This window comes from Apodemus sylvaticus, chromosome 7 (assembly GCF_947179515.1).
Source record: "Apodemus sylvaticus chromosome 7, mApoSyl1.1, whole genome shotgun sequence".
Classification (NCBI taxonomy): Eukaryota; Metazoa; Chordata; class Mammalia; order Rodentia; family Muridae; genus Apodemus; species Apodemus sylvaticus.
The window spans coordinates 66,249,678-66,393,004 of record NC_067478.1 but is presented as its reverse complement, the minus strand read 5'-3'; the positions used below and the strand labels follow the sequence as shown (position 1 = coordinate 66,393,004).

At 49.9% G+C, this 143,327-nt stretch overlaps 1 protein-coding gene and 1 pseudogene across 1 annotated transcript; both read left to right on the top strand.

Annotated features, from left to right (window-relative positions):
- The first annotated feature begins 28,627 nt into the window (after positions 1 to 28,627).
- On the top strand, positions 28,628 to 29,523 carry LOC127689885 (ADP/ATP translocase 2-like; annotated as a pseudogene).
- Positions 29,524 to 36,287: 6,764 nt separating this feature from the next.
- Itga11 (integrin subunit alpha 11) lies at positions 36,288 to 143,103 on the top strand. The gene is made up of 30 exons (XM_052188094.1): positions 36,288 to 36,449; positions 54,841 to 54,952; positions 85,212 to 85,312; positions 88,370 to 88,461; positions 89,236 to 89,350; positions 92,309 to 92,436; positions 94,226 to 94,374; positions 101,315 to 101,459; positions 101,869 to 102,034; positions 103,400 to 103,470; positions 108,648 to 108,792; positions 109,398 to 109,546; positions 113,422 to 113,562; positions 113,849 to 114,052; positions 115,634 to 115,764; positions 118,130 to 118,296; positions 119,312 to 119,454; positions 120,633 to 120,743; positions 123,636 to 123,721; positions 125,277 to 125,484; positions 128,923 to 129,021; positions 129,471 to 129,547; positions 131,113 to 131,202; positions 132,675 to 132,765; positions 133,839 to 133,952; positions 134,122 to 134,208; positions 136,264 to 136,374; positions 136,505 to 136,600; positions 140,746 to 140,859; positions 141,419 to 143,103. Exons 1-30 carry the CDS (start codon positions 36,398 to 36,400, stop codon positions 141,488 to 141,490), a joined length of 3,567 nt encoding a protein of 1,188 aa, XP_052044054.1. The 5' UTR covers positions 36,288 to 36,397; the 3' UTR covers positions 141,491 to 143,103.
- The last annotated feature ends 224 nt before the right edge of the window (positions 143,104 to 143,327 follow it).

Below are 143,327 nucleotides of genomic sequence, written 5' to 3'. Positions count from 1 at the left end.
GTGAAATCACAGACAGACAGACAGACAGACAGACAGACAGACAATTAAGATCAAACACAAAAGCTTGGTGCAGACTTAGTGAGAAGGCAGAACCTCAAAATAAATTAGAGAGTTTTGGGTGTTTTCATTTTGTTTTATGTTTTTTGTTTTGTTTTGTTTTGTTTTGTTTTGTTTTCTCAAGACAGAATTTCTTTGTCTTTGTAGCTTTAGTTATCCCGGAACTCACTCTGTAGAGCAGGCTGGCCTTGAACTCATGGAGATCCGCCTGCCTCTGTCTCCCTAGTGCTGGGATTAATGGCCTGTGCAATGAGGCCCAGTGGAGGTGTTTTTGTAAAGGGAGGAGGTGAGGGATTCCTTAAACTGTCTTCTGAGGAGGGGAGTCAGGAGCTTTTCCCAGAGCTGCTGTGTCGCAGGGCAGAGTTCAGCCCAGCTGAACCTTCGGCTCTCCCTGCAGAAGAGGCTTCAGATCCCTTAGAAATTGGAGAAAGTTTTAGTTCCATCTTTTCTTCTCAGCAGCAGCACCCTGTACATCTAGAAGGAAAAGCCGCGGCCAGCAGCCAGCTTGAGGAGCGGATGAGAGCCCCAGAAAGAAAGCTCCCATTTAGCCAGGTGGTGGTGGCGTACACCTTTAATCCCAGCACTTGAGAGGCAGAGGCAGGCAGATTTCTGAGTTCAAGGCCGGCACACAACTGTCTGTAACTCCAGGTCCAGAAGATCCAGTCCCCTCTCAGCCTCTGCAAGCACCATGCACAGACATACATGCACACAAAACATCAGCCACACACAACAAATAATAACCTTTTAATAATTATAATTAAAAGAACAGGGACTCGTGGGACAGGGAGGTGGTGCCATAAATAAGTCACTTAAGTGCAGGCATGGCCACCAGAGTTTGGATCCCAGAACCCACATTAAAGCCAAGTGTGCAGTAGCCAGTCTGTAATCCCAGCACTCAGGAGGGAGAAATGTCCCTGACAAGTTGGCTGGCGACGCTTGCAGAATCAGTACGCCCTGGCTTAGCTGGAGGCATGGCCTCAGGAGACAAAGAGGAAAGTGGTTAAAGAAGACCCCAAGTCAACCTCTGGCCTCCACATGCATGTTCACACATGTGCACCTGCTCCTGGACACACATATGCAGCTCATACATGTGAACATACATCTACACATGCATGTACATTCCACACACACATGGTCACAACTGCTACCTCACTGCTGAGGGCAGGCATGGGAAGAGCCAGCTCCTCCTCTAACAGTATACACATTTAGGCCAGCCCCGAACTCCAGGAGAAACAGTTAAGACCATCGGAGGAAGGGTGAGGTAACTGTACCGCAGAGGCAGAGTGCAGAGGGAACACGGTCAGAAAGGGGTCTAGGGCTCTTCTTGTTACTTGGTGAAGTGTTATATGCAACCTTTCACTTGACACACAATCCTTATTGGGTTCAGCTCATGGGGGGACGGTAGCACAGTCAAGAAATTGCTTGCTCTGCTTGAGGACTGGGATTTGAGCCCCAGCACCAATATTTTAAAACGCTTCTCGTGGTTATGTTTGCTTTAATCTCAGCACTGGGGAGGCGGAGACCAGCCAGCCTAGCTCAGTCAGCATGCTCCAGGCCCAAAGAGACCCTGTCTCAAAAACAAGGTAGGCAGCTCCCGAAGAATGACATGAGAGGTTGTGCACATGCACGCACACATATACACATTTGAACACACATGCACGCGTGCGCGTACACACACACACACATACTGAAAAGCAAACCTTCCTTAAGCTGTATTGCTTTCCTGGTTGGTTTTGAGGCGTGCACTTGCTTTTTGGAGACACGAAAAAGTCTTGGTTTCTTGATGAAGCTGGATCTGAGGCATAATGCAGAGCCCTGCTTTGCTCACAGGAGAGCCGAACCTGGGCTTTAGCCGTGCGAATGGCCGTTGTCGGTGAACTTGTACATGCGCAGTGCTAAGTGCATTACATACCCTTTACATCCAACTTACTCACAGTCCTATGGTGGAAACTGACAGCCTTCCTTGTCTAAGAAGGAAAAACCGAGACACTAAATTAAACTCAGTTAGTGAGGAATCCAAACAGCCCAGGATTCCGCCCTAGGCCTGTGACCTCAGACCTGGGTTCTCAAAGCTCTCTCCCAGAGGTGGTTTTCATTATGCCAGTGCAACGAACAACCTGAGGCTAGTGGCTGGCAGCCAGAGCTGAGGTGTGGGGCATGAGCACTGTCATGGACAACACATACATGTAGATACGGTCAGCATGGCCCATGTTCTGGGAGATACAAGCGTCTTCTGTACACTTCTACCAGGAACGAACCCTCTGCACCTCTACTCTGCCCATTCTTCCCCTGGGAACTCTGGGAACTTCTAAGGGGAGACCGGAGGCCATGGGAGTAGGGCAGAGGAAAGACTGCACTTGCTTCCCTGGGTCTACAGATGTTGCCTAGTGACCTGACCGGAGTCATGCAGGGTGCAGGGGACATAGAGGCACCAGAATCATTAACCTCACTGCTCTCATAGAGGAGACAGACTTCGGTCATGTCCTCAGACAAGCGCTCATCTGCACTGTGACTCGGCTGTAATGGGGAGGGCTCAGGGCACCATGACTGGGCAGAGATTGGGGTGCAGAAGCTGAAGAATAGAGTAGATTGTCGGCAGTCAGGTGACAGACGGGAGGGACAGACACACAGGCAGAGGGAATGACCATGTGCAGGGATCCTGTGCTGGGAAGAATGCAATGGGAGCAGCCAGGGCCAGCATGAGCCCAGGAGAAGATGGCAGCAAAGCCCTACCAGGCAGCTGAGAGCATAGGCCTGTCCGTGTGAGGATAGTGGGGGGGGGGGGGCAAAGATCACACACAGGAGTTGTGACAGCTCTGCAGTTCTGAAAGGGAAGTCTGGCTTCCGGGGGAACAAGGAGGCAAACAGAGAACCTGTACTGGCTGGTTTTGTGTGTCAACTTGACACAGGCTGGAGTTATCACAGAGAAAGGAGCTTCAGTTGGGGAAGTGCCTCCATGAGATCCAGCTGTAAGGCATTTTCTCAATTAATGATCAAGGGGGGAGGGCCCCTTGTGGGTGGTGCCATCCACCACCCACAGCTTATGTTCTATAAGAAAGGGGCTGGTAGTCTAGGTTCTATAAGAAAGCAGGCTGAGCAAGCCAGGGGAAGCAAGCTAGTAAGTAACATCCCTCCATGGCCTCTGCATCAGCTCCTGCTTCCTGACCTGCTTGGGTTCCAGTCCTGACTTCCTTTGGTGATGAACAGCAATATGGAAGTGTAAGCTGAATAAACCCTTTCCTCCCCAACTTGCTTCTTGGTCATGATGTTTGTGCAGGAATAGAAATCCTGACTAAGTCAGAACCCTAGAGGAAGGCACCTGTATAGCATGGCACATAGGCTTGTCCATCTAGACCATGCTGACAGAGGCCACGGCCTTTAGAAGCAGCTTCCCCATAGTTCCTAGATCCTTAGCATCTTTTGGGGGTCACTGAGAAGAAATGCCCAGCTTCTCAGCCTATGTGAGAGCAAAGCAGCCCCTGGAGCTCGGGAGGATGCTCTGCCTCGTTCTCAGAGTCTCTTATGTTTGGCTTTGCTCGGGCTTTTTGGAAAATCGTAGAGGGATGGGGGAAGGAGGCAAGTTCTCCAATTTCTGGGCCATTTTCCCATTTTTTGTGGGAAAGTGCCCTGCAGTTATCTGTATAGATTGTCAGGGTGAATGGCAGCAAGCCCAGCCCAGGCCCTTTAGGGGAGAAGAAATGCATGATTCAGCTGGCAGGAGGGAGCCAGGGAAGTTAGTAATTGATGTCGGAGGCCCGAAGAAGGCTAGGGGCAGAGAGGAAACAGTGAGGAGCCTGAGATCCTCTGGGCAGAGATGCTCTGGAGAGCATGGTGAGACAGGGCGAGACTTTGGGGCCCCTCTGCAGGCAGAGAGGCTCCTGGGCACTGCTGACTGGAGGCAAATCTGTCATGCAGGGAGCCAGGAATTAATAGGCCAGGACCAATGGGGTGGCCGACCCAGTGGTAGGATTGCTTTTGGTCCACATCCAGCCTACAAATTACAGGCCTAGGTTGCTGCTTCTGGAACAGCTACCGGAATCGGGGCCTGCTGGTGATTGTGGTCAGCAGTTACACCGCCCTGCCTTGCCTTTCTGGGGTTATGGTCATCTCTGATGGGGGAGCGGGGAGGGGCTCTCCTGTGTGTCAGGAGCTTTGACATCACTGAGATGTCAAAGAAGGATTCGAGGGCTCCCAGTTGCAAAAGTGAGCCTGGTGTCACTGGGCCTAAGAGACACGAGCAGCAGCTCTTCTCCTCATGTGCCTGTGAGGTGTCCTGGATGGTATCAAGGAGGCAGGAAGTGGATTTCCTAGCTTGGCCATGGCTGCGTGGCTTAGGAAAATTTGTTGCCGCATTCTGAGTCCTGGTGTCCCAAGCTGGGAAATGAAGATTTTCAACGGCCAAGGTCAACACCAAACAAAACCAGGATGACTGTGTGACGTTGACAAGCTCATGTCCACTGGGGTGGCACTTCCTCTGGCCTTCTGCCTTCTAAGGACCCAGCTACCCTGTTGCACACATGATAAAGCCAAGGCTACAAAGTGAAGCGTTTTGACTGTGATCAAGTGGGTGGTGACTGGCTGAACCAGCACACTCTCCCCATCCGCCCAGCCAAGGCTAAGGTGCCTCCCTCCCCGACCCTATATGGCCGCCTGTGGGTTAGTCTGGAGTCAATTTACATTTAAAGAGGTTTTAAAAAAATATTAGTTCTGAAATTCAGACCCAGAGACAACAGTTGCCTTGTTAATTTTCAGGTCTTAAAGTGGGTGAAACTGTGGGGGTCAGCTCCAGCCAACACTGCATGAACTCCAACCAAATAAAAAGCCTGGAGCCATGCCACCAACATCTTTGGAACCTGAGTAGTAAGGTCAGACGTGACGGGGTTGGTTTACAGAGATCACAAAAGATCAAAGATTTCAGACATCAAGTTCTTGGCCCCAAAGTTTTTATTTATTTGCTTTGCTTATTTCAGGGTGTGAATGCATGGTGTGTGTGTGCGTGTGCGTGTGCGTGTGCGTGTGCGTGTGCGTGTGCGTGTGCGTGTGTGTGTGTGTGTGTGTGTGTGTGTGTGTACAATAGGTATCTGGGTGTGCACCTATGCAGAGGTCAGATGTTGATATCAAGTGTCTTCCTCTATAACTCTCCACCTTATTTTGAGGCAGGGTCTCTCACTGAGCCCAGAGCTTGCCAGTGCAGCTATACTGGCAGGCCAGTGAGCTCCAGCCTGTCTCTGTCTCCTCAGTGCTGAGATTATAGGCACACACTGCTATGCCAGGCTTTTGGTTTGTAAATGTGGGTACTGGGGATCCGAACTCAGGTCTTCATGCTTGTCCGGCAAGCAATTTACCAACTGAGCATCTCCCTAGGCCCTACCTCCATAGTTGCATGGATACAGAACCTGAGTTCTCTAGATGGGATGAAAAGCTAAGGGTCACATATCCGGTGAGAGAGAGAGAGAGAGAGAGAGAGAGAGAGAGAGATAGCACCGTCTAAGACCTTAAATCTTCCTTCTTCTCCACAGAGTTTCAAAATGACAGCAGCCTCCTGTATTTGTCACAGATTACTTTACTTCCCGGAAGCCCTCCAGCAGCTCACAGGGAAGCCTCCAGCCTCTGTGAACATGCTCAGAGGTCTTTAACCGAAAGTCCATCCTCACCCGCATCAGTCCTACTACAAGGGTCCCTCAGCAGCCAGCTACCACCTCCACACACTCCTCACTATCCCATGCCTCAGTTTCTACCACCATTGCCGATTATTCTAGATTTCATGTACTTGTTTGTTAGCTTGACTCCAAACATGGTCTTTGCATGTGCTGAGCTACTGACAACCCACGGCTGCTGCCCTACAGCCTCAGCCCTTGTGTTTATTGAGATGTGACCTCATGATGTAGCCCAGGCTGGATTTGAACTTAGTGTTAACACACCATGCCTAACCAAAAAAAAAAAAAAGTAATTGTAATGGTCAGTGTAGGAACTGAGGGCAGTGCTCCAGTCAAGCACAGCCTGCCTGTTACTCCACTTTTAAGGGTGTGGCCTGCCAGTTTGCAGAGGACAGACCTACTCTCCGAACCAGTGTAATAAGAGTATGACAGTGATAGCAATTGACACCTACTGAAGCTTAGTGCACTCAAGGCTTTGTGCAGAGGCTACCTCCCTGTAAACCCTGGGCACACAATCGCTCCCTGTAAATAAATACATTTGCACCTTCTGACGATGGTAAGGAATTTGCCCAATGAAGGAGCTGGGACTCCAGCCCTGGGCTGGTTGTGTGAGTCCTGGCAGCTTCCTGTACCTGTATCACCAGTGCCCTTTTATCAGGATTCATCTTTTTGACCAGCTACACCATGGCCTCTCAAGAAAGAACACACATATCCTCTCTCCCCAGTTCCTGGTGAATCTGGCAGAGTTAGTTACTCTCAGAAATGACCACCGTTAGCTGAAGGGATAGTCTGTGCTGAAGTACGTGCCTTGCAAACATGAGGTTGCCGATCTCACACCCCTAAGACCCACATTTTAAGAGCCAGATCATCTGTGAGTTCAAGGTCAGTCTGGTCTACAGAGTGAGTTCCAGGATAGCCAGGACTACAAAGAAAACCCCTGTTCAGGTCGTGGTAGTCCCAGAACTGAGCAGGTAGGGACAGGCAGATCCCTAGAGGACCCAGGCAAGCTTGCCTGACTTACTTAGCTACAGTGACCTTGTCTCAAAAAACAGGCTAGGAAAAACAAACAAAAAACAAGCAAACACACAAGGTAGGAACTGGGGAGATGGCCCAGTGGATGAATGTTTGCTGTGCAAGCATCAGGACCTGAGTTCAAGAGAGGGAGATACGAAGACACAGGCAGATTCCAGGTGGTTTACTGGCCAGCCATCTAGCCAAAATGCCAAGTTCTAGGCCCAGTAAGAGACTCTATCTCAAAAAAGTAAGGTAGAACTGGGTAGTGGTGATACATGCACTCAGAAGGCAGAGACAGGGGGATCTCTAAATTTAAGGACAACCTGGTCTACAAAGTGAGTTCCAGGACAGCCAGGGCCACACAGAGAAACCCTGTCTCAAAAAACAACCAAAAAAAAAAAAAAAAGTAGAAAGCAGTAGAAACAGAGTTCTCTCCTCCACACATGCACACATGTGAGAATACACTCACATACATGCATACAACACATACACACACAGAGAGAGATAGAGAGGGGGACAGAGACAGAGAAACAGCGGTAGAGAGACAAAGAGAGACAGAGAGAACTCTCAGTTCCCTGGAGAGGCTCAGGCCTTGCTATGCAAAGAAAGCCCTCAGCACGGGAGCATGTGCCCCGTTCTGTTATGACCCCCTCATCTCACCATCAGGCCGCTCGGACACCATATTGTCACAGCTCCAGAAGTACCTTTGGCTGCCTCAGTTGCCCCTAACAGCTTCAATAAGGGCAAGAATACACAAAGACAAGCTAATCCCCAGGTCTGCAAGACTTGAGTCACAGTCCTGATTGAATGAATGATCCAAACAAAGAGAGTGGAAGTCAGATGGAGGAGGTTCTGGCCGATCTCCAGAGAGTTGAGCAAGGCTCCCTTCCAGGGCGGTGCTGGCATGCAGGGGTGGGGCAGAGCGCAGGTAGGCCCTGACCTATGAGAACTCCGGCTTCATTTACACAGCGAGCTCTGCCTCCATTTACCCAATCATCCATGCCTCTGCCAAGTACCACAGCCTGCAACCTTTGGTGACCACTGTGGGTTTGGTAGGCCTCACCTCCATGGTGGAAGTAAGCTCTCTTCTTTTCCGTGCCGGGCCGGGCCCCAGGCCCCAGCACACACCTAGGGCTTGCCTCACAGCAGCACTCGGAAAGAAAGAGCAAGACGGAAGGCACTTTTATTTCTAAGCCATGAGGATCCCAGCTTCCCTGACTGGCTGGCTACCCAGTCCTCTCAATTACTGTATGCAATCACCTTCTCCCGTTTATGACTTTACTTTATACTGTCTTTTGAAGAACAACAAAAAAAAAATCATAATTTAAAAATATTTTAATATGCAAAGAATTAGTTTTCCTTTCGGCATCTTCTAATGTAATTTGGTTTGGTTGGTCCTTTCTCCCTCCCCCTCCCCTTTGCTGCTTTCCCATCCCCCTGTCTCCACTCGGATTCATGTCACCTGTGTTCTGTCGAGGTCCCCCACAATCAGCACCCCCCCTTTCACTTCTCTAGGTCCCTTTCTCTTTCATGACCCGAACCCACATGTAAACATACATAAACACTAAAGCCTGGGTTCACACAGGAGAGAACATGCGGTATGTGTCTTTCCGAGCCTGGGTCACCTCACTTAATATAATAATTTCCAGACCATCCACTCTCCTACAACTTTCATATTTCCATTTTTCCTTTATAGCGGAATAAAATTCCATTGTGTATCGGGGCCACATTTTCATTATCCTCTCTCCGGCTGATGGACATCTAGACTGGTTTCATTTCCTGGCTATCGTGACTAAAGCAGGAAAGACCATGGTGAGCAAATGTCTCTGTGGTAGGATGTAGAGTCCTTGAGATGTAAGGCCAGGAGTGGACCCAGGCTAGGGCATATGGTGGTTCTACAAGAAAAAAAAATAATCTTAATCTTAATGTAGTTAAATTTCTCGATGTTGTCCTTGTGACTGGTGCTTACTGTGTTTCCTTCTCTCTCCCCAGCCTGAGGCTGTAGATATATTCTCTTAGATTGTCTTCCAGCCATGTCATAGTTTTCCCTTTGTTCCATCTGGAATTGGTTTTTTGTAAATCACTTAGGGAAGAAATCTTATTTCACTTTCCCCATACGGGTAAGCAATAGGCCGGCGTGATAGACCCGCAGTGTCTGGCCGTAGCCACAAGCTTCCACACGTGTGAGGCGTTATGTCTGGCTTCTCTCGTCTGGTTGATCCCTGTGCTGCTGGCACGCTGTCTTAATCACTGTATTATTGGGATAAATCCTGGTGTCTGATATAGCAAGTATACCACCTGGTTTATGGACTGTACTTAACTTTAAAAAAAGTATAACTAGTTATTTAATGTGTATGGGTATTTTTGTCTGGCTGTCTGTTCTGTGCACTACATGTGTGCAGTGTCCACAGAGACCAGAAGAAGGTGTCAGATCCATTAGAAGTGAAATTAGAGAAGGTTGTGAGCCAACATATGGGTGCTAGGAATTGAACCTGGGTCCTCTGGAAGAGTAACCAGTGCTCTAACCACTAAGCCATCTCTCCAGCTCGTATACTTAACTTTTTTAAAAGAATAAACACGAGCGCTCTATGCCTCTTCATACACATTTAGCAGTCAACTTGTTAAATGGGGGGGGAGGGTGTGGAATTTTCATTGAAATTGCATGAACTTTCTTTCTTTCTTTCTTTCTTTCTTTCTTTCTTTCTTTCTTTCTTTCTTTCTTTCTTTCTTTCTTTCTTTCTGTTTGTCGAGACAGGGTTTCTCTGTGTAGCCCTGGCTGTCCTGGAACTCACTCTGTAGACCAGGTTGGCCTCGAACTCAGAAATCCTCCTGCCTCTACCTCCCCGTGTCTAGGGTGACAGGCGTGTCCCACTGTGCCCAGGCTTATGGGGTGCTGGGGATGGTATCCAGGGCTCCGTGCATGCTATGCAAGCACCCTACCCACTGAGCCATCTCTCCCACCTTTGAGTGGGTTTTTGGAATATCTGTATTAGGCCTATCTGTGCCTACCACCACCTTCTGGTTCACACTGGGGAGCACAGAGGAATGGCAAGATTCATTAGCTAGAAATAGACTCAGGGGCTTCTTCCTGCTTATGACCAATTCCAGAACGTGTCTCTTTCCCCTCGTGTTCCCATCATGGACGCACCCTGGGTTTCATCTGACCTCGGTTCCCTGCCGCAAACAGAGCAACATCCACCTAATGCAGCCAGAGGGACACCGGCCTTCATGCCCTGGGGCGGGGGCGAGGGGAGGGGTAAGGGCAGTCTCAGGGTGAAGAGTTGCCCTCTGGCCCCTGAGCATCCTGCTCTCTCTCTGTCTCTCTCTCTCTCTGAAAAAATGGAACCCAGGCTCCCCTCCTTTTATCCTTGTGAGAATCCATCAGTCATTCAGTAAATTCGTGCTGTACACTGGGCCTGCACTGCTCCCTACAGTAGGCAGCAGCTCACATAATTCCCATGCAAACCCTGAAGTTAAGAGATGTTGGGCTGGAGAGATGGCTCGGCAGTTATGAGCACTGGCTGCTCTTCCAGAGGTCTTGAGTTCAATTCCCAGCAACCACATGGTGGCTCACAACCATCTGTAAATGAGATCTGGTGCCCTCTTCTGGTGTGCAGGCAGAACTCATATACATAAAGCACTCATATACGTGAATGCTTCAGAATAAGTCCGCCTGATTCCAGAGACCATAACTTTGACTCACTTACTGCCCCTTCCTTATAAACCAAATACTTGCATGATCTAAGAAAACCAAAACGTATGCTATCTGTGGTAGTGTAATGGTTAGCTTTAAACTGTCACCTGGGAAGACAGTTAAGGAACTGTCTAGATCAAGTTGGCCTGTGGGTATGTTTGGGTGGGGGTTGTCTTATATTGCTATGTGCTGTTGAAAGACTCAGCCCACTGTGGTTGGCACCATTCCCTAGGCTGAGAATCCTGAATTGTTTGAGAAGAAAGCCAGCCAAACAAGCAAGCAATCCCGCATACATTTATTCCCTCCACCCAACTCGATCTGCTCAGCTATGGCGGACTGTAACCTGGAACTGTAAGCTGAAGGAACCCCTTACTCTCCTAAGTTTGATCAGAAGACTTTATCACAGAAACAGCAATGAAGCTAGGATACCTTGTCTGATTTGCATCAAGTTTTTTTTTTCCTTTTGGTGCCCTAGCAATGAGGAAGGAGAAAGCTCTCTCTGTTTCTTCCAAGGTCCTTCATGGCCCATATGACATCATCAACCCTCCAGTGCTTTCATTGGTTAAAAAAAATAAAGAGGGGGAGGGGGAGGGAGAGAAAAGAGAGAACCTGGTTTTCCTCACGGAGAGAAGAGAGAGCTGAGGCTGAGAGGAGGAGGAGGAGGAAGCACCCACACACCATTGCCCCTTTGACACTCTGACTACAGCCAGACACACGGAAGCAAGAGAACCTGTGGGAAGCGGCCCTTCACTCTTCTATACTGTCACACAGCCAGTCACTGGAGGCGGGTGCCCAGGGTCCCCCTCTCCATCCTCCCTCTGCTGCTGTGGTTGGAAAGCTGCCCAGCATGGAAAGTATGGGGTCCGGCTGGGTTTCTCTCACCCTGCCTCAGCCCCTCCCAGATCCTCAAGCAATAAACTGATTTGGAGAAAACTGCAAAGTTGTCTCTTCCTTCTGAAATATTGTGGAGAGAGAATTCCAAACAGAGGATTTGGAAATATGGAGCCTCCAGGCCATGGCACAGCTTATTGAAAGACGAGTCTTCCTCGGGACAAAGCCAGCTGAGCCAGCTGCAGACAGGAAGGAGGCGAGGAGCAGCCTTCTGTTTTGACTGTTTGCGTGTTTTGGTTGCTTGTCTCATTTCATGTTCCTCCTGGGAGCAATTTTCTGAGAGAGTTGGTCCTTGCCCAGCAGTGCACTGAGTACGAGAGAGGATAGGCAGATAAATATGCGCGAGGTTGGGGGAGGTTCTTTTATGTATTATTTTTAAGATATGAAATATTTCATGAATTTGTGGGCTATCTTGCACAAGAGCCATCCTCATCTACTCCGTATTATTTTACATTTTTGTATGTGTGCTGCCCAAGCAGGCACTAAGGCGGTAGTGGTGCACGCCTTTAATCCCAGCGCTTGGGAGGTAGAGGCAGGTGGATTTCTGAGTTCCAGGCCAGCCTGGTCTACAGAGTAAGTTCCAGGACAGCCAGGGCTACACAGAGAAACCCTGTCTGGGGAGGGGGGAAACAAAGCAGGCACTATGCAGCAGCTCTGTGGAGGAGAGGAAGGAAGAAACAGAAGCCCCAAAGGAGCGCTGTGGCTCTTTGCAGTACAGTGTGCTCCTTGCAGTACGGTGTGCTCCTTGCAGTACGGTGTGCTCTCTGCAGTACGGGCCTCTGTCCTTCAGGACCAGAAAGCATCCTTCACTGCACTAAAAAGCTGAGGTGCAGGGAGGGGAAGTGACGTGTCAGCGGTCACATACCACAGTTTAGGGTCCAGAGTTCTTGGTCCTTGAGACAGCTTTTTATTCAAAGCCTGGCATTTATTAGGGGTCTCACTGAAAGGGCCAGAGGGGTCATCAACCCACAGTGTCGTCATGGTGGAACTGAAGCCAGTCCGATGGGCTTTGTTGGAGAACATTCTCTGTGTCTTTTTTTTTTTTTTTCACTTTATATTTTTTTTTATTTGATATAATTTATTTACATTTCAAATGATTTCCCCTTTTCTAGCCCCCCCCACTCCCCGAAAGTCCCGTAAGCCCCCTTCTCTTCCCCTGTCCTCCCTCCCACCCCTTCCCAGGTCCCCGTTCTGGTTTTGCCAAATACTGTTTCACTGAGTCTTTCCAGAACCAGGGACCACTCCTGCTTTCTTCTTGTATCTCATTTGATGTGTGGATTATGTTTTGGGTATTCCAGTTTTCTAGGTTAATAACCACTTATTAGTGAGTGCATACCATGATTCACCTTTTGAGTCTGGGTTACCTCACTTAGTATGATGTTCTCTAGCTCCATCCATTTGCCTAAGAATTTCATGAATTCATTGTTTCTAATGGCTGAATAGTACTCCATTGTGTAGATATACCACATTTTTTGTATCCACTCTTCTGTTGAGGGATACCTGGGTTCTTTCCAGCATCTGGCAATTATAAATAGGGCTGCTATGAACATAGTAGAGCATGTATCTTTATTACATGGTGGGGAATCCTCTGGGTATATGCCCAGGAGTGGTATAGCAGGATCTTCTGGAAGTGAGGTGCCTCATTCTCTGTGTCTTTACAATTCATCTCTCACCTCCAGGGCTGTGCTGTGTCATCCAAAACACCGACTTCCGAAGGTGCAGCACACATAGTACTCAGGCCCCCTCTCCCATGTCAGACCGTGAGCTTCTGAAAGACCATCTCCCTGTGCCAGCCCCGAGTACACAGCAGGCACTCAAAACATGTCAAATGTGTGAATAAGTATGGGAGTGAATGTGTTCACATTAGACCGATGAATGAATGAACCAGTAATTCTCCAGTAAAAGACCTGCTTAATGTTACACGCAGTTTCCTGTGCCTGGAATAAAGAACAGACTATTAAATCTGAGCTCTCTGCTCTCACAATAAACTGTTAAATCAAGTCATACCCTTTAAAACTCTCCCAAACAGCCAACAAGCCAGGCACTGCTGCTCCTATTTTACAGATGCACCGAGGTACCTCCCCTTATATTAAGGCTGGATGAGGAGACCCAGTAGGAGAAAAAGGGTCCCAGAAACAGGCAAAAGAGACTGAGATAGCCCCTGCTCCCACTGTTAGGAGTCCCACAAGAAGACCAAGCTACAGAACCATAACACATTTGCAGAGGACCTAGGTCAGAGTCATACAGGCTCCCCGCTGGCAGTTCATCCCCTCTCATTTTTATTTATGCTGCTGTATGCATGTTCACCACATAGGTACGTGGGGAAGCCAGAAGAGGGCATCAAATCCCCTGACACTTGAGTGCTGGGACCTGAACAAGAGTTCTTAACCACTGAGCCATCTCTCTAACCCTCTGCATAATATTTTTTTTTAAAAAAAGAGCCAGTGATATAAGACCTGAAGTCCAGGATCGGGGCTATGTGCTGCCTTGATGTGGGGATTGTGGGTGACATTAGGAAGTTTCCAGATGGTCTCACGGCAAATTGCCCTCACACTGCGCTCCCTGGGCAGAGTCCCCTAAGTCAGACAGGTTAGCTGAAGTTTCTTCTGATCCCAGAATAGCTTCTCTCAGTTCCCTGACAGCCACAGAAATAGCCAACCAAGCCAGCCCTGTCCACCTGTGGGGACCCGGAGGCACCTCAGCCCTTGATCCCACACAGCCAGCCTCACACAGCTCCTGCCTTTCCCTCTGGCCCAAGTGCATCTGTACAATCTTGTGCAGTCTGAGGTCCCTCCTCCAGGGTGTGAAACCAAGACTTGACTTCATCTGTCCACCATAGGGGTGCCGCATTCAGCTCCCTCCTCACGCCAGAGTTGAAATCGCCTCTCACCAGATGGGTAAAGAGGGGCTGGTGAAACAGAGACTCGCCTAAGGTCCTACTGCTCTGTGAGTCTCTGGACTGCACCTTAATTTCAAACACCCAAAGGCAGAGCCTTCCCTCTTTCCTTTTGTGCCATCGTATCTGATACTGACAGTCTGTGCAAAGGTCAAAGGTAACAACACCCTCTTGGAGTCTAATGTAGGCCCTGGGGTAGGGAAGGTGGGTTTTCTAGGAAATGTTTCTGAACTTCTATTTCCTCTTCCAAAAAGTCAGAATAATGGTGACCTCCCCCTACAACAGTGTATCTAAGAAGTTAAAATCAACTTTGGATCAACTCCAGGCCCCACCAACCGAGCCCTCCTCCACAGTCTTGCTAACACTCTGTGACTCCTCTTGGTCACTGTAAAAGGAGGATAACAACAGGACCTACATCATCAGACCATTTCAGTCTGAGTGACTGGAGTGTGTACAGCCATGGTAGATTCTTACCACTGTTTTTCAGTGGTGAAGGTTGTATGAGGGAGGAACCACGGGGGATTGTGGGCCTAATGGTTGCTTCTTGCTGCTGCCTCACTGCTGTTCCTAGCTACCTATCAGCTGCTTCTGAATCCCACTCAGCTCCTTCCTTCCCCTCCTCTTTCTCTTCCCCCTTCTCCTCACTCTCCTCCACTGCCCTAGCACCCCAATTTTGCTAAGGAATTAGCCTCTCACATAGGCAGGATCCAGTTACAATCAGTCTAAGCCACCATGACAATTTGTTTTTAAGATTTGTTTTGTTTTTAATTATGTATATGTGTAGATTTGTGCACATGAGTTAGTTCAGTTGCTCCCAGAGGTCAGAAGGTGTCAGACCTCCTGCAGCAGGAGAGGTAGGCAGGTGTGAGTGCCAGTGTAGATGTGTAGTCTAGACTCATGTCATTTGCAAGAGCAAGAGCACTGTGTGCACTCAACTTAGCTGCGTCTCCAGCTCCATCACAGTGATTTTGGTCCCTCTGCTGTGACCGGAGCAGGAGTGAACATAGATCCCAGTTCTGACCAGACAGAGAAGTGTGTTTGGGCGGGCGGGGGGGGGGGGGGGGGGGGGGGGGGGTTCTGGGTAGCCTCTTCCACCACAGGTTGGCATGCATACACAGAATCACTAACTTCAGCTGTCATCTTGAATCAGCCCTAGAACAATGAAAAGCAAGAGACACAATGGCCTCTGTTAGCAGCCTCCGGGCTTCTTGTTTTGTGACAGGTGATGCATTCAGTCGTTATTGAAATCCACTTAGGCTTGATTTTCTGCTTCTTGCAAACAAAACAACACAATGAATGCAGTTCTTGGCTCCCCTCCCCTTCCTGTCACAATCGATTGCTCTCAACCAACCTTCCTCTATGTCTCTCATCAGATTTAAGAGCAGCTTTTTAAAAAGTAAAAGGCTTTGTGTCTCCCTCCCTGTCTTCTTCTCTTGAGAAAGAGTCTCACTGTGTAGCCTTGCCTAGCTGAAACTTACAATGTAGACCAGGCTGGCGCCAAACTCACAGAACTCTACTTGCCTCTGCCTCCCAAGTGCTGGGATTCAAGGTGTGAATCACCAGAGTTACCCTCTCTTTCTACTCTTTGAGAAGGAAGTGAGGGAACCAGCTTTACCTAGACCAGTTCTTGAGACACAGCACAGGTTTGATAAATGTTTCTTTTTATTAATTTTAATTTTTTACTTTTTGGTTTTTTTTGAGACAAGGTTTCTCTGTATAGCCCTGGCTGTCCTGGAACTTACTCTGTAGACCAGGGTGGCCTTGAACTCAGAAATCCACCTGCCTCTGCCTCCCAAGTACTGGGATTAAAGGCATGTACCACCACTGTCCAGCAAGAAATATTTCTTGAATAGATAAGAAAATATTCTACTCCTTGAATTATCCTTTAGATATGTCTGGACAAAATCACCATCACTGAAGTGGTTGGATTGAGACAGGAATTCTAGAAGATTCTTGTTAAGTTTTATGAGCTATTAAGGGTCGCCGTGAGGAAACAACATTGTCATATTTTGGATTATGTTTCCAGTTTTGACAGCTTGAGTGATATCCCTCTAAGGAGAATTTGAAAAACTGGGCAAAATACTTTCCAGAAAAGTCAGCTTGAAAGTGTGGGAAAACTATCACAGTAGGGAAAAAACCTGGACTGGCTGAGATTTGAAAGAGGAGGGAACAGAAATGTGAGCCTGGCAGAGCACAGGGGCCTGCTGTGGCCCCAAGGCATTATCGAGTCTAAAAAGGTGGCTGAGAGACTGGGAGACATCCTGGAATATCTGTGTAGAGGAAAGCATCAGGGTTTGTGGTTTGTGTTGAAGACCTTCCAAGCCCTGAAGGACTATTCCCAACACGCAAGGGAACAGTTGGGAAACCAGGCCTCACACTGACCCTGGCCAGCTTCTGCTTCAGTGGCATCTGGGTATTCAAGAGAGTTCCAGGCCCTATAACACAAACAACATCTCAAGTGATCAGGTAATCCTGTCTGGAGAGTAGAGTTCAAGTCTTTAGTCTAGTCTCACAACCTTCAGTTATAATGACTCATGGCCAAAGATACCTAGTTACAGAAAAGGACAGCCTGTATAAACAACACACAATAGAAAAGGACCCTACGATTACAGCTTGGACTTTAAAAGGTTTGCTGTAACCAGGCCAGAGGTGAAGTGGAGACTTATGGTTTCTTTGCAAAGTCAGCTGTGTCGGATGGTGTTTTGCTGGGGCAGACATGTGAAGGAGTGTTTTCCTGAAGTAGACATGGGTGAAAAGATGTTTTGCTAAAGCAGACACACGAAAAGACACATGATAATAAAAAAGACCCATTAGACAATAGACCAGGCTGCATGGCATTAGTATACCTCACCATTCCTTAATGGTCATCATTTGTCATGACTTCACAGAAAGAAACACACCAAAAAACTTCTAGTGGTGTTCTGGTGGCTTCTTGCTGCTCCCGAGGACTTGGGTCAAATGACAAAGTGATATCTGTCATTTTTGATTTTTGATATTTGTCATCATTGCTGTCACAGAATCATGTTAAGTTTTACTGAGATGTGACATAGGATGTTTAGAGAAAATATAAATAAGACTCAACAGTGACAGGGATGGGGTGGGGGATGGACTGGCTTATGTAGATAGCTTTATATCACGTCTATTTATTTATTTATTAAAATTTTTATTGGTTGGTTTTTTTATTTACATTTCAAATATCACCCTTCCTGGTTTCCCCTCCAAAATCCACCATTTTACCCTCCTCCCCCTACCTCCATGATGGTATTCCCGCTCTCACCCTACCACCCTAGCATTCCTCTATGCTGGGGCATCAAGCCTTCACAGGACCAAGGGTCTCACCTCCCATTGATGCCAGGCAAGGCCATCCTCTGCTACATATGCAGCTGGAGCCATGGGTCCCTCCATGTGTACTCTTTGGTTGGTGGTTTAGTCACTTGGAGCTCTGGGGAGGGGGAGGGTCTGGAACATCATGTCTTTGTCTTTGCTGATCTTCACTTTGTTGAGAGAGACACAGGAGAGAACTTCTCCTGGTATCCATGCTGGTCCTGGTCACTCCTACTGACTCATGCTGATTAGACAGAAGCCTGGTTGTTTCTGCTGGGTCCTGCCACCACTGCTGATTCATGTTTACTATCCTGACACTATAAAACTAAACTGCTAAAATCCTAACAACACAAAAGAAATTTGCTCCAAAAAACTATGTCTAAACAGGTCCACTTCCCTTGTATCCTAACAACCTTTTTTTCTACCACCTCTGGTGGGTGATGGGTTAACCCATTTAAGATAGATTAAAACATTTTAAAACCCATAATAAACAGGCCTTAATTTAAAAACCTAAACCTACCCAGAGGCAAACGGATCTCTATGAGCTCCCAGTCAGCCTGCTCTACAAGCAAGTCCAGGGCAGCCAGGGCTTGTTGCACACAGAATCCCTGGCTCAAATAATTCTCCCTCCCCCCCCCCCCAAAGAAAAGAAAGGAAGGAAGGAAGAAGAAAGGAAGGAAGGAAGGAAGGAAGGAAGGAAGGAAGGAAGGAAGGAAGGAAGGAAGAAAAAGTTGACTGTGATAGAAGAGTAGGAATTTTAACAGAGGACTAAAAGCAAATAGAAATTATTAAGCTACAAGAATTTAGAATCTAAAGAATGTTTTTTGGAGACTTGGGAGACAGCTTAATTGGTAAAATGCTTGTAGTGCAAGTGTGAAGATCTGAGTTCAGATTCCTGGACCCAAGTAATGCTGGAGTCTATCAATAGTGTGTGTCTGATCCCATAGGTGAGCGGGGAGGCGGAGTAAGAGTCCACAATACTACATTATAGGTGGCATAGCTCATAGGCCAGCTGTCCTGGAGTATGTAGCTTTGAACAAGTGACCCTGCGTCAAACAATATAAGAAGCAAAGACTGACGCAAGATTGTCCTCTGACATCCAAATGAGCATATACATGCAAGTTAGTGTGTATGCATGTGTGCACGCACACACGCGTGCACGCATGTGCACACACACAGAGGGAGAGAGAGGAGAGAGATTTCTTTGGCTGAGAAAAGGCTTAGCAAATCTTTTCAAAAAGAAGAGAGAAGAAAAATATTCAAAATAAACCACAGGAAGGAAAACACTGAAATCGTGTAGAGCGGACGATAGACATGACGGATCTAGAGGATCTAGTCAGTGTCTCCTGAGAGCACCAGTGGTGGAGGATGGCCAATGGTTGGGCATGGCACTGAAGAGGTGATGGATGAAGAGCTTCCCAAACCAAGGAAAGTTCAAAGGTAAATGAAACCAAACGCATTCCGTAAGAAAAAATAGGAATAAGATAGGAATAATAGGAAATAATAGGAATAAGCTCAGCCCAGAATGCGTCTCAGAATCACGCTCAAAGAAAAATCTTAAAGGCAGGTGTAGAGAAGAGAAAGGGTGGCCCAGTTTTAAAGGCGCAATGGGGGTTTAATGACAGTGGACTTCTACACAGAAATAACAAGAATCAGAAGGTGGGGGCGGTTTCCATGCACTCAGGAGAAAGGATCTGGGCCAGCGCAGAAGTTCATGCCAAGAGGAAAGAGGGAGGGTGGAGGGATGGCTTGGCAGTTACGAGCCCTTGCCACTGTTACAGACGACCCAGGTTTGATTCCCAGCATCCACACAGCAGTTCACAAACACCTGTGACTCCAGTTACAGACTTCAGCGCCCTCTTCTGGCCTCCATGGCACCAGGCATGCAAGTGGTGCACATGCATAAATGCAGACAACACACCCAAACACATAAACTAAAAATAAATGAATCTCTGAAGAACAGAAGTGAAATAATAACATTTTCAGATGAACCTTTCTCGTGCTAGGTAAATACCCTACCACTGAGCTACATGCCCAGGCTGTTCCCCCACACACCCCTATTTTTCATGTTTAGACGGGGTAGTACTAAGTTACACAGTCTAAGCTCGAACTCACTCTAAAACCCAAACAGATCTTAAAACTTGTGATCCTCCTGCCTTGGTTTGAGTCATTGATCTTACAGGCATGGAATGCAAGGCCTAGCTTTAATGTCATTCCTCCAACAAATATAATATGATCCCATCTTTAAAAAAAATCAATGAAGCTGGAAAAGCAATAAAAAGTAGAAATATTAAAAAAAAAACTGGCTGCAAATAAAAAGAATGAGATCTATAAAGATGACTTGGTAATTCAGGCCCACACCCACACTGCTCCTGTAGAGGGCTGGGTTTGACTCCCAGCTCTACAAAGCACAGCTCATACCCTCCTCCTACTCCAGCCCCAGGGGATCTGATGCCCTTCTCTGCCTCTGTGCACCTGCACTCATGTTCACACAACCCCTACACAGACACTCATGCACACACATACTTAATAAAAGAAATCCTATTAAAATACCCATGGTCTTTGAAATAAAGACAGACTGAAAAAAAATCACATTGTATCACATTGTGAGTGTCATAAATGTAACACAGATGTCTTGAAGAACTATCTGAGAAGGAACTAAAAGCACTTCCTAGTCCTGGAGTGTCAGAGATCAAACAGACACAGTGGGATCTCTAGGGGACCAGTAAAGAATACCAAATGAGTTTACTGCTTCTAACCTCACATCGGAGGAAATGGAGTGATTACAAAGTATCTACTCCAGAAGAAAGGAGGAGGTGAGGGAAAGGACACAAATCCTGGCGGGACAACTAGAAAACACTAAGACAGTAGATCTAATTTCATGGTTGCCAAGGTTGAGTTTAAATGTTAGAGAACTAACATTGTGGCAGTTGAATGAGAAATGTCCCCATAGGTTCAGGTCTGTGAGCACCTGGTCCCCAGGTGGTGGTGCTGTGTGGGAAGGTTCTGGAACCCTGGGGAGGTAGAACCTTGCTGGAGGTAGTATGTCTTGGAGGATGGGCTTCTAGAGTTTATAGCCTCACCTGTCCCTTCCTCCCCCCCTTCCCTCCCTCCCTCCCTCCCTCCCTCCCTCCCTCCCTCCCTCCCTCCTTCCCTCCCTCCCTCCCTCCCTCCTTCCCTTTGTTCCCCTCCCTCCCTCCCTTCCTCTCTCCCTCCCTCCTTCCCTCCCTCTCCCCCTCCCTCCCTCTCTCCTTCCCTCGCTCCCTTCCTTTCTCCTTCCTTCCTCTTTGCTGTTGATATGCTATCCCTCAGCTCCCTGTCCTGCCTTCGCTCCATGATGGACTCTTAGCTTTTTGTAACCATAAGCCAAAATAAATACTTTCATGTCTAAGTTGCTCCTGGGCATGGCATTTTACCACAGGAGTGGAAAAGTAACATACAAGCATCAATGTAAAAGCAGTTTAACAGGTTGAGTTGTAAAGCAACTCTGTTACTTACATGAGTAGGTCCAAAACACAAAGCTAAAAACAGACAGGGAGAAAAAGGAAAGGCGTGCAGGCCCCAACCACAGAAGTGGGGGAATTATATTAATGCTAGGTAAATAGATTTCAAGACACAAAGCATTGCTAAAGAATTAATTTTAGGGGTTGAAGGGATAGCTCACTGGTTAAGAGCACTGGCTGCTTTTATAGAAGTTCTGAGTTCAATTCCCAGTACTTACGGGCTCACGACCATCTATAACCATAGTCCTATGAGATCCAATGCCTTTTTCTAGTATGCAAATGAACATTCAGACAAGACATCCATATACATAAATTATATAAATAAATAAATCTTTTTTTTAAAAAAAGAGAATTAATTTAAAATTCTAGTCACTGAGAAGATGGGGCAATACTAACTTCATATGCAGCTAACAACTGCCTTTAAAAAAAAAAACTATAAAGCAAAAAATGTACCAAACTATAAAAGATAAAATTCCACAATGTGTGTAGGAGAAAACTATACAGTGTTTTTTTTTTCCATTTCATATAAACAAGGAGCAGTTGCTACGTGCAAGGCACTTTTCCAAACACCATACATATGTCAGCTCCTTTAATCTTCGCAGGAGGTACAGGAAGCAGCTGCTCTCACTTACGAGATGCAGCTTCAGAAATACTAAGAGCTTCATTAATTTGCCCTAAGTCACAGAACTGGTAAGCATCGGGGCTGAGACTCAACCAGTCATTCATCCCAGGAATAATTATTTACAAACTCCCCAAGAATCCTTTAACTCAGTCAAGTTGACACCTAAGATCAACCATCACAGATGTGTGGAGAGAGTGCCAGAGGGCTCCAGATGTGGGGCCCGGGGAAAATTAAAAAGGAAACCAAGGCTAGCACACGGGGGTGTCATTGACACTAGTCTCTTAGTAACTTTTCAAAAAATTGGGTATCACAAGGTTGAAATGAGACCACAGCAGTTTGTGGACTCGGAACTGCCGTTCCAATGTTCGGTTTTATTATCTGACGTCTGATCTGTCAGATCTGTCTTTATTTGCAGGTGACCTTGTGAGTTTGTGACGTGTGGGGATCCCTTCCATTCGCTTCTGCACACAGGTAGAGTCTGAACAGCTGCTGAATTGTATCCCAGCCTAGACAGCTGAGTGATAAAATGTTTGCGAGAACACAATCTGAGTTAACCATTCTCTAAGGTCACACGCTGTTGGTCCTTCAGCGTCTTTGCAGTCCACACGGGCTCTGGGATGTCAGTGGAGACATGCTGAATGATGGATGCACTGCTGCAGGCCACTGACCTTCTCCTGCCTCCCAAGCCATCTGCTGCCTCCATGGACTTCAGGGAGGATTACAGGGCACATCCTCGGGAGAGCTTTCTGAACTATAGACACAACTAAATAAATGTCAGGCATCATTAAGAATCTCAAATGAGGCAGGAAGCTTGACTAGTCTGCTCTGTGTCGCTTCGTGGGCTGCTAATAATAAAAAGCTAACATTTATTGAGGGTTTTCCCTGGGGTGGGCACCATGCCAAGCCCTTGCTCACAGCAACTACAGAGGCAGAAGTAGAGGGGCCAAGAGGAAAACAGTTTGCCTGAGGGCATCTCCAGGCTCTGAGAGTCTCAGACAATGACCTCTTGTGCCTCAGTTTCTCCTCTGTAGAAGGGGAGTTGAAGACAACACCAGCTTTCACAATGCTGTGATTATTGATAACAAAAATATTATTAGTAATTTGAGAAACATTTTGGGAAATAACATTATTTTGTTGATATCAATAAATCAAAATATGTCAAATTCTTAGTGGGGCACTCTATGTGACACCTGGCAAAAGCTGTGTAGAGTACTGAGACATTTTGACTTACACGTGGTGGTGCATGAGTTGTCAATGTGCAATCCTCTAGCTGATGATGAGGGCCTCCCTGACTCCCCCCTACTCCCAGAGCCCACACTCCTTGAGACTCTGCATTAGCTACTTTACAGTTCGCTGGTTCAAAACACCTGAAAAAAGCAACTCAAAGAAGAAAGGGTTCGTTCTGGCTCACAGTCGAGGGGTACGGTCCATCAAAGCAGAAGCGAGAGGCAGGTGGTCTCAGGCTACCCCACAGGCAGAAAGCAAAGAGGAATGGATGCGTGCTACTGCTGCTGCTGCTTGGCTTGCTCCTTTTTTTTTTTTTTTTTTTTTAACAAAGCTCAGGATCTCATTAGTGAGGGTTATTTTAATTGTCAACTTGACATAGTTGAGGAAGGATTGTGTGACTCGGGTTAGTGTGTGGCTATGTCTTTGGAAGATTGTCTGCATTATATTAAATGATGTAGGAAAACCCAGCCCACTGTGAGCAAAACCATTCCCTCGATTTAGATGCTACACAATCCGATAATGTAGCAAGTGAGCTGAAAAGTGAGATACGTGTGCCATCAGTTCTCCCTACTCCTGGTTTTGAATGAGTCGTGATCAGTTGTTTTTAAGTTCCTACCACCCTGACTTCCTGTTATGATGAACTATAACCTGAAATTGTGAGCTAAAAATCAATGCTTTCTCCCCTAAGCTGTTTTTGGTAAGGGTATTTTTTTTTTAATTATTGCAACAAAAATGAAACTGGGATCCACAGCACCAACATTTTAGGTGGGTCTCCCACATTATTCTAGATCCTATAAAGTTACAATTGATAGATCCCTACTCATGGCACCCCACAGCCACCACAGCCACCACAGCCACCACAGCCACCACAGCAGCACCAGTCACTAGCTGTGCCTGTTTCGAGGCTTTGTTGAGACCAGAGGCCAGTTCTCCATTTCCCTTGCAGGGGTCTTCCTTGACATACTTAGGACTTGACCTTTCCTGAAGGAGGTGTTCTCGAGAGGCCTTTGGCCCAGCACTGGTGCCCATCTTTTTCTCACTAACACCCAAAAGAGACAAAGAATATTCTCAGAGGCATTTGTTACTCAGACAGCAACTGTAACATCCTGCTCACCCATACCTCCAGCCACCACTGCTTGGCCTCTGGCCCCAGCTGCAGACTGCTTGTGGAATGTTTATTTCTGGTGCATGCTTAAGATGAGCAGCAGCAGCTGGGGCGATCTAAATTGACCTTCACAGGACAGTGGGTCACCACCCTGGCAGAAGCAAGTGGGGAACCAGCTAGCTTTATGTAGGCTCCTGTGGGTGGCTGCTCCCGCCTGGTAGGCACTTGTTCCTCAGGGATAAGGCAAGCCTCTCAGTTCTGGGGCAGAAATATAGGTAAAGAGAAAAGGCCATTTTCTTCTGGATGCTTGGTTTAGTGATGCTGGCCAGGAAGTTTGTCTGGCGGCAGAGATCAGATAGTAGCTGTTGTCCTACAGTCACGAACGTTTCTTGTGGTTTGTTTGTGTCTGTGTTTGCCTTGGATCTCATCTTTCAAGATTAACTATGAAGCTGGGGATGTTGGATGACCTCTTTAACATCCTCCCAGGTTGACAGTATCCACGGAGAGGCCCAGGCTGGCTCTTAACTAAACAGACAGATAGGACCTACTGAGTTTTGTGGCACTCTCAGTTGTCTCTGCATGGGTCTGCTTTCCCTCCGGGCCAGGGGTTCCTGCATCATAATACCTCCAAATCCCCTATTAGGGTATCCATTCTGCCCAGGGATCTTGGGGAAGAAAAATAGTTAACAAGTATCTTCCCATTCTGAGTAAGTAAGTAATCGATAATAGTTTCAGATTGATCTGTTTCGTGTGTGTGTGTGTGTGTGTGTGTGTGTGTGTGTGTGTGTGTTTTCTCTTCGGAGAACAGAGATGGACCCTCTCGAAGGTCAGGATGTCCAACACTTCTCAACAGTCTAGGCATTTGCCCAGATGTGAATGGGTCTGAAGGCAGTGCACTAGGAGTGGATGGGAGACACCATCGATGCTGCACTCATCCCTGGGTTCAAATCCTGCCTCTGACACTTTGCCTCATAAACCATACTTCTATAAACCATGGGCCTTAGACTGAGTTATCATGCAAGTCACAAGTTGTGTGTGAGTGGTTTTCTCTGGGAAAGGCAAGGTAGTGTCAGAATAAGGAAGAAAGGCAACCCAGGATGTAGCCACTGCTGGACTGTGGGGCATGCCGTCCTGGCTCCCCTGGAAGACTGTGTAAACCACTCTTTGGAGTCATCTCTCAAGAGTGTGTGAGTCTGGGCCTTGCATCCCGTAGCTCCCCTCAGTTCCTGACTGAAGATTGCTCCCATTGATTACCCAGCATTCACAGCCTGCAGACAGCTCTAAGTTGTTGATAAAGGTCCTAGGATCCAGCACTCAAGGGAGTGGGGAATGCCGAGAGAACATAGTGCTGAGATAAACAGGGGTCCCTTGCAGGCAGAGGGGTGAATGGAGCCCTGTAAACCCAGAGCCAGTGAGCATCAGCCATGGCCATCGGTCCTGCGAGTCACATTCTGCCTCCCACCGTTTCAGAGCGAGGTAGGAAACCAAGCAAGGAAAACAGCAGTTGTTTCTCAGAACCTTGCAGGCAGGCCTTAAGTCTGCATGCAGAAGCCTGGGGTGCAGGGCCTCACAGTTATCCCTGCAGAATATTCTTGCAGAATCCAGGTAGGAGGAAGGTGCCATCCTGACAGAAGTTTAAACAATGTCCACAGAGTACCCAGTATCCCAGAAGCGAGGGTGGTGTCTAGAATGGCCCATTAGCAGTGAATCTCCTCCTGACTAGTTGAGGGTGCATAGACCTCCCTTCTCCCTGCTCACTTTTTAAAGTCTTTTAAAATATTATATTTTTTAAGTTGTGTGTGCCCAGGAGTGCCAGTGTCCTCAGAGACAAGAGAAGGCATCAGGTCCCTTGGGGCTGGAGTTATAGGCAGTTGTGAGTGTCTTGGTGTGGGTGCTCAGGTATTCCGCAAAAGCAATATAGCTCTTAACTGCTGAGCCATCTCTCCAGCGCCACACTGTCACTACAGCACTGGCAGCCCCTGTAACTTGACCTAGAGCCTCTACTTAACTCATTATCAACTCTCCTTCTAAGATTTGCCTCCTTAGAATTTGGTTTTTAAACGTGAAAATATAAAGGTTTTGATTGTGACCTTTTGGGCAGCCAAAGAGTGTCCTTTGGGGGCTCTGTCCCTGGCACTTTAGACATGGTGCCATGGCGCATCTCCTCCCCCACAACGTGGCACTTGAAATCAGGAGAAAGAATGACAAGGCTCAGTGCCACCCTGAAGAATGACACAAAGCTGTTCTGAGCATGCCCAAAAGGCTCCTTTAGGAGTGAATTCTCAGCTGTGATGTGGGTTTGGACTGTGCTGGCCATAAACAGTGTTATTCCTGGTGTGTGTGTGTGTGTGTGTGTCTGTGTCTGTCTGTCTGTCTGTCTGTCTGGATGTGTCTGGGTGTGTCTGGGTGTATCTGTGTGGTGTGTGTGTGTGTCTGTGTCTGGATGTATCTATTTGCGTGCTGTGTGTTGTGTCTGTGTGTTTGTGTGTGTTAGTGTGTTGATGTCTGTGTAATGTGTGTCTGTCTGTGTGTGTAGTATGTGTGTGTTTCTGTATATGTATTCATGTGTGTCCATCTGTCTGTGGTGTCTGTCTGTCTGTGGTGTGTGTGTGTGTGTGTGTGTATGTGTGTGTGTGTGTATGAGTGTCTGTGTGCTATGGTGTGTCTCTGAGTGTATGTGTGTGTGTTCTGATCATGCCTCCTGAAACCCACAGGTGAGGCAGATCTGAAAAGTCCTCCCCTGCTAATACAGAGGCTGAAGACCAGGTTCAGACCAAAGAAGTTGCTCATAAGGATACAAGATGTGTTTCCCCAAATACACCAGAGGGAACTGACCCTGGGCGGTCCAGAAGCCTGAAACCAGTTTTGTTCTGTTCCTGTGCATCTGCCATCTCTAACTTTTATCCCGTATGGTATCCTTGTTTGGTTTTGAGGCAGGGTCAGATTGGTCTTACCCTTTACATATAGTTGATATTCTAGACTCCCCATCCTCCTGTCTCCACCTCCCAAGTACAGGTCTTCTTCATGCTCCACACACTTTAGGCAGTGCAACAGATTGAACCCAGGGCCTTGTGTATGCTGGGCAATCAATCTACCAACTGAGCCACGTCACCAGACCCTCCACCTCCCCACCCCAGCACACTGAGCCTTTGTTGGTTTGCAAACTCCAGTATGTTTGCAATTTCCCCTGCTTAGAATTCCCACTCCTCCCTTGAAGAGCTCCTACTGTGAGGCCCCCTCAGCTGTGACCACCCTCCTGACCCCTCTGCATGCTGCCAGCACGCCCCACCACAGCCCGTGACCCATGCTGGGCCAGAACAGCAATAAAGCTTAGAACTTGGGAACTCAGAACCTGCAGTCAGGGAAGACTAGGTTCAAATCCTGGCTTTGCTCTTTTCAAGTTCTGTGCCCTGACTCAAGTAGAAGGCAGATAGTGCTTCCTGATACTTCACAGATGACAAAGGGGTCGGAGACAGGAGAGCACCTAGATCAGCAGGCGGCTGTCGTTTCGGCTGTTACTGCCCACGGTTGGCTCTTTTCCTACATTTGGAGCTGTGAGGGGAGCTGGGAACCACATCTGGTTTGCTGCTGCATCTCAGCACGAGGCTCAGTGAATACATTTAGAGGATAGCTCAGCTGTTGGTTGCTGGCCACACTGTGCCCTGGCCATGAACCCTGTGCACACAGCAATCTTCTCTGCCCAGATCACGTTAACATTATGACTGCTTCCCATGGGTCCTCACTAAGTCCGTCTTTCTCTTTACATGTTCAGACAGACCCTAACTTTCATGGCTACTTCCTGACATCTCAGCTCAGTCACCTCCAGTGTGGAAGTCTTGAAGACCTCCCTAAGAAAATGAACGTAGGGTGCAAATAGCATGGTAAGCGCTCTGCTGAGGGTAACTCCACACGGCGTTGCTGCTGCCACGGTGGGTTTTCTGAGATGATTCCTTTTACTTGTTTATTTTTGAAACAGGGTTTCATGTAGTCCAGGCTGTACTCAAACTCCCAAAGTAGCCAAAGATGATGTCTGGTCCTACCACCTTGGCTCCCTAGTGCTAAGACTTGCACTACTGTGATCCCTGGCTGTGGTTTTTCCCATCAGCTCTGATGTCAAAGGTTTTGATTACCTAAGTCTCATCTGTGTGCTGTCCTAGACAGGACATCTATATCAACCCTCTTCCAGGGCTCTGCGAAATTTCCAGAAAAGGAAGCAGAAAGAATGTAAGAGCCAGAAGCCGAGGAGGAGAGCTGTGAGACCAGCCTGGTTTGCAGAATGAGTTCTAGGACAGCCAGCGCTACACAGAGAAACCCTGTCTCAGAAAGAAAAAGAAAAATTAAGCATTCCAGCCTGGGATGGGTGATGCCAGTGGGGGTCCTGAGACCCCATGGCTAGCTAAAGAGATACTGAAGACTGGTGTTTTCTGAAAAAAGGAGAGTCATTTTCCTTTGGGGCGGACCACTGGTAGGTTCCCATGCTCCAGTGTCGAGTGACCCTACATGCCATGTACACACATAGGACTTAGTGATCCTTAAGAAGACAAAAGTCCAGGAGTCAAAGTCCAGAGTCCAGGAGTCAAAGCTGGTTGTCAACCCAGTCCTGTCCTGCAGTTGCCTGCCTCTTTTATGCTTTCAACATGACAGATGCCGCTGTGTCCTTCGCCAAGGGCTTCCTGGCTGGTGGAGTGGCTGTGACCATCTCCAAGATGGCGGTAGCCCCCATGGAGCGGGTCAAGGTGCTGCTGCAGATGCAGCATCCCAGCAAGCAAATCATGGCAGATAAACAATACAAGGGCATGATAGACTGCAGGGTTCGTATCCCCAAGGAACAGGAGTCCTGTTCTTCTGGCATGGTAACCTGGCCAATGTCATCAGATATTTCCCCACCCAGGCTCTCAGCTTTGCCTTCAAAGATAGATCTTTGAAGTAGATCTTTCTGGGTGGTGTGGACAAGAAGACCTAGTTTTGGCACTACTTTGCAGGGAACCTGGCATCAGGTGGTGCTGCTGGGGCCACATCCTTGTGCTTTGGGTACCCTCTTGATTTTGCCTGTACCTGTCTAGCAGCTGATGTGGGCAAAGCTGGAGCTGAAAGGGAATTCAAAGGCCTTGGTGACTGGCTGCATAAGATCTACAAATCTGATGGAAATAAGGGCCTGCACCAAGGTTTTTATGTGTCAGTACAGGGCATTATCATCTACTGAGCGGCCTACTTTGGTATCTATGACACTGCAAAGGGAATGTTCCCAGATCCCAAGAATACTCACATCTTCATCAGCTGGTTGATTGCACAGTCTGTCACTGCTGTCGTTGGCCTGATTCCTATCCTTTTGACATGGTTCACCGTCGCATGATGATGCAGTCAGGACCAAAGAAACTGACATCATGTACACAGGCACACTTGACTGCTGGCGAAGGTCACTCGCGATGAAGGAAGCAAGGCTTTTTTCAAGGGTGCATGGTCCAGTGTGTTCAGAGGCATGGGTGGTGCCTTTGTGCTTGTCTTGTATGATGAGATTAAGAAATACACATAATTATGTCCTAGGTGTTCTCCCTGAAAAAAGGCATGTTGTGTAATATACTATCTCCTCAACATTCTGGATAGATTCTGTTTCAGTTACTCCTGATAATAAAAAATTGAAGAAATAAAAGTATCCAAAACCAAAAGAAGAAGGAGGAGAAGGAGGAGGAAAGAAAAGGAGGAGGAGGAGGAGGAGGAGGAGGAGGTGGAGGAGGAGGAGGAGGAGGAGGAGGAGTAGAAGGAGAAGGAGAAGAAGAAGAAGAAGAAGAAGAAGAAGAAGAAGAAGAAGAAGAAGAAGAAGAAGAAGAAGAAGAGGAAGAGGAAGAGGAAGAGGAAGAGGAAGAGGAAGAGGAAGAGGAAGAGGAAGAGGAAGAGGAAGAGGAAGAGGAAGAAGAAGAAGAAGAAGAAGAAGAAGAAGAAGAAGAAGAAGAAGAAGAAGAAGAAGAAGAAGAAGAAAGGACTTGAGGGTGAGAGGGGAAGTGGGGAAGTGTGGTGGGGGTGGGGAGGATCTGAAGTGAATGAAGGGAGATTTGAGGAGGCCATGAACAAGATAGAACAAAGAATGAATTTTAAACATTCATAAAAACAGAGGGGCCGGGTGAGCTCCAGTCAGGATGCTGATGGCGCCTGACGGGGTTCCAGGGTATCTATACCCTCCATGCCCTTCACCTCCCTTTCCCTCTGAAGGGAGGCTCCTCTGCTCTGCGTGTCTTGTTTGTACATGGGACATTTTTCTTTCCTTTGATATCTTTCCTGCAAATGCTGAACATATTTGTGGCTTGAGAAACAGAGATCTCAGAATAACTCCCTGGTGCAGCAGAGACTGAGTACAGGCCTTGCTCGGTGCCCTCAGCTGTGGGACTATCACTGTACCTGGGGGACAGTCGCGGGGTGGTATGCTTGAGGAGTAGTCTTGGTCACCTTATTGTTGGTAATGAGACCTGGCTCAAGAAACAGGAAACAGGGGGACCCTCTAGGACTACCTGTACATAGGAAATGTAGTCACCTCTCACGGCACAAATGTATCCCAGAGCAGTGACATGTCACTAAACTGTAGCTAACGAATGCAGTATGGTGGCTTTGTGTGTGTGTGTGTGTGTGGGTGTGGGTGTGGAGGGCTTTGGAATTTATCAGCTTCAGAGTTAATCATTTCCTTTTTGTTTTTGTTGTTAGCTTTTTTTTTTTTTTAATGAAGGTGAATCTTCTCAGGAAGATTGCTCAAGTTTATTTTGTAAAAAACAAAAAAGAATTTGTCTGTCCTAAACACAAACCAAATGATGGTAGAGGAACAGGAAGCCATTTCTACCAGAGGTGACTGGGCTGCAGAACCAGGTCTGAAAGCCAGGAGTGCCTCCAAGGACTCTCCCAGCCTATATGGAAACTGGCTGCACTGGGTGTGGGGCGGATCAGAGCGAGGGGCTGGAGAGGAGTGACCAGGAGAGTCTGGAACTAGACTTGGAGAAGAGCCAGAGAAAGAGATGGGCGACAGTGTGTGTGTGTGTGTGTGTGCATATGTGTGTGCGTGTGTGTACGTGTGTGCGTGTGTGCGCGCGCGCGTGTGCATGCATGTGCGTGTGTGTGTGTGTGCGTGTGTGTACGTGTGCGTGCGTGTGTACGTGTGTGTGTGTGTGTGTGCGCGCGTGCATGCATGGTGCGTGTGTGTGTGTGTGTGTGTGTGTGTGTGTGTGTGTGTGGTATAACAGAGTCTCACTGTACAGCTCAGGCTGACTTCAAATTTACAACTCTCTTGCCTCTGGCTCCCAAGCATTGAGAACACAGGTTTGCACCACCATGTCCACCATCTTCCCAATTTTGACTCTGAACATCCAATAACCTGGGAAATCCCTCAGTCCAAAGCAAACCAGGGCAGTCATAGTCCCAGAGGTGAAAAGACAGAGTAAGGGTAGAAAGAAGCACCTTGCCAAAGCAAAGGCAGACCAGGCTACCTCCAAGTACTTCACTGGAAGAACTTGACAGTCCTAGGGAACTCAGGACCCCACCATCGGTGCCCTGCCCACTATAAGCTTATTCTTAAAGAAGCCACAAATGGGACCTTCCCCCATGCTGCCCAGGCTCCTACAGTCCTGGCATGGAATGCCTACCTCCTCCTTCTAGGAGGGATACTGTGACGAGTTCTAAATGTGCTGACAGAATCACTAGGCTCCCATTACAGCTCTGCTTGTAGGTGCTGCAGGGACTTGAGGGACTTTGCTGCTGCTGCTGCTGCTGCTGCTGCTGCTGTGACTTGGAGCATAGATCTTTGTAGTGGCTTTGGCAATTATGGGCTGTGTGTCCAGCAGGCCTTACCCCTCCTTTTCCTGGTTCCATGGAGAACTCCTGTTCTATAATATAAGGCCTTGGTAGAACTACCATCATTGTGCCATCTCCTCCCAAGGCCCCAGGGATGGGTGTGTGCCACAGACCGGGCTGGCTATAATATCATGTCCTCCAGACACTATGATTTGTGCAGCGGAGGCATGAGCCCAAATCCTGGGCTTCTCTGCTGGTTCTAGAAGGGAAAATTATTTCTGCCTCTTTAGCATCAATGAAGACAAAGCTTGGGGAAGCTGCCTGCCATCTTTCCAGAAAGACAGAGAACCCTTTTATAGGAAAGGAGACCAGAAAACTAAGACAGAAAGGAAAGAAGGGACATTTGTTTGAGACTCTTGATCTAGCAGCTTGCTCAGTGCCTGCAGCTAGCCCAGTGCCTGCAGCTAGCCCAATGCCTGCAGCTAGCCCAGTGCCTGCAGCTAACCCAGTGCCTGCAGCTAGCCCAGTGCCTGAAGCTAGCCCAGTGCCTGCAGCTAGCCCAGCGTAACAGTTTCTTACATGAGGATTTTTATGTTGCTTTTCTGCTTCTTCCAGAGATTATTGAGTTTCTACATCTTGCAACTGGAAGAATCTTCCCCTATTTAATGTCTTTACCTACAAAAGAGTGAACCAAGCCCCTTGCAGGGCTACTGGGAGGGTGGAATGGGTTTCAAAGGAGAAAAGCACTACACACAGCCACCGCATGTGGCTGGTGGGAACACAAAATGGGACAGAGACTGTGGAAACAGTTAGGGAGTTCCTAGAGCATCAAATACAAAATTACTCTATGACTCAGCAATGCCACTCCCAAGTAGGGCCATGTATCACCTAACAACAGGGACGCACTGACAGAAGTGAATTGCTGGGCCTGGTGACTTCTGTTATCGTTGTTATCACAAAATATCCTTAAGTGAACCGGATAGCATGGTCTACTACATGGCCGGACTTTGTGGGACCGCCTAAGCCTCGCACACGGTATGTCGCTGCATATTACCCAGAGAAGTGACTGACGTTATGTTCAGATGAAAATGTGTATCCAGATGTCTGCAGCAGCATTACTCACTCACCAGAACCCGGAGCGGAAACACCCAAAGAGCATCACCTGCAGATGTATAAACACTGGGGTACCGCCATCCCACAGAATGCGTTTATGACGAAAAGAAACAAAGTGTAGACGCCGTTACATCCTGCATGAAAGTTGGAGACATTACTGAATGGGAGAAGCCAGACACAGAGGATGATTCCATTCACATGAAATGTCTTGAACATGCAGATCCACAGAGACAGAAAGGTTAGTGGTTGCCCAGGGCCAGGGTGAGGTAACTAGAGGCTCATGGGTGCAGGGTTTCTTTTGGGGGGGATGATGACAGCATTATGAAGTTAGTGGTCATGGTGACACAAGCCTGTGACTATTCAAACATGGTTAAACTAACTGGTAGATTGCCTGACATGCGTTTCCATCAAAATTACAGATGGATACAAGTGTTGTCCTTGAGTTGGTAGGCTCAGCGGTGCTGTCAGATATGCTAAATACACCTCCCATAAGGCTGTTCTTTCAATCCTAAGTTCCTTGTAGCCTTGGAGTCCACATCACGAGTTTCTCACCTGTCTTTTGTGACTTGAATAATTGTTAATGGTCTGTGGCAATGGCTCCGTCTGTAAAGTGTCTGCCAACAGGCATGAGGACCTAGTTCAGATCCCTGGCATCAACATAAAAGCTGGGCATGGCGGAGTACATCTAGACCCTCAGCACCTGGAAGGTAGAGACAGGAGGATCCTGGGAGCTGGCTGGCCAGTCAGTCCACTCTAGTCAGTGAGTTCCAGGTTCAGAGAAATCCTATCTCAAAAAATATAAAGAGGGGTTACGATGGCTGACCAGCTAGGAGTACACACTGTTCTTCCAGAAGACATGAGTTCAGTTTCCAGCATCTCTAGGAGGTAGTTCACAACTTCCTGTAACCCAGGGGCTCCAGCGCCTCCGGCCTCCGTGGGCACCTGCACTCACACGCACAGACCGGCGTAGAGACACATTACATACACACAATTTTTAAAACCTTTTCGTTGGTTCTCTGTGTACTTCACACATGCATGCCAATCCCACTCACCTTCCCCTCCCCTCATGCCCACTCTCTACCCTCCCCCACAACAGAGAAAAAAGAATCTCCTGCTGGAAACTGTAGTTTGTCACAGTGTGTCCCACTGTCTACCCTTTCGTCTTTTTTTTTGCTTGCAAATGTTCATTGCAATGATTTGTTGGTCAGGTATGAGTCCTCTGGCTTCTGCTACACCATCAATACTGGAACCTCACTGGGACTCCTCTCAGATCTCCTGTTGTTGCCCTGTGTCATTGAGATCCTGTAGTTTTGGATCTGTAGGACTGAACCCTTCACACGCTCCAGCAGTTCATTAATGGGGTAGATGTTGGGGAGCAAGCCGACTCAAAGCCCCAGAGCTGGACCGGAAAGGGATCTGAGCTGGTCAGTCTGCCAGACCTCCTTCACCCACCCAATGCCACAACCAGTAAGGAACAGGGCCAGTTCTCCCACTCTCATGCTGCTAAGGCTAAGGCTGGCTTACTCATCCCCATGCCATCAGAGACAGTTCTACTGTGCTGCCCAGGTGAGTGCAGGGCCTGCTCTCTGCTCTCACAGTCTCAGGGAGACTCACCCTCCCACCCACAACCCGGGCCAGATCTACCTTGCTGTCCAGGCAAGATGCGGGGCGTGTTCTCCTGAGTGCTCCACAGATGAGGCGCAGGGATAGCACTCCTGCCTCCTTTATGTGCAAGGGCTCTCCCATGCTCATGCCCTTGGTGCCAGTTCACCCACAACCTCCACATCCAGGGCCAGATCCACTGTTTCCCAGGAGGGATGCAGGCCTGCTCTCTGGAATGCTGCTGTAGGTAAGGAGCAGGGCCAGCTCTCCTGCCTGCTGTGTGTGTGTGTGTGTGTGTGTGTGTGTGTGTGTGTATGTGTGTGGAGGTCATCTCTCCCTCACCCATGTCACCACATGGGTAGACATGTGGTGGGGCCAGTTCTCCTGCCTGCTGTGTGTGTGTGTGTGTGTGTGTGTGTGTGTGTGTGTGTCATCTCTCCCTCACCCATGTCACCACATGGGCAGACCCGTGGTAGGGCCAGCTTGCCCATGCTTGTGCCCATCAGGGCGAGCTCTTCTGTCCTACCCAGCCAAAGAGGAGGAACAGGACCTGCTCTCCTGAGCGAGCGCTGCAGTTCTCCCCCTCCTCTCCCCCTCTCTCCCTCCCTTTCTCTCATTCTATCTCCACTCTCCCAGGATAAAAACAGCTTCCTCAGCCTTTGAAAATGGTAGATCTTCTCAGCACCCAGCTTATCCTTCAAGGGTCCTCCCTGAAAGCCAACTATTCTGAAATGTGCTTCCCACCTTTCCCTGATGCCTTCCCCTGGGCTCCTACACATCCTTTCTATTCATTCATCTCTTTGTGCATACACTAGACGCTCTTCTGCCCCCGAAGGCAAGGAGTTAAGGGCCCTTACAAATCATACATACACACACACACACACACACACACAAGGGCCTTTACAAATCATACACACATACACACACACACACACACACATATAGTGAGAGAGAGAGAGAGAGAGAAAAGACAAGAGCAGAACGATACTGGCCTGCCCGTGTCTGCATATCTGCATGGCAGCCTTGGGAAGGTTCTCCTGAGAAAGTAGTGGGTTCCACACTCCGTGGGTTTCCCCCACACTGGCTACCTGGCTGCCTCTCTCTGCTCCTCCCTTGCTGGGAAGACAAGTCATCACACCTACAGATTGTGGCCAGGAACCTGATGAAAAGCTCAGGCCATAAATGTGCATTGAAGTTAACTGTCCATGAGTACAACAGCTGGGGAATAGAACCTTGAAGGTTCCAACGAGAAGCTTCGAGAACTGTCAAGTGTAGTCCGTGTTCAGGTGTGGAGGCTGGGGTAATGGAAATTGGAGGTAGTCTGCATTTATTCCAGAATTCCAAGAAACACTGTGGCCTTGACATTTTACGGCCCAGGAAACAGGGAAACAAAGGAATGTTGTTAAAGGAGAGGAAATGCATCCAACTTGTCCGAAGACCTGTCATAGAGTGGACCTGGGTCGTCTTAGGTTCACCTACTGTATTTATTTCAGCTCTTTCCCCCTAGAAAACGGACACCATAACTAACTCACTTTTCCGGAGCAGACCCTGATTTGGTTGGGGATGGAGGAGAGGCAGGTACCAAGATGGCATGGTGGTTTGCTCCCAGAAGCCATCCTCTATTATGACCCTGAGGTTAGATGGGGCTGGGAGTGGGGGAGGGCGATACCAGCGAGGGTGTCGGGACAGCAGCCTGCTGCTGGCTCAGGTGGCAGAGGGGCCGAGACTGGCCTGGAGCCAGGGCAGCCGCGGTGTCCGCGCCCCTCCCCGACGACGCCGGAGCCCTCCCACTTCCTCTGCGCTGCTGTCAGGGAGCTGGAGCCTAGAGCAGTGCAGGCTCTGGACGCCGCCAGCGAACCGAGGCTGTTGCTCTGGCTCTCAGCCCCTCAATCATCTCAACACCGGCCGCCGCGCAGCGGGCCATGGACTTACCCAGGGGCCTCCTGGTGGCCTGGACCCTCAGCCTTTGGCCAGGTATGTGTCCCTTTAGCCTCTCTTTCCTTCTGGGAAAGAGAGAAGGGAGATGCGACGCGCCTCCTTTGGCAGCACTTGGGGGACACAGGTCTGCCAGGAAGGGATGGGGTTAAAACGGTCCCGCCAAGATAGCAAAGAAGGGAGGTGTGCTTAGAAAACTCTTTCTAGGACTCTGATGTGTTTGGGAAAAGAAGCCGGGACTCGGGTTGCTAGAACCATTAAGCATTTCTGATGTCCCCGATGCAGATGCGGCTTCGGAGACAAGTTCCCAAGTGTCCACTCTGCCATCCGGGCATCCCTCCATTGAGGAGGGTCCAGGGCACTAGCTGGGGAAGGAGTCAGACCGCGCCAAACGGCCAAACCAGTGTGACCCGACTGCCCTCCCCCTCCCCGCCATCCAAGGCAGAGCACCCTGAAGTCTGGAGAGCCAGATCGCAGCCCTGGAGAGCCGGGAGTCCTAAGAGACCCCGGGAGTCCTAAGAGACACCAGATCCTTCCAGTTTGGCTGCTAGGCGTTGGTAAACTCTTCAGCCCCACCAGAGACAGCGGGCACAATCCCTCAGCCCAGGGAAAGATACTTAACACTATTGTAGGAACAGAGCAGCGTCCCCAACTCGCGCTTGGAATTATGCAATTATTCAGTAATTCAGGGGAAGCCGCCGTCACTGAAACGAGCGCGCCACCGCTTAATGTACTCCAGGTGTGGGGCGCAGAGGGAACCTCGGCACCCGCGGAAGGAAAGAGAAACAAGTCTTTGGGTTCTCAGCTTGGGGTTCCCTAGTTCAGGCCTCCACACTGCCCGTCCCCAACCCAGCTTCAGCGGGCCGCATTGTGCTGCACACGGCTAGGGAAAGTTTTCCTGGCCCCTTCACAGAGAGGCAGAATGCTCCAGTCAGAGCCAGAGCCAGATAGATCCCAAGGAACAAACTGGCTGGTACTGGCTGCCAACCTTGCTGCTCTTTTTGAGTGGCTCTGGCTCTAGCTGAGCCGGACAGGAGAAGACAGAGGCAGTGACAACTGGACAGGTGCCCCGGGGCAGTACAAGTGAAGACTCATCCAACTGGGTGGCTCTCTCCAAGCTGTGGTCGGTTGTCCCCATCTGGGGACTCAAGTATATCCTTCTGTCCTTTCCTGCTTCTGGGATCGCCTGCAAATGAAAGGTCTCTTGAAACTGGCTGTGTTTCATTCTGATCCCAGAGACACAGTTGGAAAGCAAACTTTCCTGCATGAAGTTTGGGTTGGGGGAGGGGCGGGGAAAGGGTTACTGCCAGACCAGAAGCTTTTAGAAATCTCCATGGAAAGAAACTCCCTGGAGCTACTGTTAGGGAAGGAACTGTCTGCCGTCACTAGAAATCCATCCACAGGAAGGAGATAAAAACTCCTGGGTGACTCCAGACAGGTGTCCCCGGAAAAATGACCGTCCAAGCATCCTGAAGCTAAGAGCAAGAGTTCAGAAACCTTGTGAGCTCTCTGAAAGCTCTTCTCATGGGGGACAATGGAGGCAGAATTCTGAGTTGTGGCAGCGGAGGCTTGGCGCACAGTGGGGCTCCATCAGTGGTTGCTAATGTTGGTGTAACTGAAGTGGGTGGGGCTCTGAGGGATGGAGTGTTAGAGGACCTCTGTGGGTTTGTGACTCATCACTCCCTCTATATGGAGAAAACCACTTCTGCATTATTGCTGATCAGTTTGGGGTTTTGGAATATCAATGCTAGATGGGCATCTGCTTGCAAGAAAAAGGTGCCCCTGCCACCTGGGTCCTGCTGTGGCTCAGGGCAGAGCAAGCACTGAGAGAATTAAGTGGAGGAGTGAGGGGGTGAAGGGAACTGAGAAACTAAAGTCTGTGTGTGTGTGTGTGTGTGTGTGTGTGTGTGTGTGTGTGTGTGTGTGTGTGTGCAGAGAGATTCAGTATCCAGTAGACAAGTAAGGAAGGCTTCCTGGAAGAGGAACTAGATTCCCCCTCCCAAAAGCATAGTGAGTGGAACTTAAAATGACATCATTCATATTTCTAGGGACTAAAGAATAAAGGGGTGACAATTTGTGTATGGGTGCTCAAGTGTATGTGTGTTTGGGCGTGTGGGTGATTGTGTGTGTTTGGATGTGTGGGTGCTTGTGTAAGTGTGTGTGTTTGGGTGTATGGGTGCTTATATAAGTGTGTATGCATGTGTTTGGGTGTGTGGGTGCTTGTGTGAGTGTGTATGTATGTGTTTAGGTGCATGGTAATTGTGTAAGTGTGTGTTTGGGTATACGTGTTTGGGTGTGTGGGTGATTGTGTGTGTATGTATGTGTTTGGATGTGTGGGTTCTTGTGTAAGTGTAAATGTGTTTGGGTGTGTGGTGCTTGTATAAATGTGTGTGTGTTTGGGTGTGTGGTGCTTGTGTAAGTGTGTATGTATGTGTTTGGGTACATAGGTGCTTGTGTAAGAGTGTGTGTGTGTGTGTGTTTGGGTATTGTGTATGTGTGTGTAGATGAGTGTGGAGGTCTTAGAAAGGCTTCAGGTATTGTTCCTAGCACCATCCAGTACTATCCACTAATCTGTCCCTCAGTGACCTGGGACTGACCCTCACTACCTGATACTGACCCTCACTGACCTGAGACTTTCCAAGTAGGACGGGGTAGCTGGTCATGAGCCTGAGAGACCATCCTGCCTCTGCCTCCTCAGCACTGGGGTTACAAACACACCACAATGCCACAACACCCGTTTTCATTTTAAAAACATAAAGGTCCCTGACTAGTCTAGATCCCATGTACTGGAAGGGTTTGAGGGAGCAGTGGGTCATATCCCTGGCCCTAAGAAAGAATTTACTTTGGTCCCTTACCTGTGAATCATACGAGTCCTCTGGGGGGCTCCAGGAAGACACAAGGCAAGATCAGGCACTGTGAAGGCCCCAGAGTCTCTCTGTCTAGAATTGGCCTGGACTCTGCAGTTAGTCCTTATTGCCCCTGACAAATACTGCCTGTGCTTCAGTTTCCTCTTCCACAAGGTAGGGATAGTAACAGAATTTGTGAAGATATTGCAAAGACCAAATAGACAATTTCCCCAGTGCTTAGCAAGTGGTACCTTCCTCTCCCGCAGAGGCCTCTTGGTCATTATGGAACAACCTAAAGGTGGTCAGAAGATTTTCTCTCATTTTCAAGTCTTCAGGAGACAGCCAGGGAGGTCTGGAAGCTCAGAAACATGTGCCAGGACCCTAAAAACAAAGACTCTCCCCATTCCTCCCAGCAAGGGCCTAGCCCTAAGTCTTGGTCCCGGAACAGACTGAAGAACTTAATACTTTGGCACTGAGCTTTTCCTAAAATTTATTTGATCTCGGTGCAGGTGGTTCTTTGGTAATATGGAGGGGAAAGAGCAGCACACTTCTGTGTGTCCTTGTGGGTGTAGAGACCCCCTCAACAGAAGCCCAGGTGAAGTACCAGCTCCGTGGCTATTGGAGACTGAAAAGGCTCTCATGCCCTCCCCCACCCCCATTCTCCAGCTTGGAAGGGCAGATATCACTATGCTTCCCCTCCCCAAGCTCCTCAGTCATCATGAAGTGGGTCTTCAGATCCTAGGGAAATAAAGCTGAGTCCCCTCTCTTTCTGCCTAGCTACCACACCTGTGCCCCACCCCTCACCCAGCTCTCTTCTCTCACCTGAATCTCGCTCTTCCTCCCAGGGGTAGAAGCTTCCTCCTTCTACAACAGTAGGGAAACCCTGCTTCATCTTCCCCCACCTGCATACACCACCCCAGTGTCCTGTGCCTGCTGCTTAGACTAAAACCGTGTTCTGGGCCAACTGGTTTGGCTCTTGCCATGTGGACAGGGGAGTTCATGGGGGAATCTGGGGGAACTCTCTTTCCTCTCCTCAATGCCCAATTTGGGGTATTACCGTCTCTCCACAAGGTCAAGTTCATCTTTTTGGTGTTAAAGTTGATTATTGCAGTGTGGCTTAACTTAAAAAGAAGGGATTGTCATAGCTGGGAAGAAGCTCAGTCAGTAGCGTGCTTGCTACACGTGTCTGAGGATCCTACTTCCATCCCTCGGAGCCCATGTAAAAAAGCCAGGAGCGCCAGTGCACACCTGTCATCTCAGTCCCTGGGGAGGCAGAGACAGGATCCCTGGGGTGAGCTGAAGCAGAGAGTTCCAGGTTCATCTAGAGACAACCTGTAGAGGTGGCTCAGCAGTTAGGCGCACTCGCTGTGTTTTCAGAGGACCCGAGTTTGGTTCCCATGGAGAAGACCTTGCCCTCTGGTGCTACATACACCTGCACACACCCATGTACCTGCACCCATACACATGAACATGCACACTTGACACACAAAATCTCATCTCAAACGTAACATCTCTCCTGCCCACTTAATGCCCTGCAGTTTGTTAGCAGTGAGGGAAGAAAGCAAAGAGACTGGAGTGGTCTATAAACTAAACTTCTGCAGAGAGCTTTCATATGGTGTCCTTAAGACCTAAGTTATAATATGTGTGAAATCTCTCCTGGAGGGAATAGTCCATGTGGCCCAGTCCTGCCCCCACCCCCACTCCCGCTGCCTCTCACCTCTTTCACTAGAACACTAACTGCTTACCATGTACTAAGCAGTGGCCACCAGCATGTGCACGGGTTGGGGAGCCAGCCTGCCCAGATTCAGATCTCTTCTAGGTGGGTGAGCCTGGGCAGCTCCCCCTCCCGGGGGCTCATTTCATGAACCATAAAATGAGGATAAGCCCTTCTCAGGCTGATGCTCTGGTTAGTGGCTCACATGTGATCCATCCACGTTCACTGTAGTGAATGGTCCTTGCAGCCTATATGCCTCTGTCCATGGGGGCTGGTAATATTCTAATATTCTCATCATTTCATTTTGTATGTGTATGGGAGTGGGTGTGTGAGTCCACATGCCACGTGGGAAAGGGGCTGTAAATACCAGAATAGAGTATCGGATCCCTTGGATTGGAGCTGACTTAAAAGTGTGAGCTGCCTGGACTTGGGTAATGGGAACCGAACTCTGTCCTCTGAAAGCACAGGGAGTGCTCCTAACTGCTGAGCCATCTCTACAGCCATCATTGGCTCTTGCACTGTGGGTTTGTGACAGGCACTGTGGCAAGCTCTTTCTCACCTCTCATGGAGGCACAGCTTTGACTCCAGATTCCATGAGATAAGTCAAACAGCTAGTCCAAGGTCACGGCCATAGAGTCCAAGGCAGTGCCCCCGTCCCCCTGACCCCCAGAACCTTTGCTCTTTTTTTGCCTCCAGTATGGGGATAGCATTGAACTCAGGACCTCATGCACCCTAAGCAAGCACTGAGTTGGGTGCCCCACCCGCAAGTCTCTACTCTTAATTCATGCAGAATGTTCTCTTTAGAAAGTGAGCCTTGGTCCCCAGGTGGTGATTTATCAGAGTCGGCCCCCTCCCAGGGGTTCTATCACCTGCCTGTCTCCAAGTTCCCCAAACACTGAATGCCGAGGTGGTCCATAACCCCCTCTCTCCCTCTCGCTGCCCCCTCTAGACCTGCTCGGAGGTTTCAGGCCTAAGAAGTTCATCATGCAGAGCATCCCAGTTTGATATGTTTTACCCGAAGGCATTTGCAGTTTACCTGAGTGGTATCTTGAGCCAAAGGAACTAAGGGCTGGGGGTAGGCCTCAGGTGAAGCAGGGGGCCTGGTGGGCATGGTCCAGCCCCTCACCCTCCTAGTCTGACAGGCCTTTGATGGAGAGCCTAATGCTATAAGGAGGAAAAACCCTCTCTGGGGCTTGGGTGCCACTGCTGCTCAAAAATAAGAAGAGGTTTTGTTTGTTTGTCGTGACAAGTGGGGCAAAGTAGGTGAGTTACCATGGCAACGCACTCCAGGTTACCAAACAGAATAACAATTAGCTCTCTTCTCCCAGCATCACTCAACTAAGCCAAACTTCCAGGACTCCTGATAGTCGTTTATAGGGCTCACCTGCTCTCTGCAGGAAGCTCACAAATGGACTACTACTCCCAACAGTCTGAAGAGAACATTCCAGATGTGGCGGGTCTCAGATGGATGGGAGAACTGAGATGCAGTGCTTGAGTGAGTCCCATGATTTTCCCAGGATCACATGGAAACTGGGTCGCGTCCTTCTAGCCTGGGGTTAGATTCAGAATCTAATTAGCTACACCCAACCAGGGGAACCTAACAAAAAATAATACTTTATCCCAAGGAATGATGCTTGGTAGGTTTTCTATATTTGTGGCAGGTAGGTAGTATAAGACCATTCAAGTGTTCTCTGTAGACCATATAAGGATCTCTATAGACTGCTGGGGGCTCTCTGTAGGCCATTGTGAGGGTCTCTATAAATCACAAAGGGTTCTCTGTAGACTATTCATAATTCTCTTTACACTGCTGAGGGTTCTCTGTAGATCACTGGGGGCCCTCTGTAGATCACCCCCTTCTCTGCCTGGGGTACTCCTAGGACCCTCACTCTTTTGCTCCTTCCAGGAAAGGAACCACAAAACCATCTTATTTCCACTCCTCCTTCTGGAATTGTTCTTTTCCTGGAAATCACAGCCTCTCATAGTAATTGGTGGAAATTATAAAACCATACATAACACATAGACAAAGCTACTGTCTGCTGGATCACTCCAATTACTATACTTGCAGGACTTACTTTATATAGGTATTCCTGCACAATCAAACTCAAGTCCCCTGTTTTAAAACTATTGAAATTTTCAAGAAATAGGACATGAATCCAAGTATGGAGCCCTTCTGATTATGGTTAGCTCTGGGCTTGGTGGGCCTTGTGAAGTAGATGGAGAGGCACTCAAGGCCAGGTCAGCTAGAAGCTCAGAAGATGATAGGCCCATTGTTTGTACTGGAATCCATCACACAGCTGGCTGCAGGGGCCTACAGACTGAGTGAGTTCTAGCACCCAGCATCACAGAGACTGTGTTCCTCCATCCCCCTTCCAGGCCACAAGCAGTGATTCATGCCCTAAACTTAAAGAGAACTCCAATTCTGGTTTTTAAAAAGCAAAAGAAACCATTTGAAAGATCCAGGCCAGACCACAAGCCAATCACCAGCCGTGGAATGTGCTGGCTGCTGCCGATGAAGCCAGCCAGGGGCAGAGGCACTGGCAGGCCCGGAAATAGGCCCCGCCCATCATCTCAAGGGGGACCAAATTGTCACTCAGGTGCTCTCTAGTCCTTTCAGTACGGACCTGCCTGACTTCTACGCCATACATCTTAAACCTATCCCCTCACACCGCTCTGCACAAGAGCCTGGTCCCACACCACCCTGGATCTGAAGCCTCCCTTCAAGCCCTCAATGTCTGGATTAGTCAATCCAGAGGACTAAGACCAGGAGGCAGGCAGAGCCTGGGGGGACTACCACGGGGAAGGCTTGAAGAAATCCCCATGGCTCGTGGTAATAGGTGTCTAACAGGTCTCCCTGACTTTTCCCTTGTCCTGAATGCTGTTCTGCCCTACAACCAAGAGGAGGTTAGCTTGGGCCACGCTGCAAACCCTCCTGGGCTCCCCTGCTCACGCTGATTTTCTCACTCTATCTTCAGCTAATCCTAGCATCCCACAGCCCCAGACTTCCGGTGTGTTACTTTGTATTAGGTATTCTGATGCTATGATAAAACACTGTGACCAAAGGCAACTTAAGGGAGAGTTTTCTTTAACTGTCCACCATGACTGGGCAGAAGCATGGAAACAATTGGCCGACATGGCAGCAGATGTGGGAAACCAGGAGAGCACAGCTTTAACAGCAAGCACCAAGCAAGGCGAGGGTGAACAGGAAGCAGGGTGAGGCTTTAAGAGAGGCCCTGCCAGTCACATACTTCATCCAAGGCTGTGCCTCTCCATAACCGTGTCCTTCACAAAGCAACACCAACTGGAGACCAAGTGCCCAATTGCCTGAGCCTACAGTGGACATCACGCAGTCAAACCACCGCACCTCAAACGCCCCCACCCCGGGGACACTATCTCACTTCTTTTCCAGCTCCCATCTCACCAACGCCCCAATTTTAGTTACTACTCTCCTCTACAAACTCTCACAGAGACAGGGGCCCTCCTACCCTTCCACTTTAGCACCTAGATGGCATTGAATGGCATCTAGCATTAGGGCTGGCTCCTTTATTCACGTTGTATACTGCAGGCCCTAACAATGTAATCCAATGAGAGCAAGACTGTCTTTACTTACATATCCTAAGGTCCAGCACTGCACTTGACTAGAGTAAGCAAGCAATATTGTAGAAATGAACAGATGAGACAGTGGAATTAATAGTTCATAGCTCTTACTCCCAATCCCACTGGCTAATAAATAGCCCCCTACTCACCTTTCCAAAGACACCAGACTGGCATGCTGTTAATAATTATAATATTTTCCAGCCATCTATAAATGAATGTTTGAAGGCTAGAAGAATTTGATAGCAGTCTAGGGTCACAGGTAGACATGGCAAGGAAGCCTGCTGAAGGGCGCGGAGGCTTCTTGAAAGACTTTAGAAAGTCAGGAATAGGTGGACCACAGTCTAGCCCAGAAGTACTGCAGATGTCGGGGTTCAGACCTGCCCTGACAAGTCCTCTTCTTAGAGAGTGCAATGGAAACTGTAATTCCCACCCTATAGGAGCAATGTAAAAAAATCAGAAATACTGCCCAATACCCAACAGAATATTGACCAGTGATAGGATATTCAGCAAATTCTAGTAGCAATGGCAGTATTTGTGATGTAGACATGAAGTCACTCAGTCAAGATCACTCAGTTGGTAAACTACAGCCTGGGGTTTCATCCAGGCAGCCCGACTCCACAGACTGATTCTGAGGGCTTTCCCAAGGCTAGACCTCTGCTGTCAATCAACAGAAACAGACCCCAAGCTCAGCACAGTTTGACCATCTTGGGAGACTTTCTTCCTGTTTTTTTTTCCTTCCTTTTGTTTTTTTCCATTCCTCCCTTTATTTCTCCTTCCCTTTTCTTCTTTTCCAGAGTCTCATGTAGCCTTGAACTCACTAAGTATCCAAAGATAGCCTTGAGCTTCTGACTCTACCTCTCAAGTACTGGGTCCGCAGGTATATTCACCACATCTAGTTTATGCAGCACCAAGAATCAAACCCAGGGCTTCACACGTGCCAGGCACACACTCTACAGACTGTGCCATGCCCCTAGGTCCTCTTTCTTACTTTTTCATTCACACAGTTTTGGCTAATCTTTTTGTGTTCCACATAGACTCACTCATCCACCACACCATAGGTATACCAGGTGCTGCCACACAGTCCCCAGGAAGGACAGATCCCCTTCAATCTCTGCTCCCCAGAACTAAGAAGCTATGGGGTGCCCCGTTTGACTGGGGAACTTTATATGAGACAAACCTAGATGTTCTCCACTGCTGCAATGCGAGTTCTAGGCTGCTGTGGCTGTCCCCTGTGGGTTTGTCAGTGCTTCCTTAGGAGACAGCTGTCCTGTTGGAGGTCATAGGGTCTGGAGGGGCTAGCAGGTGCCCAGTTGTCAGGACAACCATCTGCTCTCACTTTTCTCAGGGTGCAGTGTGTGTTCATGTGTGGGCAGGGGCATGTGCGAGTACACACAGAGGCCAAGGGACAGCCTCAGGTGTTACTCCTCAGGTGCCACCCACCTTGTTTGTTGAGACAGTCTTTCATTGGTGTAGAGCTTGCTGGTAGCTGAGGCTGCTTGGCCACCTGGCTCCACATGCCTGGCACCAGGATTATAAGAGCACATTGCCACATCCAGATTTTTTTTTTCAGCGTGTGTTCTCAGGGATCAAGCTCAGTTAGTTCTTCATACTTGTGCAGCGGACACTTTACTGCCAAGCTGTCACCCAGCCCTAGGGACTCTATTTCAACAACAAGACCTTCACAGAGTCTGAGCCTCCTAGGCAGGTGACCTGCCCTCAGTGTGCATTGCTCCAGGGACAAGACACTCACTCCTCACCAGGCAGTTCTCTGTTTCCATGACAACAGACGGTTCATGAGAAAGTAGAGTGGAAAATAGAGAGTATTTCCAGTTCTCAAGAAGCAGAGGCAGGTGGCTATCTTCGAGTTCCAGGCCAGACTGGTCTACAAAGCAAGTTCCAGGACAGCCAACACTGCCTGGAACCCTGCCTCAAAACAAACAGACAAACAACAAAAGTCCTGACCTACACCCAAACCCAGAAGGACTTCCACATGAGCCTCAAGCAGCCAAGGCTTCCCTCCTCAAAGTCTGCCATCCCCAGCAAGCAAGCCAGTGGCATCTAGTGGGTCTGTGATGAGCCCATGCATCTGGAGAACTTTCTAAATGGGTGTGGGCATCCACTGCAGGGTGAGCCTGCTAGCTTGGAAGGGAAGGGCCCCCACAACTCCTTTTTTTAGTTGACATTCAAAGAACCAGTTCAGGGTGGCCAGAAGCTCTCTGGGCCCTCATTACCCTCCTTCCTCTTGTCCAGGGGAAAGCCCTGCCACAAATTGCACATCTCCAGCTTCGCCCGCTGTGTGCCCGGCTTTGCCCACTTCCCTGGCTGAGGCTAATCTTGGATGCACAGATCTCTTTATTTACACACCCAAGACAAAAGAGACCCAAGCCCAGGAACTGGAAACCAAACCAAACTCTTAGAGCTGGTTAGTATGTCAGGGAAAGGGGGTCACAGGGCAGCTGTTGAGCTGGATACTGCATCACTTACATCTGTGTAAACAGTACCCAGGCAGCTGTGGGGTACAGTGACCTCAGGAGTGGAGGCACAGAGTAAACATGCGTGGATGTCTTTAAACCCTATGCTAGGACTCAGATCGGGCACCTAGTCCACCATGTACCTTTTCAGGAAAGGAAACTGAGGGCCAAGAAAAAGATCCCCAGTGGGGATGGAGCTAGGATAAGACTTCTGGGACCAAATCCACCGCTCGAAGCTTGTCCCTTCCCTGAGGATGTAGCTGTTATAGTCCCAGCAACCTCTGTTAGCAGGTTAGTGTCTCACAAGTGTGTTCTTGCTTTCATCTTTCTCAAACAATCACCTGCTGTGTTCTAAGCGTTGTCCTAGGGGCTCGGGATAAAGAAAAGAAGAACAAAGTCCCCTCCTGTGCTGTGCTATGAAATGTTTATCAGTTGATTTTGTTTCTTTGGATAAAGTGGAAAGTATGTGTGTGTGTATGTGTGTGTGTGTGTGTGTGTGTGAGAGAGAGAGAGAGAGAGAGAGAGAGAGAGAGAGAGAGAACAGCTGGGGGCATCAGAGTGGCGCATGCATACATGGCACATGTGTGGGATCATGTGGGACAACCTTGGGTGTCAGTCCTCAGGCACCTTCTGCTGTGTCTGAGACAAGGTCTCTCATTGGCCTGGAACTTAGCTAGCTGACTTACTGGTTTGCAGGTCTCTGCCTCCCAGAGCAGGTGAGCACCATAGCACCTGGCTTTTTACATGAGTTTTGTGGACCTGAACTAAGATGCTCTGACTTATGAAGGCAAATGCTTTACCTCCCCAGCCCTGGAGTACAGAGAATCTTTATTTGAAGCAGGGAACAATTACCTTGGTATAACTCTTCCCACTCTGGTCAGTTTTAAAACTACTAACACATCACGGCTAAATATGAGCTTGAATATGATAAACTCTTGGGAGAAGGCTCCAGCACATGCTGGTCCCTTCTCTTGTGTGACTTAAAGAACCCGTAATCACTTTTGACTTTGAAAGATGTGAAGAAGATCCTATGAGGGAGAAAAATGGGTTCTTCATAAGATGGTCAAACAATTTCAGAGTCCTGACATTTAAACTTAGTGTTGAGAAGGAGCCACCCACCAGTGGAGCAAATATCTTATGGAAAGGTACTGGTGGATGACTAAGTCAGTTAAGTACTTGCTGGGAGCATGGCTCAGTTAAAATGCTTGCTAGGATCATGGCTCAGTAAATGCTTGCTGAGGGGGATGGAGTGAAATGATACCTCATGTCTACGAGGGATTCATTGATTTCTACAACCTATTTGAAAAAGTCAGTAGGGGGAAACACAGACATACATACTTTATGTCTTCCCAGGTCCAGGGAGCTAAGCAACAAATGGATCCAGACCTTGTCTGTCAGCAGCCTAGCCTAAGGCTAGGAGAACTCTAAGCCAATGAGAAATGCTTATCAGAAGGCAAGGTGGACAGCACCCTGAAGAAGGGCACTTAAGGCTGTTCTCTAGCCTCCACATACACTCAGGCACACACACCTGTACAATACACACACACACACACACACACACACAAGACAGACAGACAGATGAGACAGAGATGAGATAGAGACAGAGAGAGATGACACAAAACAGAGAGACAAAGATGGAGAGGGGTGAGGAAAGGAAGGAGGGAGAGAAAGATGCCTCAGAGAAGATTGTCCCAGGCAAAGAGAGCAGCTTCCAGGTGGAAGGAGTTGGGTATGTGTGTGAGAGAGGCGCTAAGGAAGGTCTGTGTGGCTGGAGCACAGTACGTGATAAACACAAAAGGCAGATCTTGCAGCACCCAAGGGCCCTGGGGAATGAATGGTCTGCAATCTGCTCCATGTACAGTGTGTGTGTGTGTGTGTGTGTGTGTGTGTGTGTGTGTGTGTCTGTGTGCATTGTGTACGTCTGTGTGTGGTATGTGTGTGTGTGTCTATGTATCTCTGTGTCTGTGTGTCTATGTGTAGTGTGTGTGTGTGTGTGTGTGTGTGTGTGTGTGTGTGTGTGAAGAGTACAAGTTGGTGTTCCAGAAGGCTTTAAGTAAGAAAGTTACAGATGAATCCAGTTTTTGTTTTTGTCTTTGATCACTCACTGCATGAAGAACATGGCATGGAACCACTGATATCCCTCATGGTGCTCTGAAGGCCTAGGTGGAGCTGTGTTCTGACCAAATCCGGACCCAGAGAGGAGAGGTGGTAGTAAGAAATAAATAAAAGAAAGGAAGGAAGGAAGGAAGGAAGGAAGGAAGGAAGGAAGGAAGGAAGGAAGGAAGGAAGGAATGTAGGAAGGAAGGAATGAGGAAGGAAGGAAGGAAGGAAGGAAGGAAAGAAGGAAAAAGGAAGGAAGGAAGAAAGAAAGGAAGGTAGGAAGGAAAGAAAGAAAGAAAAAAGAAGGAAGAAAATAGGGAAGGAAGGAGAGAGAGAGAGAGGGAGAGAGATGACTGACCTTCATCCATCTATGGCCCTTACTCTTGAAGGGGTCATCATGTGTCCCCTGCAGGCATGGGACAGTTCTGGGGTGGAGAGGGAAAACTATGTTAATTACAGCCAACTACAGCTCTCAATTTCCAGGCCTGTTTTCTATGAGTTTGACATCTGCTTAACTAGCACGTTGGCAAACTCCTGACTTACTCCAAATGGGCAGGGCCAAAATGGCTCTTCTGAATGCTCTCTCTCATCTCTCTCCTGCTTCTCTGGGTGCTTCTCCTGCCCCTCCCCTGGTCGCTATTTCAGTGGTGTGCCATCTGGCCTGAACATGCCTGTTCTCCATAGCCCAGGTAAAGGCTCCACACAGCTCAGTTCCACACAGTCTACCCAGCCTCCAGCTGGCTGTTTCCCATCCAGAAAAGTCTTCCTCTTGAAGATCTGTAAGAGCTTTGGAGAGCTGAGGGAGATCATATTAGCTAGAGCAAGTAGTCGCTCTAGCACAAACTGTGGCCCTAAGAGAATGGGCAGACTAAAGGTGAGCATTTGCTAAGATGGGAAACTGAGGAGGGACAGAGGCCTGGCTCACCATGAGAGGCCGCTTTGATAAAGGACTCCAGGGGTGGGGTCAGGGAAAGGAAACTTCCTGAAGGAGCACGAGGTGAATGGGCCATGTGAGGCCCTCCTGTGCTCACTCTTCTCCCCTCCCAGCTCCTGTCAGGCCCTCAGAGTCTTCCAGACCTCAGAGCAGGCCCTACCCATGCTGGAGTGAGGATGCCCACACCTCTCATTGCTTGTGAGAGGGAGGGCTCAGACACCTGCTGTGTCTTCTTCCATGTGTTCAGAACCCATATGGAGAGAGCTCTGTATAGAGCCAGGGGACGTGCCACTGTGGCCTGAGCTTTCCAGGGACCAGGCTTTGCTTCTTCCTGCTGTCAAGCTGAGGGCCTGAGGCATGCTGACTGCCAGAGGCAGCAAGGGTGTGGCCTGGGGACCTGCTGCTCCCCAAATGAGATAATGTCCCTATGGATTCCTTTAGGGCCAGGGGTGTTGCTCATGCAAGGTGCAAGAGGCCACACCTTTCCAAGGAAACCTCCCCCTCAGCTGAAGCCCCCTTCCTCCCTTCTCTGGCCACCCCCCAACACCCACCCACACACCCTCCTCCCTTAAACCCCACCCCTTTCCCAGAACTTAACTGGAAGAAGTCATTTCTTCCTCTGTGTAGCATGCCCCCCATCTTGTTCCAATCCCTTGGTTATGTTCACACATATGCACACAGCCCACTTTCTATTAGAGCTGGAGTTCTGCACCTGCCTGGGGGGAAGAAAGCCACGTGAGCCCTGCCCAAAGAAACAGCTCTGTCCTGCTTCTCAGCAGGAGAACGAGGAGGAAGAGGAGGAGGAGGAGGGTAGGATGGGAGAACAGAAGAAAGGAAGGGACACGAAGGAACAGAGAAAGAGTGCATGGTGGCCGGCCACTGACACCAATGGCTGGAGGAATGAATATACAGTTAGACGGACCCCATGCTGCTGCCTTCAAAGGAGAAGGCGCAGTTAGTCAGAGGCGGAGGTCCCTAAGGGCACTGTTGGCTGGAGAAGTGTGACACTGATGTGTTGACTGACGAAGACAGTGTGCGGTGGGCTGTGCAAGAATAAACAGCAAGCAGGTCAGGCTAGTGTGGAATCACTCTGAGAGGTGGGGCTACAGCTGATCTTTACAGGAGCCCTAAAGCTGAGGGACACTTGGGTAGGACTCAGGTGTTAGCAGAGAAGGAAGTAACACCCCTGGAGACTCCTGGGGAAAGCCACCCATCTGCCCATGGGGTACTCCCCACAGGGGTGCTCCCCACAGGGGTGCTCCCCACAGGGGTGCTCCCCCACAGGGGTGTGCTCCCAGGGCGGCCCTGAAAGCTTCTCATTTCTGAGGAGATGGTATGGAAAGGAGGACAGAGAAGCACACAGACTTAGAGCATCATGGACTGGAAATGGTAAGCCCGATGGTGCCCAGAGAGCCCTAATATCTTGTTCAAGACCACACAGCCAGTAACAGTAAAAGCAAGAAAGGGACCAGGCCCCCTTACACCCAGCTCACTCTTCCTACAGCAGTCTCAGCTCCTAAGAGCTGCCCATTCCGTACCGTGCAGTCTCTCAGCCCTGTAAGGTCCACTCCTGGGCCTTCGACACTTGCTCTCCAGCCGTCAATGCCTCCCACCCTCCTTAGGTGCTCACACTCCTAAAGATGCCAGGGGAGGGACTCCTTAGCCACTGCAGCACTGCACGGTCCTGAGAGGTCATAGTGGGCCTGCGGGGTGTTTAGAGTTCTGGTGAGGACTGGGATACTCAAGAGGAGCAACGTCATCAGGACTGGAAATGGTCAGCCTGATGGGAGACTGGTGCCAGAGCCAGTTTCTTCTCACTCACAGTGTGAGGGTACAGTGCGACATGGTGGTGGGAGCTTGAAGCAGCTGGCCACACCGTACCCACAGTCAGGAAGCCGAGTGCAGCGAATCCTGGTACTCATCTCCTCCTCTCCTTTTCATGTGGTTCAGGATGCCAACCGGGGAATGGTGCCACCCACATTTAGAGTGCATCTTCCTACCTCAATTACGACAGCCTAGATAATCCCTTACATCCAGAGATCTGTCTCCTAGGTGGTTCTAAATCCCATCAGGTCACCAGTCAGTATAAACCATTGCAGTGATGTCCTGCTCTCTTGCTCTGGGACTCACCGATGGTTAACTAGCTCCATCCAGCTCTGGGGAAGAAGCTAGGGTTTACATGGAAAGATGACTGCCCTCCCTGGTGACCCACCAAGGCTCCATCTTTCTGATTTCTGATGTGTCCAGAAGCTACAGTCTGTGGCCAAGTCTCCATGGTGCACACACGTGGAGGACAGCCAAGCCTGGATGGTGCCGAGTAGGAGCTGATGGTTTCCCTTAATTCTTCCCCTTGGCTTGGGAATGCAAAATATTATCATTTTTTGCCTGGAGATTTCCCTTCCCAGATGTGTTTAGCCAACACTCGGATGAGCTCGCATTCTTCCAGGCTGCCTGGTCTCCAATTCTCAATTGTTTGCAGAGATTCAAGGCAGATGCTTATGTGCTGACAACTGGAAGTCAGCTATGTGTCTGCCCCCAGAGAACCACTGATATATGTGGAGGTGTCCTTACAATGTGGGGCTGAACCCTCTTATGTGACAGTACCAGAGGCACAGAGAAGCAGAAATATTCTCCATGGACAGACACACAGACAAATTATAACAAAGCTGAGATTAGAACTCAGATCGCCCCACCCTATCCACACTTCTCTTGGCATCTCTTCAGACTCTATTGACTTACAAACAAGCCTGCTGACCCACTCAGCATGGCTGAGGACGCTGACTCTGGCTGTATGTCAGACAGCCAAGCATTCCTACTCCCCAGAATAGATCCCAAGCAGACAATTTTTCTGAAGTGAAGATTTGTAGAAAAGGTCACACCAAAGAAGAAGTAGAGAAGAATCAGGTGAATTGGCTCCATTGGTAAAGCATTTGCCTCACAAACACGAGGACCTGAGTTTGAATCCCCAGGAGCCATGTAAAAAGCCAGATGAGGCAAGTGGAGTGTGTTTGCAATCCTAGTGATAGCAAGATGGGAGAGCCAGGCAGATGCATTCAGCTCACTGGCCAGCTACCGCAGAATATCAGGCCAATGAGAGACTCCGTCTCAAACCAAAGGTAGAAAGCAACTGTGAAACAACATATGGCCTCTACATGCACTCGCACATATGTACATGTATGCACTGACACATATATGTGCATACATGCATGCATACATGCATGCATACATACAAAGAATAAAGAGGGGCCCAACGAAAGGCTGGCAACTTTAGGGCAACCCCACTCACTCTGTGCTTTATCTTGCTCACTTACAACACGGGTCTCGAACCCAGTAAGAACAGCTCACGGGCATCCTCTCCTAAGATCCCTGGGAAGCTATGTGGGAGAGCGAGGCGAGGCGAGGCGAGATGGTAAGAATGCCCAGCTCGGCGTGGACATTCAGCACACGTTCCTTAAGCGATCACAGAGCACTGAGTGACAGTAGACAGGGTCACACTGGGCCATATCCCTCAGCCCTGGAGACCTCAGCAGTGGCTCCACCCTCGTCTCCACTGAGTGGATCAGAGAACTGGTCTTCCAGTGACATTCAAGCTTGAGTCTGCGGCTCTGATCCTTTGGGACCAACTGGTCATTTTCTAAAGCCAAATTAAGAATGTGAAAAAGGGAACAGGGCTGTCATCAGCCGCAGAGAGAGAGCCATCAAGGAACGGTGGACTCTCCCTCTAACACCAGACATGGGGCAGGAGAGTGACACACTGCCCAGCCAGCCTCCCCCCCCACTCTCCCGCACCCCCCCCACCCCACATCTCTGCAGCCAGGCTACTGAGTCCCATCAAAAACAATTTTGTTTTGTTTTGTTTTGATTGAATCTAAGGTCAATAATCCCTGAGAAAGGTTATACCCGCCCCCACATCACCACCAGGGAAAGAAAGTTGTGGATTTCAGAACAGTCAAAGACTGGTGAGAGCCAAGGTCACCAGCCAAGGCTCAACATCATTTTTAGGAAATCCACCCTCTGGTTAGTTTGGTTTGGGCAGACGAATGCAGTAACCGGATTCTGGAACTTAAATGTGTTGTCTCTTTTGTGGCCAAGCTTCGCTCCTCTCTACCCCAAGGAGATTGGGTGAGGGCAGTGGGAACAGGGGGCAGACAGTTCTAAACAGAACTCCATGAAGAGGAGAGGTTTGACCCTAGGGTGCTCTGACCTTAGGGTGAGACCTGAGGTGGAGAGGGAGACCCTCTCTGAGTAGAGCCTTCTTGCCCCTCAGTCCTCCAAGTCTGGCCCTTAAAGAGGGTGGTGATCCTGCCCCAGCTCCCCCAGGCCTTTGGTCCATCCCCAACTTTCTTGCTGAGCAAGCTACCACAGATTGAGCTCACAGAGGTGTTGATGTCCATCTCGTAGGGCTGCTGTGAAATCTAGGACTCAGTGTAAAAGTAGTGGGTTTCACCAGCATCCTGGCCTCTAGCTATTCAGTCAGCCACTCTGTGTAAGCAAGACCCTGGCTTGGGTGTTCAGGCACCAGAAGTGAAAGAAATGGTCCTCCATTCAAACTGTATCTCCTCAAGGTAGGGTCTTCATCTCCTACCTTTCCCATCAGACTGTGGAGACGTGTCAATCACCTCACATGAGGGCTCCTCAAAGACTAGGGCACCCTCCTGCTTCACAGCCCAGCCTCTCTGGGACAGACGAGCAGTCGGCAGGCCCAGACACACCCCTAGGCAGTACCTGCACCTTGCAGACTCTCCCATTTCTCTTTTCTGCTCCCATGCAGGATTCACGGACACCTTCAACATGGATACCAGGAATCCTCGGGTCATTGCTGGCCCCAGTGCTGCCTTCTTTGGCTACACAGTACAGCAGCATGATATCAGTGGCAAGAAGTGGTGAGTGACAGACCTGGGGACCACCTAGCCCAGAGCTGTGTCGTACCAGTGCCTGTTTCTACCCCTGGCCAGCCAGCTGCCCAGACTGGCTCTCCCGGGCTTCCTGATTCCCATGAATCAACTCTCCATCCACCAGGTCAAAATCCCGTAGGCTCTGTACATGAGACCAGTTGCGGGAAATATTTAAAAATTGCACCATCTCATGCTATCGCTGGCTACTCTCGGGCCCGGTGACCCTGCTGCCTCCATGGCTAGCCCCAAACAGTGACTGCCTATCTCTGGCTCTCTTGCGTCTACTCCCTGTGGTCATCCGTCCCAAATCCCAGTAACCCAGTAAAATCAAAACTCTAGAGGCTTATAATTTATAAGTCAGATTTATATCAGTAAATTCTCACCCCACAAAACATCCACACAATTTACTCAGAGCCAACTGATATTGACATAAATTGCCCACCTAGATTACAGGACAAATTTGTCCTGTAATTATCCATCCCTTATAAGATACTCATAGCTACCTGTGGCTATTTAAAGTCACACGGAATCTGGATCGCCTTTCTCCTCCATCTTCCTTCCTTCTCTGTCCTCTCTCCTGTCTCCAAAATTCTCCACCTGCCTACCTTTTCCACTGCCCAGTCTCACCTTATCTTGTGCCTGCTCTCACCTCCATATAGACATCAATCCACAGAGACCCTAACATCCATTGTCCCATCTGTCAAATGGGGGTAGGGTGCAAACCCCTTTTCCAGGTTACAGGACAGAGGGAGCAGGCACTGGGAGCCACTGATGAGGCACCTTCGTGTCTGAACTGTGAGACCTGTGAGACAGCACCTCTGCCCTCATCCCCTCTGAGGGCAGCAGGGTATCTACAGTGGGTATGAGGTTGCTCATGAGGTAGAGACAACAGGCTGAGGGCTGGGGATGGAGGGGAAGTTTTAACCTCTGAGTTTTAATAACTTGGCTATAAAACAGCCTACTCGATCGTATAATCTAATTGTGAGAAGCGTGCAAATCAGTGGTGATTTTAGTAAATTTACTAGGTTGCCCGACCATCCCCAGCAGTCAGCATTAGGACATTTCCATCACCCCAAGTATGTCCCTCACACATGGGCATGGTTCATCCCAGTTATCTCGCCACAGGTTCAGCTGATCGAAGGCAAGGGAGCGCTTAGCACTTTGAGAAACTCTCAGAGCCTTCCCAGTGAATATGACCACAGATGTCCCGCCTGCTCTTCCCAATCTGACCCCTGCTGCCCTCTCACCTCAGTTCTCTAGACCTTCCTTAGACCCTCCATCCTGTGACCCCCTCTCCTGCACCCCTGCTGTGTCTGCCTCCCAATCCAGACAACCCTCCTCCTTCCCTCTTCTTCCTTTTAGCCTTCCTCCCCCTCCACTGCTACCTCTTGCTCCTCCTCTTCATGTCCCTCCTTTTCTTCCCACCCTCTTCTTCCTCTTCTCCATTCTCCTCCATCTCTTCCTTCTCTTTCTTCTTCCTCCTCATCCTATTTTTCCTCCTCCATACCCCTGTCCTTCCCCTCCTCCTCTTCTTCCCCTTCTTCTCTACATCTTCATTCTCTCTTACTTCTTTGTCTTATTCATCTTGCTGTTTAGGTCTAGCTCACATAGCACTGTGATTAACTTGGGTGTACAGAGTTATTGTCTGTCTGCATGCAAGCCATCATCTCCCACACCACACAAGCACCCAAAAGGGTTTTTTGTGCCCCTAGCCAGTCAGTGTCCCTCCAGACAGCCATAATTCTGACTCTTGTCACCATAGATTCATTAAGCCAGGTTTCCTGTGTGTGTGTGTGTGTGTGTGTGTGTGTGTGTGTCTGTGTGTGTGTGTCTGTGTGTGTGTGTCTGTGTGTGTGTGTCTGTGTGTGTGTTTGTCTGTGTCTGCCTGTGTCTGTGTGTGCATATGTTCATGTATGTGTATACATGTACATGTGTGTCTGTGTGTGTGCATGTACATATACCTGTGCCTGTGTACTTGGTGATGATATCATTTTGCAGGTACTCACTTCCACCTGGTTTTTTAAATTCAACACTGTGTCTGTGCACATTATGACATCATCCTGGGCATTTCACCTCATGCCTTTTTGTTGCTTGTGAAATTCTGTCGTATCATTATGTCACTCTTGATTTATTCTGCTACCGATGGATACTGAAACTGGTTTGAATTTGGCTGCTTGAGCGGGTCCACTGCTCTCATCCTTCTGCTGCTGGACGTGTCTTTAATGAACATTCATCATCCTTTGGCTGGGCGTGCACAGGTGGTGTGCAGAGATCAAGGGTAGGTTTATAATTGATGCTACGAAGATCTATCAAGCATTTTTTTCCTCAGAGTGGTTTACTACTTAAACTCTCTAGTAAAATAAAAGAGCCCCAGTCATCCCAAGGCCTCACCAACACACGGTATAATCATTTAAATTGTAGTCACTCCCACCAGTTCAGAAAGTTGGTGGGCATCCTCACATTGTCTTTAAGGAAGTTTCCAGTCAGATCTTGTGTCCTTTTGTGTGTTCCATTTATCTCTTTATCTAAACTTGTATCAGCAAAACAAAAAACAAAAAACAAAAAACAAAAAACAAAAAACAAAAAAAAAACAGCCTCAGTCTGGGACTGGCAATGTAACTCAGTTGATACAGTGCTTGCCTACTGTACCCCAGAGCCCTGGGTTCAGTCCCCAGCACCACAGAAACCAAGAGTTGTGGTGCACATTGTAACCCCAGCATTTGTGGTGCGGAGGTCAGAAGATCGTGAACTCAAGAGCATCCTCAGCTACATAGCGAGTTTGAGGCTAGCCTGAGTAATGTAAGACTATCTCAAAAAATTAATTTTGAACTCAGGCAGGTGAATTCTCTGTATTTGCTCATTATGGGTGAAATTGTTCCATCTGTTTTAAGCCCCGTCCTTCCCTCTGCCAACTTTCCTCCAATGGTATTTGCTGGTCTCTTGATTATAGTAATACTAAACGTATAGGTAAAATTGAGAATAAATGAAACTTCAATAACAACAAATGCCCTGATCCCTTTATTTTTAATTTTTTCCTCATAATTTTCAATGTAAAAGTCTTGATCATCTTTAATTACACTAATTCCTACATATTTGTACCTTATACTGCTAGAAATGAGATGGTTTTGTTTTCTAGTCACGCTGTTAGAGAAGAATGCAATTGATTTGTATATACATTGTATCTCCCAACTTTATCATTTCTACTAACTTGGTTAGCTTGGTATAGCCTTTTTATAAATTCATTAGTATTAGTATTAGTAATAGTATTAGTGCCAAGTGTGTGTTATTGGAGTCATGCCACAACCATGTGCAGAGGTCAGAAGACAACTTTGGGGACAGGTGTCATCTCTTTCCTTCCACTTCGATGTTGGTTCTGGGCGTCCAACTTGAATCACCAGGCCTGTGTGGCAAACATCTTCACACTTGGAGCCGTCTCATCCTGTCCTTGCCTGTGTCTCTCTAGGTCCTCCCACATGATCACTCTTTGTTTCTTCTTTCCATACCTCCATTTTTCGCCTTATTGCAGAGCCTAGAGCTGTCGGGTCAAGGCCGATTGGACATGGTGGCCTTGAGCATTCTTTGTGTGTTTTCATGGAGTAAGTCTGAGTGCAGAGTAATGGAAGGCGCTTTCTGTGGTTTACTCGTCTGTTGGTTGTAGATGCCACCAGACTAAAGAAGTATTCTTCTATTTCTAGTTTGGTGAGGTTTTGTTTGTTGTTTGTTTGGCTTCTTTCTTTTCCTTTCTAGACTGGGTCTCATATATCCTCATTGACTGACCTTAAATTTGTTATATACAAGAATGGCCGGGTCCCCCTGCCTCCACTTCCTGAGTCCTAGGACTACAGGCACGTCCCCCATGTTTGGAACTGGTGCTGGAAATCAAACCTAGGACTCATGTGTACTAGACAAGCCTTCTTCCAACTGGGCTGTATCCCTAGCTCCCTGGCTCCAGTTTTTTCTTCTGTTTTTAATGTTATCAACAAGTAAGCATTCAGCTTGATCAGGTTCATTTCTTGTAAGAATTGAGGCATACAGTTTTCTATATTTTGTTAGTATGTTTTTTTTTTTTTTGATGGGTTGAGTTTTTTAACTTAGGAGTTTTTGTTTGGGCCCTTATCTTTCCTTCTCTTTGTCTTTCTTTTTACCCTTTTCTTCTTTTGTAGTTTGAATTAAAACTTGAATTCTTGAGCTAACACTAGAGAAATACATTATCTAACATCTATCTATTATCTATCTATCCATCCATCCATTCATTTGCTTGCTGCTTGTTTGTTTATTGGTGTTTCAAAACAGGGTTACTCTGTGTAGTCCTAGAACTGGCTCTGTAGACCAGGCTGGCCTCAAACTCAGAGATCAGCCTGCCTCTGCCTCCGAGTGCTGGGATTAAAGGAGTGTGTTACTACCTGTTGAGAAACACATTAACAATACTAACACTGGCGGTTGGAAATATTGTACTTTGAGCACTGTTTCCTTAGCATCATCCATTAGTTCTGCCTCTAACAATCTTTTCATTTCCTCTTCCAAATAGATGTTCTCAGGCTTGATGGGGGTAGGGGGTGGGTGGGTGTGAAAACATCTCACTGAGAACTGAGCACTCCAAAGTCTCTCACTCTCTGCTCGTTGCTATGAACAGATTTTCGACTTCCTGAAGGGAAATGGAGCATGCAGATTCCCAGTTGCTTGTGTTAGCATTGATAATGTATTTCTCCGGGGGATTCAACTGTTTCATTCAAGTTTTACTAACAAAGTATCAATCATTAGTTTCATACAAATTTTACTAACAAAGTATCAATCGCCGGCCTCCTGTTTATATTTCACCGGTCATTTAAGTTCTAGAGCGTGCCCCCCTCGTTTTCCTGCTTCTCAGTGGTAACTTATGTGTCTGTCTCCCTTAGTCACAATGTGTCTTGCTATAGGTGTGACAATTTCATTAAAGTTTTATAAGGATAGATTTTGGGTTTGGGGTTTTGTTTTTTTAATGATTTCTTTTATTTTGTGTGCATTGGTGTTTTAACTGCATATATGTCTGTGTGAGGGTGCTAGATCTCCCTGGCGAGTGAGTTACAGGCTGTTGTGAGCTATCATATGGTTGCTGGGAATTGAACCCAGGTCCTTAGAAGAGCAGAAGGTACTCTTAACTGCCGAGCCATCCCTCCAGCCCCTGGATTTGGGGTTTTATTGGCCCCTGCCGAATCTCTGTTTTCTCTTTCACTGGTTTTTACTCATTAGTTGTTTCTTTCTCTCCTTTGGGGAGTGAATTTGTCTTTTCCTAGATTCGTGTTTAAATTGCTGATTTCCTTTATATACAGAAAAGATACACATAAAAGATTCTAATGCTCTTGCTTAAGCTGCATCTCATAGTTTCATGGTTTTATTTTTGTTGCAATCATATGAATACCTGATGCCTTTTTGATTCGTGTGTCATTTAGAGATGTGTTCCTTTAGTTCCCATATATTTGCCAATCTTCTGGTTATTTACTATCAGAACTCTAATTTCATTCCTAGTAATCAGAAGTGGCATTATATAATTTATTTTTTTAAAAAGATACATGTATACCGCGTGTATGTCTACGCACTGTGTGTATGCATAGAACCCATAAAGACCAGAGCAGGCTTTAGGTCCTCATGGGTGCTGGGAACTGAAACTGAGTCTTCTGTAAGAGCAGCCAGTGCTCTGAATTGCTGAGCCACCTCTCCAGTCTCGTGCTGTATAAACCAGATGTGATCTATTTTAATAAGTTCCCAAGTCATTTGATAAGTCTCTTCTGGTGTTTTGTTTGTTTGTTTTTCATTTTTGTTTTTGTTTGTTTGTTTTCTTTTTGCTTGGTTTGGTTTTGTTTTTTTTGAGCCAGGGTTTTTCCAGCCCTGGCTGTCCTGGAATTTAATTTGTAGACCAGGCTGATCTTGAACTCACAGAGATCCTCCTGCCTCTGCCTCCAAGTGCTGGGATTAAAGGCATGCGCCATTATGCTTGCTCTGGGTTTTGTTAAGTATTCTTCTACATGCTGTTAGATCAGCATAGCTGTGCTTTTCTAATATCTACAGCTTTACTGTCTGTGTTTGGTGGCTTTGTTCGGAGTGGACAGTCTGAGTCGCTTAGTCCATGCTTCTGAGAGATGTATTAAAATCTCCAGCTATCATCGGGAAGTCACCTTCATTAGCTTTGCTTTATATTTCTTGAAGTTGTTAACTAGGTATATAAACGAACTCATTCTTAGTTAGGTACATCAATTTAGCATTACAGCCTAATACTCTATTTTCACTCGGTTGCTGTGACTCTAACCAAAAGCAACCTGGGGAGGAAAGAGTTTCCTGGCTGTTTGCAGATCAAGGATCAGTCAGCCTGGGAACTCAGTCATAGCCAAGCAAGAACAGCAGGAACTAATAGGTAAGGCTGCCTGCTGCTCACTCTCCAGCCCATGCTTAGACAGCTTTCGGAAATAGCTGATAACCGCCAGCCCAGGGAATGGCGCCACCCACAGTGAACTGGGCCCTCTCATCAATTTACAATCAAGACAACCACAGGCCAGTCAGTGTGATCTGGCAGTCCTTCTGTTGGGATTCTCCTTTGGTGACTCTAGACAAATTGGCAGTTAAAGCTGACTAGAGTACCTAATAAATTTTACATTGTATCTTAACATTTTATATTGTAATTATATTGCGACTCTATATTTATTACACACATACACGTACACACACACACACACACACACACACAGTCTGGACTGCTATGGGCACAATAGTGACGATCTTTTAGTGAACTCCTGTGAGCTGTTTTACATCCTCTTTCTTTCAATCTTTCTGTAACCTTACTTTTTTTGAAGATGTATTTTTAATCTTTAATTATGTGTATGCATGTATGTCTGTGTAGGGTATATACACATGAGTGCAATTGCCTGCAGAGGCCAGAAGAGGGCAATGGGTCCCTTGTAGCTGCAGTTGTAGGCAGTTGTGAGACATCCACTGTGGATTCTGGAATCCCAACTCAGGTCCTATGCTAGAGCAGTGCTCTTATCCACCGAGCCTGCCTTCAGCCCGCTGTGTCCTTATATTTAAAGTGTTTCTCTTCCAAGTGACATATGAGGTTTTAATCCATTCTGATAAGACTTGCCTTTAATTGGACATTTAATATAATAATATAGTTGGATTAATAACATAGTCTCTTCAAGTGATATGTCTGCTTGTCTCCTGGCCAGAGCAGAGAATATCTGGGACTAGCACGGGATGGTGCAACTTTTTTAGTATTTCCCACATCAGGAAGGTTTTTCTCTGCTTTACCCATGTGGGTTCCAGGGATGGAACTCGGTATGTTGGGCTTGGCAGCGAGCACCTTTACTCACTGAGCCATTTTGCTGACCCAAGATCTATCTTAAGTTAGGGCTTTTACCACTGCCCAAATAACATTGACTCCAGCGATCTGTCCCGTCCCTTGTGCCATTTCTGTCATAGAATTTTACCTTTGCATAGTTATAAATTCCACAAGACCTTTAACTGTCAGCATCCCTATCTGCTTACTCCTGTGACTACCGTTCTATGACCCTTCCTTATCTTCGTGTGATTCTGTGAGGGTGTTTGGCATAATTTTCTGTACAGAAAACAGGAGACAACAGTTTCAGTGCTCCTGTCTCTTAAGTTTTGGGCATTGGACTTGATGTTCATCTGTCTGAATAAACTTTATTTCACTCTGATTCTTCAAATGTATCTTTTGTTGGCAGTTTTCCTTCTATCATCTTAATACTTCTTGTTACATTTGTATTTTGTGTCATCCATGTACATGTGTAGTGCAAGTGTCACGGGGCAAGCATGGAGGTCAGAAGACAGCTTTCAGGAATTGGTTCTCTCCTCCTATCAAGTGGACTTTAAGGATAGAACTCAAGTCACCAGGCTTAGCTGCAAGCTCCTCCACCTACTGAGCCATTTAGATGGCCCTGCCATTTTAAATGGTATTCCATGGCCTTCTGACTTGGCAGCACCTGTGGAGATGTCTTGTCTTTCTGATGTGGTGTGTTAGTTCCCTGTGACTGTTTTTCTGCTTATGTCCAGAAGTCTGATTTTCCCTTTTTATAGCATCTTTTTTCTCTAACAGGGTCATAACTCTTTATGGAGTCAGGGACATATTCCCTGGCATTCAGTAGCTGCTCAGACTCGGTGACTTAAGCCTCTCTCCACTGGCCACATAGAATGCAGGATATCTGTAGTCTTTTTTTTTTTTTAGACTTTTTTTTTCTGAAATGCTAAGAATTCATGTTGCTAGATAAGGACTACACCTACTGAGCTATAATCCTAGCCCCAGGATACATATTCTTTTTCAACTTTATCATTTTAATTATGTGTATTATGTGTATGTGTGTGCTTACATGGGGGACTATGGTGTCAGTGTGGGTGCCTGTGGGGGCCAGCAGTGTCAGATCCCCTTGGAGCGGGAGTTAGCGGGAGCTGTGAGTCACCTGATGCAGGCGCCAGGAGCAGAACTTGGATCTTTTAGAAGAGCAGTAAGAAGCCTTAGCCACTGAGCTCTCCCTCCAGCTACATATTCTTTACAAGTTATGCAAGACATAAAAAGCAAGTATGAGGGGTTGGAGAGGCAGCTCAGTCAGTAAACTGACTGCAGTGATAGCATGAGGAGCTGTGTATCCCCAGAACCCACATAAAAAGCTGGGCACTATAGCAACTGCATGTATTCCTATGCTGGGCAGGCAGGCACAGGGTCCCGGAGCTCATGGGTCAGCCAGTCTTGCCTAGTTACTTAGCGCCAGGTTCGGGGAAACACCTTGTCTCAAAGAATAAGGTGGAAACTGATAGGGTAAGCGCTAAACATCAACCTCTACATGCACACACCAAACACACACACACAAACACCAGACATGCATATACACCCACACCCACACATGCCTTTGTACACATGTATACATCACACACATACATACATGCACATACACACACACATATATATATGCACACACACACATACGTGCATACACATATACCACACCCACACATACATCCACACCCACACATGCCTTTGTACAATGCATACACCAACATGCATACATAAACACACACACATGCATGAGTGCACACATGCATAATACATGTACACACACACACACACACACACACACGCATATACAAACAGTTGGGTTGAGGAGCTGGAGTTAGCTCAATTGATAAAGCACTAAGTCATGGGATCAATCCCCAGCACTGCATTAACTGGCTATGGTGGCACCAGCCTGTGCACTCAAGAGGTAGAAGCAAGAGGACCAGAAGTTCAAGGTTGTCCTTGGCTATATAACCTGAAGTCAGCCTGGACTACATAAAACCAAGTCTCAAAAAAACAAATGTTTTCAAGATAGACCTTATTTTGACCAAGACTGTTAAACATCTGTTAATAGGTTTACAGAGCGCTGGGATTCTGAAACATGGCTTCACTCTGGGGCAAGCTGAGACCCACTGAGGAGGCAATGACTCAAATGATTAAAAACAATGGGAGACAAAAGATGACCTGGTAGTATTCATACCCATGTGTTACTTTCTCCATCTCTCCATGAGGGCCCTCTGGAGCCTTCTCCTGTCCTGGAATGACCCTTCCCTCCCGCGGCCTTCCCTCTGACATATGACTTCCAAGATAACAAGGGAGCCTCTCACCCAGTGTCTCCTGTCCACCCTGAGATACCAGTGTTTCATCGAATCCCTGCAACCTGACAGCAGTCAGCACATCGCCTTGCCCAAGGCAGAAGCTTAGTGAGGTTCTGAAATGGGGAGCCTCAGGCAGAGACTCTGGAAGGCTTTGAATAGAAGTCACCTCTGAGGTCATGAGATGACTTGACTTCTTAGATGCTTCTGCTGACCTAAGCATGGCCAGAGCCTGTGGAAAGCTGTGTGTGCCCTGGGTGGGATGGGCGGGGCCACACCCACTGGAGCCTCTACACCTGAGCTTATCTACTGCTCCTACTGAGCTTAGAAAATGGAGAGAGCAGCCTTGGGGACTCAGGGAACTGCAGGACATGTGAGGTGGAGCGCAGCACCCTGGGCCTCTCAGGGGGTCCTGTCCCAATGATAGGAACTTCATTAATTATTCCCTGTATCAGTTACTTGTCTTGTTACTGAGACCAAATACCTGAGAGAGGCAATTTCAGGAAGGAATGAAGCGTTTATTTTAGCTCAAGTTGGAGGGCATAGTCCAGGGAGGCGTGACCTCTGCTGGTTCGTAGCGTCCAGTCAGGAAGGAGAAAGACACACGCTGCAGCCAGCTCACTTTTTGCTTTTAATGCAGTCGGGGTCCCAGCCCGTGAAGTGGTGCCACCCACATTCAGGGTGTGGCTCGCCATCTCCATTAACCGAATCTAGATAATCCCTCACAGTCATGGCCAGAGATGAGTCCCATGGTGACTCTAAGCCACAACAAGGTGGCAATCATAACTGGCCCCCACATTTCCTTCTCTCCTCCCTCCTTACACACACACATATCACACACACACACACACACACACACACACCACTTCACCCACCTTGCAGGCTGCTTTCTGGGAGTTTTATTCACAGAGAGGACCCATGGGTGTTGATTTTGGGGTGAGAGACTGATGGCAGTGTCCCTGGGATCGGGGAGGGGGACACTGGCTGATCACTATGCATGCCTCTGTGGCAGGAGTTGTCTGCCAGGAGACACCTCAAAGCAGGGACTCTTTGAGGATTTGCAGCTCAGAGCTCTGCCACTTGGAGACAGGCCTTGGAAGACTCATCCTTTGTGACCTCTGTTTACCCACATGTCAAATGAGACTGGACCCTTCCTCCCTCCCCAATCTGGGCGTGCTGGGCAAGGTTACAAAGTACTATAAATGCACACACATTTCATAAGCAGCAAAGCAGCAAGTGACCATGGAGTGCCTTGCAGCGGGAGGCAGGGAATCCTGAAATCAAGGCAGTGGCTGAGGCTTGGGAGGTCCTATGCACCCAGCCCTGGGCAGAGCCCATACTCACAGGCTATGTCTCCTGGGTCAGAGGATCTGTCACTCAAATTGCTCCCCCAGCAGCCTCCAGCAGGGAGATGGGCCTCTGAGCTTCACCTTCTACACCACATCGTGAATGTAAGACAAAGAGATGCCAGCAAAAGGGAAAGCGTCACTCCCAGACACCAGTGTGTCCTGGGGAAGAACTGGCCCAGTGCCGTGCACTTCAGGTACCCATGAAGGGGCCTAAGCCACCAAGCTGGAGCCTCATGGGGCAGCAGGGGCACAGGCGCCTGACTAAGAGGTCAAGGGAACGAGTCTGGCGGGGTAACCAGTGGTTTTTATCCTTAATCCTTCACCTTTTCCCCACCATGCCGGACTCAGAACCCTCCGTGGGCTCTGCTCAGCTCCAGGGATGCCGGAGGCATCTTGAACCGTTTCTGACATGCCTCAGTCTCAGCAGCAATAACAGCACTCACAGACACACAGAAAGGAAAGAGAAAACAAATTCCTCGGGGACTGAGTGTTCTCTGTCTCTGCTCTTTAAGCCCTTGTGTATTTTCAGAGAAATTCGATCCACATGACTTGAGCCCGTTTACATTGAAGTGATTAAGACCATTTGATGTCCCAGGCTCCAGTGCCGGCCTGCAGGAGCCCCTGCCTGCGTCCTCTGGAGCAGGAAGCCTCCTGATGCTTGGAAGAAAGAAAGCTAGGCCCCATAAGGTCCCAGTGTTCTCAGGGCTCTGCCCCTGGCTGGAGAAACCCCCGGCAGGCTCTCTATAAGGCAGACCGCCCTGCTAAAGGAGACACTGTGAGATGTAGGCTTTGAGACACAGGCCACGGTAAGCTGCCTGCATGTGTGTATTAGTTACATTTCAGTTCTCAGACGAAACACATGGCAGAGCATTTGAGGGTGGGAAGGGATTATTTAGACTCCCAGTGTGAGGGGAAAACACGTCACGGTGCAGAAGGCATGGAGTGCGAAGCAACCGGTCATGGTGCATCTGCAATCAGAGGGCAGAGCGAGGGAACGAGATGCTCATCTCGCTGTCTACTTCATATTCAGTCTGGGACCCCAGCCCGTGAGAGGATGCAGGCCACGTTCAGGGTAGGTCTTCCGTCCCCAGGTAAAACTTTCTGGAAACATCCCCATAGACACGCTGAGAGATTTGTTTCCATTGTGGTTCTCAGTCCCATCAGGTCGACAAGTCATCAGACTGACAATCGTGGCGCAGGTTTAGAGTATCAGGTGACCTGAAAGTGAAGTCAGGTTCTCCTCATTTTACAGGGGAGGCAGCTGAGGTTCTAACAGAGGACATGGTGTATCAGATGAGCCTGGGGCCCAGACCAGATCTGGCTTTGTGAGAGAGAACCAGGGCTGGGCATTCCTGTACTAAGCAGAGGAGGAACGGGCCAAGCCCAGCCAGAAGAGACAGGCGTGCTCAGGGAGCACAAACTACAGCCCACAGGTGCCTACAGAGGGACGCAAGAAAAGGGTTGGGGTTCATAGGAAGGAATCAGTTTCAAACATGGCAGGAAAGGGTGGTGGAGGAATCCAAGGAGGTTGGGATTTTGATATCAAAACATCTTCCTTCCCACCCCACCGCCCTCCCCCTTCCCTTCCTGGTCTTCCCTCTCCATCTTCCTCCCTCCCTTCCTTGTCCCCTTCTTCTCCTCCTCTTCCTCTCCTCCCCTCTGCTCCTCTTCCACCTTCTTATTCTCCTTCCTCTTTCCTTGCCTTCCTTCACACACACGCGCGCGCGCGCGCACGCACCACCCACCCCTGTCCTCCACACCATTCCCTCCCCTCCCCCCTTCTTTTCTCCCTCACCCAAATCTCTATTGCAGACAGGATAGAGCTTGCAGTCTACCCCAAGCAAGAGGAGACTTCCTTGCCCCACCCCACCACCCCACTCCACCCCCCACCCCTGCTTCCTGCTTTCCTAGGAAGCCCTCAATATCTCAACAACTCAACTTGTACCTTAAGGACAGGGAGGGAAGGTGCCAAAGCTGAGCTTCCCAGAGCCTGGAACATTCCCTGGGTGAACAAAAGCCCTGGTGGGAAGGAGGAAAGTGGCCAAGTGTTTGTGCGCATGCGCATACTGGAGGGCTAAAGATTGAGGGAAGATCCCGGGCAGAAGGAGAGAGGGAGGGCAGCAGGAAGTAAGTGAGTGGAGACTCGGAGGGAAACTGGTGAGGTGCTCTCTCTACAGGAGCTGCCTTGGTTGGGTTCCTAACCTCAGGCTGCCATGGAGGGTAGAGACTTCTCTCTAAGGAGAGAGAGCAGCTGGGGCATGACTGTGGTTGCTGGTGGGAATGGGGTCAGACAGACGGCTTTACTCATCCAATCCCAAGTCCCAGTCAGGGTGTTCTGGCAACCGTTCAATGAGGCTGTGTGGTTAGGAGCTTTAAGAGATGTAAGACTGTGTGTCTTACAGGTGGACCAGGGAATGAGGAGGGTGCAACCCTGCAAAGTTTGGAAGCAAATATTCGCCATGGTGAAGTGCAGAGCTGGCCACCATGCTCGCTCACCATCACCTCCACCAGAAGCGCCATCACATGGTGCTCCTGAGGTGACCAGGGCCGGAATACAGAGGCAGGTCACTAACATTCTCTGCTTAGTTTTTATTATCAAAGTGGTACAACCAGGGCTGGAGAGATGACTCTGGTTAAGTGTGCTTCCCCCTCTTGCAGAGAAACCAGGTTACCAGCACCCATATCAGGCAACTCACAACCAACTGTAACCCCAATTTCACCCTCTAACCTCCACTGGAACTTGCATGTTTGTGGTGTGTGCAACCTCATACAGCCTCACATACACATAAACCAAAATAATAAATAAATAAATACAAACAAACAAACTTGACACAACCTAGAGTCACCTGGGAAGATGGGCTCTCAACTGAAGGTTTGCCTGGGTCAGGTTTGCCTGTGGGCTTGCCAGTGGGGCTTTGTCTTGAAGGTTAGTTGATTCTGAAGGGCTCAGACCAATGCGAGCCACTCCGTCCCTAGGCATGTGATCCTGGGCTGTAGGGAAAACAAACAGAGCAAGCAAGGCGGAGAGTGAACCTGTGAGAGGCATTCTTCCATGGCCGCTTCAAGCACTGCTTTGATTCTGCCCTAACTTCTCTCAGAACGTTGTGACCTGAAAACTAGAAGCCAAATAAACCCTTTGCTTTTGGTTAGCGTGTTTTTTTATCACAGTGACTGGAAAAAGGAGTGGAACACACCCTAGTCTCTCCCCAGACTCCTATCCGGCTTTGTGTCTTGTGCTGTAGAGATGCCAGGCAGAGCAGACAGCTTCTCATCCCGTAAGCAGTCTCCCGTGGAGCTTCTCAGAGGCAGAGGTGGCTTAGAGGTGGTCCAAGGGTGGGAGCATCCCCCAGGAGGCCCAGATGGGCCACACAGAACCATGGGTGGGCCTTCAGGGTTGCTGTGCCCTGTGTCAGCTCTACCTTATGGAGGCTGGTCTGAAAGGTCCTCCCAACCGCCTTACTTCAAAGACGGGGAAGCCAAGGCTCGGACGTAGAACAGTAAACCAAGTCCCATGACAAGTCAGTGGGAGAGCCAGGGCTGAAACTCATGCCCAGCTGCCAGCTCGGGGCAGGGTCCCTCCTGTGACAGCTCCTCCTGATTAATGAGCACTTCGGTGAGAGCTGCTAGAGACAGTTCACCTAGCACCCTGGATCCCAGAGCACAGCATGCCCTAGGAGGTACCCATCCAGAACAAGTCATAGGTTCTTTTCTAGAGCTTTCCACACCTCCTTACTTGTAAGCTTGAATTGCCCTAGGATTCTCCACATATATTCCCAGAGGCTCACTGAGGGTGGACAACTGAGGACACCTCCCTCCCTTTGAGCAAAGTCTAGCCTTCAAAGTCACACCACTGAGGCAGGGATGCTGGCTCAGTTGATTGTTTGCCTGCCGTGCACAAGGCCTTGGGTTTAATTCCTTGAACTGTATAACTTTGGCGTGACGGCTCACTTCTGTAATCCCTGCCCTTGGGAAGAGAGGTTAGGAGAATGAAAAGGTCATTCTTGGCTACTTAGCAGGTTCAAGGACAGCTTGTCCATATCCTGTCCCCTCCCATCTTAGCACTTTCAGGCATGAGACTTGAACACGTCACGCTTCTTTTCTCTACCAGTTTCTTCATCCAACAAAAGGGCTCAGGGATGCAAATCTGAGCACATCCTTGGGAAGGGAGGAGGAAGAGATGATGTAAAATGTCTATCTCAGGCCCCCAGAGCAGGCTCCCAACCCCACTGTGCAGAAATGCCCTCTGCTATTTTCCCTTGGAACAAATCAAAAATCCACACCCTGACTCATTCTGGTTAGAGGATAAATCACGGTAGAGGCAAAGCCGGTGGGTAGGATGACATCCACTGCGTAAGGGCCAGAGAGAAGGGGGAAACCATATTCTAGGGAAATGCTGGCTTAGGCCCCAAGCCAAGACATCAGTCAGGCCCTGGCACAGCAGGCGGGCAGAGAGGAGATTGTGGGAGGCTCAGAGAAGGGAGTAGAAAGGCATGCAGTTATCCTTATTGATGGGGCTGGGAGCACCTTATGCCCCCAAATGGCAGACAGCAGCCTTGAGAGGAGCCCCGCCCCCGGGGTGGGGGTTGGGGGCAGGTGTGTGCTGCCAGCCCCAGAACCAGTGCAAACTGCGGGGGCCGTGTGCAGATGTGAGGCACGGCCAGGGAACATCTCTCAAGGCTCTTCAGCCCCCAAGCTCTTTCTCTCTCTGCTGTCCTTTTATTTATTTATGTTTTTAGCTCTAAATCAATGCAGGAAAGTTCCAGGACTTGAAGGGTGTGTGAGTGATGGCCCAGGTAGGTCCTCACAGAGTCAGCCGCAGAGCTGGAGCCAAGGGCATCTTACAGGCAGAGAATATTCTTAGTGATGAAGTCCAAAAGACAGGGGGCCAAACAGTGCCTCCCGGGGTAAGAAGACACACAGGGAGAGGAGGCAGTGGAGGGACGCCTCCTGGTTACTAAACCCCAAGAAAGAAAATAAACTGGCTTTGGCCAGTTCAGGGAAGCCAGAGAGAGCTGCCAGCTCAGCATCTTCTTGGCCTGCCTGGTCCTAGCTTCTACCCACCTGCCTCCTCATCTCTGCACAGTGGCCAGCGGCCTCCTCCCCACACTACCCCCTTCTCCAAAGCCGACAATATCCACTGTTACTCCCAAACGTCCTTTCTAAGCCCAATGCAAAGGCAGCATCTCACATGAGGGAGCAAATAAGCTCAGACTGAAGCCTGCCCCGCCTGCAAAGCAGAGACCTACCATGTCAAGGCTGGCACACTCGGCCCGCCATGTCTGTGAGTCCTGGACCCACAAATCCAGTGAATTATAGAGTGTCCGTGCTGAGCATGTCTAGTTGTTTTATCATTGTTCTCTAAATCATACATTACAGTAGCCATTTAAATAGTTATTTGATTTGAGTTAGAAATTAAACGTAACCTAGAGGTGGCTTCAAAGTATATGAGGTGATGTGTGTAGGTTCTATGCAGATGCTAAGCCATTGTGTGTGTGTGCTGTATGCACACATATGGATGTGCATGCCCCTGTGCATGCACCTGCAGAAGAAGTCAGGCTTCCGCTCTCTCACTCTCCACCTTATTCTGGGAAGACAGAGCCTCTCCTTGAACCTGGAGCTAGGCTAGCAGCCAGCAAGCTCCAGCAACTCTCCTGTCTCAGCTCCCATCCCACACAGCACTGGGGTTACAGGGAGGCATGGCCATGCCCAGCTTTTTCTTCGGGTCCCAGTGCTTCTGCAGTATTCTTACTGCTGAGCCATCCTGTCGGGCCCCATCTTGAGCCATTTTATGTAGGAATTTGAGCAGCTGCATGGAGTCCTGGAGCCAATTTCCCACGAACACTAAGCAATGGCTATAGTCAGTTTGAGGAGGGGATTGTTTTTGAGACATGGCCTCACTGTGTAGTCCTGACTGGCCTAGAACTCAGAGAGATCCACCTGTCTCTGCTTCCTCAAATGCCAGGATTAAAGGTGTGTGCTGCCACGCCATACCTCACAGTCAGTTCCATGACCCCTTCAATTTTAGCTGCATCTATCCTAACTGGCACTAGAGAGCGCAAGTTGGCCCCCTCAAGACTCTGCTACCAATTCTGTGGGCTTGCCACAGGCGTGACTGACCAGCAGGGTGAGCTTCCCTTTAGCAGGCTGAACCACAAGAAAACAAAAACAAGCAAACAAACAAAGAAAAAAAACAAAAAACAGTTGACCCTTTATTGACTTAGAAAGCAGCCACATTTTCAAAGGTTGTATACAATTTATACCACACTAAAGTGGTATAAATGTCTTTCTCACTCGTCTTTGTTATAATCAACCTCTGTTAACCTAACCAGGGTTTCCCCCAGGCTTAGAGAGAATGCTTCCTTTTAACTGCCCCTGACTGCAACACAACCAAGATCTTGGGGCTTTTAGCTCCTCTTCACGCCTCCTTCCATGCATGGCCAGTGGTACCATGTTTGCTTCTGAACAGAGCTGGCTGTGGTTTTCTCTTGAGTTCTTAACTCTATCCCTAACCACTGGAATGTTTCCCTCCTGGTTCTGCTACCATGAGTCAGTCAGATCCAGTAGCACAGAGCCACCTGGAAAGAACGTTGTAAGAAAACCCAATTAGGAGAAATGGGAAAAGGGAAATGGAAACCAAGGTGGATGGAAAGAGGGAGAGAAGAGTGAGTGTGAGCCCCCAGGGCAGGACTTGCCTCACGCTGCTGGTCTTTACTGTTTCTGTGTGAGCCTGGGCTCACAGAGGAGGAGGAAGGAAGAAGGGGGCTCTAAAAGTCTGAGTGAGATCCACAATGAATCTCAAGGAAGCACAGAGCTAGACACCTTGGATGGGGATCTGGGACCACGGTCCCTGTGTAGGACACTCTGAGATCCCTTTTCTCTGCAGAGTAGGGAAGGATCAGCCACAGTGAAAGCAAGAAAGCAGGTGGGTAAGGGGAGGGAGGGGCCTGGCCCACAGCAGACAGCACAGCCTGTGGCTGCAGCTCCTCTCTTCCCAGTCCTCTGCCCCTTCCCAACTGCAGAGCTCTGACGTGCAAGATGGGGGGCATTTTCAAATATGTAACAATAGACTTAACTTGCCGGAAAAGGCTCAAGTGAGTATCTAGCCTTTTTCTTTCTTTAAGGTTCCTCAAACTAAGATCTATTCTAGGAGAATGGCCACTTGCAAGGCTGGAGAAATGGCTCAGTGGTTAAGAGCACTTGTTCTCGCAGAAGAACTAGGTTTGTTTTCTAGCACCCGTATGGCAGCTCACAACCATCTATAAGTCCAGTTCCAGGGGCTCTAACACCCTTTTCTGGCCTCCATGGACACAAAGCACTCACATGGTGAGACACACGTGCAAGCAGAACACTCTTATATAGAGAGTAAGTCGTTTTTAATGGAATATTTATTCATCACAATCTGGAGGGAGAACGTGAAGAGATCTGAGCTTCAAGTCAAACAGAAAGCATTTTGAAGGATGCTTCATAGGCAGAGCCCCTCGCTGGGACACTGTACTGAACTGGCAGCTGTCCTGCGCCCACCTCCCTGCTTCTCAAGGAGGGTCCGGGCGTGTTGAGTATTCACCAGCTTCCAGCTAACTTAGCAGCTCTAGTAGTTTCTGAAACTCCAAAATTGGAGTTTTCTCTCGATAGACAGACAGACAGACAGATAGATGTTTGTCTGTCTTCTGTGGGGTCATTGTGACCTAGGGATGAACCCCAAGGAGTAGAGTACTTGCCTAGCATACAGGAAGCCCTGAGTTTCATCCCCAGAGCCATAAATATTGAGCATAGTAGTACATGGTAGGACATGGTAGTACATGGTAGGACATGGTAGGACATGGTAGTACGTGGTAGAACATGGTAGGACATGGTAGGACATGGTAGGACATGGTAGTACATGGTAGTACATGGTAGGACATAGTAGGACATGGTAGGACATGGTAGGACATGGTAGGACATGGTAGGACATGTCTATGATTCCAACACTTGGAGGTTGAGACAAGAGGATTAAAGTTGAAGGTCAGCCTAGACTACATGAAAATCTGCCAGAGAGAGAGAGAGAGAGAGAGAGAGAGAGAGAGAGAGAGAGAACCAACCCTTTCTAAGACCACTGATGCCCCTCCTTGGTGAGGGATCTGTGGTGTCAGAGACTGAGGTAACCCTGGTAGGTGCCTTTAATACCTGAATCCAAGTACATGACCAATGGTAGGGATACATCCCCCTGAAAGCAGGTGGTGACAGCCCAGCCAGGGGCAAGGTGGCACATGCCAGTCAGCAGAGGATGCCTCTGAGTGAGACCCAACACAGAATCACAAGCTTAATTAAAACACCTAGAGTTTTTTTGTTGTTGTTGTTGTTGTGATTTGGTTTGCTGGTTGTAGATGACAGTGTTGTTTTTGTGAGATCTAAAAGCCGGGTATGACTGGATGTGTAGAAGCGCTTTAGCTAGACTTCTTTGGACTTGTCAAGGGACTGTGGGTGAGGTAGGGTGAGAAGGGTCAGAAAGGATTGGTATGACTGTGTCAGCTTTAAGGAAGGCAGGGCTGTCTGTCTTTCTGGTTCACCCCAGCACAGCCTTCACCAGGAGGCACACGTTAAAAGTTGCAGAGACAGGCAACTGAGCGAGACCCAACTTGTACCTTGATGTGGGAGTCACGCCATTCTCCCCATGGGTCTAGACCTGCATCCCCAGGTGACACTATTCACAATGCAAGCCTCTGCCAGGGGCTACTATTCAGGGATGGATTCTCAAACGGCCAAACAAGAGCTGTCCCTCTGTGCACCAGGCTTGGCCCTGTCACAGTGTGATACCCACTCCTCTCCGTTCAAGTCCACAGGACCTACTCAATGGCTACTGCTCAGACCAAACCCATGCAAGTCCCTCATTTTACAGATGAGGAATGGAGGCTGGCATAGGGAAGGTGATTCCACCCAGGTTGTTTGGCTCAGTGGGGTAGAGCAGCATTAATATAAGCACGCCACTGGGCCCAGGAACAATAGAGCGTCTGTCCTTCAGCCTCCAAGCCCTTTGCCCTTTCCCCAGACCTGTGTGTGAGCTGGAGGAAAGACTGCTGTACCCACCAGGGACAATGAGTGTCCCATGATGCCTCAGCCAGCTCTGCCAGCTGACTGGTTGGGGGAGAAGGGAGCCCTGAGCTTTTGAGCTTGCTTCCTTCCTTGCCTGGCCTTTCCCCTGGTCAGGCACACTCTGAAAAGGGTTGTTGGGGTATACGATGGACCCTGCACAGAGGGCGGCAGGACCTTCAGAGGCCCTTCACGACGAGGGAGCCTGTCAGATGAGCCTCATCCGACTGAGAAACATCTGTCTAAACGGCCTCGCTGCTTAAGTTTCATTTCAAAGGAAAAGTTTCCTTACAAAATGGAAAGAAAAAAAATTCTCCGAGTGTGGCTTGAACAAATAAGACAGGGCTTATCCGGCTTTCTGGAAAGAGAAGGAAGGAGTTGTATATGCGACTCTCAGCCTTTCTGCCGGGGAGAGCAGAACCACAAAGAATGCTGGGAGCAGGAGTTTGTGTGCACAGCTCAGACCCAGAGAGCTCAGCCAAGCTCACCAGGAAGCTTTATTCCAAGAAGCAAAGAGGACCCAGCTTGGCGTGGCAGAGTGAGTGCACCCTCCATCTGTCCACACACTCACTCCGTAGTTACCAAACATGGACTGCTCAAAGGACCCCGACCCACTCTGGAAGCCAGTTGTCTATGAGAGAAAAAGGAGACACTAGAAGCAAGAACAAAGCATCATGGGAATTAAGATGAGTTCTGGTCTAGAGGTTACAGAGGGCATCCTGAGGAGGAGGCATTGGGATGATGGAATGTGGAGAAACAGAGGGCTTGGGGTAGGGGACCACACACGAGCAGAGTGTGCTGTGCGGAGCAATGGGCGCATGCCCGGCGAGGCTGTGAGAGAGAGAGGTGCTAAAGGGCCGACGCCCTTCCACTGTGGCAGGGAGCCGGGTTGAGAGCCTCCCTTGCAGCTGCTGTCCCTCCCTCGTTCCCTCTTCTGTTCTAAGTGGACACAGAGGTAAAGTCCCAGGCAGGGACCCAGACCTGTGAGGTCAATGGAAGGGAGGGTGCAGGTGGGGACCAGACACAGAGATGCAAAAGGCCACCTCCATAGCCAACCCTCAGAGTGACGTCACATCTGGTGTCCCATCTACCCATTCCACTGGGGCTTCAAAGCGCCTGCAGTGATTAATATTGATAGTGGCTTGTGCAATAGAAAGTTTCCCCGAGCATCAGCAGATGGACTGCCAGGATGAAAATGTACCAGTGTTTTACCACCATGAAGAACTGGGCTGGACCATATTCTCCATCCATACCAGATGCTCTCAGGAAGGCTTAGAGGCCACTAACAAGGCGTTTGGCTTCAGCCGACACTGTTTCTCCACACACACACACCCTCTCCACTGCCAATCTGCCCCCAGGGGCAACCCTCACACTCTGTCCACACCCTGGCAAATTGCTTAGCTACCAACTTCAGTGATGCGGTACTTTATCTGAAAGATTCAGGGAGGGAAGAGGGGGGAGAAGGAGAAAGATCGTTTGGTAAAGTACTTGCCAGACAGGCATGAGGACCTGTGTGGCCCTTAGATCTGGGGCACGGTGATGCATGTTTGCAATTTCAGTGCTTGGGGAGGCAGAGACAGATGGATGCCAGGGGTTCCCTGGCTAGCCAGCCTAGCCTAACTGGAAAGTCCCAGGTCCCAGTGAGGGACCCTTCCTCAGAAAACACAGTAAATGGCAACTGGAAGTTGACTTCCGGCTTCTGTGCACGCAGGTGCACACACACACACACACATATACCACATACATGCAAATACATGTGCACCCACGCAGAGAGTGGGGAGGGAGAGAGAGAGAGAGAGAAAGAGAGAGAGAGAGAGAGAGAGAGAGAGAGAGAGAGAGAGAGGGAGGCCCAGGCTGTTGGAGAATATCCAGGACTCGAACTCTCCAGGTCCTGTTCCCTTCACCCTAGGGCTCCTCACTCCACAGGAAAGAACATGCCCAAGAAGGACTGCAGTGAGGCCCAGATTCAGGGTCCAAGGTATCATTGGATATCATTGGGTATCACTGGGTATCACTGGGTATCATTGGGTATCATTGGGTATCATTGGGTATCATTGGGTATCATTGGGTATCCAAGGGCATCACTAACATAAAGCGATGTGGAAAGGTGTCCATATATACACATGTGAAATGATTCCAGTTTTCCCATCCTCTTCACACCTGCCTGGACAGGTGCAGCCTTGTAGAAAGTCTCCATTCAAAAGGAAGCCAGGGTCTTTCTGGTCTTACTCCTCCTCTATACCCCAAATCTGAAGCTTGGACTCTGGACTTGGACTCCCTTTGTAATGTAAACAGAATTAAATCATACTCTCAAAAATGAGTACTGTTTCAGCGAACCAAAGGAGAGTATGTGGGTGCAGGAGTGAGGTGACTCACTGGGCCTCATGCCTGAGTCCCATCCCTGGCGCCCACATGGTAGGGGAGGAAACTGACTCCCACAAGTCATCCTCTGGCCTCCACTTGCAACCTGTCTGTCAGGGATGTTGGGGTGACCGTCTTTGGGGTGATAAAGACAGCAGAAGCATGTGAAGAATACAGCACATACCTGTGATTCAAGCTAAGACCGAAGCGTCGTGAGTTCTAGGCCAGCCTGGCCTATATAATGATTCACTTCCAAGAAGAAAGATGAGTTCCAGTACAAAGAGCAAAGTGGACGAGAGGGTGGAGGAGGCTGAGGCTGAGGAAGAGGAGGAGAAGGAAACAGGTTGAGACAGGTGGCAGGGAAGACCCTAAAGGGTGACCAAGAGGGAAGAAAGCCAGCAGCTATGCCACACTAGTGAGCCTCAGAGGCCAGGGCAGAGGAATGAGGGGAGCAGGGACTCAGACCTTAGCACCCATGGAAGGTCTGAGTATCCCATAGACTCTGCTCTCCCATGTAAGGATCCTCAGATTCAGGGTCATATCAACATATGCAGAAAGTTTGGGAAACAGGGACTGGGGCCCATTACCAGTACCTGACTCTATAACTGTCTGGGCTTGGAGTCAAGATGCTTTGTGCCCACAGGTCCCCCGAGGGGACTCATCCTGCTGTGGGACTGGGGCCCAGTTTGACAGTCACTACTGAGAGGTCACTGCCTGCTAGCCGGCCCATCCCTTCTTTCAAACCAGAGGCCTCCTGAAGGCACCTGTGATCGGTGCGTCAGTGGGAGGCTAGTCAGGGCTGCAATGACTGAGGGCACAACCTGCTAGTCACAGGAAACGAGGTTTATAAAGTCCTCAGAACATCCTAGACACTCTGCTATTCCTATTACAATTTTATTTGGTGGGGGGGGGGGGGTCAGAGGACAACCCGCCAGAATGGATTCTCTCCTTTCACCATTGTGGGTCCCAGATTGGACTGGGGACACCGAGCCTGGAAGCAGGCTCCCTTACCCATCGAGCCTCCTTGCTGAGAGAGACAGGGGGACTGGGTCGTGTGATCATGGAGGGTAGCCATTTCTAAGACCTGTGAGGAGAGTGGGCAAACTAGACACCAGCAGAGCAGAGGGCAGCATTCCAATCTAGAGGCTGGCAAATGTGAGAGCCAAAGCGGATATCTCTGCTCACATCTGAGGACAGGGAATCTGGTGCCCAAATTCAAAGGCAGGAAGACTGTCAGCTGGGGCCGGTCTTCACACCGATCAGGCTGTCCCCAGACTGAACAAGGCCCACCCACATCATAGCAGACAGTCTGCCCCGCTCAGTCGAATGATTTCATTGCTTATCAGGTACAAGAACACCCTCTCAGGACACCTGGATAGTTTTGACCAAATATCTGAGCTACCTGGGCCAGTCACACTGACATAAAACATTAACTCTTATGGTAAACGTATTTGCTTAAGACCCACACAGAGGATTCTGACCTCTCGGGAGAGTTTAATGGAGTCGGGGAGGGTAAGGGAAGTAAGTGTTGATAGAGTGGCCTCATTCATTTTCCCAGCTGCTAGGAGGCCAGGCTTTGCCAGGTATCTGGGCCAAGGTGGGCACAAACCCTGCTGCTGGCCCTAGTTCTGACTTTGCTCTTCTGGGAGCCCAGGGCAGGCTCTCCCTACACACACACACACACACACACACACACACACACACAGCCCTGCAGCCCTGAGCCCCCATGCCTCAGGCTCTCTGTCTGCTGTGCTCAGCACTTCTCCCACTCCATCTTGAACACATTAGCCACTAGGCTCACACTGGCTGGAGGAGATTACATTTTCCATGAGGGGAGGCACTCACTGAAGGAGGACTCCCTTTCATTCTCTAGATTGGTGAGCTCCCCACATACCATGCCTTTGTCTGATGTCAGAAGGGAAAGTGGAGGCAAGACAGAAAGGGGGGACAGATGGCCAGGGGTGATTTTGGGGTCTGAGACAATAGAGAAAGGACCAAATGATGAAGGGATGGACGCAGAGAGGAAAGAACGCAGGTCACCTTGGAGAAATGAGTCTATCCAGCTTTACGGAGGGCAGCCCGGTCCACACTTTGAGCTTATAAAGCCTTTGTAGTGGGGAAGGGGCTCTGAACCTGGAGTCCTGGCTCTGAACCGGCCCCTAGACAGGCTTCCAACATAGACAAACTGACTTCGGAACCACAACCATGTGTCCATCCATCGTGTACACGTGACTCATTAAAATCGACTGGTTACTGACGTTCCTGGGGTAAAAGAGGAAATATTACAGAGAGTTGCCCCAATGGGCAGGAAAGGAACAGAGCCTACAGTCTACCTTCCTGTAGAAAGCAGCCCCCACCAGCCTCTAGACTCGGGATCTCCGCAGAGGCTGGCTCCTCTCTCGGAATGTCTCTTCTGCTTTCCTGGACATCCAATAGGCACCAGTGCTCACAGGCTCTGGCCTCCGTCTGTGTGGGAGCTGAGCCGCTCACACCTGCCTTGGCAGACACAGGCCATAAAAGATGTGGCTGGATTTAGAGCAGGCCCTGCCCGCCAGCAGAGGGTGGAAACCCAGAGGCAGGACACGGGCTCTAACATAGCTTTGTCTCCTGTCCTGCCTGGCACGCAGTCCGTCCCCGCCATGGGTTCTGGATGCCTCTTCCAAGGCTGTCAGGGAAGGTTTATCCAGCTTTTGTAGTCTCAACACCCATTACCGGGTACGCAGAAACATCTGGAATTCGGGGTTCCCTCTCAAGGAACTGTTGTAAGGAGGACATACATAAAACAAAAGTGTTTCTTTTCTCCTGAGGCTGGGGGACAGTTCCAAGAGTTCAGTTGAACAACAGAAGAGGGCAGGCGAGACGGCTCAGTAGCGAAGAGTGCTTGCCACAAAACCTGACCGACTGAGGTCCATCCCTGGGACCCACATGATAAAGGGAAAAAAGCAACTCCTGCAAGCTGTCCTCTGACTTCCACACATGCACCGTGGCATGTGTGTACACACAGAGAAAGAGAGAGAGAGAGAGAGACAGAGACAGAGAGAGACAAAGAGAGACAGAGGTAATTTAGGTAATTTTTTTTTTAAAAAAAGCGCATGATGTTAATGGTCTATTCTCCACCTGAGCTGGGGCAGGAATCTGCTACTAGTGCATGCGTCTCACAGCATAGGAGTATGGTGGAGGGTGTGCACATACGCGTGTCTGCAGGTGTGCATGCGTGTAGAAGCCAGCAGACCAGCTCAGGTTTTGTTTCCCGGCCACCATCCATCTTGTTTTCTTTAAGGCAGGGTCTCTCGCTGGCCTAAAGCTAGGCTGGGTTGAGCAGTGAACCCCAGGGATCCATCCCCCTGCCTCTGCCTCCCAGATGCTGGAGTTACAAACACACACCACCCATGCCTTTCTTTTTGATTGGAGGGAGAGGGGAGGGTAATCTAAGAACCAAGTCTCCTGCTTTCAAGGCAAATACTCTTGACAGTAAGCGACATCCACAGCCTGAGCTAAATGGACGTCAGGATGCATCCTGCAGAGTCTTGCAGGACAGGCTGTGAGGTGGGATGTCAGGAGGGAAACTTACAGGCCAGGCACACATATGTAGACACAGACACAGAGAGAGAGAGTCAGATACACACACACATAGGCATACACAGAGACAGACAGACAGACACACACACAAACACACTTACCACCACCACCACCACTAGCACTCCTAACCTATGCCCTGTGAGGAGCCCAAACTGTCCACAGGTGGACTTCTCCATAGAGTCCTCCCTTGACACAGCCCCTCCTTGTAGGGTGGCCACAGAGGAAGGCCTACAGCTACAAATGCTGGCTGCAGCTCCCCTTCAGCCAAAGCACCCTGCCGTCACCTCCCTAGGAAGAATGTTGGGAGCCCACAGCCGGTGACGCACAGCCCTCAGCCACGGAAGGCCCACGCTTGCCGCCGCAACCTTTTGGTTTCCCGGGCTGTCAGATGCCCATAGCAGAAGATATTGAGTATCAGTACAAACAGCCCCTCGGGCTCCGAGGTTGCACATGGCCACAGTGGGTGGTGGGGCTGCCAGACCCCAGGAGCAATGTGGCTGCTCTTGGCGATGATGCAGCACTTTTCTCAAGCTCCAGCCCCTCACAGCCAAGCCTGAATCATTCCCTCCAAACCTCAAGCCCGCCAGGCACACGTCATGCCCAGAGCGAGAGGAGGTATCCCAGTCTCCTTCTTTGGCCAGACATTTGGGGCAGCGCAGAGGACGCTGTCCCATGAGCCCGCTAGTCCCAACCTTGCCACAAACTGAGTGCCCAGTCAGCTTTGCTCTCAGAGCATCTCATTCCTGCGTTTGTATTGTGGGCACAGTAAACCCTGCCCTGAGCCCCAGAATATGCCCAGAACCTCCAGAGAAATTAGGTCTGGGGAGAATGGAGATGGGACACAAGGACACTCCTGTTCTTTGAAAAACACAAACCCAGTCTTGCTACAGATTTGGCCATGAGGACTTACTTAGTGAATTTACTGTCCTGTTGCCCCATCTTCGCCACTGCCAGGACACATGACTAGCTGCTAGTGGCTTCCAGTGTTTATGTACAGCTTACCCACATCCAGTCCCCCTTCTGTGTCTTAGTGTGTCTTCGCATTGGTAAGATGGCGAGATGTTGGCAGTGAGCCAGTGCTTAGCCCCGTTTTGTAACCAGGAAAACTGAGGTTTAGTTGGTTACATTTCTCCAGACCATGCAGCAAGGTCTGGGATTCTCGACTAAGTTCTCCCACTATTGGGATCCTCCTAGTAGCCCTGAACCTCAGTGTTCTACTTAGAAGTGAGCAGTGCAGTGGGAATCCCACCTGGGGCATGCTGGGAGTGAGTTCTAGAAGACACGTAAACATGACTGTTCCAGGAGACAGCAGTGTTTGTCCCAATCTGGAACATGCTATGGCGGGTCCTCCTTGAAATTTCAGCATTCCAACTAAAAAGCCCTCCCTCCTCCTCTCTCTGAAAGGATGGAGCAGTATTGCCTACCCAAGCTGTCCCAGAATTAAGTAGCCAAAAGCTGTCTAGACAAACAGATTTTATAGGCCCAATTAACCCCTGCCAGTCAGACACAGGCACACCTAATGAGCTATATTTAGAGGCTGCCATTATCTGGCTCCCTGGGGAGAAACCTCAACTCTTACTTCACCGACATTTCCCTTCTAACAAAGCTCTGTCAAGCCCCAACTCAGCCTGGCAACTTTTCCTGACAGTCCAGAGGTGGAACGCCCAGCCACAAGGAGACGCTGCTGTCCTGTGCAGAAGCATCGTGGTGGGCAGCTCTGTGAGAGCTGAGTCAGGAGAGCCCCTGACTCCTTTATCCCATTCCTGCGTATTCTACAACTCTTGGGGTCTGTCAGCTTCACTGTGGTGAGCTGCGGTACCCATCCCATGATGCCTCCAAGAAGGGAGGTGTGTGTGTGTGTGTGTGTCTGTCTGTCTGTGTCTGTCTGTGTGTCTTTGTGTGTCTGTGTGTATGTCTGTGTCTGTGTGTGTGTCTGTATGTATCTATGTGTGTGTCTGTGTGCATGCCTGTGTGTCTGTGTGTGTGTGTGTCTGAGTGTGTCTGTGGGGGTGCCTGTGTCTGTGTGTGTGTCTGTGTGTATCTATGTGTGTGTGTGTGCATGCCTGTGTGTATGTGTGTGTCTGTGTGTATGTCTGAGTGTGTCTATTGAGTGTCTGTGTATGTGTGCGTGTCTGTTTGTGTCTATGTGTATTTATGTATGTGTCTGTATCTATGTGTGTGTCTGTGTGTGTCTATGTGAGTATCTGTGTATGTGTGTCTGTGTGGGTGTGTCTGTGTGAGTGTCTGTGTCTGTGTATGTGTCTGTGTGCATGTCTGTGTATCTGTGTGTATCTATGTGTGTGTCTGTGTGTGTGTCTGTGTGAGTGTCTGTGTCTGTGTATGTGTCTGTGTGTATCTGTGTGTGTGTGTCTGTGTGTGTCTGTGTATAGCTATGTGTGTGTCTGTGTATATCTATGTATGTGTCTGTATGTGTCTGTGTGTGTCTGTGTATCTCTGTGTGTGTCTGTGTGTGTGTACATGTCTGTGTGTGTATCTGTGTGTATCTCTGTGTGTGTATCTATGTGTGTGTCTGTGTGAGTGTGTCTGTGTGAGTGTCTGTGTCTGTGTATGTGTCTGTGTGCATGTCTGTGTGTGTCTGTGTGTATCTATGTATGTGTGTCTGTGTGTGTGCATGTCTGTGTGTGTCTGTGTATATCTATGTGTGTGTCTGTATGTATCTCTGTGTGTGTCTGTATGTATCTCTGTGTGTGTCTGTGTGTGTGTACATGTCTGTGTGTGTGTCTGTGTGCCCGTGTGTGTTTGTGTGTGTGCCTGTGTGTATGTCCACACCTATGTATGTTACTTGAGCACTCACGCACATGTGTAGAACCAGAGGTCACCCCTGGGGCTTTCCCAGGCACTGTCTCCCTTGTGTTTTGGAGGCAGTCTCTCACTGGCTTGGAACTTGACAACTAGGCTAGACTGCCTGGCCACTGAACCCCGGAGATCCACTCGTCTCCACCCCACTGCCCCAGTGCTAGGACTACAGGCATATACTGCCATTTCTGACTTTTTTACGTAGGTGCTGAGACTCAAACCCAGGTCCTCACGCTTGCACAGTGAGCACTTTACCATAGACTGAGCTGTCTCCCCAGCTTAGAGACCACCACTCTTAGCTTACTATTAGCTGTAAACCTTTGGTGGTAGAGTGGAAGAGGTGCCCAAGGCCCAGAGGGCTCCAGTTGTACCAGAATGCCACACACTGACAGGTGAGCAGTTGGCCATCTAAGTCACAGGTTCCTGTGGCCTCCTAGGATAATGCTGCCACCTGGAGGCTAGGATGAGGCATGCCGGGGCGCACATCTAGAGACCCTCAGAGCCTGCATGCCAGTGTGGAACTCACCAACCACAGGGAGTGCTGTCCTAACAGTGTGCATGTGTGTATCCCCACAGCACAAGCTTTCCCTCTCTACACGGTGTGTGGCTCGTTTCCCCGGGAATGTGCGTTTGTGAGCAAGGTGTGCTCTTCCTCTGTCGGAGCTAGAGGCAGGGGGTGGTGGCCGCAGGGACTCATAACCAAGGTGGCTTAGATGGCAGGAACAGGTCTCCCACAGATGCAGAGGCCAAGACTGAAGCAGCCTTCAATCAGCCTTCTCCTCGCTCTGGGGCAGAATCTTTACTGATTCTTCTAGATGCCAGGAGCACCCGTGCCCTCAGCTTGTGGCAACAGCATCTCTGATGGCCTGGGCTCCTCTTCTCCTCACGTCTCTCCACTGTGCGTCCCTCCTAAAGCACCTTCCCTGGTCATAGGGCCACCAGACTGGTCCAAGATTGCATCAGGCTAGAGGCTTGCTTTATTTCCATTTGCAAAAGGGCCTTCCTCCACAGAACATGAGGCACAGGCACAGGCAAGCAGATTCCCTGGCTCCTTCCCTGACTGCTGTGCTCACCTGAGGCAGACTTAGTGACCCCTGAACAGCACACCTCATCTACCCTGAGCAAGCCAAAGGATTTCCCCGTGAGGTGAAATGAGGCTCCCGCGGCTCCTCTGCCCTGCAACCTCCACCCCTCCCTCTGCTCCACTCCGCTCCTCCCATGCACCACCTCTCCCATGGCAGTGACACGGCAGGTCTTCAGCCCTGTATACTCAGACCTGGCACAAAGTCCCCCAACATGCTACCGAAAGCCCAGCTTCCCTCAGCAGGAAAGTCCTCCACCCCATCCCACTTCTTCTCCACCTCCCCTACCCTCCACAGGGCCAGCCCCTGGGGGTAGGAATGCCACCCCAACCACTTGGCTCCTCTTCTTTCTCTTCACAGGCTGGTTGTGGGTGCCCCACTGGAAACCAATGGACATCAGAAGACAGGAGACGTATACAAGTGTCCAGTTACCCAGGGCAACTGCACCAAGCTCAACCTGGGTAAGCAGCCACTGGCCTCTTCTTAACTCAGGTACAGAGCAGGGTCTGACCACGCCCATGTTCATAGTCACGTGGTCCATCTCAGCCCAGGTTACATGCAGAGCAGACTCTGATGAGTGTCTCCATTTGCAGCCACCTTCCCTGCTGTCCAGAGAGACGCAGCACTGTGCTCACACTGCACGCAAGGAAGCTGGCTGGCACTTGCCCTGCAAGCTTGAGGACCCAAGTTCAAACTCTGAGATCCACATTTGAAAATAAAATCCAGACATGGGAGCACATACTTGTAATCCCAGTGATTGGGAGGCTGAGATGGGCATATCACTGGGCTCACTGGCTAGCAGACGTGACAACGTCCAGGCAATGGGGAGACACCCACAGTTGTCCTCTGACACCCACATGCACACATATATAAAGAAAGAGGGAGACAGAGAAAGAAATGGGGTGGGGTGGGGGTGGAGAGAACCTTTGGCCTGAGAGATGAGGTGTCTTTCTCTCAGTCACACAGCTTGTTGCTTCTCGGAAGGTGATCCCAATTTAATGCCAGGCCTCTAGGGTCCCACACTGTACATCTAATCATCCACTGCCCATACGGTCGGGGCTTTTCTGCCTCCTGGGAACAAGTGTGTTCTTGTTTCTGATCATGAAGCAGGAGCGTTGGCAGTCAACCTGTGATGGTCAGCAGCGCCAACGGGGCTAGGCGCGATCACACCCTTCTAGGCCCATCCCTGCCCATCCAGTTCCCACCACACAAGAGTGAGACTAGGCCATCTAACAGATGAGGAAGTGACAGCAGAAGGAAGCAAGGAGACATGCGCAGGACCACTCAGCTAGGGAGCAGTGTGCTAGGACCTCAAGCCACTGGGCATGCCCGCCCTGCAACCGCTGTGCACGCTGTGCCCACGTGAAGGCTTGTCCTCATTCTCCTCGTGGAAGCACTGTCTAGCCTGTGCTAGAGCAGAGACCAGGGGAGATGCTGGGCAGACACACACACACATACCACACACACACCACACATACACACATATACACACACCACACACACACCATACACACACACATACACATACACACACACACCACACACACACACATACCACACACACACACATACACACACACACCACACACACCCATACACACACCACACACACACAAACATACACACACACCACACACACACCCATACACACACCACACACACACACACACACCACACACACACATACACACACACCACATACACATCACACACACACACACACACACACACTCCACTCTACTTAATGCTTCCATTTTTTCCTGAAGGGTAGAGAGACTGTGGTTTGTCTTTGCCCACAAAAGGGAGAAAAATCCTACATGGGCCGCAAAGCCATAATTCTTGGGCCTTTCCTGGAAGATTGGCCTTCCCAGGCCTTTTTCCCTCCTCCAGCAAGGTCCCCTGCCCTAGAAACTCACCTGAGGATCCGAGGAGGAGGGACTCAGTAGGGCAGCCAACCCATAAGAGGAGATGGCTGAGGGTCTAGAGACAGACAGACAGAGGGAAAGGCCAATGTCCAAGAGAAATCCCAAAGACGTTGGATTCCCGGGGTCACCAATGTCTGTCGCATGATGCCAGAAGCTCCCACAAACCACATGGCTGAAGAATCCAAGCCCCAGCACTGCTGGGGCCTAAGTTTCAGTGAGAACACAGGGAAAGGGGCCTGGCTGGTGACTTACGTCCCCCATCAGCCCCTCCCTTAGGCACAGGCCACCAAAACAGACCCAGGAGAGCCTCCCCTTTCAGCTGTACAGCTGTGTGTCCTTGAGAAGCTTCTCTCTGTCTCTGAGCCTCAGATTTTGACTTGATGACCCCTAGGGCCTATTCTAGATCTGATCTGCACCCTTACAGGGCGCTGAGTAGCTGGCGAGGAATGTGGCTCCGTTTGCAGCATGCTTGTCTAGTGTGCAAACGCCTGGCTTCCATCTCTAGCATCTAGAACTGAGGGGTACATCTGTAACCCTAGCTCTTGTGAGATAGAGGTAGAAGGAGAAGTGCAAGGCCAACCTTGGCTACACAATGATTTCTAGGCCAGCCTGGGCAACATGAGATCCTATCCTAAAAAGAACAACAAACAAACAAAAACAACAACAACAAAAACAAAATAGACCACACCGCCTGAGAGAAGCAGGAGAGAGAAAAAGAACCCGACAGCTGCCCTGCCTCCACCCTCACTCCAGCCTGTCCTTGCAGCATAGCTGTCGTGGTCACCTGTGTTCTGGTCCTGGCCTGCTCCCAGCCTTGCTGACCGGTCCTCTGGAAACAAGGCCACCCTTCAAACTGTAGTACCCAGCACAGCACAGTGTAGACTCTCTTAGGTTGTGGAATCCCAAAGCCCACTGCAGGGGACACAGGTGTCCTACAGCAGCTTAGGACTGACACGTTCCAGCCTCTCCATGCCTTGTCTCCTAAGTACTTGTGCACACACACCTACAGGCATACACATGTACGTACATGCACACATACACACACTCACACAAGTACACACATGCACATATACACATATGCATACATACACATGCATGAACATACACATACACACACATTCATCTGCACATGTGCATGGACACATACTTCGCTTCTGAGGAATCCAAGCCCTTTTCCATCTCTTCAGTGTCCTGAAAAGATGACCTATGTCTTTGTCCCATGGTTTCTGACCTGCCACAGAACCACCTGTCCCCACCGCAGGGGTCCTCAGCATATGGCAGGTGGGCAGGTGTTTAGGGAAGGGGTGTTGGATGACTGAACCTCAGATGGTAAGTGTTGCAGAGCTCATGCATGGCAGATCCCTGGACATGTGCTGTGGGCTCGCTGTGAAGTTACTCGGACCGTGTAGGTTACAGTGTGCTCATCTCCCAGAAAGCTGTGAGGAAGGTCTCAGGACACATTTAAGGAAGATCTGTGCTGTCCTCCAGGCGCGCGAGGGGGTATGGGCTCACCTCAAGTGACTCGCTGCAGCACACTCCGGGCAGAAGACAAAGCACAGGGCGTGTAGGCTGAGCACCTTGCCTCTGTTCCAGGCAGGGTCACTCTGTCCAATGTGTCTGAGAGGAAGGACAACATGCGCCTCGGCATGAGCCTCGCCACCAACCCCAAAGACAACAGCTTCCTGGTAAGAGCACCAACCCCACTACTGTCCCCAGCCTTGCTGCCTGCACAGCCCCACTGCACAGGGTGTGACGTCACACACACACACACACACACACACACACACACGCTCCTGTGCACGCTCTGCATGACTGCCCCTTCCACCCTCCACATGGTCCATCCCCACAGACCAGCAGGGACAGGTCCTGATGGGTGTAGGTCTTCCTGCTGGCTGGGCCTTTGCTTCAGTGGATAGTCCAGAAAGGTAAAAAGGGTTGAGCCTTTTATGTCTGTACCTGGGAATGGCTTGGGAGCTGGGCTGCCTTCTCAGTGGTCTCAGTGGTCTTGCTTCCCAGGCCCTGACTCTTGGCCAAGGGCCTGACACAGTGGTTTTGGCAGCAAATTTCACAGAGCACAAACATTCTTTTTTCTTCTTCTAGTAAAGTGTCATTGGGCCCCAAAGCCTGGAAAGTTGCCCAGGGAGGGCCTTTACAGACAAGAGCCATCCTAGTGACCCTTGGAAGGTCCATTCCTGCAGATACAGGACTTCCTCAGGTCCCACCTGGTATATGGAGTGGGCCCAGATGACAGGGTGAAGAACAGATAGGAATCCAGGTTCCACAGTTCCTCATTATACCTGAAGCCAAGGGCACTGCAGCAGGAGAGAGTTCAGTAAGACTCAGACCTCACACACTAGGAATGCCAGTACTCAGATAAAGAAGTCTGCCCTGGGCCCTGGAGGGTGACGCTCCACCCTGTCTGAAGCCATGACTGGGCTAAGTGCTGTGCTGTTTCACAGGCCTGCAGCCCTCTCTGGTCACACGAGTGTGGAAGCTCCTACTACACCACTGGCATGTGCTCAAGAGTCAACTCCAACTTCAGATTCTCTAAGACGGTTGCTCCAGCTCTTCAGAGTGAGTACCAACCAGGCACTGGCTGTACTGAGGGAGTCCAGGGAGGAGGCTTAGGACTCTGCTCACTGCTATCATATACCTGCAGAGCAGCATGGAGAGTCTATGACTACTTTAGCCCTCTGGATGATCTGAGAGGAATCACTTCTAGCTGGTCCCCTCTAAGGTCCTCTCCCAGGCTGTCCTCCCCCACTGTGTGACAGCTGATAACAGGTTAGCTAAACTTATGAAAACCATCCTGGGATCCATGCAGGTTTCCTGTAGACTCATGAACATGGGTTGGGGGAGATTGCCAGGTCACCGTGTACAACAGGCCAGGGTTGGGCATCATCGATTTACACTATAGTTCCTTGACATCCTGCAATGGTGAAGTCTGAATGGAGAGCCAATGAGAACAGAAATAACCTGGGTGATGGTTACACCAAGTCAGCTCTCCTGGGCAGCCTGCCTAGAGCCTCGAGGACACATATCTTCCCCATCCCTCACAAACAAACTCGGGAGCTAAAAACCTAGACTTCTTGGCTCTGAGCCTCGCTATTTCCTGTGGGCTAAACACTCTCAGCAAGCAGCTGTTGCATGCTTATGGAGAGCGAGGGGATTAGCACCTCTGGTTCAGGCAGCCTCCCCTCAACACTGGCTGCCAGGGCAGAGAAAGGGCAAAACATCCATTTACTCAGTATCCCTAAAAGCAGTTCAATGACACAGGGAAGGTCAAGGCATATGGAGTTTCTTAGGGAGTGGGGCATATCAGGGCATCCCAGGGCATCTCAGGGCCTAACAGGACATCACAAAGCATCACTGGGCATCACAGGACACCTGATGTCAACATCCATCCATCACAACCCTAACATTGTTGTCTGCAGCTGGCTGAGCTGCTATATACTGGGCAAAGGTAACACTTCCCTAGAACTTGGCAAATGCATATAGCAGGATAGCCTTTACATGATGTCTAAGTAAGGCAAAGTGCTTGTCATGCAAACGTGAAGACCTGAGTTCCATCCCTAGCCCCCCACATCAAAAGCTGAGCTTGGCGGCATGGGCCTGTAACCCCAGGATTAGGGAAACAAAGCTAGGAGGCTCCCCGCTAGCCAGTCAGTCTAGCCAAACCTGAGAGCTCCAAGCTCAGTAAGAGACCTTGCCTCAAAAAATACAGTGGAGAGTGATTGAGGGAGACACCCGATGTCAACATCCATCCATCCATGTGTACACACACACACACACCAAAAGCCCATCAACATACAAATAGGCTCTTTCCAAGGTATCTTTTAAATTTTTTATTTACTAGATTTATTGATTGCCTAAGGGATTTTTTCCATTTGCTTATTTGGTTTTTGTTTGGTTTGTTTGGTTTTGTTTGCTTGGTTGATTTGGTTTGGATTTTTTGGTTGGCTTGTTTTGGTTTTGGTTGTTTTAGACAGGATCTCTACATATCCTTGACTGTCCCAGAACTATGAAGATCAGTCTGATCTCAGACCTACAGAGCTACACCTGCCTCTGCCTCCGGAATACTGGGATTAAAGGTGTGCACAACCACACCTAGAAAAATTAATTTATTTTTATTCTATGTGTATGAATGTTTTGCCTGCAGGCAGGTATGTGTACCATGTGCATGCCTGGTGCCCATAAAGGCCAAAAGAGGGCATGGAATTAGAATTACAAATGATACAAACCATTGTGTAGGCACTGGAACTGAACCGGGTCCAACAGTGCTCTTAACCGCTGAGCCATATATCATACAGCCCCCTCCCCACAAGCTGTCTTTTCAACAGCAATGAAATTATAAGAGAAAGCAAGATAACAAAGCATCACCGCCCCATATCTCAATGAGAAACATCCCAGGTTGACCTCTGCCCCCCCTACCGTGGGGGGACTGGGCACAGTGCCACACATCTGTAATTCCAGCATCAGGGAAGTAGAGGCAGGAGGATCAAGAGTTCAAGGTCATCCTTAGCTAAAGAGTGAATTATAGTACAACCTAGGCAACATGATACCCTGTCTTTAAGAGAGAGAGAAAGAGAGAGAGAGAGAGAGAGAGAGAGAGAGAATAGGATCAGTAAAACATTGAGCTCAGCCCTTTAGAAGCATCTTCTCCTCAACCCTTAGTGACAACTCTTAGTTATTATGCTGCTCTTACAGCACAGAAAACCAAGAGAGACCAAGTGACAATCCTTGGGTCACACAGCCAGTGAGTGGCAAGACCAGGAGTCACAGGCTGATGACAGAGTGCACATTCCCAGCCTCCCCTCCATAAAACATAAAACTCACTCATCCAGCTTGCTCATGGAAGACACCACCTACCCAGGGAGGTAAAGCGAAAGGTCCTAAGGTCCTGCTCCAGCAGGAGCAGTGGCCCAGGAAGGACTAATCCGATGGCAGCCTTCAGTCTCTGACGGGGGAGCAGAGGGGTCAGGTTTGATCTCAGCTCTGTTCAAACAGCACACCGAGGAGTAATGCGGAACCAGGATGTCCTAGCTGCCTTGTTTATATGGCTCAAATAAATGCCTAGCCCGAGGACAGCTCTCAGTGGAGAGGACAACAGAGTCAGCAAGCATTCTTCACTGGTCTCTAAAAGATTGCTCAGAATATGAGAGACTCGGGGGTGGAGACACAGCTCAACTGGTGAAGTGCTTGCCATGCACGCATGAGGCCTCAACCTCCAGCACCCATGTAATTGCTGGACATGCAGATGCATACTCACAATTCCTGCCAGCCCACCTAGCTTACAATAATAAAATAAAATAAGATGGGCTTCCAGCCCCAAAGAGACACCCTGTAAAAAAGAAATAAGGTGGTTGGCTCCTGAGAAATTATACTCAAGGCTGACCTCTGACCTCTATATGTGCATGTGTGTGCATGCACACACCAACATATAAACACAGAAGAGAGGTTTAAGTAAGTGGGAATGTTGGAGATTTATAGATGCTGATTGTTTAATGACGCTGACTGTATCCCTGCTTCCAGGGTGCCAGACTTACATGGACATTGTCATTGTCTTGGATGGATCCAACAGCATCTACCCCTGGGTAGAGGTCCAACACTTCCTCATCAATATCCTGAAAAAGTTCTACATTGGCCCTGGCCAGATCCAGGTCAGTGCCTCCAGGGCTTACCTCTGCTGGGCAGGATCCTCTGCCCGGCAGCACTGGGAAGCATCTTCCCATGAAAGGGAAGGAGCCCCTGGGACCTGTCGTCTCAGATGCCCGTTTCTGATGTGTACACCAAGGGTGCCTTCAGGGGAGACTCTGCTCATGCAGACGACCAACGGGAAAGTCATAAGTCAGAAAAGGGAGAAAAGGCATAGAAAGAATGTGCAGAAAAGCTGGGGAGACTCGGGCATGTGGGTCCTGGGGAGACTCAGGCATGTGGGTCCTGGGGAGACTCAGGCATGTGGGTCCTGGGGAGACTCAGGCATGTGGGTCCTGGGGAGACTCAGGCATGTGGGTCCTGGGGAGACTCAGGCACATGGACTGTGTGGAGAAGTGACCTGGAGTAGACCCTATCTGCCAGCACGTCTGTGAAACATGGTTGGATAGGGGTACGTTATTTCCTAGTATTTGGGCTAGACAAAGGACAAGAAGCAGAAGTGCCACAGTAGCAGGTGTCGACTCTAAGAATTCTTTCTATTCCCAAGAAGTGACCCAATTTCCAGAAAGAATCCATGAAAAAATTCCAGGTGTGGTTGTGTGTGCTTCTGGCTGCAGTGCTGGGAGGCAGGGCCAGCCAGTCCGACCTACTTGGCAAGGACCAGCTAGCTCACTGGCAGACCCTGTCTCAAAAGAGGTGGATGGCCTTCCTGAGGATAACACCTGAGAGTTTCCTCCAGCCTCTCCAATATCACACATACATACACCCCAGACACATATACCACATACACACACACCACCTCCACCACCACACACCACACCACATATACAGTTTCTTTTTTAAAGAAACTTTCTAACATGTAGGGCTGTTAAAGGGAGCAAACTCCTGCAGTGACAAGCCCCCACCCCCACCAGAGGGCCATATTTTGGTGCACTGCAGTAAATACTCAGCATTCAGAGGATTCTTGGACGCAGTACTCTTGGTGAGCCCACTCAACAGTATTCAATATCTCCGAGTCGCTGATAGTGCTTTCTATGGCTTGGTGTTTATTCTGAAGCCAATAGTATCGAAGTGTTGCCTGCTTTGAAAAGGTCAGAGCTCTTCTCATCCTTGTTTCATTTAACCTTTTGGAGGTTAAATGATCCTGCATATTGACTCTTTACACCATCATTCAAAACAGTAGCAAAATCACAGTTATAAAGTAGCAATGAAAAGAATTTTATGGCTGGGGGTCACCACAACACGAGGAACTGTATTATGGGGTCACAGCATTAGGGAGGTTGAGAACCACTGCTAAAGAGTTTGGTCAACAGCTCCGTGGTTGTCCCCACACACTGCCCCTGATAAATTCTAGGGAGTGGGGACACAGATCAGGGTTGGAGTGGGACTTGGGTGTATAGCAATACATGTATGTGTTCATGTGGATATATACATGGATGCATGCAAGCATATATACACATGTACCTGAGTGTCTGTGAAGGCCAGAGGTTGTCTTCCTAGATTGTTCTCTGCATTTTTTGAGCCTGGGTCTCTCACTGAACCTGGAGTTCACTGGCTCGGTTAGGCTGACTGACCAGAGAGCTCTAGGGATCCACCAGCTTCTTCTGCCCCTGGGTCAACGCCACGCCCAGCACCCTGGCAGCCCTTTCATCACCAGGTCCCATCAAGCCATTCCCAGAACAGCCTGTTTCCCTTGGACCATGGGAAGGGTGGGAAGATAGCTCTTCACAGAGGAACCTTCGAGGGTGGAGGTCTGAGCCTCAGGGTTCTGCTGCCCTCTGCTCTGATTTGCAGGTCGGAATAGTTCAGTATGGAGAAGACGCTGTCCATGAGTTCCACCTTAATGACTACAAGTCTGTCAAAGACGTGGTGGAAGCTGCTAGCCACATTGAGCAGAGAGGAGGGACAGAGACCCGCACAGCATTTGGCATTGAATTTGCACGGTAAAAAGTGTGTGTGTGTGTGTGTGTGTGTGTGTGTGTGTGTGTGTGTGTGTGTATGCATGCACATATGCGTGCGCATGTGTGTGTGTGTCAATCTCAGATATTGTTTTGGCTATCCCTGCTGTACAAAAAGGCCCCCATCATTTGGTGCTTTCAAGTAGTGACTTGTTAATTCCTCAAAGTTCCGATGGTGGCCTGGGCTCAGCTGCTTGGTTCTCTCTTGGGTCCTCTCACCTGGTTATGATCTGGTGTCAACCAGAACTGCTGTCACCTGAAAGGCCATACATACAATAGAACATTGTATGCTAGACATACAATATAGAGCATTTATGTCACCATCAACAAGAGCACAGCAGTAGCTGGAGAGCCATGTACCCAACTGTAGTGGTTTGAAAATGCTTGACCCATGGAGTAGCACTATTAAGAGATGTGGCCTTGTTGGAACAGGTGTGGCCTTGTTGAAGGAAGTGTGTCATTGTGGAGGTGGGAAATGAGACCCTCCTCCTAACCACATGGGACCCAGTTTCTACCAGCAGCCTTCAGATGAAGAGTCTCAGCTCCTCCTGCACCATGCCTGCCTGGATGCTGCCATGCTCCCATCTTGATGATAACAGACTGAACTTCTGAACCTATAAGCCAGCCCCAATTAAATTATAATAGTTGCCTTGGTCATGGTGTCTGTTCATAGCAGTAAAACCCTAACTCAGACACCAACATGGCCATGGTTTTCTGTATTCTTACAGTGGTCTCTCAACTCTTATCTTCTTGAGGGAGACAATGTGGTCCAAGAAACATACCCAGATTGAACGTAAGTTTACTTAGTAAAGCAAAGCGAACACCCTAGAAAGAGGCTGGAATGAACTGCCCTGATCCTGGGAGCAGCCCTGTAGGTTCTGCTTTGTGGATACTTTTAAGTGTCTATGAATATTTGTGATAGACCACGTCTTAGTCTGGGTTCTATTGCTGTGAAGAGGCACCATGGCCACAGCATCTCTTACTAGGGACATAATTTAATTGAAGCTTGCTTACAGTGTCAGAGGTTTAGTCCAGTAGCATCACAGTGTGGTGGAACATGGCGGCACACAGGAAGATGTGGTGCTGGAGAAATAGTTGAGAGTTCTACATCTGGATCCACAGGCAGTAGGAAGACAGAGCCACTGAGATTGGCCTGGGTTTTTGACGAAGTTCCTCCAACAAGTCTATACCTCCTAATCCTTTCAAATACTGCTACTCCCTAAGCATTCGAATATATGGATTTATGGAGACCATTCTCATTCAAACCACCACAGAGCAGATCTCCTTTTTAGGTTATTTCTTCCCATGAGCCTCACAAAGGAGGATAGGCGTCAAAACCACAATGCAAGTAATATTACAATGGCAACCCCTCTGTGGTACACATGTGTGGGCCAATGACCTGAATGCTAGTTTCTGACATATTAGGAACAACCTAACTGCAGCTTCAAGGGTGTGTGACCATAAAGGGGTGTTCTGACCATCTGCAAACACTGCTGCCAAAATTCAGCTGCCATCTTTCTCAGTTTCTTCAAGGTTAATTCCTTTGCCTACTTGGTACTTTATCATGGCACTGGAGAGTTCCCAAGAGCCCCAGCAGAAACTTGGAGACTGCCTATGACCAATCCAAGAGGTCACAGAATATGACTTCTAATATGTTCCATTTACCCAAGCAAGTTACCAAAGGCCAGGCCCTGGACAAAGATGTGATTCTCCCTCGTGATGGAGGAATGGCCAAGTCACATGGAAAAAAAGCACTTAGGGATCAAGGTAGCACGCAGCCAACATTGGAAAACACATTCTGCCCTAGTCTATAGTCTACAGAAAGCACGAGGGTTTGAGCATGTTGCTCAGTTGGAGAGTGCTTGCCCAGCATGAGTGAAGCCCTTGGTTCAGTCCCCAGCGCTGCATTAGCTGGAGTTGGGAGTATAAGCCTGTGATACCAGGGTCAGTGGGATAGTGTTTGCCTAACCTGGGTAGAGCCCTGGCTTCAATCCTGAGCCTCTGAGCAGCTGAGGAAGAGAGGGAGAGAAGAAGATACAAGAAAAGTATGTTGGTTCTGAGTGCAGAATCTGTCTATATAGTATGTGTCATTGGTGGCATGTGACAGACAGTTAAACCTAACCTCTGAGGTGGTAAAGAGACTTGTTCCGTAGCACTCACACCAGAATGCACTCACCCAACTACATGTTACCTCTAAACATCCACATGGGGATTCACGAGCTTATTCCAGTGATGTCACTGCTGAAAACCCTGTGTTTACCTGCCTCCCCCACATCCCAAGTAATCAGCAGATGTTAAAGGTCTCACCATCCAAGGCCTAGGTGCCTATATTGACAATATGAAAATCACTTGTATCTTACATGTTTACATTGAACAGCCATTAGTATGACTTGCACTAAAATCATTGAGATCACAGCCCCATTGCCTTACAGTCCCACCTCTTCAAAGTTGGTCAATGTGTTTGACAGAACCCCACAGTGTAGAAGCCATTTAGATGGAGTAGGATTTCATGTTGTCAGATCATGACTTTTCCAACCAACTGATGGCTCCTCTGATGACATCACCACTCAGCTCCTGTGCTTCTGTGTGTGAATAACATTTTCTTCACTCAAAGATGGCTCTCTACTCTTCCTCACACGGAACAGGCCATTTTGCTCTTTGGCCATCACTAAAGTGACAACTGAGACTTCAGTGGGCCTTTCTGATGGTGATGGTGAAGCCAGTGACCACAGGGCTGTCACTTTCCTATTTTGAAGCTAAGTGACTAGGGTGGGGATAAAGGTCACTGATTTGGGTTCACTTTGCAGTCATCCAACCTCAAGTCCATGATGTGATGTGACTCATAGGACAATTTGATCACCTCGTGTCTCAGGAGCATTACTGGGGTTGCAATCTCTACCTCCAGTGATTTGTTTTTAATGTTGGAATCTGCCATGTTTTGGTTCCAGATTATAGCTAATGCTTTGATTGGTGGATGTATGGGTTAATTTGCAGAACGTGGATGGAACCATGACTTTATTATTCTAGATAAGTGTTCTGCAACTGAGTTGTATTTCCAGTCTTGATTGCTTTTTCCTAAGACAAGGTCTTACTACGTAGCCCAGGCTAGCCTCAAGGCCCAAGTAGCTGCCACTATAGGTTTGTGCTGCCGGACACGCACCGGCACCTTGAGGTGAGCAATCTTCTCTCCTCGATCAGTTATCTACAATCTGTTCTGTTGTTGTTCTTCACTTGGTTTTGCTTTGTCTTTCTCTTTGTTTTTTTGTTGTTTGTTTTTATTTTTCTGTAAAACTACTTCAAGGTCCAGATCTAAGCCACAAAGTCAAGGGGTTACAAAGATGGCAATCTGTGGTCCCTGACCTTGGTGACTCCCAAACAGCAGAGGGCTCTGACAAGTGTTAACTCAACTTTGAGAGGCATGACCTCTGCCAGGGAGGCCTGTCAATAGGGAGGCAGGGTTGCCACCACTGAGGGTGACCTTGAGCAGAGCTGAGGGTGCTGACCAACCAGCGGGCTGTAGGGGAACATCATGGTTGAGTGGGCAGCTCTGAGGCCCAGCACATGCCCAGCACCTTCACTGAGGAGAGTAACTAGCTAGCTCACAGAGGTGACTGGGGACCAACATGAACCTGATTTACCTCAAGACCTACACATTGGAATGAAAAGATAGCTCGGCAGTTAAGAGCACTGGTTATGCTTACCAAAGACCTGGGCTTAGTTCCTAGAACCCACATGATCGCTCACAACTATCTGTAGTTCCAGTTCCAGGGGATCTGATGCCCTCTTCTGATAACCTCAAACACCAGGCACATACATGGTGCATATACCTACATGCAGACAATAAAAAAAAAATATTTTTAAAAGGAAAAGGAAGGAAGGAAGAAAGGAAGGAAGGAAGGAAGGAAGGAAGGAAGGAAGGAAGGAAGGAAGGAAGGAAAGAAGGAAGGAAGGAAAGAAGGAAGGAAAGAATGGAAGTGAAAGTTAGTTCTAGGCCTTTCCTAAGAAAAATGTAGCCTGTTCTGGTTGGGCAGGAAATGATCTAAATGTCCACAGTGTCTGCTCTCTAGAATGGTGCCACCAACTGCAAGTATAAAATTTGTCTCAAGGAATTCATAACCTAATTTACAAAGGAGAAGACCCAAGTCCCTCTACACAACACAAAATCACAATTTCAAATCCCACTGTGACAGACTCATAGAGAGGCGCACGCTAGTCACCATATGGAAACGTGCTTCTGGATTTATCTTGGCTCTGTACACAGTGAAATGTTGCCCTGTGCCAGACTGTTTCTGATTACTTTTATTTATTTAGTGTGCATGCATGCTCACACATGAACATTTGTACCACAGTGTGCGTGTGGAGACCAGAGGACAACTTGAGGGAGTCACTTCTCTTCCTCTCCTTCTACCATGTCAGTCCCAGGGCTTAGACACAAGTTGCCTGGATTGGTGGCATGTGCCCTGATGAGCTGCCTCTCTGGCCCCTGGTCCTGGATTGGTGGCATGTGCCCTGATGAGCTGCCTCCTGGCCCCTGGTGCCATGCATTTTTGCATAGAGTTTTCTTCCTAGATCTAACCCTTCAGTGAAGGCATGGAAAGATGGAGAGTTCCCTTTGAGATAACTGATTTCTTCCTCCAGGAGGTTGAACTTCAGCCCAAACTCTGCTCTAGCCGAGCCGTGTGTCCTCCTGCGGCCCTTCCATAGTTCATTCTAAAATTAGTAGGCTTCTGTGAGCCTTCATATCCAGAATATGTTGGAGCTGCTGGGAGTGTCGGGTGGCTTTTGCTTTTCACAGCTTCCTCTTGACAGCTTGAAGAAGCTCTGAACTCACTCGGTCCAAGATGTGTGACTCTCAGACCATACGTCTCAGCCAGTAGCTGGCCAACACACACAGAGATGGCTCTGAATCCCAAGTCTTCTGGTCTTGGGACCTGGTACTGTAAAAATTAAGTCAGTGGACCATCTTTCCTGCCTCACCGAGCACCAGAACCATAGGAATTACTGGTGTTTAATGTGACATTCAATTTTAAATCTTTTTTAAATGTATATGAGTACACTGTAGCTGTACACATGGTTGTGAGCCATCATGTGGTTACTGGAAATTGAATTCAGGATCTTTGCTCATTCCAGCCCCACTCACTCTGGCCCAAAGATTTATTATTATATCTAGGTACACTGTAGCTGTCTTCAGACACACCTGAAGAGGGTGTCAGATCTCATTACAGATGTTTGTGAGCCACCATGTGGTTGCTGGGATTTGAACTCAGGACCTTCGGGAGAGCAATCAGTGCTCTTAACCACTGAACCGTCTCTCCAGTCCCTAGTTTTAAATCTTTATTGGAAAAGTCTACCTGCGAGGCCAGACTTAGGCAAGACATGCCTGAAACTCTCAGTCTAAAAAGCTGTAGGGGCACCAAGAGCCAGTTTCTCATTCTTTGACATTGATTGTCAGGTTGGGAGCCTCGGGGCCATGCTGCTGGTGCTGACAAGGTATTTTTAAAAAGCAAATCAGAACAATATTTTCTATGAATTTGATATTTAGTATTTCCACAAGTAGAGTGGAAGGTGATGCTGGTGGAGGAAGTCAGAAGTTTGGGCAGCATCTTCCCACATGTGCTGTGGGCTGAGATGAGGATGTTAGGTCCCCAGGCACCTCACCTGCTCAGTCCTGAGGGAAGCAGGTGACTCTGAACATCCGCTACACCGTCAGGAATATCTCAGTGCCAGACTAGGGAGATGCTCAGCAGGCAAAGTGCTTGCTGTACAGGCATGAGGACCAGACGTCAGATCTCCAGCACTCATATAAATGCCTGGTAAACATGGCGGCCTGCCTGTAATCCCAGGGAGGCAAGATGAGGGGGTCCCTAGAGCAAGCTGACTAGACAAGTCAAAGCCCCCACCTCTGTGTATAAGTTGGAGTGTGAGCAAGAAAGACACCTAATGTCGATCTCTGGTACACATACACACATACTAACACACACACACACACACATACACACACACGCTCACACACACACTAACATACACACATACATACATGTAAACACACATGTGTATACCATATCACATATGGAAAAGTAGAAAGAAAAAGGAAGGGAAAAGAGAAGGAAGGGAAGGAGGGAAAAGGAAGGAAGGGAAGGAAAAAGAAGGATGGGAGGGAGGGAGGGAAGGAGGAAGGAAGGAAGGAAGGAAGGAAGGAAGGAAGGAAGGAAGGAAGGAAGGAAGGAGAGATGATGTTGATGCCCAGGCCATACCCCGTAAGTGTCGGATCTCATGAGTCTAGACAGAGCGCACACATCAAAAAATGTTTAAGCCTCCCACCGAGAGATTCTAATGTGTAGCTTGGTTTTTAGCCATTGGTGTATACCACTCAGGGTTGCCCACCCATGATCCTCCCTCCTCTCTACCCCTCTGCCTACCAATCCATCAGGGCTTACCCTTTTTAAACACAGCAGATGGAGAGCCAGGAGAAATGGCTCCGTTGGTAAAGTGTTTGCCACACAAGCCTGGAGACCTGAGCTGAGCTCCCAGCAGCCACTGGACACTGGCTGCATGCTTGTGGTCCCAGTGCTTGGGCAGTGGAGACGGGCAGATTCCAGCAGCTACTGACAAGCTAGTCTTGGTGAATCTGTGAGCTCTGGCTTCAACAAGAGACCCTGTCTCACAAAGATAAGACTGGAAAATGATAGAGATAGCCAGTCAGCCTCTGGCTTCTACATGCAACGTTCACTCTCACACTCAACGTTGTACACATGCACGCGTACTTGCACGTGCATATCCAAGCTGAACTGGTGGAAGCCCCTTAGCTGTCGGGATGCCCACAGGGGCTCAGTTGTGGCTGCGGTGGCTGCCCCCCTAGAGGAAGAACATCAGACTGTCCCAGACCCACGTTTCTCTTCTGACCCACACGTGCATCTGGTTCCAGCTCAGAGGCTTTCCAGAAGGGTGGAAGGAAAGGGGCCAAGAAAGTGATGATTGTCATCACGGACGGGGAATCCCACGACAGCCCAGACCTGGAGAAGGTGATCCGGCAAAGCGAGAAGGACAACGTGACCAGATACGCTGTGGCCGTAAGTCCTGCCCCTGCGACTGGTGGATCAGCTCAGAGGTTCTGGCCTCACCCACCCACTGACACAAACACCCACACTGAGATTCTAGGAAGCTGAGCTAGCTAGCAAAGGCTCAAACTGCATCCTCCTCCAAACATCAGGTTGGGCGGGGTGTGGGGTGGATTTTTCTTCTTTATCCAGGGAATTAAAAAAAAAAATAGGGAGTACCATAATCCTACCAGATTCCAGAACCCCAGCTAATTTCACCAGAGTTAAGTTACCGCCAAAGAATATCTTTTCCAAAATGCCAGTGTCACCTTGAGAAAGGCTCATAGCTGCAGTCCTCGGAGTCCTTGGGGTCGGGGTCTGTGAGTGTGGAGAAATCAGTACTCCGTTCCATTTTGTCGTCCCTGCCCCTGTTCCCTGGCAGGTCTTGGGCTACTACAACCGCAGGGGCATCAATCCAGAGACTTTTCTAAATGAAATCAAATACATCGCCAGCGACCCTGACGACAAGCACTTCTTCAACGTCACAGATGAGGCAGCCCTGAAGGACATTGTTGATGCCCTTGGGGACAGGATCTTCAGCTTGGAAGGTGACCGGCTTATAAATTTATACCTCAGTCCAAGGATTAATAATTTTAGAGCACAATGGCTTAGCAGAAATTGTTGCTTTACCCAAACTTCCCACTAGTGGGCACCACTCTGCTAAATAGGGCTGGGTTTTCTGAGACTCTTGACTGCTGAGGACTCTGTGTGTGTGTGTGTGTGTGTGTGTGTGTGTGTGTGTGTGTGTGTGTGTGTGTGTGTGTGTGTGCGCGTGCGCGCATGCGCGTGCACCCTACATGTCACAGGATCTCACTCTACCACTCCTGCGTAGATCAAAACCACAGTTGGTCCTGGAGCTGGGGCTCAGTTGAGTGAGTACTTACCTAACGCACATGAAGCCCTGGTTTCAAGCACCAACACTGCATGAAACTGAGCAAGTGGTGCCTGCCTGTGATGGCAGGAATAAGGCCAGCCTTGGCTACATGGTGAGCCTGAGTTATATGAAACTCTGCCTCAAAAAACCAACAGCATGATTCAGTGCCCCAGTAGAGCAGCATCTGGGACAGCCCTGCAAAGAATCCGGTTTGCAGAGACCTCATTCTTGCTGTGTATTTCTGTGATGGACCATTCTCACATGGGGTTCTGTGGTAGACTGCTCTCACATGGGGCTCTCAGCATCTGTGGGAGTTATGAAAAGAAATAAGAGGTAACGAGCATTCCCAGAGCTTGAGAGGCCTGCAGTGTGTACAAATGGCATTCAACAGACATGTGCAGAGACCACAGGGGCCTCCCGAGCTTGGGTTTGAGCCTTGACACAACCCTGGAGCTCAGATAGTCAGGCCAGTGGGCCTCCTGTGAATGGCCACGCTCAGTGATGAGAACGTGGTTTTGATGGCTTGCTTGTTCAAGGACCCCTGCGGAGTGTGCTCTCGGCATACGTGGTCTGTCTTGTGTGAATCCACAATGGTGACAAAGCTTAGGAACCAGCAACCAAATCCTGTGACCAGTGTGAATAAATAGCAGGAATATGTGCTTTCCCAAAACATATGTGAATTTCACATGTTTTTGTTTGATGCCCCCCCACACACACACTTTAACAGTCGTCTGTTAGCATATGTTCTGCAACATAGCTTATCCCAGGCTCTGCAGAACTGCGTAACTCTGCAGATGCACATGGGCGTGCACACACACAGAGGCATACACACATATACAGGCACACAGACACACACAAGCATGCACACACTCTTCAATAGTCTGTTAACACGCAGTAACAGAGAGATGGTGAGGCAGTATAGGCCTCACCTCAAGCTTCCTCTCAGAAAAGAATCCCAGGTCCTGAGGTATCCCAGGAAACAGGACCCATGGGTTAGTCAGTGATACACAGAGCTGACATCTTCTCTTTCCTGTTTTAGGCACCAACAAGAATGAAACCTCTTTTGGACTGGAGATGTCGCAGACTGGCTTTTCCTCACATGTGGTAGAGGTACAGGAGCCTCTCCTCTCCCTCCCTCCCCTTTCCTTTCCCCCTCCCTCCCCCTCCCCCCTTTTCTTACTCATCCTGGTCTAGCAGCCATCCCACCCTCGATGGCTCTCTCGTCTCTTTCTTGATGTCTCTTTGCCTCCTAGAATCTTCTGAGGACGGGGATGGGGAAGTTAAGATCTCTACTTTTTTTCTATTGTCTCCTGCCTGCTTCAGAACATAGCTCACTGCATATGTTAGACACACCCTCCTGCCCACCGGCAAGAAGTCTCATTCAGCCCAGAGAGGTCTATGCAAAAATCAGGACAAATGACAAAATCAACAGCAAGTGTTTGATAGCATCAGTGTCTGAGGTGACCTCTGCAGGCTGGGATAGCATCAGTGTCTGAGGTGACCTCTGCAGGCTGGGATAGCATCAGTGTCTGAGGTGACCTCTGCAGGCTGGGGCAGAGCTTACATCCGTGTTGGGAAGCTATCTACAGGTTCTGGCTCCAGCAGGTGACTTGCAAAGTCCACCTCTGTTCAGACTCTGTATTGAACCACAACAACCCCACAAAGTAAAGACTCCAGGTGTCTATGACAGTATGTGGTGTCAGGGGCCATGTCACCTGAGGCTTGACTTGAAAGGGAGCCTGGACCTTCACAGGGAAACAAAGTGTTTCTGGAAAAATTTAATAAATGGACAAGTAAGGCCTGGGAGTCCCATGTCGGAAGCTTGCTGGCGCAGCGTGTCTGTGCCAGGCATGATCCTCCAGGCATGCTGCAGACAGCAGATGTCCTGGGTACGTGTGTATGCTCATGTTCGTGTGTGTGTGTGTGTGTGTGTGTGTGTGTGTGTGTGTGTGTGTGTGTAAACACTGCTGGGGCTGGCACTATATGATTTTCCAGAAAAGACCTGCAGGCCCACAATGATTGCACACCCTTCTGTCACTCTACCACAGTCTCTGAAACCTTCTGTGATGTGGGCAGGGCAGGACTCCCAGTTTCCATCTTGCAGGTAAAGAGTGCATTCACAGCGAGGTTAGGCAAGCTGGGGTTAAAGTGATGTGAACAAGGACTGTGTGAGCTCTTCCCTCTGCCTCCAGCAGCTGCTCTAAGTAGGGGACCCCCAGAACCCCTGAGTCAGATACCCCAGCTTGAAGAGAGGGGTTCATGTGTGCCAAGCAGCAGGCAGATGCTGGGAGATGCAGCCTATGCTTAGATTTTTCCAGGCCATGTCTGTACAGTGTCAAATCCATGCAGGGAATGCAGCAAGATGCAAGTATGGTTGCCCCATCATCCCAGCAGCCCTGACCAGCTGCACGGCACCGTAAACTTCCACAGGGCCCCTGCACCTTATTGCATGCTCAAGAGAGCACTATGAAGTCTGCAGATGGTGCTGTCATCCTGGGTTAGGTGGCTGCATCCATGAATCTTTTTAGTATCTTCTTGCTGCTGGGGTATAGGAGGGGCAGGGGTGGAGCTGGGTCCCCTGGGAGGCAGGAGCTTACATTTGCATGAGATCAGGCAGCCAGTCTCCTGCTCAGTACTATCCCTGTTGTACTGTCTCTGGGGACAGGGCAAAAATGAGCATCTGTTTTTAATACCCAGTATCATTTTTAAAACCAGGCGTGGCTGCATAGAACAGTGACTGCAGCACTGGGAGAGAGAGGTGGATAGATCATGAGAGCGCACTGGCCAGCGTTCCTAGCCAAAATGAGTAACTTTCAGGTCAGTGAGAATCCCGTCTCAAGGCAGTAAAATCAACAGTGACGGTGAATTCATCTGATATTCTGCTCTGGCCTCCCAATGCACATGCACACAGGTACATGCATGAGTATGCACTCCTGCATACTCACATGCATGCACCCACCACACAGAAAAGACAGAGGGGGAAACAGCGTGCAGCAAGAAAATGCAACTTCTTGAAATGCAGGGAGCATGGGTCCAATGCAGCCGAAGTACCAACAGACATTACTCTTGCCACCCAAAATCAGCCCACAAACTATCACGTGCTCAATAGTATGCATATAATACATACTCAGTCCTCGGCTTAGAAAGCAGGAAGAAGAAAATGATAGCTGTCTCCCAGGAAACCACACACAACCCCAGGAGGGAATTCCAGGAACCCGGTTAGGACTGTGTGTGTGCCAAGCATGTGTATCCAGCATCAATCACAGCAGCGCATCATCCTGAGCTGCCAGGCCCTGTGGTGAAGGCTAAGGGACCATCTAGGCTGACAGCAGTTAGTGCCCTGAGAGGGGAAAAAGCCTCTGAACTAGGAAGTTCATATCCCTCGATCTAATACTGTGTCTACATGTCTGAGAACCAGGGACCCCAGAGAGCAGGGGAGGCCACGAGGAGTGTTGAAGACTCGGAGAGCTTGGGCTGAGCCCGAGCAAAGGCCTTGCTGCGTGAGCAGTGCTTGCAGGACCCGTGGGTCAGATATTGTCAGGTGTCATCTGTGGGACAGTTAGAAGCCAGGGCTCTAGGCATTCTCTGGAATGGTCCCTACAGTTAAGGACACCCAGGTGGAGACACCCAGAGCCGTGTCATGGAACTCAGTGGCCCATAATTCTAGGGTTGCTGGGAGGCCATAAATCAGGAAATGCAGACAGGCCCATGAAGAAACATGGGACACCAGATGCCAGTGTCCCCAGAGGCCACGTGTCTGCCTTCCCCACCAAAGTGCTGGGCTTCTCCCCCCGTGGATCTTCTGGGTTTATTTTTTTCCCCAGATTCAGGATACCTGGAGACGGGGCGGGGGTCATCTGGGTAAAGACTGTGGCACAGGGAGATTTGTTTGGATGGCCTTCAGATAAACTCCCTAGTACCCCTGTCCCCAACAAGGCCACTGGGGGAAAGGTCTCCCACTGAGGACACAAGGTTATCCGTAGCTAGGGTACAATGGCATAAGACAGAGCTTGCCTTGCTCCTTGCTTCTGATGCCCAATATAATCCTGAGACTCCGCTCAGGGAGGATGGGGAGTACCCTCCCAGCAGGGTCAGGCACTGGGTGGAGCTGGCCTTTGCCCACAGGCACCTCTCCAATCGCCTCACCAGAAGCCATAAACTGAGGTCAGCCAGCAAATTGACAGGAAAAAAGGAACACCCTCCTCCCAGCGGGGCTTAGGTGGGAAAGCAGAAATAGGAGCTTTGGGGAACCCATGGGCACTTTCCTCTCTGCCCCATCCACCCTCTGACTGAAGAGCCAGCCTGCCTCTGACTTGCTGAGTAACTTTGAGAATGCTGCTGCCTCTCTCTGCACCTCATGTGCAGATAAGGAACAGTCTGGCCCCTCGTGAGCTCCCACGGGACTGGATGAGAAAATGTGCCACCAGGAACGAGAATACTCCAAAATCGAGGAATGTTGGCAGTGATGGTGAAAAACAGGACCTGGAGTTCTGGACCTTAGTCTTGGCCTGGTCCACTGGGCTTCCCAGCTGAGTGGAGCAGGGAGCTAATTAGAAAGCCTGACTTTGAAGATGACAGAGCATCAGGCGCTCCTCGGGGATGCCTTATTCATAGTTGCCAAAGCATCCCACAGGGAAAGTTCCCCCTCCAGAGAGCTTGCCTTTTCAACTGTTGGATAAGATCAACTTGCCTTTTTTAAAATGCAGGGGAACTGTGAACCCAGCTAGCCAGCTGGGCTTGCGGAGGGCTGGGGCTGGTGTGAGGGGGATCTTACCTTCCTGTGCCACAAAATCCACAGCTGCTGCTGGCAGAGTGCTTGCTGAGCACAGGTCAGGCCCCGGGTTCTATCCCTAGCTCTCTCTCTCTCTCTCTCTCTCTCTCTCTCTCTCTCTCTCTCTCACACACACACACACACACACACACACACATAAACACACACACACAGAGAGAGACAGACAGACAGACAGACAGACAGAGGAGGAGGATCTTATAGAGCCTAGGCTAGCCTCAAAGTCACTATGTAGCCAAGGCTAACTCTGATATTAGACCCATCTGTTTTCACCCCTCGAGTGCTGGGATTATAGTCGTATACCAACATGCCCAGCTTCCGTGGTACTGAGGATAGAACCCAGGACTTTGAGTGTGCCAGGCAAGCCCTCTACCAACTACCCCACATCTCATGTACACTGAAGCCAGAGAACAGCACCGGGTGTTTTGTTGGTTTGCTTTTGAGGCAGAGTCTGCCACTAACCTGGGACTCACCAAGCAGGCCAGACTGGACGATGAGCAAGCGGGGACCACCCACTTCTCCCTCCCCAGCAGCCATCACACTGGTTTTCAAGAGTTCTAAGGACTGAATGCAGGTCCTTGTGGTTGCAAAGCAATCACTTCCCTGCCTGAACTATCTTCCCAGACCCTTAAATGGAAAGAAAATCATTTAGTAAAAGAAAATTAAAGACCAAAGCTAAGATACAGAATAAGCCGCCTTTGCCTTGGGTCTCCCAGGAGGGGAGCGGAGGGCTACTGTTCTCACCAACCTCCTCCTGCACCACTGCCCAGGTCCGACCCAACATCCAGTGTCTGCTGTTAGCCTTCCTGTACCCACTGGTCATTCACACAGGGGCGGGGTGGGGGGAAGGGTACAGGGACCCATGTCTCAGGAAATGACCAGATTTTCAGGAATATAGACACTCCCTGCCATCATACCCAGGCAGGGCAGCAAGCATTCATCCGGCAGCCCGTGGGTGAGCAGGAGGCATCCTCCAAGCAGTGAAGGAACAAACTCCATGCCCCTGGCCCATCTACCCAACCCATCCCAGTCCACTCTTACACTCTACCAAACAGCCCCCGGTTCCCAGAAGGCAAAGCTCTGCCTTCTCTCAGACTCGAGGTTTTTGCACAGGCACTACAAAGGTCACCAATGGCTTGAAGGAGCGGGGTTGGGAGACAGGTGACAGGATATATGGGCCGTTTAAAATCCCAAGGAAATGTGGAGGGTTTGCCTTGGGCTTGGAGTTTATTTCTAGAATGTTCCTCTTTCTCTTTTTAAATTCATACCCTTGAGATCAGTTTGACCCATTTTGTGCTTAGGGTGAGACAGGCATAACAGTCTCTGAGGCTTGGTTATAAACCAAGATCCCTAGTTGGAAGTTGGGTTACCGTGTTACCAAAACATGGCAACGGTTCTCTGGGTGCCTCGTGGGACCTCAGAGGTTGCAAGACCTGGGCTCCCTTCTGCAAGCAGTCCCTAGAAACTGGGTCTGACGCCACGTTCTCCCTGGTGCCAGGATGGGATCCTGCTGGGAGCCGTGGGGGCCTATGACTGGAACGGGGCGGTGCTGAAGGAGACGAGCGCAGGCAAGGTGATTCCTCACCGAGAGTCCTACCTCAAGGAGTTCCCAGAGGAGCTGAAGAACCATGCCGCATACCTGGGTGAGGTCCTGGTGCCTGAGGGTGAGGAGGGCCCTGGATGGAGGGGCCCATCTGTGCCTGCTGGCAATTCCAGACCTAGCTGGAAGACTGGCTTCCCCCTAGCTGTATCCCGTACCCCATGCCAGCTTCTAAACACACAGAATAAATGTCAGGTAGGTAGTTCCCCATAGCATAAGTAGGCTTCAACGGAAGCTTCTAGACTCTGTCAGTTGTCAGAGTCCTTAAAGCTTCAGGTCCAGGCTGGAGCTCCATCGCACTGGGCCGGCCTCCCCTAGGACCAAGTACGGGTCTGATCAACACCCACTCTTCCTTTTGTTAAATCTGGGTTTTGTTTTTACTGTTGTTGAAGGTTTTTCTTTTGTTTTGTTTTGTTCCGTTCTGTTTTGGTCTTGTCTTGTTTTTGGTGCTGGGGCATCAAGCACGGGGCTTTGGTGAGTCACCCACTTGCTCCCCACAGCGCTACCTCCCCAGGCTCTTTTTATTAATCCACGTGCACAAGGGAAACAACTCAGTGCTGCTCAGGCTTGGCTGAGCTCCATGCCAAAGCCCGGCAAGGCCTACTGAGCACCCAGCGCCAGAGACCAGCCTGTCTCCTCCTTCTGCAGGGTACACAGTGACATCGGTTGTGTCCTCCAAGCAGGGGCGGGTGTACGTGGCTGGAGCCCCCAGGTTCAATCACACTGGCAAGGTCATTGTCTTCAGTATGCACAACAACCGGAGCCTCACCATCCACCAGGCTCTCCGGGGAGAGCAGGTAAGGGAGCACAGGTGTCAGGGGGCAAGCAGTGGGCAAGGCTTAGGGTCTGACCCAGGCGGACAGGGTAGAGGGCTTTTCCCTCCCAGCAAGAGGGTCCGCACCCACAAGCATTCCCCAGTGGGGCGGGCACATGTCTAATTCTCTCTGTGGTTGAAAGTGCCTACAAACGCAATTACTACTCTAACAGCCATAGAACCTACACTGTCCCCTCATCTCTAAGCCGGCCCAGCTCCTGGGCTACATCAAGGAAGGCCTAGGACAAATTCTTTCCTCCATCTTATAGACTGCTTGTCTCTAGAGTGCTTGGGTGTTCTTTGCCGCTTACCCTGCCCCACCAGTGCCTGCCTCACATGCACGGGCATGGAGGCTGCAGGCAGCATTAGTGTTGAGCTACCTGGCCTGGGATTCTCCTGGCCCTGGAGCATCCTGAAAGGACAGTCACCTCCTTGAGTTTCCTGGTGTCATCTCTCCACCCCACAGCAAGACCCACAGGGACACTATCTTCCATGTTTTTCCTGGAAGTAAAGTTCACTGCTAATGCCACTGCCCCATTTGGGGTGTGGCTGATAATCAGGCTGTGCAGCAGGCTGTGTCAGATGGTCACAATGCCAGTTAGAAGCATGGTGGCAGGAAACAAATGTATTATTGCAGCTCCAAAAAAGCCTCGGTCTGGGAGGCAACACAGCTTCTCCAAGCCCTTACAGCAGGTTCCTGAAGGTCAGGTGAAGGACCCGGGCTCTTGACTCCCCAGCAGTTCCTAGACCAGGCCTGGGCATCTTCTTACTGACAGCATCCTCTGATACCCTCCACCCAAGCTAAGCCCCACCCAGGCCCTGACCAGCCTTCCCTCATTACTTAGAGCCTGGGAACAGCTCATCCTACAGCTCCTCCTGCCCACGGCCTGCACCAGGACACACTCCTCTCATGGCAGCCTGAGCTCTAACTACAGTCGGTCGGTCACAACTCTGCCGCTCCTCTTTGAGGCAGTAGGGCACTGCTGTGCTCCTCATGTTCAGACTGGGAAAATCTGCCTTACTTCCCTCTGCCCTGCTCCAACCTCCTCCCCTTCACTCCATTCGACTGCCCCAGCCCCAACTCCACTTTTCACCCCACCCCCATCCCTTATACCCCACACTCCACCCCATCCCCCAAACCCGCACCCCACTCCACTCCACTCCACCAGGCTGCCTTCTGTTCCCATCTGCTCCAGCCTGCCCCAACCCACTCAAGGCTAGCTCCTTCAGGAGGAAAGGCTAGACCTGGAAGCTGCAGGGAATTTGCTAATAACTAATGATTCATTGCAGCCTAGCTCTGCCTCCAACATCAGAACAAGAAACCATAGTGCTGGAGGCAGCAACTCTAAGTAGATTCCAGATTATCCTGACCACAGCTGAAGCCTCAGACTTAGTTTCCTGTGGCCTGGTAATTACTCTGTGGAGACTCCTCTCTCTCTTCCCACCCCAGACCAGGCTCATTACTTCCTTTTTCCTCTGTCTATATTTTTTATCTTCCTCCTTAAAGGTTTTGTGCTTTATTTTGTTTCTGAGAAAGGGTATGATGTAGTCCAGGATAGCCCTAAACTCACTATATAGCTGAGGATTGCCTTGAACTCCTGAGCCTCCTGCCTCTGCCTCCCTGTTAGGATTACAGGCACGCACCACCACACCTGGTTATGTAGTGTGGGGCTCAGACTTGGGGCTTCCGCATCCTCGGCAAGCAAGCACCCCACCAGCTGAGCCACATGCCTGGCTTGCATTAATGTTTCTAGACCTCAGAAGAGACTTCTGGACTGAGCCTGGTAGCTGCTGCTTTAGTCCTGGCACTCGGGAGGCAGAGGCAGGTGGACCTCTGTGAGTCTAAGACCAGCCTGGTCCACACAGCAAGCACCAGGACAGCAAGAACTACATAGCCATCGTATGCCTAGAGACAGTGGCACAAGGAGCATTAGGCATCCATTGTCAGAGAGACCTGGCCAAGCAATAACCAGGCTTCTGACCTTGGCCAGACAACCAGAATTCTTTGGGTTTCAAGTAATATAAATATGTATAACCACATATAAATGAAAATATAAAATGAAATAACCACACAAAGGTTATAGGTTCAGTCATTCTCTGGGGGTGTGGTACTAGCTTAGCATGTACCGAGCCCTGGTTTTCTCCTAATAGCATGCTGTACCCCTGAGCTAACCCAAGGCTGTATGTAGACTGTCTCACACAGGGCTCTATCACAGGCAGGAGGCTGTTCTCTCTAATAAGCATTTATTAAGCCCATCCTGTGTGCCAGGGCCTACCCTCATGAGGCTCCCATGAAGGGAGCAGGCTCTGGTGAACAGAGGCACACTCAGCACAGGCAGTGGGGGGTCTGGGGGGCTCAGCAAAACCTTTTACAAAGCAGTGACGCATCTGCTGAAGCCTGCGTGTCTGCAGGAAGAGAGGGTTGGGCAAAGAGATGTAAGGAACAGGAAAGTTTGTGCAGAAGGAAGCTGAGATCCAGCCAGGGGCCTAGGCCTTAGGGAAGAGAACTGCTGATGAGGGGCAGGAAGGAGGCCAGTGGGTGAGGCTCTGTGTTGGGAGCCAGGGGGCCAAGCAGAGGCTGGGGAGGGAGGCAGATCCCACTGGGTTATGCTAAAGGGATCCGGCTTTCTCCTAAGCACCAGGAGAAATGTTGTATATGTCTATGACCAGGGGTAAGAGGCCAGGCTATCTCAACAAGGGTTGGAAGCCAAGTCTAGAGGAGGAGGGGTAGGGAACAAAATGATGTGGTAGTCAATATGGTAGAGGTGAAGGTAGAGCCAGGGGTCCTCAGTCTCTAACGAATGGCGGGTGGTGCCCTCACCCATATGGGAAGTGCTACCCTGAAGGACAGAGAAGACAGTGAGCGCTGAGATGGCAAAGAGGCATCAATCTCTAACAGCATCGGGAATGCCAGTGTGCTCCTTGACACTGAAACTGAGAAATCAACCAACTACTATGGCTCAATGAAAACCTTCAGGGTCCATACCTCCCTCCGAATCAGCACAATCATGTCATAAATAACAATCCATCACGGTTGGCTGCAGCACTCACGAACTCACAGCAGCTAAGGTTACCTGCACTGGATCAAGCCTTCCGGAGTAGGTGAGGGAGGGGCTCACAGGGCCCCACCCCCATCTGATGAGCTATTAGCTATCCTCGGCTGCTGATTGAAGGAGAGTCAGTCTTTGGGGGTATGGCCACTAGTACACCCCTGGGCAATGCTAAGTGGATTTCGCCTGCTGCTGTTCAAAGATACAGTGTTGAGAGGAATTAAATGAGGGGGACTGTGGGGAGTCGGAGGGGAGAGCAGGAGAGTGGATAGGATTATGTTTCATTACAGACATGTCTGAAATTATCAGAGAAAACATTTCTTAAATGGAGCCTTCCTGAGGAAAAATAGATCCTGGAGAAAATGCTCTGGGAGACATTGTTATACCATAATGTTATACATTGTTATACTTTCATCTTCAGGAAAGATGAAGAACAGTCTTATTGTAACAATAAGAACATATTCATAAATAAGAATTGACAATGTAAAGACTTGGGAAAACAGAGTAGAGGAAAATACATTAAAACTCTCCTGCTGGCTGGGGCTGAGTGTTGAGACTATATTGAGACTATAAGTAACTTTTTTTTTTTTTTCAGTTTCTTTTTTTTTTTTTTCATATTTTTTTTATTCAATATAATTTATTTGTAACTTTTTTTTAAAACCTTCATACATATTTTTTGTAGTTTCCTTTTTGCCATTATAATATTTCTGAGTTTTGTTGCTAGAATATATTGCTGCTCAGGAGAATGAATAACTGTAATTAAAGTTAAGTAATAGCAGCTCAATCCTTCTCCCATCATGTGCTGCAGATAGGCTCCTACTTTGGGAGTGAGATCACCTCGGTGGACATCAATGATGACAAAGTGACAGATGTCCTGCTGGTGGGCGCACCCATGTACTTCAGCGAGGGCCGAGAACGAGGCAAGGTGTATGTCTACAACCTGAGACAGGTACCATGGCCAGGAGGGGCCAGGCAGGGCCAGGCAGCTCTGCAGGGCATCAGAGCCCTGCTCTATCTTGGTCAACCTCAAGGGAACCCAGGATCCTGGGAGGGCCAGTAGCACCTGCAGAAGCCAGCTGGGAAGGGCAGGGGCCTCTCCGCCCAGGGCTCTAGTATCTGGGCTCTTGTCATCAAGAGGGAGGGGTTCTCTGGAGGATGGACTGGAGAGAGGCCACTTGGTGCAGGCTGAGGCCTGTACTCAGTTCCTCAGCCTCTCCCTGACCTTGGTTTTACAGAGCCGGTTTGTTTATAATGGCACTCTGAAGGATTCCCACAGCTACCAGAACGCCCGGTTCGGGTCCTGCATCGCCTCCGTTCAAGATCTCAACCAAGATTCCTACAATGACGTGGTGGTAGGGGCCCCTCTGGAGGACAGCCACAGAGGGGCTATCTACATCTTCCATGGCTTCCAAACCAGCATCCTGAAGAAGCCCATGCAGGTGGGGTTCTGTGGAGACCGGGTAGAGCAGAAAGCAGCGCCCATGTACTCCTGTGGTTCTGTTTCCTTTCATGCTCTCCAGCAGAAAGGATCCTGTCTGTCTGTCCTGCCTCATGTGGAAATATTGATATAGATACACTGTATGATCAGGACGTCTCCATCTTTTATCTTTTCCACATTAGTTCAAATGAAAATCCCAGGCACCCAACATCACTACCCCGACAGAAACCATTGGGACCAGACAGCTCCCACCTGGGTTCCATTTTTACTATAGAGTCCTAGCTCAGCTCAGCTCCTCATCCAACACAAATTCACCTGCACTTTTTACATTTTTCTTTTCTCTTTAAAAAGAAATCCTGTATATGGATGTTTTGCCTGCATGTATATGTTTGTAGAGCCCAGGGAGACCAGAAGAGAACATAGGATTCCTTGGACCTGGAGTGATAGATCATTGTGAGCTAACATTTGGGTGCCAGGAATCACATAGATCCTCTGCAAGGGTAGCCAGTACATTTTGACTTTGGTTTTGGCTTAGATTTATTTACTTACTTGTTTGTTTGTTTGTTTTGTGTATGGGTAGCATCTGCATGTACACATGTGCCTGGTCTTCATGGAAGTTTTAGATTCCCTGGGATTGGAGGTTGATTTATATGGTCCTTGCTGGCCTCAAACTCACATAGATCTACCTACCAACTCTGTCTATTCCCCACCCCACTCTCTCTCTCTCTCTCTCTCTCTCTCTCTACACACACACACACACACACACACACACACACACCTCCCTCACGTGTCTGTTCATTTTGTTTTGGGAACCTCTGCTAAGATTAGCCAGGGCCAACTCTGTGGCCATAGGAGCCACATGTTGGAGCCTGGAGGTTCAACAGTGGATACACAGCTAAAAGACAACGAGTCCCTCTCTCCCAGAATCTATCAGTAGATAATAGTGCAGCGATAAAGGGTAGCCCCCCCAGAGCCCCCCCCCCCACTTCCCTGGCTGATTGTTGATAGAGCCCGGTGTAGGTAAAGATCTAAATAGTACCGAGTCTAGAGAATTTACCTATACATTTTATTAGTAAGGTAATCAAATAAATAAACCAAGGTCAGAGATGCTAGGGGACTTGTTATCTGCCAAGTAATATGCATTGACATTCAACAAGTACTTTATTGTATTTTTTATGGTGCTGAGGACCAAGGCTAGGGCCTTGCACCTTCCAGGGAAACAGCACACCCTTCAGTTACACCTTCAAGCCCTTGGTTGTTTGAGGCAAGTTCTTGCTGTGTAGACCATGCTGGTCTTGAACTCATGATCTGAAATTTCTAACTCTAAAGTACTGGGATTGTAAGCATGAACCATCAGACCTTGTTGAGGAATATTTTGTGGCATAGTTTCATCCAAAACAGTGACTTTACAGGTAGGGATTTCCCAGGTGTGTCAGGTGTTGGGCTCTCAGAGCTCAGGACTGTGTTTTCCCCCTCCCTCCCCACCCCCACCCCACCCCCCACCCCACCCCCCACCCCACCCCCGCCCCTATCCCCACCCCCAACTAACCTGGCTCACACCCTCTCTCTCCTCTCCCTGCAGAGAATAACAGCCTCGGAGCTGGCTCCTGGCCTGCAGCATTTTGGCTGCAGCATCCATGGACAACTGGACCTCAATGAAGATGGACTTGTGGACCTAGCAGTGGGCGCCCTGGGCAACGCTGTGGTTCTGTGGTTGGTTCCCCTGCTTTCTCTAACTGGAGGGCTCTTCTGAGGGGTAACTGAATAGAGTGTTTCAAACTAACTACTGTCACACAAATGAACCCTGAGCCCCTCCCAGCCCAGGTGGTCCTGGAGTCCTGATCTCTATTCTCAATGGCATTCTAGGACTGGAGAGCGCTTTCCATCTCCAACCCTCAGACTTTCTCCTGTGCCCTGCCTGCTCCCTGCAGCATCTGTCCCACTCTGCCTCCCTCCTCTCCTGGGATGGAGGGATAGATGTGGATTAGGGGGGGCTCTTTCTCCCAACCCCTCTGATTTCATTTCTTTTTGTGTGTTTCCATATCCATGTTTGAGGAAACATGCATCTTCTGTGTACTGCTACTTTTAGAATGCAGTCCTGGTTAGCCTGGAACTCACTATGTAGACCAGGCTGGCCTCGAGCTCACAGAGATCTCTGTCTGCTGAGATTAAAGATGTACGCCTGGCTGATTGGAGCTTTTTAAATATATCTTGCTGAGATCAATTTCATCATTTAGGTTTTCTGTACTAACTTAAAATCTGGGGGTGGGGGGGGGAAATCAGCCAACTTTCTGTCATTTGGCACTGACACTTTCAGAGTCTGCCAGGGCTTCCAGTCTTTTCCCTCAACTGTGCTCCGTGTGCCCCCCCCCTCAACCTCCCTCCAGAGATCATTAGACTTGCAGAGTCTGTGCCAGCTGACCGCATCCGGCTCTGCGCTGTAAAAGATGTCTGCAGGAGGCAGTGGTGCATGCAGATTAAAACTTGAGACTCAGCTTTAGAACATGTTAGTGTGACTGGGGTGCGGCCTGGGGATGGGATTCCTTTTCCAGTCCTTTGCTTGTAAACTCACTGTGAAGCCAAGGATGGCTGGGAACTTCTAGTCCTCCTGCCTCTGTCTCACCACCTCACCTGGTGCTGGAAATCAAGAGCTTCGTGCACACCAGGCAAGCACTCTGCCAACTGAGACTCTGTACCCAGCACGGGGTTTATTTTCCTCTCTTTCTTCCTTTTTTTTTTTCTTTCCTCAACTGTTCCTTCCAGATCTGGACCAACAGGTTGCTCTTCAGTGATAGGTCCTGAGAGAAAGAGGCTAGATAAGGACCAGACCAGAAAAATAAGGAGACAGAGAAGTTTGGGGATTAGGAGGTCTTGCACAAACTATGTCTTTGCCAAGTGTTTTAGTTAGGGTTTTACTGCTGTGAACAGACACCATGACCAAGACAACTGTTACAAAGGACAACATTTAATGGGGGCTGGCTTACAGGTTCAGAGGCTCAGTCCATTATCATCAAGGTGGGAACATGGCAGCATCCAGGCGGACATGGTGCTGGAGGAACCGAGAGTTCCACTGCTTGTTCCAAAGGCAGACAGGAGAAGACTGCCATCCAGGCAGCCAGGACAGGAGAGTATTAACGCTCACGCCCACAGTGACACACCTACTCCAACAAGTGCCGTTCCCTGGGCCAGCACATACAAACCATCACACCAAGCAAGCTTATTTGGAAGTTTAGTGTTTTATATACTGTTTTCAGGGAGAGAAATGGCACGAAGTCATCAGGAACCATCATAAATGAAACGCAATCAGTGGGGAGCTAGCCAAGCTGTGCAAAGGGCCCACCGGGCATCTCCAGAGCAGTGCAGTGCAGCCCGCAGCGCAGCCCGTTAACTCCAGGCTCTTCAGGGGGAAGGCCAAGTTCCCAGGACCGGAAACCTTAACTCCTTCACAGCTCTGACCTCAGCCCCAGGCTGGCCCTGCCCAGTCCGCTCCAGGGCTAGTTTCCGTCTATCCTTTCCTAGGGGCTTCTGAGAAAGCCTGGGTCAGTCCAGCTCCCAATACTTCGTTTCTCCTTTCTAGTTTTTACTTTATGAATGCTTTGTCTGCACGTGTGCCTGCGTGCCATGCGCTTACTGGGGCCCACGGGGGCCAGCAGAGGATGTCAGCCCCACCTAGAACTGTAGCTACAGGTGGTTGTGAGCTGCCACATTTGTTGGTTCTGGAAACCAAATCCAGGTCCTCTGAAAATGCGTCCCTGAGCCATCTTCCCCGCCACCCTCTCTCTAGTGAATTTAAACATAACTCGGGCCAGCTGGGAAGGATAAAGGGAAGTCAGTCCTCTACAAGAGCAACCCTGACGAAAAGGAGAACAGGCCGTCCTAGATCCCAGAAGCTGCTAAGCCCTCTCTCTTTGACCCTCTCCTGTAGCTTCCTGAACTCTCTGTGCCCCATCATCACACTGCACCCTGTAGGCAGGTTTTACAGACTCCACTGTGGTCTGGATCTATACCTCAGCCCCAGGGTCCCAGCCAGCCCTCAGAACTCCAGCCCTCCCCTAGCTCACCTGCCTTCCTGTTCCAGGGCCCGGCCAGTAGTTCAGATCAACGCCAGCCTCCACTTTGAGCCTTCCAAGATCAACATCTTCCACAAGGACTGCAAGCGCAATGGCAGGGATGCCACCTGCCTGGCCGCCTTCCTCTGCTTCGAACCCATCTTCCTGGCACCCCACTTCCAAACAGCAACCGTCGGTAAACCAGCCTCCCAGGGCAGTCAGCCAAGCACCAGTCTCTCTGTGAGCCTTGCCTGGGGCTTTCCAAAAATGGGGTCTGAGTACCAGGTCACATCCTGAGACACCTTTGATGCCTGCTGGATTCTCTTCTGATGCTCTGTTTTCAAGGGATTTCCGGCAGGGGCAAGAGTGGTAGTGGGTGGAGCTGATGGAAAAGGCCAGGGGCAGAAGAACATCCCTTGGTCGTGTTTTGAATGGAATGCAAAAGGCAGGCAGGAGAGGAGGCCAGGAGCCAACAGTGGGGAGCCGGGAACACAGTGGGTCACAGCTGCCACCCAGCAGGGACATGGGCCTCTCCTTTTACCTCATACTGGATCCAGGCACCCACTTCCTGGGCCAGGCATCCCTGGAAGTGATGGATGCCTTAGTGACCACAGGTAGTGTCCCCTCCAGTGATGAGGCACAAGACCAAAGAAGAGGAGGGGTAGGGGCATACGAGGACGGGTCCCAGCCTGGCGGCTGTGCACTTTACCTGCATGCTCCATCTATGACAGGGCAAGAATTCAAGGACACAGTCACCAGAGGGCCACATGGGGAACAGAGAGCTCTTTGCCATTCTGTCAAATGTTTGTAAGCTAAAGGGAGAAAGGCTGAGTGAGGGCTTCAAGTCACAGAATACAGGCAAGCGTCTAAGGAGAAGCCTCAGCATGAGCGAGCCCCCCCCCCCGAAGCTCCTAAAGGCCCAGAGAGCAGTGTGAGCGAGGAGGGTGTTGGAGGAGAGCTGGGGAGGACGTTGGTGGGCAGAGCTGAGCAACACTGGCCTCACTCATCCCAGTCCCTCTTTGTCCTCCCTCTGGCCTCTCCCGCGTCTCCTCCTCAGCTCCTTCCTCCTTACCACAGTTCTTACTCCCAATATGGAAGCTTCAGGCTTCCAGCTGCCTGTGAGGGATGAGGCCGGCCCAGAGGCTGAGCAAGTCAACAGTCTAGGATGTGGGCGAGGCCCCAGCTCCATCTTGCCCTCTCCCCGCTTCCAGGCATCAGGTACAATGCAACCATGGATGAGAGGCGGTATATGCCACGCGCACATCTGGATGAGGGCGGAGACCAGTTCACCAACAGGGCTGTCCTGCTCTCCTCCGGCCAGGAACACTGTCAAAGGATCAACTTCCACGTCCTGGTGAGCCCGGCAGCCCACGAGCAGGCCCTAAGCCCTATAAGAAGGGTACAGAGAAGAGGGACCTCTGTAGAAGTGAGAGCCCTGGGGGAGCCAGGCCAGTCTGAGCCCTCAGTGGATAGCCAGGAAGCAGCATGGCTCACCTTGGCCAGTGTCCTGCCTCAGGCCCCAGAGAAAAGCCCTCATGGCTGTCCTGTCCACCTGCCTTCCCAGCTCTTCCTCCTTAGAAGGAATGAAACCAGAGAAGTGTGAGCCATCTAAAAGGACGAGGGGGAGTGACCACCACCCATGGCTAGAAAGGGTAGAGCAACAGAGAGGACTGAAGTCTGCATAAAACAGGCAGAGGCGTGAACACACGGGCCAGCGGCATCCCAAGATGGCTTGGTGCCCATCACTGAATGAGAAAGAGGTTTACCTCCATGCAGAAATACCAGTGTGCTGACCACAGCTCTAGAGCACGGGTGCTTTTAGGCAGCTTGGAGCTTCCCAATCATTTGTCATCCATAGTCAGGACTAACTGAATCACATGTTCATTCATTCATTCATTCATTCATCCAGCATTATAAGGCCATATCTCAGTGGCTGGGCTACACCTAGAGGTTTCTAGACTATTCCCTGCTGGGAAAGAAAGTCAGACACACAGGTGGATTATTTTTTAGCTGGATGTGGTAGTACATGCCTGTAATCCCAGCACGCAGGAGACTGAAAGCAGGAAGTTTGTGTGTGTTTGGGGCTAACCTGGGGTATAAATACACAAAAACAAAAGAGCAAAGGACACTTAAGCAGCTTCAATGCCATGGAAGAAGCTGAAGTCACAAACCTGAGGGAGGTCACAAATCTGAGGGAGGTCACAAATCTGAGGGAGGTCACAAATCTGGGGGCGGGGGGAGGAGGGTGCCTGCCCAGCTTCCTGAAGGACCAAGTTATCTGAGCCGTGAGAGCTTCGAAGGGTAAACAGGAGGGTGGTGAAGCTTCAGGATGCCAAATTAGCATTCGATTTTCTGCATAGCACACACTTCACCCACAGACCTTGGCAGAGCCATTATCCACATGGGGACTTACCCTGAGGGCCACAGGCTGCTGTCCTCCAGCTTAGAGGGGTGGAAGTTCTATGTCTGCAGTCTTGGACCAAAAAGAATGTAGTCTCTTCCCTCTGATCTCTGCCCTCCTCTCCCCCACAGGACACTGCCGACTATGTGAAGCCGGTGGCTTTCTCTGTGGAGTACTCCCTAGAGGACCCTGACAATGGCCCCATGCTGGACAACGGCTGGCCCACAACGCTCAGAGTGTCGGTGCGTCCCCAACCCCTCCTCCTGTGACCCCGTGACCTCTACTTCTTACCTCCCTAAGTTTTCAGGAAAAGACTCTCGCTGCTTTGAGCTTACTCCTAAGTTTGTTCAGTAACTAACTCAGTGCCGGACTCTCCCTGCCTGCTACTAAGTATTCCAAAGCTTTCTTTTTGCCGGCACCTAAATCCTCTGTTAATAACTTGGGGTGCTTACTCCCTGAAGAGTCTACTCAGGAACGCCTCCCCATTTCTAAGTGGGCTGGGAGAGCAAGCAGGATTTGCATTGGACCGTAAGCATTAGGAAAAGGCTTAACCACATAGCAGCACTCAGAGACACAGAGCTTCGGAGGCTCAGGCGCTCAAGAAAAGCCCCTCCCACAGCTTCTAAAGTCGTCAAGTGCTCGCTGGGATCTCTCCAGCACTGTGATAGGATGCGCTGCGCTGCCACGCCCACGCTCCCAACAGCCCCTCCCATCCTCCGTACACCTCCATCCCTGCACACCCTGCCAGCCCTCCCCTCAGCCCTTCCCTCCACCCCTCCCAGCCTCTCACCAAGCCGTTCTGTTCTCCCTTGTCCCTTCTCTCCCACGTGAGTCACTGTTGGCATGGGAGAAAAGCTGCCCGCTCCCAAAGGCTGACTTGCCTAACACCGTGTAATTAAAAAGTCTGTACCACAAGAGAATGGGTGCACGCTGCTCGCTCATGATGCCCCCGTGAGGCAGATTCGCATGCGTCACCCATGCCAGAACCCTGATGCCCCCAGGATCCTGACGCCGGGTAGGGATGGAGAATATGAGTCACCCCAGATAGTGGGCAGGGAACTTCCCGCAGGAGGTGGCTTTGAGCTTGAATTTACAGGATGATCTGAACTCAGAGCTGCAGCGCTGGGAGGGTAAGGAGTGGGGGCGCAGGAGGGGAGGACCTGCTTTAAAGCCGGGAGAGCTGGCTGTGTGTCTCCAGGGTGTGGGCATGAGAGAGTGGGGTAAAGGTGAAATGTAATAGAGCAGGAGTCACTGAGCGTATGGGGGGAACCATCTGAATTCTGGATTACAGGTGGGCACCACCATACCACAGTTTGTGGGGCTCTGAGGGGCTGGGCATGAGGCTTAACTGGCAGAATGCTTGCCTGGCATACTCAGTGGTCTAGGTTCCCTCTCCAGCATGGCACAAACGAGGTGTAGTAGCACGTGCCTATAATCCCAGCACTCAGGGAGATCAGAAGCAAGAGGATCAGAAGTTCAAGGTCGTTGTCAGCTACATAGCAAATTCATGAGCTACATGAGACCCCGAGCTAAGCCAGTTTGTGACACTGAGTGAATCCATCATCTAACTGGAACTTCTAAGGACTGGTTCCATCTTCTGCAAGCTTCGCGAGTGACTGGATGGAGACTTGAGCCACCTTAGTGAAGTGTATGCCGTGTCTTCATAGACTGGGCCTATAACAATGTGTCTAAACTAGGGCCCAGTCTGTCATAGGAAGAGCTAATGAGGGGCTGGGGCGATGGCTCAGCGGTTAAGAGCACTGACTGCTCTTCCAGAGGTCCTGAGTTCAATTCCCAGCAACCACATGGTGGCTCACAACCATCTGTGATGGGATCCGATGCCCTCTGCTGATGTGTCTGAAGAGAGTAACAGTTGTACTCACATGCATTCAATCAATCAATCAATAAATAAATAAATAAATATCTTAAGACAAGGAGGGAAAGGAGGAGAGGCTAATGAAGCCAGGTCCCTGTCCTGTCCCCCTCACTTCCCTCTGTATCCTTGGTGCTGATAGCTTTGACTGCCACTGATGCCACCAAGCCTGGCTTCAGCACCCAGATGCTACTGAGCTGCGCTGTGGAAGAGCCACAAGGCACACACACACACACACACACACACACACACACACACCATGCTTCACACACACCCAAGCCAAATTTCTGAGCCAGATCTCAGGGTTCTGAAAGGATGGTGCTGGTATCTCCAGTCCACCTTCTAGAATGTGGAAAAGAACACCCCAGGCCCCTCCCTCGGCCCCAAGCGCTTCCAGTTCCCAGTGACACCACCTCTGAGACCTTAAGCAGGCCTGTGCCATTCTTACCTTCCTCAGTGTGGCCCCACCTCCTTGGCTCTCTCTGCCTCTAGCCCTGACCCTCCCCGTCCATCCTCCCACCCCCCTCAGCTTATCTAGAAGGGCCCTCCTGTGCTGATACTTGCCAGTTCCTGTCAGATGCAAGGGATGACCCAAGGCCTTCTAGGACCGGCCTACAGGATCAGACGGCCATTTATTTCCTCCCCTTCTCCACCTGGTCTCTCTCCACAGGCTGGACTATGGAGATGGCTCCTCCGTTCACCATGTCTCTTCAGCCTCAGGACCTTTGCACTTGCACTTCTCCTGGATTTCCCACTCCCCTGGGGCATCCAGCTTGCTCGCTCACACTTGGGAACGCTGACCCACTGTCCCCACCTTGAAAATCTCTCTGAATACCTACAGACCCAAAGAGCCAGCCCTACCTCTGTCTCCTTTGCTCCTCGTGTCTCTGCTTTTCTTGCACATTTCACACGAGATCCGTCTGTTCATGTGTCAGTCAGCCCCATAGCAGATGCTGTGCCTTTCTCAGCCTATGTCTCCATTGTTATGTAGCTAAGACACAGCAGATGGGTGGTTCCTGTTGACCGGAACTGTGCTGCTGGGGCAGGCGGGAGCCTGTGCTGCCAGTCTGCCTGAGCACTCACTCTCTTAGAGGAGGGAGAACTATGCTGGAGTGAAGGAATCAGCAAGGGGTGTGTGTCCGAGGAGAGCAAGGCAGGCAGAGGCCCATCTGGCATGGAGTGACAATGGCTGGGGACTCCGGATTCTCAGGCTGGAGGCCATGGCCCTCCCTGCAGCCGCCCACACTGGCTCTCCTGGCAGGTGCCCTTCTGGAATGGCTGTAACCAAGATGAGCACTGTGTCCCTGACCTTGTACTGGATGCTCGGAGTGACCTGCCCACTGCCATGTGAGTGACTCATTGTCCCGTACGCCTTGACCCGGCTCTGCTGGTGGCCTGGAGCTCCCCGAGGGCTGGATTGTCCTAGTGCAGCTGTCTCACGGACAGCTTTTAACTCCCCTGTGATCTGTGTCCCCTCCCTCTCCGCTGGCCTCAGCTGCTCTGTCGAAATGAGCATCACTAGAGTATTCTACCCTTGCCAGCTTCTCCGAGAATGGAGCTGTTCCTTTGGAGACTTAAATAAATAAAAAGTGGAGTTAGGGAGTCAGGGATGTAGCTCAGTGGATAAAGCTCTTGCCTAGCATGCACAAAGCCCGGGGTTCAAGCCCACTAGTAACTTAAGCAGCTGTGGTGGCCCACACATGGTAAAGCACCGAGGGAAGCGATCAGAAGTTCAAGGCATCTGTGCCTACCTAGTGAGTTCAAGGTCAGTCTGGGCCACACAAGACCCTCTAAGAAATGGAGGGGGGAGCTAAGGTGTGGTGGGACACCCCATTATTCCCAGCACTTGAGAGGCAAGACAGACAGCTCTCTATGAGTCCAGGCCAGTTAGAATGAGATGAGACCTTGACAAAAAATGAAAGAGGGTAGGAGGGAGACGGTGATTAAGAATATGGACTGTTCCTCCAGAGATTCCAGGAAACCCAGGCTCAATGTCCAGTGCCCAACAGAGGCTCACAAACATCTGCGACTCCAATTCCATGAGATATTATACCATCTTCTGGCCTCCATGGGCACCAGACATTCACATGGTATACAGACATACATGCAGATGACACACACATATAAGCAAACCTAAAAACAAAAAAGCCAAGAACAACAACAAAAGCAGAGGCAGATGACTCAGAGTTCTGGGTCTTGTCCTCTAACTCCAGACCCAGGGTAATGCCTAGGGTCCACCAGCTGAACACCGGGGCTTTCTAGTCCCTCCAGTGTAAAGATTCTAAGGGGTGCTGGTGAGGTGGCTCTGCAGGGAAAGGCGCTTACTTCCGATGATCTAAGTTTATCCTGGGACTTATACGGTAAAAGAAGAGAACCGACTCTCACAGGTTGTCTTCTGACCTCCACATGACTGAACACAGCACCCACAATCTCCTGGAGAAAACAGACGAGGGCACAAGGCAAACTGTGGCACAATGCTCGTGAGCACATTTTTAACTTACTGAATGAAACTTACAGTCATTTTTGTTTACCTTTGATGCAATGAGACAAAATGTAAATGACAGGAAAGTCACAACATTTAGTGCTGAGCTTCCTGGCAGCCAAAGCCAAAAGAGAAGTAAAGAGGTGATCTGTGACTAAGGAGGTGAAAGAGGAGAGCTGAGTTCAGAGGCAGGTACAGCCTGTGACTGGAGAGCAGGGCCTTTAGTGCAAGCGGCAGGCCGGGAGCATGCGCTCTTTGCAGGCCCTCTAGCCACGTCCTTCTCTGGACGGCTGTTCCCACAGGCTGTGACTGGCCTGGTGCCCCATTCCCATATCTCTGCGCCAGTCCTGAGGCTCAGCTTGACCCCACACACACACCCTCCATCTTGCCTGCCTGATAGCCAGCGGCCTCTTCCCACAGGGAGTACTGCCAACAGGTGCTGAGGAGACCGGCACAGGACTGCTCCAGTTACACCCTGTCCTTCGACACCACTGTCTTCATCATAGAGAGCACGCGTCGCCGGGTGGCAGTAGAGGCCACGCTGGAGAACAGAGGAGAGAACGCGTACAGCGCGGTCCTCAACATCTCACAGTCAGAGAACCTGCAGTTTGCCAGCCTGATCCAGAAGGTAGGACCCCAGCGGCTCGCCCAGCTGACCAAGGCCAAGGGCAGAGGCGTAAAGGAGATACTGACAGAGTACCCTGCCCCTCCTCGGGGGGCTCTCGCTGGGTCCTCTACACATAGGTAGCTTTGAGAGCTTCCTTTAGCCTTCACTATGAGCCCAAGCTGACAATCATGGTTATCAGGGAGTCTGCGTCTTTTGAGAGTAGGAGAGGAATGTCTGAAGTGGCCACCCTGGCCCTATTTGTAACCATGTGCACATGTGTTAACAGTGTGTTCATACCCATCCATGAGGATCAGACTCCTACCTGTTTGTCTATAAATCTCAGATACCTTCTTGTCACATTCAAGCCCCCCCCCCCCCCCCCGCCGCTACTTTTTCTCTTACCCTGATGCCTCCCTGTCACCACTGGCTCCCAGTAAGTCCTGTTCATTCACACTTGGGTCCTTAGCTTAGCTCTGAGGGCCTGCCTGGGATTCCCTCTGCCTGTGCTGCTCCCTCACAATCCCCTGCTTCATGCTGACACTAAAGACATGTTCAACACAGAAGGCTTGGGGCGGGGGGGGGGGGGGGGCCGGAGGAGGTAGTGTGGTCAGGGAGGGAGTTATCCCCATTGTATTAAGGAAGACGGAGGCATAGAGTGGGCAGAGGATCACATGGCTAGTTAGTGAGGGTGAATTCCCTATTAGCCACCACTCCCGGCTGTGCTTCATGACAGAGCTCTGTCCTATATCAGCTCTTTGCACATCTTTTCCCCACCCCTGAGGGGTCCTCCCATCCCATACTGCTCCCTGGCACCTGGGTATGTTCTCTGAGGACGCCATCACTGCCTATTGAAACTAGGGACTGGGTGGATGGTTTCAACAGCGAAGGCTCACACTGCAAGCATGAGGACCAGAGTTCCATCCCCACAGCTCACTGTTCAAGCCAGGCAGGTGTAGCTCCAACCCTGGGCAGGTGGGATCCGGAGGATGTCTGGGCCAAATTAGCTCCATGCCAATGAGAAGACCCGCCTGAAGAGACAAGGTAGCTCCTGCGATCAGACATGCAAAGCTGCCCTCTGGCTTCCACGAGCGCGTGCACACACCTCCATCTGCCCTGCACACACTCACATATACACACAAAGAAAACCCCAAACTTCCTGGGGACATGTGCCCTGTCTCAAACACATCTAACCCAACATTCTTCTGAGTTGGACCAAAAAAAAAAAAAATGCACAGAAGGAGCATCCTTCAAGGTGTGTCCCCGGAGTGAAGCAGGGCACTGCTGTCAAGTGCAGGTGTCAGGGACACCCAGGATCCCTCAGACATGGGTCCTGTCATCTTGGGTCTCAGGATCCATGTGGAGTACAGAGCACAGGTTTGGGGGGACCTTCTGCCCTCTCCTCCTCCTCCTCCTCCAGAAATGCTACCTAGTACTACACTTAGAGAAGAAGCCATGTAAACATCTCCCTGCCCCTGCACTTCTGAGCAGCTTCGTAACTAAGAAGGGAAAGCAGATGGACAGATGTGGTCCTGCAGCGTGAGAGAGCACCTATCTGTGTCCTTCCGTCCCCCTCAATGGGCCTGAGGCAGGCCTCAGGATGCCCCTCCATGAGGGCCTGTTGGTAACCAGGACCAACCCCTCGGTCAGACTCTGGCCTAAGAAAACGACACTCCTGTCCACTGCCAGAGTAGTCATTTGGTGGCCCTCTAACCCCAGGCATGGGCAGAGAGAGACAAGCCAAGGGATCCCTAGGGTTTGCTGGCTAGCTAGACTTGGTGAATTCCAGGCCAGCGGAACTGTCTCAAAAGAGCAAAGTATTGCTCATTAGTGTGCATGTGCACACAACACACAAACACACACACACACATACACACACACACACACACACACACACACACACACACACACGTATACAAAGTGGGTGATATGTTCTGTGAAGCTCTAGGTCCCCCTACAGAAGATAGAGAGCTAGGCTGGTAGTCATTGCCTTCCTCACACATGACAAATGTCCCATCTAGCAAGAGGACTCTGGGACAGGAACCCCTTCTTGGCCGGGTAGGAATACATGTTAGCCTGCTCAGACCATCTGAAAAGATGTAAGCCCGCAACTGGGCTGCTTGCATTAGGTCTCTGTTGATGTGGTAAAGCACATGACCAAAAGCAACCTGGGAAGGAATGATTTACTTCACCCTGCACTTCCAAGTAGCAGACCATCGCTGAGGGAATTCAAAGCAGGCACTCAAGAAGGGTAGGAAGATAGAGGCAGGAGCTGATACCACAGCCATGGAGGAACTCGGCCTACTGACTTTTTCTCCATGGTTTTTTTCAGTCTTATTTTTTTTTAGCACCAAGGACCACCATCCCAGGAGTGGCAGTGCCCACCATTGGCTGGGCACACCCACATCAATCATCTGTTAAGAAAAGACACATACACTTGCCTATAGGCCAATCTGATGGATGCATTTTCTCAATAGAAGAGCCTTTCTTCCCAAAAATGACTCTAGCTGGTGTCACCAACTAGCCAGCACACCAGTCCAGGCAGTGCCATAGAGACCAGGTTGCACACAACACACACTCATACTCACTTGTGAGTGTGGTAGGTGTGGATGAGAGCCTGAATCTGACTCTGAATCAAGCCCTGCTTTGGAGGGCTTCATCACAGAGCCACGGGGACGCCCACCCAATGGCAGTTTTCTGGGTTACAAAATAAGTAAATTACTTTTCTCTTTGCTGTGGTCCAGCCCTGGACAAAAGTCTGTGCTGGATTTAAAGGAGGAGGGGTTTACTTTGACTCACAATTTATTAGTACAGCCCATCAGGGCAGGATGACAGAGCAGCTAATTTGATCCTGTCCAAAAGGCAGTGGGGGAAATGAATAGTGGTGGTCAGCTTGTTTTCTTCTTTTTTATCCGGGACCCCAGAATATGGAGTTGTGTTACCATACAAGGTTGCTGGGGAGCAGGCAATAGAATTCTGTGGCTCCAGGATCTCTCTTCCAGAAAAAAAAAAAAAATCTGGCCAGAGAACCTCAGAACCTGAGAAGGCAGGGAGGTCATAGCCTGGAGTAGCCTCCAACCTTTAAATGGTCCAAGTGTCGATCCCAGCCGAGCCACTGTCCACAGCCTGAGTGTGAGGTCTAGACTTCAGAGTCCAGCTGCAGCTAGCCGATTCCCCAGCCGCAAGGGGACAATCAGCATATACACCTGAGCACTTGTCTATCAACCTGGCCATTGAGCAAGACCCTCCCCTGTATCATTGCAAGCCTTTAGTCTGAACCAACTATACCTGTCGCCAGCCTAAGGGGCCTTCTGTGGCTCAGGTAGCTGGAAAGTGGCATTTCGGGTGTCTAGTTCCCACGGTCGGTGATGGGGTGTCCCTGGGATGGGGTGGGGGGCTGGCTGTGGTGAGCACGCAGACCAAGGTCTGGAGCCTGCCTGATCACTGCCTTGCCCGTCCCAGGATGACTCAGACAACAGCATCGAGTGTGTGAATGAGGAGAGGCGGCTTCACAAGCGAGTCTGCAACGTCAGCTACCCCTTCTTCAGAGCCAAGGCCAAGGTGGGGGCTGAGGGGCCCAGCAGGGAGGGACAGAAACTGGGGCCCAGAGAGCGGGCAGCAAACAGAGGCCCGGAGAGCAGGAGGAGGGTTGGGGGAGGTTCTAAGCATAGTTTCTTTCTGGGGCTAGAGCTCAGTTGATAGAGCATGCATGAAGCCCTGGGTGGGCACACCTGTAACCCCAGTGCTCATGAGGTAGAGACAGAAGGTCACCAGTTAAAATCCATCTCCAACTACATGCCAAGTTTGAGGCCAGCCTGAGCTACATGACACTCTGTCTCAAAAAAAGGGGGGACAACATGGGGAACACCCTCACAGGGTGGCCCAAGTTCACTATTTTACAGCCCTGCACCTCCCACCCAGGCGTTCTCTGTGGGGTCCTGAGGTGGAAGCTAAAAGCGGGTCAGAACCAGCACACCTCAGGGCCCCAGTTCAGGCCCCCTTCTCCACAGGTGGCTTTCCGTCTGGATTTTGAGTTCAGTAAATTTGTGTTCCTGCACCATCTTCAGATCCAGCTGGGTGCCGGCAGGTGAGGCCTGCCCCTTCCCCACCCCCAGCAGCTCCCCCCTCACTCTGGGTGCCCCTGTGCCCACTGGATCCCACTGGCAAACCTGTTCCCTGACCCAGGTTGGCAGAGGGATGGGGGTGGGAGCTGCTTATCCCAAAGCTTAGCACAAGTAACAGTGGCTGTCCCCGAACCTGCAGGGAGGGCTTTAGGCAGCGGTCAGTCAGAAGGCCTTCGGGTCTATCAGTCAGTCCACACAGCAGCCCCTCACGGTGGCTTCCAACAACACAGCCCGGAAGCAACGGGAAGCTGGACACTTAACCCCTCCCCTTCTGTCCTGGTTAGCTCTCTCTGGGTTAGGCGCTTTTCTCATTGCTGTAACAAAATGCCTAACACAAGGAGCTAAAGGGCAGAGGGGTTTGTTGGGGTTCATAGTTTGAGGACACAGTCCACCATGGCAGGGGAGGTATGGTGGCTGTGCCCGAGGCAGCTCTTCATAGCGTCCAGGGAGCAGAGGTGAATCCTGGGCTCGGTGCATCTCCTTTGTGCTCCGTCGGGAAAGCCAGGACATGGTGTAGCCCACACTCAGGGTCCCACCTCCGTGAAGTCAGTCTAGACAGCCCGTCACAGCCGGACCGGAAGTGACTCTGGCTGACAGCCAGCACGAACCGTCACCCTCATCTTGGGCACAGCTCCATTTTTAAGAGGATTTTTCTTCCTCTCTGTGGGTCTGTAGATCCGTCCCTCGGACTTCTTAGAAGTTGCTTGCTCCCGATTGACCCGTATGGTTTCCTCCTTCACGGAATCATCTCTGTGTGAGGTAGAAGGAGGGAGAAAGGGAGGACAGGCTAGCTTCTGTCTGATCGGAAGCCTCAGAACGGCCCAAATCCTCCACTAAGTAGTTAACCTCCAAATGTCACTATCCTGGCCCTGAGTCACGGGTAGGCTGGGGATCCCCTGACACAAGCCTGTGCCAGCTCTACTTAAATCCCACATGCCCTCAGACACCTCACGTGACACACAGTTGAGTTTGCGAAGTGGCTTGGTGTGTTGGATCCTCCGAGGGCAGAATGCCCTCCTCTCACGGGAAGTGAACACACTTACTTACACAGTGGTGCCCATGGACATTTGTGGGCCATGGATGTCGGTCTGTTTCTGGGGACCCCCCCCCTTTTCAGCCTCACCCCCTAGCCTGGAGAGCAGAACTTAGTTTATGTACTTGCTGAAATCTTGGGGTCTTGCAGGGGCTGCACCCTGTGGGACCAGGAGTCAGTAAGCACCCCCACAGAGAACCCCACTGTCCCTCCCAGGGCAGAGTAGGTGACTTTCCTCGAGGCTCGTCATTCTCCCAGTCCCAAGTCCAACCTCATCTTCGGCTCCGCAGCTGGGGAGGCTCATCAAGATGGCGGCACAGCCAGGCGGTGGCCATCAACTACCCAAAGGCCTCCCTGGCGGCTTGGCTACAGAGAGGGCTGGCCCATTCCCACCTACTAGCCTGCCTTTCCCTGGTGGCCTGGTCACAGCCTAGCAGCAGTTTCTAGAATCCCCATGCCAGTGTCCTCTCTGATCCCACCCCCCCCCCCTTGTAGTGACAGTCATGAGCAGGACAGCACGGCAGATGACAACACGGCCCTCCTTCGCTTCCACCTCAAGTATGAAGCAGACATCCTCTTTACCAGGTGGGCTAGCTGCGCCTCTCCAGGAGGGAGGCGGGGAGGGATGGAGGGATGGGTCTAGGGAAGCAGAGGCTAGCAGGAAGGTGCTCAAGAGGAGAGGGCCCCAGCACACGAAGCTGGGAAAGGAGTGAAAAACAGAACTCTTCAAAGTCAACGCCTAAAATTACTGCAGGCTAGAGTGGTTAAGAGCACATGCTGAACTTCCAGAGGACCAGGGTTCATTTCCCAGCACCCACCTCAGATGGCTCCCAACCACCGGTAACTCTGGTCCCAGGGCATCTGACACCTTCTTTTGAATTCTACAGGAACTGTGTTCACATACATGCACACAGACATATATGTACACGTAAGTCAGGATAATGCAAATCCTTTTTTAAGTCAATCTGGGTAGGGCCAGTGAAATGGCTCCAGCAGCCTGAACCCAATTCCTAGAAGCAGAGACAGGAGAATCATCTAGAAACCCATGGGCTAGCTAGCCTTGAGTATACAGAACAGCAGAGGAAACAAGAAAGACCCTGCTTCCAAATAAGGTGGAAGGCCAGACCTAACTCACACACACACACAGAGAGAGACACACACACACACACACACACACCAGTCTGGGGATGCAGTAGGGTGCTGGCCAAGTGTGTATAATACTCACTCCATCCCCAGTACCATATAAACCAGACACACCCATAATCCCAGCACTCAGATCCCAGCATACTAGAGGTGGAGGCAGGAGGATCAGAACGTCAGGGTATCTTTTGCTACATAAACAGCCAGCCTATGCTGCATGAAACTCTGTCTCCAAATTAAAAAAAAAAAAATGAATGAATGAATGAATGAATGGGAAAGGAAAGAAGGGAGGGAGGAAGGGAGGAAGGAAAGAAGGAAGGAAGCAAGGAAGCAAGGAAAGAAGGAAGGAAGGAAGGAAGGAAGGAAGGAAGGAAGAAAGGAAAGAAGGAAGGAAGGAAGGAAGGAAGGAAGGAAGGAAGGAAGGAAGGAAGGAAGGAAGGAAGGGAGGAAGGAAATGTCTTTAGATTATCACTGCACCAACAATTCCCAACATCACTTGTCACTGAGAAGGAACTCAAAGCCCAGGACACACCGTGCCTGATCTTCCAACCCTCTTAAAGGGCACTAGTCCCAGTCTGCTGAGGAAACCAGCTCTTATCCACTGGGAAGTCCCCAGCCACCAACAACAGAGAAAAGAATTATGGGGTGAAGGGTGCCCGGGAGGCTGCAAAGAAGCCCTGCTGTGGACAGAGACCGGGCCATGGGGCCCAGCCTAGGACTCTCAAACTGATACCCACCCACATGGCAGAAAGCAGTCTCTGCCCAGAGCATTCATTCCCACCAATCCTAGGAATCCTCCTAGGATTCCTACGACACAAGGGCCCAGGAAGCAGGCTCAGGTCTGTCTCTGTCCAGCTCCGGGATCATCTGGTCAGCACTGACTCCGCCCACCCATGGTTTTTCTTTGGTCTCTGTAGAAGCAGCAGCCTGAGCCACTTCGAGGTCAAGGCCAACAGCTCGCTGGAGAGCTATGATGGCATCGGGCCTCCGTTCAACTGTGTTTTCAAGGTAAGGCTAGAGAGCACCTCAGAAATAAGTGATAGGGCAGAGTGGAGAACCCCGCGCCCCAGCTGGAGGGCAAGAGCTAGCCTCGGCTCTGTCGCCAGCTCACCATACAGCTTGTAGAAAACTACTCTCCTTTCTCTGGGTTTCACACATCCAGGCTGGACTGGGGGCAGTTATTAGCACGTACCAAAATGTCAGGTGGTGGTGGCACAGGCCTTTAATCTGGGCATTGACACTCAGGAGGCAGAAAGAGGTGGATCTCTGAGTTTGATGCCAGCCTGGTCCACAGATGAAGGACTGGGGCAGCCATGGCTATGGAGCGAGTTTCCAGGACAAAGAAACCCTGTCTTGGAAAAACAATAATAAACCAACAACAAAAGAACAGTAGTGTGAGCACATCAAAGTTTACTTTCCTCTCAGAGTTGATGGCTCTATGGAGTCATCCAGGAATCTCACTGCATCCCAGCCAGGAGATGCTCAACTTCATCTCTTAGCCCAAGATGGTTGCAGTGTCACCCACCCTACCTTCAGCCCAGGTGCAAGAAATCAGAGAGGAAGAAGTGTGTCCCTTCCTGTTAAGAGCTCTCCTGGGCATCCCACATCTGCAGCTACCTCTAACATCTGTACCATGGTGTTCAGCTGGGAGGGGAACTGGGAGGGGTGGCTTTGATCTTGCTTCTGCCACTTAAGGAAAGAGAATGCCAGTTAGGAAGCAGCTGAGCAGCCTCTGCCACGGATGGATGTCATCCTCTCTGGTGTCTGGGGGGGGTTGGTAGCTAAAAGCAGGGCAGCACCCCAAGCCCCGTATGACTTGTCTTACTCCAGGCCACACGGCTCATTCAGCGAAGCCCAGGGTCACATACCAGCCACAGTCCATCTTTTTCGTTTGTTTGTTTTTTGAGACAGGGTTTTTCTATATAGCTCTGGCTGTTCTGGAACTCCAGGACCAGGCTGGCCTCAAACTCAGAAATCTGCCTGCCTCTGCCTCCTAAGGTCCCTCTTTTGATCCTGCTGAGGCCTGTCCTCGGGGCTGGCAGGTTCCTGCAGGCTCACCGTCCCTACCCCTCCTGCTGCAGGTGCAGAACCTGGGCTTTTTCCCCATCCACGGGGTGATGATGAAGATCACTGTGCCCATCGCCACCAGGGGTGGCAACCGCCTGCTGATGTTGAGGGACTTCTTCACTGACCAGGTAGCTCTGTTCCCTAGGGACCAACTTGGGGAAGGGCAGAAGGAAACAGACACACCCCTAAGCAGCTCTCCCCCGTTTGGGTGCCGACCTGTCTGGGTGGAGGAAGAAAAGAGGAGCTGGGAGTGGGAGGAGGTTCAGAATGATGCCTATGCGTGTGCCTCCCATGCAGGTCAACACATCCTGTAACATCTGGGGCAACAGCACAGAGTACCGGAGCACCCCAACTGAGGAAGACCTGAGCCTTGCCCCACAGAGGGTGAGTGTCTCTAAGCCAAGAGCCAAGGGGTGTGGTTACAGTGCCTCCACATTCCAGGGGCTTCTCTCTCTCTCTCTCTCTCTCTCTGTGTGTGTGTGTGTGTGTGTGTGTATGTGTGTATCTCTGTGTCTCTGTCTCTCTATCTCTCTGTCTTTGTGGCTCTCACCACACACACATACTTTTTTTTATTTTTTTTTTTTTTATTTTCTTTTGAGACAGGGTTTCTCTGTGTAGCCCTGGCTGTCCTGGAACTCACTCTGTAGACCAGGCTGGCCTCGAACTCAGAAATCCAGTTGCCTCTGCCTCCCAAGTGCTGGGATTAAAGGCATGCACCACCACCGCTCAGCTCACATATACATTTTTAAAATGTAACTTAAAAATAGTTTATTGATCTGGAGTTGGAAAGAGGGGCTAACGGGAGTCTTAAGAGGGCAAGAGAGGGGGCTGGAGAGATGACTCATTGGTTAAAAGCACTGACTGCTCTTCCAGAGGTCCTGAGTTCAATTCCCAGCAACCACATGGTGGCTCACAACCATCTGTAATGGGAGCTGACACCCGCTTCTGGCGTGTAACTGAAGACAGTTATAATTATACTCATAGACATAAAATAAATAAATCTTTAAAAAAGAACGAAAAAGAGGGCAGGAAAGGGTAGTGAATATGACCCAAATATAATAAACACATGCATGCGCAGATCACAGTAAAACCCAATGTGATACATAGATAATATATGCTAGTAAAAAACGTTTTTTGAGACAGGGTCTCACTGTGTAGCTCAAGCTGTCCTGGAACTCACTCTGTAGACCAGGCTGCCCTCAAACTCACAGAGATCTGCCTGCCTCTGCCTCCCAAGTGCTGGGATTAATGGTGTGCACCACCACTACCCAGTATAAAAAACATTTTAAAAAATTAATTTATGAAGCTGAATGTGATACGTGGAGTCCTGGGTTCGATCCCTAACACCACATAGACAGGATGTACTAGGTAGCCTCAGCCAGGAGGACCAGCTGGACAAAAATAGGCACATCCTGGGGAGGGGGGGGGAGGGGGAGGGGGAGGGAGGGGGAGGGAGGGAAAAAGAAACTGAATTCCTGTCTGTGCTCAGCAGCTTCCTGCAGTGAGTTAGCTCTCATTTCTCCAACCAAATTTCCTACATGAAGCACTGAAATTTTTTCATATGCATTTCTCTGTGTGTGTGTGTGTGTGTGTGTGTGCATGCGCACAGGTGCTATAGCAGCCATGCAGAGGTCAGAGATCAACTTGCAGGAGTCACTTCTCCCTCCATCATATGGGCTCCCAGGGTTCAAACTCAGGTCATCAGACTTGGTGCCATTCTGGCTACAAGTACCTCTGCCCACTGAGCAATCCTGCCAGCCCCACACAGCATTTTGAAGCCTGCTGCACTTCATGATTTGGGTAGAGCTGGGAGCGTGCAAGACTACCTCAAAAATAACTTTACTCTAGTGACGTTCAGCTGCTCCAAGATGAAGATGCATGCATTGTCCACCCGTCTCTGCCACTCTTTCCAAGCAATCCGTACAAATGGCTTTTCTTGTCATGCTCTGGCCACCAGGGCAGTAGAAACAGAACTGATGGCAGGGGGCTCAGCGTTGTCCTGATCCTGAACATGACGCTTGCTCTGGGCATGTGCATGTGCGTGTGCGTGCGCATGATTGATGATTGACTGAGACCCTCTCTGGAAGTTTGATTGCCTGCCATACTAGTGTCTATCTATTGTGACTTACTGCACTGTCACATATTTATCTCTCAGCTTGTTTACATGGTGGCTTCCAAATCCTCAGTGTTGAACGGAGGTTCTGCTCCTGGGACACTGGTCGTTACGCACAACTTCCAATCTGCCCTCCTTGCTTGGTCTTCCCGGTGTCCCTTGTGTCCCCACACACCTCTATCCTTGTCCCTGCCATCTGCTTTCCTTTCCCAGATGGTCCAGCCTCAGGCCTGTCCAGTGGTCCGAGCTCCCGCTCACATTCCAGGCCACAGGCCCCGCCCTCCACCCCATGCTCACCCACACACACACACACAACTCTCTTCCAGAATCACAGCAACTCCGACGTGGTCTCCATCATCTGCAACCTGAGGCTCGCCCCCAACCAGGAGACCAGCTTCTACCTGGTGGGGGACCTGTGGCTGAGGTCCCTGAAAGCAGTAAGTTAGACCCTCCAGCAGGACTGGAAGGGAGGGAGGAGGTGGCTGTGGGGGCGTTTCCCACCTGGGGCTGCCTGAGAGGGAACAGGGGCTCCCAGAGCTGCCTCTGAAGAAAGCCCTGGTTGTACAGCTCAAGTACAGGTCTGTGAAGATCACAATCAACGCCGCCTTGCAGAGGCAGTTCCACAGCCCCTTCATTTTCCGGGAGGAGGACCCCAGCCGCCAGGTGAGCTCCAGGGGGTCCTCCCTCTGAGAAGAGGGGAAAGCCAAGGCAGGGGCTGGGAGATAGTAGTTGATGTGCAAGCATGAGGACCTGAACTCCATGCTCAAAACCCAGGGGCGGGTATAACAGGTGAGACTGAAATCCCAGCATTCGGGAGGTGAAGACAGCTCCTTGGGCTTGTTCACTAGCTAGCCTCGCTCCAGGTCAGTGAAAGACTCTCTCTCAAAAAAACAAAAACACTTGTACAAACACACACACACACACACACACACACACACACAGCAGACTGGCAAGAGACCAGACTCAGGAATGGTAAGGTGCCTCTGTACCAGGCTCTGTGCTTTGGGGAAGGATGAAGGGACACCTGTATGTTTCACAGAGATTCACACAGAGTCTCCTGAGACCAGACACCCACACCCATGTACCTAAGGGTGGCTCCCTGATTGGCTGCCCCACAGTGAAGTTGTCTTGGCCTTGCTGGTGGAGCCTAGACTAGCATCCCCTCCCCCCTTGTCTGGAGACTCAACTCTAAAGAAGTGCAGGCAGCAGTGGGTGTGGTAGGGGTGGGGCAAGGTTTAGAGGCCTCAGTGCTAGACTTGTTTTTTATCTACACAAAGCCACATAGGCCCAGATTACCTTGACTTTAAGGTAGAGGAAAAGAGGTGAGGCTTTGGGAGATAGCTACTGTCCTAAACAAATCTTAAGGGGAAAATCAGGTCTTGTGTAACCGGGCAGCTGAGTGTAGGACTTTGCTGCCCCCAACTGTCCATATCTCGGAAGTGCTGCGCACTTCTACAGAACCTCACCTACACGTCTCAGAAGATGCTAGTTAGTAGCAAACAAGCAAACTTAAAGGGGAAGGAATAACAGGCAGTGGTGGCGCATGCCTTTAATCCCAGCACTTGGGAGGCAGAGGCAGGCAGATTTCTGAGTTCGAGGATAGTCTGGTCTACAGAGTGAGTTCCAGGACAGCCAAGGCTATACAGAGTTACCCTGTCTCGGAATAAACAAATAAACAAATAAATAAATAAATAAATAAATAATAAAGGGGAAGGGGGAAACCCGGTTTCAGTAATTGCACCCTTCCAGGCCAACAGGGGTCAAGTCCCAGAAGCTGTACTCAGGGATTCTCTCCTAAGAACTGTGGTAACTGAGGGTTAGCCCCACACCCTGGGAGCCCAGCCTAAGCCTTCACTGTCCTGACACCTCTGCCCCTGTGAGGGAGAGAGCAATAGCCACGTCCTTTCAACCATGTGTTTTTCATTCTGCGTGTGATGGGGGCCACCCCCTCCCCCAGCCTGGGCGGCAGATTCAGAGGTGGTTTAAGCACAGAAGTAGCCAAGCATGGGTGCCGTCAGGAAGCATGGCCGTGCCGAGGGAAGCAGATGGACACAGTGTCCAGGGAACAGTTTCTGGAGATGGTCCTGTGCAGTAATTCTTCAAAGATGTGTCAAGTTTCAGGAAGCCCCTCCCCCATTAACCATCCCTCTTCACCTGCCTGTGTGTGCACATGAGTATTTCTGTTTTGTTTAGTTTTCTGGTTTTTGAGACAGGGTTTCTCTGTGTAGCCCTGGCTGTCCTGGAACTCTGTAGACCAGGCTGGTCTCAAACTCAAAGGTCGTCCTGCCTCTGCCTCCTGAGTGCTGGGATTAAGGGCGTGCACCATCACCACCACCTGGTTCTTTTGGGTGAACTTTCTTCCTAGCCCAAGAGGCTCTCAAAAAAAAAAAAATCCTACTGTACTGAGTGTGTCACCCACAGTCAGTTGGTTACCTAGTGTCGAGCATGGCTAGGTCCATGGGCAAGGAAGGCAGCACAAAGGCCCACCCAGCCTTTGGGGATGAAGCAAAAACATGGAAGGGGTTGAGCCCTGTGCCCATGCATCAGGTCCGCCTCACACCTCTAAGGCCCGTCCCTTGCCTCTGTCTAAAGGGAAAGCGGAGGTTGTATGAGGCGAGGCCTGAGTAGTGATTTGTCTCTGGGTTGCATAGGGAGTGAACAGTCCACCATCCAGCTAGCTGCTGAGGACAGGGCAGGGGGCAAAGCCGAGAGCCCCACTCTGCTTAGGCTACCCTTGGCAGTGGTCTCTTTTGTTTTCTGGCTTCTTTCCCAGAAAAATTCCACACTCAAGAGTGAAATTCAGATTGAGTGAACACAGTTCACTCAATTGAGTTCTGTACAAGGAGCTTGGGGAGCATGTGTAGCTATCTGGGAGGGGAGTTGATCACTCAAGGGCAGAAAAAAACAGCACAGTGGTAGCACGGAAAATCACGAGGTGGAGGGCTGGGGCAGGGAGAGGGGCGGCGGATGAGGTCAGCATGGCGGGGCGAACCACTTCCCCCTAAATGCCACGTGAAGATGTGAGGTTCTGAGCAGGGCCGCTGTGTCATCCGAGGGAAAGTGTTCCTCATCCTGCAAGCTGAGGACAGGTGGCATGGGTGAGACTGAGGTAGGAAGGCTGATGCAGACTCCAGCAAAAGACAACAGGGCCAGAGCCAGGAGGCAGGAGGGCTGGCCACGTTTTAGGGGTTTCTGGGGTAGAATGAGACGGCTTGCTGATGGGCGCCATTGGGTGGGAAAGGATGACAAGCTGGCATGAAGAGTGTCGCCACTGAAGACGTGGTGGAGGTGAGGGGTCACAGTGGTGGACAGAACCCGTAGTGCAGAGGAAGCCAGAGTTGAGCGCACGGTCAGGAGCACGGTGAACACACCTGGCTGGGCACTGTCCCTAGCTCACTCGTGGCTCCCACAGCACCGAGGCCATCCTTTATTGGAAAAGAAAAGCCTGGAGAGGAATGGAAATAGCCCAGGCTGAGCTATGTGTGTTTTGTTTTTTGAAAAACATTTATTGTTTAAAAAGGTGTATGTTTGTGTGTGTGTGTGTGTGTGTGCACATGTGGGAAGGTGCTTGCAGAGGTTAGAAGAGGCATCAGATGCCCTGGACTTGAGGATACAAGAACTTGTGACCAACCCAATATGGGTTCTAGGCAGAATGCACACCATCTCTCCAGCCTCCGATCTCCTTTCCTTCCTTCCTCTCTCCCTCTCCTTCTCCTTTTCTCCCTCTCCCCTCTCCCCTCTCTCTCTGCCCCCTCTCTCCTCTCTCTCCCTCTCCCCCTCCCCTCTCTCTCTGCCCTCTCTCTGCCCCCTCCTCTCTTTCCCCCTTCTCCTCTCCTTCCTTCCTTCCTTCCTTCCTTCCTTCCTTCCTTTCTTTCTTCCTTCCTTCCTTCCTTTCTTTCTTTCTTTCTTTCTTTCTTTCTTTCTTTCTTTCTTTCTTTCTTTCTTTCATAGTCCTAGCTGTCTTGGAATTCACTATATTTTTTATTTCAGTTTTTTGTGTTTTGTTTTGTCTTTGAGTCAGGTTCCTTGTAGTCCTGGCTGTCTTGGAATTCACTTTGTAAATACCACACTGGCCTTGAGCCCACAGATCCATCTGCCTCTACCTCCCAAGTGCTGTGATTAAGGTCGTGTACCACTGTGGCCATTTTTTTTTCTTCACCCAAGTTTAAAAGCAAGTTGAGTGCTTGGCGTGCAGCTCCCTTGGGGGAGTGCTTGCCCGGCGTATGCAAACCCTTGGGTTCAGCCCCAGGACCACAGAAATCAAGAGTGGAGATGGCACACACTTGAGAAGTGAAGACACAAGGGTCGTGAGTTCAAGGTCCATGGCTAGGAAAATGTCTCAAGTGTTTGCCCTCTTCTGGTGTGTCTGAAGACAGTAACAGCTTCCCACATGCATAAAATAAATCTTTTTAAAAAATGTTTAAAAGGCAGTTTAACAATAACATAAAGAAAAGGGGTCCATGACTTCAAAAGGCACCTTCACAGACCAACATGGGGACATTTGGCAGAAATCAGGATCAGCCAGGAGGGCTGTCAAAGAGTAGCAGTCATGGAAAACCAGGAGGGGCAAACAGACAGAGAGCACAGAGAACACAGACTGTGGAGCCCACACCCCTGCTCACCTTCTTAGAGGTCAACTGGGCAGAACTAGCTGTTGTGAGACCTGGCCAGCTGGACCACCTGTCCCTCCCCACATCTCCCAAAGGAACAGATGCAGATCTACCCTGCAGATGTACCACCCTCTGCCCTGGGCTGCTGCCCAAGCCCTGCAGCTGTGACAGTATTGCCCCGGCCCCCTCCCCTTGCAGGTCACGTTTGAGATCTCCAAGCAAGAGGACTGGCAGGTCCCCATCTGGATCATCGTGGGCAGCACTCTGGGGGGCCTCTTGCTGCTTGCCCTGCTGGTCCTGGCACTGTGGAAGGTAAGGCTCCCGGAGTCAGGGACAGGAACAGGATCCCTGTCGACCTCAGAGTTCTAGGTCTTATGCTTATGTTCCATCCCCCTATCCTGGGAGCTGGCAGCGCCCAGACTCTGTTCCTATGACACCAAACCCCTTCCACAGCAGGCAAGGCTAGTCGTGCCACTCAAAACTATGGTTCCAAGCCTATAGGGTTCCTCTTACCAGAAAAAAAAAATGTCTAATCAATAAAACCACACAAAATCTCCTTCATCTCTGGCCCTCTGGCTAAGAACTTGGGGCTCAGTCTCTGTCTGCCACAGATAGTGAGGGAGGCCCAAAGAGGGATGTTACCCAGGACCGGGCGAGCCAGCTCGACTGCTTGTCTCCTGACCAGGGCCCCACGCATTTGGCTTCAGTCCACATACTGAGTTAGGGAGTAAGGGTATTCGGGGTGAGCTGGGGGTGTTTAGGGAAGCCCTCTTAGGAAGAAAATCTGAGAGGCTAACAGAGGAACACCAGATGGCACCAGCGTCGCCTAGCCTGCCTACCCCTGACACTTTCTGCTTTTCCCCCCTCACAGCTCGGTTTCTTTAAAAGTGCCAAGCGCAAGAGGGAGCCTGGGCTGGGCCCCATCCCCAAAGAGCTGAAGTGAGGATCCAGAGGAAGCTTCAAGTTGATGGGGGCCAGACCCCAGTCCAGGGGTGTGCAGGCCCAGGCCTGTGGCCTCAGACATGGAGCAAAGAGGGCACCCGTGGACTTACACTGAGCTCATCTCTGGAGCGATGCTAACTGATCCCTGTGGGATGGACCTCGAGCCCATGTTCGGAGTGACTTCTCTACTAGAGGCTAAGACGCCTCCAGTACAGATCCCTAAGGACTAAAAGGGACCCCTCCAAAACCCACCAAGGCTCTGTGGAGGGGATCTGCTGCCCCAAACGCTAAGGTGCTAGGGTTTTGTTATCTTGCCCACCTCTGAAGAAACTCCAGGGGAAGCTAGCAAATACAAGCCCACTGTGCACAGCGCCCTATCTGCACCTATAGTTTCAGGACTCCATGGCCTGGGAGCATAACCTCCCCACCTCTCACCCTTGCTCTCGGTTCCCAAGCCACTGCCAACCCTTCTACACAGATAGACCCCAAAGATCTCCACGAGTGAACCAGAGTTGTGTGGCTTGATATGCCAGCTGCAGGCCAGTGGTGGAAACACAGCCAGGGACTGTGCCAAGTGGACAGGTGGAAATCACGATGCTGGGTACCTCCCAAACATCAGAAAGCAGCTGAGCTCTCCAGCAGTAACCACCACCCACTCAATCCTGCTCTCCAGCCTCCCCCGCAGCTCCTCCCAGCAGCTTTGGTTGCTAGGCAACTCATGCTAGGGAGCCTGAGGATGATAAAAATCTGTGGCTCTCCATACCCACTTGTCTGACAACGGTAGCTTGTCCCTGGCAGATGCACTGTGGTAGGGAGCCTCTTGTTCTTGCATCAGCACCTACACACACACACACACACACACACACACACACACACACACACACGCACCTCCCAGCCACCAATGTGTGGGAGAAGGGCTCCTGTGGGGCGCTGTGGAGGGGCCTTCTTGGCATGCACTGAACAAAGCCCGTGCAAGGTCCCTCAGAACCTTAAACCTCAGAGGCAGATAGGCATCTCACCGGCCAGCTCTGGGAGAAGCCCCAAGGACAAGGGGCATGCCGGATGCCCAGCAGAGTAATTTATGCCTTAACCTTTTGTTGAGATGGAAATGGACACATCAATGTCCCCTGTCATCTGTTTCATCTGAACAATGTCACATGTTCCCCTGTGCAGTATTACCTTTACTGTCAGCAATATATTTAAGAAAATGTTCTAAAAGGTATTTAAAAACAAGCACCAACAGACATTCCACGCTGTGACAAAGCAAAGCTGCACTCTGTTTTAAAGAGGAGGGGGAGGAGGGTGTCTGCTTGTATCTAAACGTTGGGGATAGTTCTGCCCATTATACAGTCAGCCCTCTTCCAAGGTCTACCTGGCCTCTCTTGCTGTGACATCTGCATCTTGGTAGTGGGCACTGCTCACCCCACCATTGTCACCCACCCCATTTTTGGCCAGGGGCTCCCCCTACTCAGGTTCCCCCACCCTGCAGGCTGGGCCTTCAGTGTCGGCCGTCCCACATACAGACTGAGAGGCCCCGCTCGGACCAAAGCATCTCCACTCTACGCCTGTACCTGTTATTCATTTTCCACAACCCTAACAAAAATTTAGAAAGTATTTGGGGTTTTTTAATTTTTTTTATGAACGTGTGTGTGTGTGTGTGTGTGTGTGCGCGCGCGCATCTATGCAAGCACACATGTGGGCATGTGCACATAGGTGCCCAAGGTGACCAAAAGAGAGCGGTGCAACCATTTCCCACAGTAAAATCAAGATGCAAACCAGGAATTTCACCTCCCCAGCTTCAGAAGGGATAAACTGAAGGCCAAAGGTAAACCAAGTGA

Excerpts from the sequence above, each read along its gene's own strand:
- Itga11 (XM_052188094.1), top strand. The coding sequence starts at position 36,398 with ATGGACTTACCCAGGGGCCTCCTGGTGGCCTGGACCCTCAGCCTTTGG. Across the intron at positions 119,455-120,632 it reads GGATCAACTTCCACGTCCTG|GACACTGCCGACTATGTGAA; the intron begins GTGAGCCCGGCA and ends TCTCCCCCACAG. Across the intron at positions 132,766-133,838 it reads CGTTCAACTGTGTTTTCAAG|GTGCAGAACCTGGGCTTTTT; the intron begins GTAAGGCTAGAG and ends CTCCTGCTGCAG.